At 45.6% G+C, this 107,419-nt stretch overlaps 3 protein-coding genes across 3 annotated transcripts; all 3 read left to right on the top strand.

Moving 5' to 3' along the window:
* The first annotated feature begins 5,302 nt into the window (after window positions 1-5,302).
* Window positions 5,303-14,920, top strand: CYP1A2 (cytochrome P450 family 1 subfamily A member 2). Its single transcript, XM_070953909.1, has 7 exons — window positions 5,303-5,342; window positions 6,496-7,366; window positions 8,822-8,948; window positions 10,597-10,686; window positions 11,617-11,740; window positions 12,978-13,064; window positions 14,237-14,920. Exons 2-7 carry the CDS (start codon window positions 6,533-6,535, stop codon window positions 14,538-14,540), a joined length of 1,566 nt encoding a protein of 521 aa, XP_070810010.1. The 5' UTR covers window positions 5,303-5,342; window positions 6,496-6,532; the 3' UTR covers window positions 14,541-14,920.
* A 5,139-nt stretch (window positions 14,921-20,059) lies between these two features.
* On the top strand, window positions 20,060-67,463 carry CSK (C-terminal Src kinase). Its single transcript, XM_070953913.1, has 13 exons — window positions 20,060-20,134; window positions 47,295-47,372; window positions 49,685-49,798; window positions 55,257-55,369; window positions 55,954-56,173; window positions 59,940-60,033; window positions 60,625-60,690; window positions 60,824-60,923; window positions 61,472-61,562; window positions 63,646-63,719; window positions 63,893-64,088; window positions 65,383-65,469; window positions 66,138-67,463. Exons 2-13 carry the CDS (start codon window positions 47,358-47,360, stop codon window positions 66,318-66,320), a joined length of 1,353 nt encoding a protein of 450 aa, XP_070810014.1. The 5' UTR covers window positions 20,060-20,134; window positions 47,295-47,357; the 3' UTR covers window positions 66,321-67,463.
* Window positions 67,464-83,631: 16,168 nt separating this feature from the next.
* On the top strand, window positions 83,632-95,621 carry CPLX3 (complexin 3). The gene is made up of 3 exons (XM_070953759.1): window positions 83,632-83,792; window positions 89,923-90,010; window positions 95,397-95,621. Exons 1-3 carry the CDS (start codon window positions 83,632-83,634, stop codon window positions 95,619-95,621), a joined length of 474 nt encoding a protein of 157 aa, XP_070809860.1.
* Window positions 95,622-107,419: the final 11,798 nt, after the last annotated feature.

Here is a 107,419-nt window from a genome sequence, read left to right as displayed (position 1 = left end):
TCGTGGCTGCTTCAGGGACCTTGCACCTTCCAAAGAAGCCCTATTGCTCCCTGGCGGAGTCTATACCAAGAGTCGGCAACCTGCAGCTCTGGAGCCGCATGTGGCTCTTTCATCCCTCTGCTGCAGCTCCCTGTTGCCGGTCGGTTCTACAACTGATAGGGCTTTCGGTTAGGACAGGTAGAGGAAAAGGGGCGCCGTGCTAGGAGGAGACTCTATGGTGGGGGAACCGGACTTCCGGTCAGCTTCAAAATTGAATGGGGGGGCTTCCGGTTAGGACTTTTGTGGCTCCTTGAATGTTTAAGGTTGCCGACCCCTGCTCTATCAAATGGCATACCAACAATTTCTTTCTTATACAGGTAATCCCTCGATTTACGACCACAATTGAGCCCAGAATTTCTGTTGATAAGTGAGACACTTGTTAAGTGAACTTTGCCCCTCATTTTACGACCTTCCGTGCCACCGTTGTTAAGTGAATCCCTGCACTTGTTAAAGTAGTAATACACTTGTTAAGTGAATTTGGCTTCCCCATTGACTTTGCTTGTCAGACGGTCGCAAGAGGGGATCGCGTGACCCCCCTCCGGGACACTTTATGCGACCGTCATAAATATGAATTTATGTCTGAATTTTGATCGCGTGACCAGGGGGGTGCTGCAACTGTTGTAAAAGTGTGAAAGTGTGAAAAATAGTCCCTTTTTTTCAGTGGTGAAATCCAATTTTTTTTTTTACTACCGGTTCTGTGGGCGTGGCTTAGTGGGCGTGGCTTGTGGGCATGGCAGGGGAAGGATACTGCAAAATTTCCATTCTCTCCCCACTCCAGGGGGAAAGATATTGCAAAATCTCCATTCCCAACCCACTCTGGGGCCAGCCAGAGGTGGTATTTTCCGGGTCTCCGAACTGCTCAAAATTTCCGCTACCAGTTCTCCAGAACCTGTCAGAACCTGCTCGATTTCACCCCTGGTGCCATTGTAACTTTGAACGGTCCCTCAATGTACTATTGTAAATCAAGGATTACCTGTACTGTATTTCCCCTTTTCTCCTGCCTCTTTCCCTGCTAAACTGAAGTGGGTTTTTCCATCTCAGGCCCACAATCCCCGAGTCTTTGGTTTTCAAAAAATGTCTCGTCTACTGGACCACGCTTCCTCTTTAATCATTAGCCACAATTCTTGAGGCTGGTGGGAACAGGGGTCTTTGAATGCTTGAAAAATCAACAGCTGGGGAAAAATTGGGACGGTAGCCACCTTTAAAACACAGTGTCCAGTTCAAAAGAGCCTTGGTAGTACAGAGGTTTAAGGCACCCTGTTATTAAGCTGGTTATTAAGACCAGCTGCCTGCAATTACTGCAGGTTCGAATCTCGCCAAGGCTCAAGGTTGACTCAGCCTTCCATCCTTTCTAAGGTAGGTGAAATGAGGACCCAGTTTGTGGGGGCAATAAGCTGACTTTGTATAAATATACAAAAGGATGAAGGCTATTGCTGAGCACATTGTAAGCCGCCCTGAGTCTTCGGAGAAGGGCGGCATATAAATCAAATTAAAAAAAAAAAAAAAACCTCCTGAGATCAAAGAAGATTTTGTTCACCAGCTCTTCTCCTCCCAGCATTTCAGGAGGTTAGAATATAAACATTATTTGACAACATCTTCAGTCAAAACAACTTTTGACATCTCCGTTTTGGCTCGCAGCCTTAAGTGTCTTAGAATTTCCTTTGTTGATAAAAGATTTAACAGAGAGCCTTCTGAATAATAAACTTCTACGGTTACTATTTGTACAAGATAAAGGTAAGATTTCTCTCCAGCCAAGCTCAGCTTCTGGCAAATGTTTGTAGAGTTTCCTTTGGCAGGAGAACAGAAATGGATAGCCACTGCCTTCTCCTACAATTATTTCTTCTCCAACTTCTCAATTTGATCTAAAGTAGGCGTGCCCAATCTTGGCAACGTTAAGACTTGTGGACTTCAACTACCAACTTTAAGGTTTGTAGACTGCTGGCCTTGATGGCTCCTCTTTCCAAACACGAAACAGATTCTCCCTGATCAATAGTTGTAAGATTATAAAAGGTAAAGGTAAAGGTTCCCCTCGCACATATGTGCTAGTCGTTCCCAACTCTAGGGGGCGGTGCTCATCTCCGTTTCAAAGCCGAACAGCCAGCGCTGTCCAAAGACGTCTCCGTGGTCATGTGGCCGGCATGACTCAACGCCAAAGGCGCACGGAACGCTGTTACCTTCCCACCAGAGGTGGTCCCTATTTTTCTACTTGCATTTTTTACGTGTTTTCGAACTACTAGGTTGGCAGAAGCTGGGACAAGGAACGGGAGCTCACCCCTCTACGCAGCACTAGGGATTCGAACCACTGACCTGCCGACCTTTCAATCGACAAGCTCAGCGTCTTAGCCACTGAGCTACCATGTCCCTTCCAATTATATTAAGTTGCTACAATTTATTTGGTCAAGTGTACGGTATAGGAACAAGTAGGAATGTATAAAACAGCCAAGTGGAATTTGCAGTTTATCCACATCAATGTAGCTTCTTTTGGTATTTAGTTGGGATGCATTTAAAATTACGACTACCTTAGCAAAAAAACCATTGACTTGTTCATTCAAGTCAATAAAATGAATCGCAGCATAGAATTGTTATGAAAAATAGATTTCAATATTTCGCGGTTTTTCCATTTCTTCAACTGGTGAGTTGAGTTCAGTAAGCCAAAACAATAGAGGAAATCAATTACGTTGATCCAAGCCAGGGATGAAATCCAGCAAGTTCTTACAGGTTTTAGAGAACCGGTAGCGGAAATTCTGAGTTGTTCAGAGAACCGGTAGCAGAAATTTTGAATAGTTCGGAGAACCGGTAGCGGAAATTTTGAGTTGTTCGGAGAACTGGCAAATACCACCTCTGGCTGACCCCAGAGAGGGGTGGGAATGGAGATTTTGCAATATCCTTCCCCTGCCATGCCCACCAAGCCACACCACGCCCACCAAGCCACGCCCACAGAACCGGTAGTAAAAAAATTTGGATTTCACCACTGATCCAGGCCACTGGGATAATAATGGTGAGGGACTTCAATGAAGGTTCTGAAAAGCTTTGGTTATTCAGTGAGTCCCTTCAGAAAAGCAAATTCCTCCTTCAGGGTATTCGTCACAGCCCAATTTCAGATACCTTGAACTTTTCTTTCCCTTTATCCCTATTTGTTTTCTCTCTTGGCTCTGAAAAGTGGCACGAAGCTGCTGTCCAGGGCTTCTCACGCAAAGTTGGCTAATCTTTAACTTGATTTTATCCTGCCTGGTCAGGAGATCCTGTCCTTTTTCGACCAAGGGATGAATTCATCACCCCAATGTTCCACCAAGATCACCCTGTTCTCCTCACCATGGAATTATGGGTGGGTGAGGGGGAGGGGGAATGGTTCTCCAGTAACATAATGTTCTGACTCAGCCTTAGCAGAAGCAAGAAACGGACTCCTTGTCACAAAAAAAAAAACCCCTCTTTATTTACCTCTTGTGAATTAATTGCATTCACCCACCGAAAAGTCCAGGCAATAGTTCTTCAAGGAGTTAACTGCAGTAACAGACCTTATCAGTTCCTTGCGATAATGATAATTGCAAGGCCCGTGAGCTCCCAGCCGAAAGGTTGCAAATTAAGTTCTGGCAAGCAGTCTTTGTGGCACGAAAAGCAATGAGCAGAATCTCCAGAAATACGAACGGTTGTCTCCTACGACCACCACTCCCCTTTCCTTCTAGTTATTCCCCAGCCAGGGAGGGGCCCATTCAGCGTCCACGTGTGCTTTGCTTCCAGAGTCGACTCCTTGTCCTCCGTTGTTCAACCTCTCCTAACTGCTCTGCACATACGTGCATCTGGAACAGGCCCCAGCTGTTCTTCCTCCTCATCGTCCGAGTTTGCCGCCAGCTCCGCTGGCACCTGGCGGGCCACAACACATAACAGGAACCGGTTCTACTATTAGACAGTTGATTTTCATTTGCCGGAATCCTTAAGAAGAGACAGTTTTCTGTTTCAGCAGCTGAACTAGCTTAGTTCTCTTTGAGTTTCCTTGAAAGATGACCATCGCCTGGCTGGCTGGAAGCAGAAGTCATCAAATACCTTATTGATGGTCGCTCGCTCTGGCCCGGTTCTGTGATGGGTAGAAGGAAGAACCTTGAGGGACAGGAGAAAAAGAAGCTACTAAGACATTGGCCAAATAAAGGAAATCTGTGCCCACAGCAGAAACGTAATATGAGAACGCATCTCAAAAGAGAACCCACTCAGCCAATTCTCACAAAGAGAAAGAGAAAGAGAAAGAGAAAGAGAAAGAGAAAGAGAAAGAGAAAGAGAAAGAGAAAGAGAGGGGAAGACCATTCAGACATGCAAGCTTCTGTTACTATAACCTTATAATAAAGATAAGTATTAGTTAGCATCAGGGGTGGGCTTCAAAAATTTTAGCAAGGGGTTCTCTGCCTGGTTGCTGGGTGGGTGTGGCCATGATGGGCGTGGCCTAGTCATCCTCTTGCACCACGGTGGGGGGGATTTTTGCCCTCCCCGGGCTCCAGAGGCTTTCCTCAAGCTTCCAGGAGGGTGAAAATGGCCTCCCCAGGCTCCGGAGGCCCTTTGGAGGCCAGAAACGGGCCCATTTCCGGCCCGCCCGAACTTCTGGTAGGCCTGACCCCGAGCTTCCGTGCTCACCCTGCACTTACCTGCATCCAAAATGGGCCGTGTGGGGACTCCTGGGAGGGGCGGGGTGGGCGGGGCCAGCCAGGAGTGGGATTTGGAGGTTTTCCGAACTGCACAGAATCTTAGCTAGAGGTTCTCCCGAACCCCTGCGAACCCCCAGCAGCCCAATCCTGGTTAGCATGATTTGGGTACCCCCTAGTCTGGTCTACCTTTTGAAGAATTGACAAGTTCCCAAAGCACTGTGAACCATCTTGGGCCTTGTTTTGTTTTATTTATTGACTTATTAAATTTATTTGTTTGCTTTTGGCTCAGGAATAAGGGCGTACGGATTGTGCAAACCCAACCAGCTGGAGTTTATTAAATAAGCCAGGTTTAAACACTGGTTGAATGCAAAAGAGAACTCTAGCCTCCTTCAGTACCAGCAAAATCTGGGACGATCTTGGTAATCAAGAAGCACATTACCTGGTTTTAGCTCAGCGCCGTGGGATGCAATATTTTCCTTGGATTTTCTCCAGCTGAACTTGGAGGGTTTGTGGGTTAAATAATCATTTCCCAGATAGGAGAACACGGGACAACCTTCTCATAAGGTAGCCAGCGGCTGGCAAGAGAAAGAGCTAAAGACATTTGGACAACAACTTTTACTTGTAGACTTTGTTGGCCTCATCCCTAGTTCTTATTCTTCCTGATTTTACCAGGTATTTATTATGCAGAGGAGGGAGGGAGGGAGGAAGAGGAGGAAGGAAAGAAGGAAACATGAGGGAGGGAGGAAAGGAGAGAGGAAGGGAGGAAGGAAACATGAGGGAAGGAAGGAGGGAGGGAGGAAGGAAGGAAACATGAGGGAGGGAGGGAAGGAGGGAGGGAAGAAGGAAGGAAACATGAAGGAGGGAGGAAGGAGGGAGGAAGAAAACATGAGGGAGGGAGGGAAGGAAGGAGGGAGGGAAGAAGGAAGGAAACATGAAGGAGGGAGGAAGGAAGGAAACATGAGGGAGGGAGGGAGGGAAGGAGGGAGGAAGGAAGGAAACAAACATGATGGAGGGAGGGGGAGGGAGGAAGGAAATATGAGGGAGGGAGGAAACATGAGGAAGGGAGGGAGGGGGAGGGAGGAGTGAAAGAAGGAAGGATGGAAGGAAGGAAGGAAGAAGAGGAAGAAAGGAAGGAAACATGAGGGAGGGAGGAAAGGAGGGAGGGAGGAAGGAAACATGAAGGAGGGAGGGAAGGAGGGAGGAAGGAAACATGAGGGAGGGAGGGGAGGAAGGAAGGAAACATGGAGGGAGGGGTTGGAGGAAGGAAATATGAGGGAGGGAGGAAACATGATGAAGGGAGGGAGGGGGAGGGAGGAGTGAAAAGGAAGGACGGAAGGAAGGAAAGAAGGAAGGAAGAGGAGGAAGGAAGGAAGGAAACATGAGGGAGGGAGGAAAGGAGGGAGGGAGGAAGGAAACATGAGGGAGGGAGGAAGGGAGGGAAGGAAGGAGGGAGGGAGGGAGGAAGGAAACATGAAGGAGAGGGAAGGAGGGAAGGAAGGAAATATGAGGGAGGAAACATGAGGAAGGGAGAAAGGAGGAGGTGGGAGTGAAAGAAGGAAAGATGGAAGGAAGGAAGGAAGGAAAAAGAAAAATCAACAGGGAGAGCCAGATTTGCTTAACAATCATGTGATTCATTTAAGAACTGCAGTGATTTGCTTAACAGCTGTGGCAAACATGATTATAAAATTGGGCAGGACTCACTTAACAACCGCCTTGCTTAGCAACGAAAATTCTGAGCCCAGTTCTGGTCATAAATCAAGGACTCCCTCTACTGATTTTTGCCTTCCTATTTGTACCGCCTGTCCTATCTTTCCTCTCATTTCAGGAAACGTTTTGAAGACAAACCTTTATCCAGCTTTGCCATGTGGCTCCGGGGGATCCTGGCATCGATTTCGGCTACCGAGGTCTTGATTGGCCTGGCCGTTTTCTGCCTGCTCTTCCTTGTCCTCCAGACCTTCCAGAAACAGATCCCGCAGGGCTCCAAAAGAATCCCTGGACCACGGGGCTATCCCTTGATTGGCAACATACTGGAGCTGGGGACCAATGTCCATCTCAGTTTGAGTCAGATGAGCAAGACCTACGGAGATGTCATGATGATCCACATCGGGACAAAGCCAGTCTTGGTGCTGAGTGGGCTGGAGACCATCAAGGAAGCCCTCGTGAGACACGGAGAAGACTTCAAGGGACGTCCAGACCTTTACATCTTCCGCCATGTGACTGATGGGCAGAGTCTGTCTTTCGGCACGGATTCTGGACCGGTGTGGCAAGCTCGTCGCAAGCTGACTCAACACGCCCTGAAAACCTTCGCTTCTTCACCCAGCCTCACCTCCTTCTCCACTTGCCTCTTGGAAGACCACGTCTCCAAGGAGGCCCACCATCTGATGGCCAAGCTCCAGGAGGTCATGCTTGCAAAGAACCGCCTGGATCCCTATCTGTACTTGGTGGTCGCTGTGGCCAACGTGGTCTTGGCCATGTGTTTCGGCAAGCGTTACGACTACGATGACGAAGAACTGCTCCACATTGTGACCAACAGCGAACGGTTTGTGGAAGCCACAGGTTCGGGAAGTCTAGCCACCTTCATCCCTGTTCTTCAGTATATTCCCAACAGCAACCTGAAAAAGTTTAAGAACTACAATCAGGAATTCAATCGCTTCCTGAAGAAGAGCGTGCAAGAGCATTACGAGAGCTTCAGGAAGGTAAGGCAGTGTTGGGAGAAATATCCAGGTCCAGGTCCAAGCCGAGAGAAAGACGCTGGAAATAAAATGGAGGCTGGAGGCTGATTGCTCTGACCTAGGCCCCCTGAGTCAGTAAAACACACGAGTAGTCCCAAAAACCTCTTTTATTTTAACAGCTGTGAATTCTGTTCATTCACAAAGATGAGTCCCAAATAGTTGTACAGAGTCCTTCGGGATAAGGCTGATAATCACCCACTTTTATCTCCCTTGACACGCTGCCAAAGACCTAATGGGCAAAGCCACACGGAGTCCAGAATCAAACAGAGCTTCAGGCTTTAAACTGCACAGAATTAACAACGGTGCTTCCTGCAACGGCCCACGTCTCTTTTTAAGTCTTATGGGAGAGGCCAATCATCTCCAGGCCTTACTCCTGAGTCGTCCCTTTTGTTTGAACTGTTCTTGCCTTCTGGCAGCTCTGTGCATGCGCGCACTGGGAAGAGGCTCCCCCTGTTCCTCTGCCTCGCTGAGGTCCGACTCTGGAGGTTCCGGAGGCAGCACGTACCTCCCAGATGGCAGAGGAACAGGGGGAGCCTCTCTCTGCCTCCGATGCAGAGCCCTCGGCCGAGCCTTCCCCAGACTCCAGGACTGGCCCATGTTCCTCCCCAGCCTCCTCACTGTCCGACTCTGCTGCCAGCTCCGCAGGCTGCTGGCGGACCACAACACTGATTGGAAAGAAAGGTTCCCTTTATTGATGAAGCAGAACCATCAACCACATGTGATTCTGGGACAGCTGACAAAATCGTGTTGAGAGTGAGTGGGTGGGTTTTTATACCTTCCGGATTCGTATGGGGTCATGTAGAGGTCATGGCTGGCTCTATAGGCACAAGGGGAAAATGCAAATCCTAGGTGTTTGCCTGAGCTAATCTTGTCAACCTTTGGCTTGTGGCTTATCTGAGGTTTCTGTCTGACCCAGTCTTTTCTGAACGGATTACCAAATCTGCATTTCTAAAAGCTGGCCTCCTCAGTTTCTGCTCGGGGCAGGGAAACTGGGGCTGGTTTCTGCCTCCCTTAAGATTTTTTCCCCTCCATTTCTCATGTAGGGGAAATGTTAAAAAGGCATTTGGGATTTTTAACATTTCCCGAAGTATTTCATTCTTCTAGGAGAGGGGGGCGGCTTCCTACAACATGATATTTTCACTCTTTCAGGTCTACAAATTTTGACATTTTTGGTATTTGATAACTTCATCTCTCCCCACCCCCCCTTATCATGAAATCTATTTGCTATTTTCCTAATACAAAATCCGCCCTAAATCTGATGGAACATCAATGGGACTCGATGGAAACAGTTGTTGTCTTCAATTTCTCTCAAGCTGGGCTTCCTAAAAATACAAAAAGGCTGACAGTTCTTGAAGTCGCCTCTATAATAAGTGGCATTATTGTAAAGTCAGCACAACTTTCCTTGATGTTTCCTTTCAGGATCACATCCGCGATATCACCGATTCGCTGATCGAGGAAAGCCAAAAACAAAAAGCAGACGCCAAATTGAAAACTCAGGTCCCCACTGAAAAAATTGTGAATCTGGTCAATGATATCTTTGGGGCAGGTAAGGTCTTCTTCACCTGAGGGTCTAATCAAAAGCGAACCCCGGGGGAGAAGGGCAGGTAGTCCTCGGTTTACAACAGTTCATTGAGTGACCGATCAGAGTTACAACGGCCCTGGGAAAAGTGATTTATTTTTCACACATTGCAGCATCCTTACGAGCACGTCATCAAAATTCAGACGCTTGGCAACTGGTTCATACTTATGACTGTTGCTGTGTCCCGGGGGTCATTCGATCTCCCTTTTTATAAACGTAATAAACGCTTATTACTCTGGGTCTCCTTCTATGGGTTGAGATCTGCTGCTGGGGGTTCTGTGCAGTTCGGAGAACCCCCAAATCCCACTCCTGGCTCGCCCACCCCACCCCACCCCTCCGAGGAGTCCCCACGCGGCCTGTTTTGGATGCAGGTAAGTGCAGGGTGTGCATGGAGGCTCGGGGAGGGGTCTACCGGAAATTCGGGAAGGCCGGAAATGGGCCCATTTCCAGCTTCCAGAGGACCTCCGGAGCCTGGGGAGGCCATTTTTGCCCTCCCGGAGGCTTGAGAAAAGCCTCCGGAATCCAGGGTAGGCAAAAATGCCCTCCCCCTGTGGTGCAGGAGGCTGTCTAGGTCACGCCCACCATGGCCACACCCACCCAGCAACTGTGCAGAGGACCCCCTGCTAAAATTTTTAAAGCCCCCCTCTGGCTGAGATACCTTTTACATACCACTTGTCCAATCTGTGGCTCCTGTCTCCCAAGGCCGTTCCCACAGGCCTTTATTTTTTCACTGGCTTCTGAATGGTTATTGGGAGATAGCAGGCTCCATCGAAGTCCTGAATTACACATATTCCTTACCTTGTTCTGGATTTGATGGATCTTGAGCAATTTCACTCTTCTCTCCCCGAGAAAAGGAATTTGTGGAAGCTTCTGGCCAAAGCCCTCCTGGAGGTGAGACCCCGTGTAAGTCAGGAGGCGAGTGTTGTGACCCAGGCCCAAGTTGGTAATATTAGACGCAAACAGTTCTAAAACAAACAGACTTTATTAGAACAGCTGAGAATTAACTCATTCTCAGCGTAGTCCAAACTAAATTAAAACAAATTCTTCATAACACAAATTCTTCAGTCTAATCACCAACCTGGGTATAATTAGGCAAACTGCCAAAAGGCTTCTCTTGGCAAAAGTTCAGGAGCAGAAGACGCCGAACAGAGATAAGTGCAGCAAGACAAGAACAAGTCTATCAACGTTGTTTTCTGTCAAAGAGCCCAAGAGCCATTGCTGCTCTTTTAAGCCTTATGGGAAGGGCCAATCATCTCCAGGCCTTACTCCCGAGTCGTCCCTTTTGTTTTAACTGTTCATGCCTTCTGGCAGCTCTGCGCATGCGTGCATTAGGAACAGGCTCCTCCTGTTCCTCTGCCTCTCTACTGTCAGCCTCTGGAGGCTCCGGAGGCTGCACATCACGCCCCGATGGCCCTGGCCCCATCTCTGCCTCCGATGCAGAGCCCTCATCTGGGCCTTCCCCAGCCTCCAGGACTGGCCCCTGTTCTTCCTCAACCTCATCGCTGTCCGACTCCGCTGCCAGCTCCGCAGGCTGCTGATGGACCACAACAGCGAGATGGAGTTATTTCGGTCCCGCCGTGTCCTCTTTTTGTGTATGTGTGTGTGTGTGTTACAGGTTTCAGCACAGTATCCATCGGCTTGTCCTGGTCCCTTATGTATCTCATCACTTATCCCGAAATTCAGAAAAAGATCCAGGAAGAAATAGGTGGGTTATTTTTCTTTCTCTGCCAGGGTAACTAATCTGGAACTAGGAGTTATTTTTTTCTTATGCATTTATTTATTTATTTGAATGTATTCGTCCCGCAACTCCAGTTCACGGAACAAAATAAAAGGCTGGGTTTGCACACTTATGCTCAGTCTTTGGGGGAACCAAAACAACCCAACTTAAGTCACATGTACAGACGGTGTTGTGACCCAGCTCCCCAAACGACAAACCCTCTGACGTGAACTCAAAAGATTCCTTTCTTAGGAGTGCCGGCAGCCCCGGCAAAAAGTTTCTCTTTCAACGCAGGTTAAGAAGTCCGGCTGGCCAGAAGATGAATAATTGTCTGCCACATCTATTCATCTTCACCCCCTGCTTTTTATCCCCAGAGCTAGGAGTGGGGCTTCGCTAGCAGCGGTGACTCTTTCGACCCAAGGGCCGGCCCATAGATTTCCACTGCTCTCCTCTCCTCTGCCTTCTGCGCATCCGTGCATCAGGCACTGGACCCAGCTCCTCTTCCTCTTCCTCATCAGCCGTCTCCAGACCTGGGGGCTGTTGACTCTCCATCTGAGGGCTGACGGACGGCCCAGGCTCCACCTCTGTCTCTCTCTCTGCCAGCTCCATTCCCTCTTCCCCCTCGGAGCTCTCAGGTTGCCTTGATGCTGACTCTCACGCCTCCTCCTCCTCCTCTGATTCAGCTGCTGGAGGGGCCGGCGGCCGACAGGCCACAACACACGGCCTTTGTCAGCCCTACAATTTTTGTGTGGGACGTTTTCTCTTGGCTCAAGCCCCTCTTATCTGACCATTGCTTTAGCAAATGGCACTTCATCCCAACCTTCAAGGTCACTCCCCATGCCCTCTACATCCTTAGAGATAAGGTCTTCTCACGAAAGAAGGGAGATCTTTGATTTTTTTTGACTCCCTGCTTTGCAGATGTCACCATCGGCAGAGAACGGAAGCCGCGATTGTCCGATCGCTCCCTGCTCCCTTACATGGAAGCTTTCATCCTGGAAGTGTTCAGACACTCTACCTTCGTGCCGTTCACACTTCCCCATTGGTAAGTCCCAAATTCCGAAGAGAAATTTGTCCCTGAACCTGGTCTGATCCATCAAGTCAGTGGTGGAATTCAAAGTTTTTAACTACCGGTTCTGTGGGCGTGGCTTGGTGGGCGTGGCAGGGGAAGGATACTGCAAAATCCCCATTCCCTCCCCACTCCTGGGGGAAGGATATTGCAAAATCCCCATTCCCTCCTCACTCGGGGGCCGGCCAGAGGTGGTATTTGCCGGTTCTCCGAACTGCTCAAAATTTCCGCTACTGGTTCTCCAGAACCTGCTGGATTTCACCCCTGCATCAAGTCAGCCATGAGTCTCATCATTCATGGATTCTCATGACTTGGTGCAGAACGTTCAGCGCAGGGGTGAAATGCTCCCGGTTCAGACCGGTTCAGCTGAACTGGTAGCGATGGTGGTGTGAGGCTCCGCCCACCCGCCCGGTCGTTGTTACTTCCTGGTTTTAACCAGGAGGTAACCTGTTTTTTACCCTCTGCACATGCGCAGAAGGGTTTACGCATACACATGCGCAGAGGGTCGAAGTGCGCACATGTGGGGCGCATACACTTCCGAACTGGTTGGGAAGATAAGTAGATTTCACCCCTGGTTTAGCGTTCTAGCAGAAGGTTGGGGGAAAAAGTGGTGTAAAGAGGGGGGAAGACCAAGAACTGTCTTTCTGTCTTCCAAAAAATTGAACAGAATGGGTCCCCGTGGATATGAGTCAGGTCTGGGAGTGGGAGCTGCCGAGAAAATCACCCCTGAACAAATCTTATTAAAAAAAAATTTGGGCCATGTGTATGTTGGTGCTCTCTGAGCTTAGCTGTTTTCTTGCAGATGTTTCATTACCCCACTAGATTATATCATCAGTGCTCTGATGGTGTTGATGGTGCTGTAACGGTGATGGTGATTATCAGATACTGATGATGTTACCTACTTGGGTAATGAAACGTCTGCGAGAAAACAAGCAAGCTCAGAGAGCACCAAGGACCCCACAGTTAAACAAAATGAACTACAAATATTCTCTGCTATTGGAATTTGGCCAATATTTGCACTGCCGTACAAAGGAAACTCTAGATCTGCCACACTATACCCTCTAATAATTATATGTGGATATTTTTGGTTTGAAAATTCACCTCCATTCCCTAAGAGCTGTCCAATGCACACGCCCATCTTCCCTCTCCCAGCCAGGCAGATTCTTTGTTGGCTTTGAATTTTTTTTTTTTAATTTTCTTGTTTTCTTTTCAGCACCACGAGAGATACCATCTTCAAGGGCTACTTCATTCCTAAGGACCTCTGCATCTTTATCAACCAGTGGCAAGTCAACCATGACGAGTAAGTAGCGAGTTCTCATGGAATAACAGAAATAACAAAATAAGAGATTTTGCAGTATCCTTCCCCTGCCACGCCCACCAAGCCACACCCACAGAACTGGTAGTAAAAAAATTTGGATTTCACCACTGCCCTACATCAGTGATGGCTAACCTTTTCCGGACCGAGTGCCCAAAGCATATGCCCGAACCCCCAAAATGCAATGCGTGTGTGGCCCCCACGCATGTGCCTCATCCCCACACATATGCGTGCGGCCCCTGCACGCACCCTGTGCGTGTGCATCCACTCCCTGCACACGCCCCATCCCCGTGCATGCATGCATGCTCTCCCACATGCGTCCCCCCCTGCACATGTGTGGCAGAGCCCCGACGACCAGAGGGCAGTCCCGTGTCTTCTCGAAGCTTCCAGTGATGAAGCTCCCACAACTTCTGAAGGCAACTTCCGTTCCATGGTTTAATTGTTCTCACTACATGGGGCTCCTTGAGGAGCACCCAGAGGCTCCAACTGGCGCAGAATGCGGCCGCGTGGGTGGTTATGGGAGCAACGTGGCGTTCCCATGTAACACCTCTCCTGCGCAAGCTGCCCTGGCTCCCGGTGGTCTTCCGCGTGTGCTTCAAGGCTTTGGTCACCACCTTTAGAGCGCTCCATAGCTTAGGACCTGGGTACTTACGAGACCGCTTTCTGCCACCAGTAGCCTCTCACCAACCAGTACGCTCCCATAGAGAGGGGCTCCTCCGGGTGCCGTCGGCCAAACAATGTCGGCTGGCGGCCCCCCAGGGGGAGAGCCTTCTCTGTGGGGGCACCTACTATCTGGAATGAGCTCCCCCCGAAGATACGGAGGATCCCAGATCTACACACCTTCCGCTGCGCTCTCACGACTTTTTTATTCCATCAGGCTGGCCTGGCCTAATTTTTCCCTTTTTTTCCTTTTTAAAACGCAAATTTTAATTCGTTTTTAATTTATTGGGGTGTTTTAAATCTGTCTTCAGCCAAATTGTTTAATTCGGTTTTATTCTGTTTTTAAATTTTGTATTGATGTGTTTTTATCTTGTGGCTGTTCACCGCCCTGAGTCCTTCGGGAGTAGGGCGGTATATAAATCAGATAAACTATAAACTCACTGTCATTAAAATTTCTCCTTATTCCCAACCCTTCATTCCATGCATCCTCTTTGTAGAAATCTTTGGAAAGACCCCTCTGCCTTCATTCCCGAACGTTTTCTCAGCGCCAACGGGAAAGAAATCAACACGGATGAACGGGAGAAAATCCTGATATTCGGCATGGGGAAACGGCGATGCATCGGCGAGCCCATCGCTCGGTGGGAACTCTTCCTTTTCTTGGCCACTTTGCTACAAGACCTGGAGTTCAGCGTTCCTGACGGGGTGACGGTAAACATGACCCCTCTCTACGGCCTCTCCCTGAGGCACGAGCGATGCGAGCACGTCCAAGTGAAAGCACGTTTTCCTAATAAGATGGACTAATTGCAAAAAGGACTAATTGCCCGCCAGCCTGTCCCAAGAATCTCAATCTTTTTCGGCATATTTTTGTAGTTCTATTTGGGGAAAAGCATCGTATGAGCCAGTGGTGAAATCTAAAATTTGTTACTACCGGTTCTGTGGGCGTGGCTTGGTGGGAGGGAGGGGTAATGTGACTGGTTGGGCGTGGCCAATTTTTTTTTTTTTACTTTTAAAAGCATTTTTTCTACCACTTCTTCGGTGAAGAGGTTGTAAAAAAATGCTTTCAAAAGGCTCTGACGATCCCAGCCGAGTTGCCTGATCGGCAGAGGCTTTTTTAAAAAGCCTCTGCCGATCTGGCAACTCAGCTGGGACCGTCAGAGGCATTTAAAAGAAAAAAAAGGGTTTTTTTCTTTTAAAAGCCTTTGACGATCCCAGCTGAGCCGCGCGATCATCAGAGGCTTTTTTTTTTTTTTTTTTTACTTTTAAAAGCATTTTTTGGACGAAAAGGTTGTAGAAAAAATGCTTTTAAAAGTAAAAAAAAAAAAAAAAAGCCTCTGATGATTGTGCGGCTCAGCTGGAAATGGGGGGGTGGGGGGCAGGGATTTTTGCTACCGGTTCTCCGAACCACTCGCCTCCATCGCTACAGAATCGGGTGATCCGGTCCGAACCGGGAGCCTTTCAGCCCTGGTATGAGCCTACCCAAAGTTGAGGATGATGATGATAATCATGTAATATAATATATGGTTATATAATATATATAATCATATATAATCATCATCCTTCCTTCCTTCCTTCCTTCCTTCCTTCCTTCCTTCCTTCCTTCCTTCCTTCCTTCCTTCCTTCTCAGAATAGACCTGGAAGGAGTCTTCTAGTCCAGTCATCCTATATCATTTCAGACAAGTGACTGTCCAATCTCTTCTTAAAAAGCTCCAGTGATGGGGCACCTACAACTTCTAGTGGCAAGCTGTTCCACTGGTTAATTGTCCTCACTGTTAGGAAGTTTTTCTTCAGTTCCAGGTTGCTTCCCTTCCTTGATTAGTTTCCACCCATTAGTTCCTTGTCCTGCCTTCTTTAATTTCCAAACTTCGAAGAAAAACATTCTCCGGTATCTTTGCCCGGATGGGTTTGAAGCAGTGCCAAACCTGCTATTATTTTCCTTTCCATTGGGGTTGATTCAACAGCTAGGCTTCTAAGGTGAGTGGGACTTTGCACGGATGCACGAGAGTACAACACACACACACACAGAAACTGAAGGGCTGGTTGAGTAATGACCCTGGCGTTGGTCCAAGTAAAAATGGCAGGCTATTATTATTACCTGAGCGGTAGATCCCTTCTTATATAACTGCCTGGCTGCCAACAAAGGGGAAAAAAAAAATAGAAGAAAACTTGATAGGTTCACGAGGATTTGAGAGGTTCAAGAGTTTATCTGCAAGAGAGGGATAATCAGAACTCAGGAGAGGACTTTTTAGAAGGAAGAAAAGCTTTTTTAATAATAAAAAAAAACCACACTTCTCTTTAAGGCAGACTAAGGTGTGTGTTTTTGTGGCTTTTTTTGGGATGTGTGTGTGTGTGTGTGTGTATTCCAGATGGGCTGGATGGCACTTTCCAATTGTCCCATCTCAAGGTGGCTATTGGCCTTCCTGCTTAGGAGGGCCCACAGAAGCATCCTGGGAAATCAAGAGAGGCTGCTGCAAATTTGGCAACTTTAAAAACTGGTTGGTGGACTTCCACTCCCAGAATTCCCCAGCCAGCGATGCCGGCAACCATGCTGGCTGGGGAATTCTGGGGATTGAAGTCCACAAGTTGCCAAGTTTGGAGAGCCCCCTGTGTGCCAGGCATCTTGCTTTGAAGTCTGAGAAGCAATTAAATCAGACGTGGTTTCCAAAGAAAAGTCTGCAATCTACTTTTTTTGCCTGCTCTCTTGTGCTTGGGACGCCTTCACGTCACACTCTCCCTTGTGCTTTTTAAAGAGGTCAAGCGGTCACAAATCAGACCCACCCCTGCCTTCTCAGTTCTGCCTGCCCACCCCCCAAGAGCGCCAACTGGAAAAATCAATCAGAATAAAGCTGGAAGGGACCTTGGAGGTCTTCTAGTCCAACCCAGGGGGGAAATCCAGCAGGTTCCGACAGGTTCTGCAGAACCGGTAGCGGAAATTTTGAGCAGTTCGGAGAACCGGCAAATACCACCTCTGGCTGGCCCCAGAGTGGGGTGGGAATGGAGATTTTGCAATATCCTTCCCCCAGGAGTGGGGTGAGAATGGAGATTTTGCAATATCCTTCCCCCAGGAGTGGGATGGGAATGGAGATTTTGCAGTATCCTTTCCCCAGGAGTGGGAGGGAGTGGGGATTTTGCAGTATCCTTCCCCCAGGAGTGGGAGGGAGTGGGGATTTTGCAGTATCCTTCTGCTGGAATGGGGAGGAGATGGGGATTTTGCAGTATCCTTTGCCTGGAGTGGGGTGGGGATGGAGATTTTGCAGTATCCTTCCCCCAGGAGTGGGGTGGGAATGGGGATTTTGCAGTATCCTTCCCCCGGAGTGGGATGGGGATGGGGATTTTGCAGTATCCTTCCCCTGGAGTGGGGTGGGAATGGAGATTTTGCAGTATCCTTCCCCTGCCACGCCTACCAAACCATGCCCACAGAACCGGTAGTAAAAAAAAATGGGATTTCACCACTGATCCAACTCCCTGCTCAATTGTGCTTATTTCTTTCTCCATGGGAACCTTTCTCACCTATTAATTTTTCTCCGGGACAGCCTGATGAAGGAGGAGTTACACAATGCCAGCTCTTCATGGGTACATCTACCTCTTCTCGCCTTTCAGCTCTCGCCTTTCGAAATAAGAGCGGCATTGTTATAACTTCCCTCTTTAGCATCAAGTACCTGGAAAGACCAACAGGCGGATTTACCAGTTCAAACCCCTGGGTTCCCAGACTGGATCCACAGCGCCACCGGCTGGTTGGCTGGAGGCATTGCAGGCTATTCTGCTTTCTGATTAAGTCTGGGAATAGAAACAACAATGAAGGGCTCCAAGAAATTATATACAAGTAGTACTCAACTTAACAACAGAACCTGAAAAAGAGACTTATGACCCAGATTTGGAGTCTCCAAAGTAAATTTCCACCCCGGTTGCAGGACTGCATTTTGGGAAACCGGCTGGCATTTATGTCCGTTTCATGTCACACAGAACACATCCCATATTGGACACAACAGAGCAGCCTCTACGGTTGCCCAAAACACCGCCAAGTTGTGATTGTGCAGTAGGAGGTGCTGTGGTATCATTTTCCCTCCGGTTCAAAAAAAAACGAAATTGTTTTTTTTTTTTTCCAATATTCACTTTAAGTGAATCCGACTCTCCCATTTGTCACTGCCAAATTAAATATTGATGGTGATGATTAATTTATGTGGCATTCTTAGTTGTGCTCCACAAATAAATCCAAGTTGATTTAGGACAATGAATGCACTGATTAATTTTGCATAAGTCTAAGGGAGGGAAGACTGTAAGTTACATTGATTTTTTTTTAAAAAGACAGAATGGGGACAAAACTCCAGGCCAATTCCACTGTCTTGCCCACAAGCAGGCCTGCACAAACCCACATTCCATTTTTGGGCACTTAACATCGAGATCTGCTCTGTCTCTTATTTGGCTAGCAAGTTAGCTTCTGGCTCTGTTCAGCCGCTTTCTCTTGCAAAAAATGGTGCATAGGAAGAGACCCGGAGTTTTTAAACAAAGTCCTTTTATCTTTTGATGGCTATCTTTTTTCCTCAAATGAGTAAACACACCTGCTGCACCGCAAGCAAAGCCACAGGCTTCAAAAGGAAATACCCAGCGGTGCAGTTTTGATGAGGCTAATTTAGATGGGTGGTTTAAAAAAAAAAAAAACTGGCAAATTTTATGGTGGGTGGACTTCAACTCCCAGAATTCCCCAGCCAGCAAGTCTCTTTTTTCAGTGCCATTATAATTTTGAATGGTCACTAAATTGAACTGTTGTAGGTCGAGGGCTCCTGTATTACATCCTGTTAATTGCCCCTGTATGACTGTAACCTTGTTGCTGGTATTCTTAAGATTTATATTGACTGTTTCCCTATGACTCTCATTAAGTGTTGTACCTTATGATTCTTGACGAACGTATCTTTTCTTTTATGTACACTGAGAGCATATGCACCAAGACAAATTCCTTGTGTGTCCAATCACACTTGGCCAATAAAGAATTCTATTCTATTCTATTCTATTCTATTCTATTCTATTCTATTCTATTCTATTCTATTCTATTCTATTCTATTCTATTCTACTCTACTCTACTCTACTCTACCCTATCCCTATCCTATTCTTCTCTCCTGTTCTATTCTATTCTATTCTATTCTATTCTATTCTATTCTATTCTATTCTATTCTATTCTATTCCATTCCATTCCATTCTTATGATTCTTGACAAATGTATCTTTTCTTTTATGTACACTGAGAGTGTATGCACCAAAGACAAATTCCTTGTGTGTCCAATCACACTTGGCCAATAAAGAATTCTATTCTATTGTATTGTATTGTATTGTATTGTATTGTATTGTATTGTATTCTATTCTGTTCTGTTCTGTTCTTATAATTCTTGATGAACGTATCTTTTCTTTTATGTACCCTGAGAGCGTATGCACCAAAGACAAATTCCTTGTGTGTCCAATCACACTTGGCCAATAAAGAATTCTATTCTATTCTATTGAGAGTGAGAGAGAGAGATTGAGAAAGAGAGATTGAGAGAAATCAATAAGTATTGAAATACAGAAAGAGAGAGATTGAGACAGAGTGAGTGAGAGAGATATTGAGAGAGAAGAGAGGGAGAGATTGAGAAAGAGAGAGGGAAAGAAATCAATAAATATTGAAACACAGAGAGGGAGATTGAGAGGGAGGGGGATTGAGAGAAAGAGAGAAAGACTGAGAGAAAGAGAGAGAGAGAGAGGCTCTAGCACAAAGCACGTGTTGACCAGAAGGGGGCGCCTTCCCTTCGCCCAGTTCCCCACCTCCGCCGCTGGGCGGAGACGGGCAAGCGAGGCGGTGGGGGGGGGGGGGAAGGGGGGAAGGTAAGGCAGGCAAGCGCGCAGGCGCCGTAGGGCTGCGGGCGGGCTGCTCGGGTTCCCTGGAAGCCAGCGAGCACCAGGCCCGGCGAGATCTCGAGCGGCGGGGCTGGGTCGGAAGAAAAAAGAGCTCCTCGCCGTCCCGCGACGCCTCCTCCACCGCTCGACCCGGATCCTCCCGCCGCCTCCGCCTCGCCGCCCGCCCGCGAAAAGCCGCTCGGAATCTTGGCGGCGCCAACGTTCCAAAGCGAAGCCGGCAACGTTCGAAATTGGAACGTTCGCGGCGGCTACATTGTTTCCCTTTTCTCCACCCCCCCCCCACCCCCACTTCCACCCTCGTTACCTTCTTCCCCTGCCCCGCCTCGGGTCCGGCGCCCCCCCCCGGCGCCCCCCCTTGGCTGATCCCACCCCCACCCCACCCCCGGGTGGATCTCCCCGGCCCAGATCCGGGGGTCGCCCCCACCCACCCAAAGCCCCGATCCCCTGTTGCATGGAATAAACCCAGCCAGCGGACCCCCCGCTTCCCCCCGCCGGGTCGGAAAGCGGAGGCAGAGCGGTGAGTAACGGCAGAGCCCCCCCCTTTTTTTTTTCTTTCCCCCCCCCCGAGGGTACTTTTGGGGTGAAGCCTTAATCTATGGGGGGGGGGAGAAGAGAAGGGTTAGTTAGGAGAGAGGGGGGGTCGCCCTTTCCTCTCCTTCTCTTTCTTCTCCTCCGTCTTTTTTTTTTCCCCGAAGTGGAAGCTCTGGGGAGAATTTCCCATTTAAGCGGCTAGTCCCTAGGGAGGAACCTTGGAGAAAAGAGAGATTCAGTGATCAGTGGGGCAGGCCTGGCAATATGTGCGGTTTACAAGCCCCCTCGCCCCCCCCCCCCCCCTCGGGAGCCTTTTCCCGGGAGATCGGGTAGGAGGATCCCAGGCAGACGGGCTGGCTGGATCTCGGGCGATCCCTAGCAGGAAACAGGGCGCTGTGGGGCTGTTTTTTTTTATTTGCATCTTTGGGAATCTTGCTGGGCCGGGCCTGTCATTCACTTCCCTTCTGGGCGGCTTTCTTCCGCTCTGCATGTGTGGATGGGATCGACCCGGAGGGACAGAGGCGGCCCAAGGGAGCCCTGTGTTGCAGGGGAAGGCTGGCTGGCTTGATGACCTCTGGGGGTCCCTCTCTCCCTCCTTCCCCTGGGAAAGCCGCGTTGGGGGGGAGTGTTCAAAGCTGAAAACCACCGGTGGGGATGGGAGGAGAGACTTTCTAAAGGGCAAAAGGATCAGGCATCGGATCCCATGTGATCTGGGGGTCAAGAGCCTCGCCAGGCATCCAGAGAGGGGTGAGAAAAAACTGGGGTCTTGGGGGGGGTGTCTCCCCTCCTCTTTCTGTTCTTGGGAAAAAGTGAAACTTCAGTCTGCTCCAAGGGAAGAGACCCTGCACCCCGCTGGTGGGTCTTTTGGGATCCACTGGGGGGGGGCATCCTGGGTTGAGGCATGAAGCAAAATTCTCAGTGGTTATTTGGGGGTTCAGCCCCCTACCCCGCCGCCGTTGGCGTCTAGGGGCAAACTTGCTGGCTCCCCTGGACAGAGATGTCATTCTGCTATTTGCATTCCAAACTATATATATATGTATGTATGTATGTATGTATGTATGTATGTATGTATGTATATATGGTAGTCTTACAACTTAACAACACTTCATTTAGTGACTGTTTGAAGTTACACCGCACCGGGGGAGGGGGAGGGAAAGCGACTTCTGGCCGTTTGTCACACTTAGTGACCGTTGCGGCATCGGTCACGCGATTGGCGTTTGGAGGCTTGACAACGGACTCGCGTTTATGACGGTTTCGATGCTCCCGGAAGCCCCTTTTTGTGATCTTCCGACCAGCAAAGTCGATTGGGGGGGTGGGGGAAAGGAAAACCCGGATTCGCTTAACGACCGCATCACGAATTTAAGAACTGCAAGGATTCGCTTTACGGCGAGAAAAGCCGTACAATGGGACAAAGCTCCCTTCGCACATTTCTCGCTTCAAAGAAGTGAGAAATGTTACATTTGGGGCTCGGTTGTCTTAAAGCGAGGACTGCCCATATGTATATGTATATGTATATGTATATGTATATGTATATGTATATGTATATGTATATGTATATGTATATGTATATGTATATATTTAAGCTGGAACCTGATTGGAGGAGAGATGGGATAACTGGTTTTGGGGTTGTGTGGAGAGTCTGGCCTTTGTGTGGGGGAGTAGGGGGGGAGTGGGGAACGGACAGGCTCCCCCTCCCCAGGGTGAGCGGACGGGCCCTGCAACTCTGCCCGTCAGCTGGGCAGGAGCTGTGTGGAGTCACAGTGCGGGCAAGACAAGGGAGCCATTGATGGCCACGGATTGCAAGCTTTCCTTTCTCCTGCGGCCACAATCGGTGCGTCATATGGCAGGCAACTGGACCGGGGTCTGTGGGCTCATTCAGGGCCTTGTCGCACCGGCCGTCCAGATGGACGGCAGACAGGCGAGGACGGATGCAGGCTTCCGGGAGAGAGGATGGATGGGGAGAAACGGTCTGAAAATCGCCGACGAAGGAGTAGAAACAGGATTACAGATTAGATTAGATTAGATTAGATTAGAATATAGAATAGAATAGTATAGAATAGAATAGAATAGAATAGAATAGAATAGAATAGAATAGAATAGAATAGAATAGAATGGCACAGTTGGAAGGGACCTTGGAGGTCTTCTAGTCCAACCCCCTGCTTAGGCAGGAAACCCTTATACCCGTGATGGCGAACCTATGGCAAGAGTGCCAGAGGTGGCACGCTGCGCCCTCTCTGATGGCATGCGAGCCGTCGCCCCAGTTCAGCTCTGCTGCACATGGCATGCGCACCTCTCGCTGGCCAGCTGGTCTTCGAGTCTCTGCCACACATGCGTGGGGGTGTGTGGTGCAGGCAGGGGGGACGCATGCGCATGCACGGGGGGGCAGGGTGCTGCAGGGGCCCTTGCCACATGCGCATTGCATTTTGGGGGTTCAGGCACGCGTGCACGCATTTGCACATGCATGCACACGCTTTGGGGCACTCGGTCTGGAAAAGGTTAGCCATCACTGCCCTATAGCATTTCAGACAGAAGGTTATCCAATCTCTTCTTAAAAACTTCCGGTGTTGGAGCGTTCACAACTTATGGAAGCAAGCCGTGGCTTACAGCCATCCGTTTAGTGACCGTTTCGAAGTTACGACCACACTAAAAAAAAGACTGAGGACATTTCTCACACTTATGACCCTTTCAGCCTCTCCGTGGTCACGTATCAAAAATTCGGATGCTAGACCACTGTCCAGTATTTATAGTTTGCAACGATTTGCAATATTAAAATACGTGGCCTTCAAGTCCCAGAATTCCCCAGCCAGCCATGGCTGGCTGGGGAATTCTGGGAGTTGAAGTCCACCCATCTTTAAAAGTTACCAAAGTTGAGAAAGATGGAATTCATGAATAAGCATCAATGGCCTTGTCTTGTAGCTTATACAATCTCTCTCACACACAAACCCCTGGAGACACAGAACTGCTGATGTCGCATTTATTTTAATTTTTTTTTTTTTAAAAAATGCAGCTCGCTTCCTGTTTCACACACGCCTTGGCAGGAGGGTTCTCGGAGATGTTTAGATACGGGGGTTTTTAGACTGAATTCATTCGGCTGGGCCGTCTTTAAATCATCGGTGTCAGTGGTTCACGGCTTCACCAGCTTTAAGTAGGGCGGACTTCAACTCCCAGAAGTCCCTAGCCAGGTGGAGGGGAACCATGGGGGGTTAGGACTCCAAAAAGAAAGTAGCAGAATTATGATCGTATTTCTCTCTTTTGCTCTTTTCTGTTAAAATCCTGCAGTTCTCCACTGTTTTACTTTTTTTTGGTGGGGGGGTGGGAAGAATAAATAAAAAATGATAATAGCCATTGAGAACAGCTTCCCCTGGTTTGGTTGACTCACCAGGCCATTGTGAGTTCTAGTCCTGCCTTAGTAGGAAAGCTGGCTCAATGACTTTGTCCCATTGACCAGGAGACTGTGAGTTCTAGTGTTGCTTTAGGTAGGAAAGCCAGCTGGGTGACTTTGGGCCATTCACCAGGAGACTGTGAGTTCTAGTGTTGCTTTAGGCATGAAAGCCAGCTGGGTGACTTTGGGCCATTGACCAGGAGACTGTGAGTTCTAGTGTTGCTTTAGGTAGGAAAGCCAGCTGGGTGACTTTGGGCCATTGACCAGGAGACTGTGAATTCTAGTGTTGCCTTAGATAGGAAAGCCAGCTGGGTGACTTTGGGCCATTGACCAGGAGACTGTGAGTTCTAGTGTTGCTTTAGGCATGAAAGCCAGCTGGGTGACTTTGGGCCATTGACCAGGAGACTGTGAGTTCTAGTGTTGCCTTAGATAGGAAAGCCAGCTGGGTGACTTTGGGCCAATCACCAGGAGACGGTGAGTTCTAGTTCCACCTTAGGCAGGAAGCCAGCTGGGTGATCTTGGGCCAGTCACTCTTGTCTCAACCCAAAGAAAGAATCAATGGCAAACTTTGCTGAAAACCTTATTAAGAAAACTCCAGGGACTTATGCCGACAATCTTCAGGAGTCTTCACACTGACCGGAAGGTGTGTGCATGGACACACACACACACACACACACACACACACACACGTCATTAAGAGACGTTGGCCAAGAAATACATGGGTGGTGGACCCCCCCCCCCCCCATCTCAGAGTTCACTTGGGTACCATCTTCTTTGGAATTCATTGGAATAGCCTCCGATATAGTGCCTGACTAGTTGGCTCAGTGGCTAAGACGCTGAGCTTGTCGATCAGAAAGGTCGGCCGTTCGGCGGTTCGAATCCCTAGTACAGGTCTCCTGTTGTGAGCAGGGGGTTGGACTGGATGACCTCCAAAGTCCCTTTTAACTCTGTTCCTGTGGCTGACACGCCGTTTTCGTCCATCCTCCGCAGCTGCTTTGCTGCGATTTTTGGCTCGCGATCCCTCCAAGCTCCAAAATGCAAATTCTTTTTTTTTTAATGCAGCTTTTTTTTTGTAGTGAGAGCAGCACTTTTCCTTTCGCAGCTTCACACTTGCCGGGTTGTTTGTTTTGCACCGTTGGTGGAAAGCTTCGGTTGGCTACGGGGAGGAGAAGGCAGGCAGGCAGGCTGGCTTTGTTCTCCTGGCCAAGAGTCAAATGGAGGGGAGGCGAACCTTGGCTTAGCTGGCGTGGCTGAGTCGTGGCGTGACAGGGCTTTACTCTTGATTGGGGAGAGAAGGACCAGGGGAGACAAGATAGCAGTCTTCCCATATCTCAGGGGCTGCCCCAAAGAAGAGGGAGTCAAGCTATTCTCCAAAGCACCTGAGAGCAGGAGAAGAAGCAACGGGTGGAAACCTTCCTCCTCCTCTTTCTCCTCCTTCCTCCCCCTCCTCTTTCTCCTTCTCCTCCTCCTCTTCTTCCTCCTTTTCCTCCACTTTCTCTCCCTCCTTCTCCTCTTTCTCCTTCTCTTCTTTCTCCTCCTCTTCCTTTCTCCTTCTCTTAGGGGACTGGAGGCTAAAACATATGAAGAACGGTTGCAGGAACTGGGTATGTCTAGTTTGATGAAAAGAAGGACCAGGGGAGACATGATAGCAGTCTTCCGATATCTCAGGGGCTGCCCCAAAGAAGAGGGAGTCAAGCTATTCTCCAAAGCACCTGAAGGCAGGAGAAGAAGCAACGGGTGGAAACCTTCCTCCTCCTCTTTCTCCTCCTTCCTCCCCCTCCTCTTTCTCCTTCTCCTCCTCCTCTTCTTCCTCCTTTTCCTCCGCTTTCTCTCCCTCCTTCTCCTCTTTCTCCTTCTCTTCTTTCTCCTCCTCCTCCTTTCTCCTTCTCTTAGGGGACTGGAGGCTAAAACATATGAAGAACGGTTGCAGGAACTGGGTATGTCTAGTTTGATGAAAAGAAGGATCAGGGGAGACATGATAGCAGTCTTCCCATATCTCAGGGGCTGCCCCAAAGAAGAGGGAGTCAAGCTATTCTCCAAAGCACCTGTGGGTAGGACAAGAAGCAGTGGGTGGAAACTAATCAAGGAGAGAAGCAACTTAGAACTAAGGAGAAACTTCCTGACAGTGAGAACAATTAATCAGTGGAACTACTTGCCTCCAGAAGTTGTGAATGCTCCAACACTGGAAGTTTTTAAGAAGATGTTGGATTTGTCTGAAGTGGTGGATTAGGGGACTGGAGGCTAAAACATACGAAGAACGGTTGCAGGAACTGGGCATGTCTAATGTTTAATGAAAAGAAGGACTAGGGGGTGACAGGATAGCAGTCTTCCCATATCTCAGGGGCTGCCCCAAAGAAGAGGGAGTCAAGCTATTCTCCAAAGCACCTGAAGGCAGGAGAAGAAGCAATGGGTGGAAACTAATCAAGGAGAGAAGCAACTTAGAACTAAGGAGGAATTTCCTGACAGTTAGAACAATTAATGAGTGGAAGGACCTGTTTCTAGAAGTTGTTTAAGAGTTGTGGACTTCAACTCCCAGAATTCCCCAGCCAGCATGGTGTCGACGAGTGGTGAAATCGAAAATTTGTTACTACTGGTTCTGTGGGCGTGGCTTGGGGGGGGGGGTAATGTGACTGGGTGGGCGTGGCCATTTTTTCCCCCTTTTAAAACCATTTTTTCTACAACCTCTTCGGCGAAGAGGTGGTAAAAAAAATGCTTTCGAAAGGCTCTGACGATCCCAGCTGAGTTGCCTGATCGGCAGAGGCTTTTTTTTTCTTTTAAAAGCCTCTGCCGATCAGGCAACTCAGCTTGGATCGTCAGAGGCATTTAAATGAAAAAAAAAAAGCCTCTGCCGATCAGGCAACTCAGCTTGGATCGTCAGAGGCATTTAAATGGAAAAAAAGCCTCTGTCGATCAGGCAACTCAGCTTGGATCATCAGAGGCATTTAAATGAAAAAAAAAAAGCCTCTGTCGATCAGGCAACTCAGCTTGGATCGTCAGAGGCATTTAAATGAAAAAAAAGCCTCTGCTGATCAGGCAACTCAGCTTGGATCGTCAGAGGCATTTAAATGGAAAAAAAGCCTCTGTCGATCAGGCAACTCAGCTTGGATCGTCAGAGGCATTTAAATGAAAAAAAAAGCCTCTGTCGATCAGGCAACTCAGCTTGGATCGTCAGAGGCATTTAAATGAAAAAAAAAAGCCTCTGTCGATCAGGCAACTCAGCTTGGATCGTCAGAGGCATTTAAATGGAAAAAAAAGCCTCTGTCGATCAGGCAACTCAGCTTGGATCGTCAGAGGCATTTAAATGAAAAAAAAGCCTCTGCTGATCAGGCAACTCAGCTTGGATCGTCAGAGGCATTTAAATGGAAAAAAAGCCTCTGTCGATCAGGCAACTCAGCTTGGATCGTCAGAGGCATTTAAATGAAAAAAAAAGCCTCTGTCGATCAGGCAACTCAGCTTGGATCGTCAGAGGCATTTAAATGGAAAAAAAGCCTCTGTCGATCAGGCAACTCAGCTTGGATCGTCAGAGGCATTTAAATGGAAAAAAAGCCTCTGCCGATCAGGCAACTCAGCTTGGATCGTCAGAGGCATTTAAATGGAAAAAAAGCCTCTGTCGATCAGGCAACTCAGCTTGGATCGTCAGAGGCATTTAAATGGAAAAAAAGCCTCTGTCGATCAGGCAACTCAGCTTGGATCGTCAGAGGCATTTAAATGGAAAAAAAGCCTCTGCCGATCAGGCAACTCAGCTTGGATCGTCAGAGGCATTTAAATGGAAAAAAAGCCTCTGTCGATCAGGCAACTCAGCTTGGATCGTCAGAGGCATTTAAATGGAAAAAAAGCCTCTGCCGATCAGGCAACTCAGCACGTTCGTTTAGCAACTCTGGCTTCCCTCGTTGACTTAGCTTGTCGGAAAGTCGCAAAAGGAGAACATGTGATCTCGGGACACTGCAACCGTCATAAGGACATGCCAGTTGCCAAGCGTCTCAATTTTGATCATGTGACCACAGGGAGGCTGCAAATGGGGGTGTGAGAACCGGTTGTAAAGTCACTTCTTTATGGCACCGTTGTAACGTCAAATGGTCATTAAATGAACCCTAAGCCTTTCGTTGACTTTTTCTCTACCTTGGCTTCTTTCGGCCATGTTGGCTGTGGAATTCTGGGAGTTGAAGTCCACCCATCTGAAAGTAAGCCGAGATTGAGAAATATTGTTTTAATCTCACCTGTCGGAGCTCCTCTGATGTTCTTATTTGGCAAATGTGAATCGTAACACAGGAAGCTTAATTTAAACCGTTTTCCCAAGAGGTAGTAGGTGGTTTGGTCTTTTATAGCAGAAAAAAACCTTCCCCCAGCAACAAGGGAATTGGTGAGCTCTAAAAAGGCTAACTTGATGATTTAATTTATTTCTTCAAAATGTCCCCATGCCACCCACTTGCTCAGCGGCTCCTGGAGGCTCACAAAATACAATTCAAAGAAAAGTACTATTGAAGCCATTAGTAATTCGTCAGTGATTACTTTTAAAACAATTAAAAACACTTAATAAAGGTCTTAATAAAGAAATACCTTTTGGAAGTCTCCTCCAGTGGTAAGAAGGGAGCTGATTTAATCCCAACAGCAGTTCATCCCATAATTTGGAGGCCGGATTTTATTCATTTGGCTCGTTTCTCTACCACAAAGCAGAATAACAGAGAAAGCCTGACGGCCACCATGGAGCTCCACATTTCTGTTGCTAAGCGAGACAGTTGTCCAGTGAGGTTTTGCTCCATTTTATGACTTTCCTGGCCGCCGTTGTTAAGTGAATCCTGCAGTGGTTAAGTCCGTAACACCGTTGTTAAGTGAATCCCTGCGGTGGTTAAGTCCGTAAAACTATTGTTAAGTGAATCCTGCAGTGGTTAAGTCCGTAACACCGTTGTTAAGTGAATCCCTGCGGTGGTTAAGTCCGTAAAACTATTGTTAAGTGAATCCTGCAGTGGTTAAGTCCGTAACACCGTTGTTAAGTGAATCCCTGGGGTGGTTAAGTCCGTAAAACTGTTGTTAAGTGAATCCCTGCGGTGGTTAAGTCCGTAACACCGTTGTTAAGTGAATCCCTGGGGTGGTTAAGTCCGTAAAACTGTTGTTAAGTGAATCCCTGCGGTGGTTAAGTCCGTAAAACTGTTGTTAAGTGAATCCCTGCGGTGGTTAAGTCCGTAACACCGTTGTTAAGTGAATCGGGCTTCCCTCCCCCCTTGACTTTGCTTGTCAGAAGGTCGCAAAAAGGGGAAATTGCGTGACTCCGGGACGCTGCGACCGTCGTAAATTGGAGACACATGCTAAGTGTCTGAATCTTGATCCCGTGACCACGTGGGGATTGCTTCGACGGCCTTAAGGGTGAAAAACGGTCCTATGTCAGTGCCGTTGCAACCAGAGGTGGCTGTCACACAATGTAACAACCGGTTCGCCCAGCAACAAAATGTGAGCGCATGTGCATGCCATCCGTGCATGCGTGCAGCCTTCCATGCATGCACGCAGCTCCAAAATCATAGCGATATAGGACAAAATAGCGCCGGGGTATGTGTGAGTGAATGGGTGGGTGCACCCGCTGGTCGGAACTACCGGTTCGCCCAAACCGGTCCGAACCGGAAGCAGCTCAACTGTTTTTCAGTGCCGTCGCAACTTCGGTCACTCAATGAACTGTTACTAAGTCGAGGATTACCCATACCTGTAATTACTCCCTCTGGGGCAGGGGTCAGCAACCTGCGGCTCTGGAGCCGTATGTGGCTCTTTCACCTCTGTGCTGTGGCTCCCTGTCTACTCAAAATATGCGTCACAACCGCCAATGTGCGACACCCGCCGGCATGCGATTTATTGAGCTTTTCAACCCCCGGTAGGCCAACCATGGATAAATCCAAGAAAAGAAAAGTTTCAGAAGAAAACAGAACGTTTAATTCAACTACATATTCTAGTTTTGTGGGTGCTCAAGAAATAGTCAGGCACGGGAAGGGTTTTGTGGCTCCCGGTGTTTTCTTTTCTGTGGGAAACGGGTCCAAATGGCTCTTTGAGTGTTTAAGGTTGCAGACCCCTGCTCTGGGGTCTCCAAATAAGATTGAGTAAGGGGTCACAGAGAATTCCCACCCCACCCCACCCCACTTGGGACCTTGGTCTCCAACATTGCTCCTTAGCTTCTTGTGTTCAGAGGGAAACTGAAATTTGTCAGTAGAAAGTCTGACTTTCCCTGGGACAGTGTCTGTTGAAGTCCAGAGTCCAGCATGATCACATGTGGCTTTTAGAAGACCAGCTCCAGAGCAGAAGTAAGAATGATCTAAATGTGACTCCTAAAAAGAGGAACTCGACCTACCCTAAGGAAATACCGGTAGGAGCTGGTGGTTCAGAACAAGGAAAGAAAGTTTGATTGTTCTTTGACACCGGCCTGTAATAATCTGTAGATATTGGGGGCTGCGGGAACCCCACTGCTTCAGAATCCATGCCTTTCGGGTAGGAAGGAAGCATTTAAATGAAGCCGTCAGAGAAACTTTAAATTGAATTTTTATTGATAGATAGATAGATAGATAGATAGATAGATAGATGATAGAGATATAGATAATAGAGATATAGAGAGATAGATGGTAGATAGATGGTAGAAATAGAGATGATAGATGGATAGATAGATGGATAGATAGAAAGATAGATAATGATAGAGATAGAGAGATAGAGATGATGGATGGATAGCTAGATGATAAGATAGATGATATAGATGATTGATAGATAGATAGATAGAAGATAGATAGAGATATAGAGAGATAGATGGATAGATGGATAGATAGAAAGATAGATAATGATAGATAGAGAGAGATAGAGATGATGGATGGATAGATGATAAGATAGATGATATAGATGACAGGTAGGTAGGTAGGTAGGTAGGTAGATGATATAGAGAGAGAGATGATAAAGAGATGGATAGATAGATAGATAGAAAGATAGATAATGATAGATATAGAGTAACAGATGATGGATAGATGGCTGGATGGATAGCTAAATAGCTAGCTAGCTAGCTAGAGATAGGTAGGTAGGTAGATCGATATATAGCCAGATTCACTTAGCAACCGTGTTACTAACTTAACAACTTCAGTGATTCACTTAACAACTGTGACAAGAGAGGTCATAAAAAGTCCTAAACTCATTTCACAAATGCCTTACTTAACAGAAATTTTGAGCTCAGTTGCATTCATAAGTCGAGGCCTACCTGTGTATGCATGCATGCGTGTATTCGTGTGTGTGTGTGTGTGTGCGTGTGTGTGTGTATATATATATATATATGCATTTCTATCTATCTACTGTGTTTCCCTGAAAATAAGACCCTGTCTTAAATTTTTTTGAACTCTGCTTGGCCTTATTTTCGGGGAGGTCTTATTATTTTGGGGCGAGTGGAGCAAGACAGAGCTCCTCTTGCCGTCTTACCTGATTTCCAGCTCTGTCTCTCTAACCCTAACCAGAGGAAATGGCAGGGACTAGCTGCATATGCGTTTAAATATTTTTGGGAAGGACTTATTTTCGAGGGGGGCTTATTTTAGCGTATGAGCTTAAAACCCCGATTGGGCTTATTATCCGGGGAGGTCTTATTTTTGGGGAAACAGGGTATCTATCTACATATATATGCATATCTATACACACACACACACACACATATATAGTGTCTGAATTTTGATCACACGATCGTGGGGAGACTGCAAAGGTCGTAACTTGTGAAAGAACAGTCCTAAATCACATTTCTCAGTGTCATTGTAACTTTGGTCACTAAACGGGCTGTTGTAAATTGAGGATTATCTCTCCGTGTGTGTGTGTGTGTGTTGTGTGTGTGAATTCTGGGAGTTGAAGTCCACCTATCTTAAAAGCTGCTAAGTATTGAGGAATAGGGATCTAGAACAGGGGTCTCCAACCTTGGCAACTTTTAAGACTCGTGGACTTCAACTCCCAGAAAGCTTTTCTGGCTGAGGAACTCTGGGAGTTGAAGTCCACAAGTCTTAAATCAAGTTGCCAAGGTTGGAGACCCCCTGATCGAGAAAGTCTTTTTTTTCCCTAGCATGGGTGGTAAGCAGAGCCGTTGCAAAAAAAATATGGAACTGGACAATCCAAGTGGGTTTAAGACTTGAATGAGCCTTGATAGTACAGGGGTTTAGTGCACCCTGTTATTAACACAGCTGCCTGCAATTTCTGCTGGTTCGAATCTCTCCAAGGCTCAAGGTTGACTCAGCCTTCCATCCTTTCTAAGGTAGGTGAAATGAGGACCCAGTTTGTGGGGGCAATAAGCTGACTTTGTATAAAATATACAAAAGGATGAAGGCTATTGCTTAACGCATTGTAAGCCGCCCTGAGTCTCCGGAGAAGGGCGGCATATAAATCAAATTAAAAAAAAAAAAAAAAAAGACCCCGTCCCGTTTTTTAATCATGCTTTGGCACATCGAAAACTATTGAAACTGGATGTTTTGAGTTCTGCTTTGTTGTCGCTGCTCCCATTGGTGATCCGTGCAGAGAGAATGAAGAAATTCTTGCTGGATTCTTAGAATGTTTCCCTAGATCTTCCTTAAGGGCTCGTCTTCTCTTGTGGGTCTCAAACTCTCTTTTCTCTTTGTGGCCGATCTTTTGTGGCAGTGTGGAGGGCAGAAATTCCTTTAGGAAAAACGGATTAAAAAAAAGGAAGCCCAAACTAGAAAGCCGCAGTTGAAAAGATGGAGGAATTCTAAACTGATTTTGAACTTGATAACAGCAGCAAGATTGTTGATAGCACAACATTGGAAGAAGGATTTTTTGCCTACTATTGATGACTGGATATTGAAAGTAACTAATTTAGCTGAAATGGCTAAAATTTCAGCATATTTGAAGGATCACACACAAGAAAGGTATATACAGGACTGGAGAAGATGGATTGATTATATTCAAAATAAGTATCAGACTAAAAAATATCAAATAGCTTATGAATGATTTTTTTAACTGTATAAGCACTATATAAGTGATATTAGAAGTATTATGTCTAAGAAGTAGGATTTTATCTATGGGGGGTTAAGAATTTTTTTTAGGGGGTGTTAGTTTAATGATTGGTTAAGCAATTTAGTTTATTGTTAAAAGTTAATAGAAATACCTTGTGTTCTGCTCTGGGAAGTCGGGGAGGGGGGGGGTTGGGTGGGAGGGTTGTGGGGAAATTGTGTTTGTTTTAAAACTTTTTCAATAAAAAAAAAAAAAGAAAAGATGGAGGAATTCAGAGGACAGATTAAATTTCAAGACGGTGGAATTCAACCCAGATTGGATTACAGACGGTGGAATTCGGAGGAAAATTGAGATTGCAAATGGCAGAATTCGGAGAACAGATTCGATCGCAGATTCGGGAATTCGGAAAGATAAGATTCGATGGTAGGTGGCTAGAATTCCCGACGACAGATAAGGTAACAGGCGGTTAGATGAATTCAGATGGCAGATTACCGAGGACTCAATTCATGTGACTAGATTAGATTGCAGACGGCGGCATTTAGAGGAAGTTTAGATTGCAGATGGCGGAATTCAGAGAACTGATTCGATCGCCGTTTCTGGAGTTCGGAAAGTAAGATTTCGATGGTAGGTGGCTAGAATTCCCGGCGTCTGAATTCAGATGGCAGATTAGGCCGAATTCACGTGACGGCTTAGATTCCAGATGGCGGAAATTAGAGGGAGATTTTATTACAGATGGTTGAAAGGTCGTAAAATCCGGCAAAACCCACTTAACAATTTTGGGCTCAATTATAGTTATAAATTGAGCTCTACCTGTATAGCCAGAACTACAATTTGCAAGAACTTTACTCTCTGCCTTCCCTCCCCCAAGCTTGTTCAGTTTGGCATCGATTTCATTCAGATGAACAGACTTGGAAGGTCTCTGGAGGTCTTCTAGACTGACCCCTGCTCAAGCAGGAGACCCTAGACCATTTCAGACAAGTGGCTGTCCAGTCTCTTCTTAAAAACCTCCCGTGATGGAACGGCCACAACTTCTGGTGGCAAGCTGTTCCACGGGTTAATTGTCCTCACTGTTAGGAAGTTTCTCCTTCGTTCCAGGTTGCTTCTCTCCTTGGTTAGTTTCCATCCGTTGCTTCTTGTCCTGCCTTCGGGGGCTTTGGAGTATAGGTGGACCCCCCCTCTTCTATGGGGCAGCCTCTCCCAATATTGGAAGACCGCTATCCCGTCTCCCCTTGTCATTAAATTTTAGACATTCCCGCAACCGTTCTTCCTCTATTTTAGCCTCCAGCCCCTTTAATCACCCTCGCTGCTCTTCTCTGCGCTTCGCAGCGTTGAAACTGCAATGCACCTCTTGCAACACAAGATCTTTGTAAATGTGTCACGGATGCTGAATCCGGGATCCCCTGGGCTGAGATTCCTGGCGGATCTTCACGCAGCTCCCACTTTCCTTGCAGCAAACGGCAGGCGGCTCTGGCTTCCTGCAGATCTCCCTCTCTCTCTGCTTCTCCCCCTCCTACCCCCCCACCCCCATTTTTCTCTAAGAACCGCAGGAGGAGACCGTGAATGCAGGTTCTCCGGCTGTGTGGGTGATGGTGGGGCGCTCGCCGATGCGTTCGGTCTCTCCCGGTTACGTAAGCAAGATGCATTTTAGCCTCTGTTCCAGTCTTGTAAGTCCGGCGTTTTATCATCGTCTCTTTTTTTTTATTATTATTAAAAATCTATCTATCTATCTATATTAATCTCTCTTGTGTTCGGTTGAACTGGTGAGGCTGGGCCTCAAAGCCCAGAGCTTGAACCCCCCCCGCTTCCCCCCCCCCCCGCAGAGATCAATGCTTGGATCTGAAATCTAGTCCTTAACCGACTTATGGAGGAGATTCACTTGGCCTCTCATTTCTCTCTCTCTCTCTCTCTCTCTCTCTCTCTCTCTCTCTCTCTCTCTCTCTCTCTCTCTCTCTCTCTCTCTCTCTTTCTCTCCCTTTCCATCTCTTTATCTATCTATCCCCCCCTCTCTATCTATCTATCTATCTATCTATCTATCTATCTATCTATACCTTTCTCTTTCTTTTTCTTTTTCTCTTCTTCCTTTTTTCTGTCTTACTTTCTCTCTCTCTTTCTCTCTAGCTCCCTCCTTCCCTCCCTTCTTTTCCATCTCTCTATCTCTCTACCTACCTATCTTTCTCTTTTCTTTCTTACTTTGTCTCCCTCTCCCCTCCCTTTCCATCACTTTATCTATCTACCTCTACCCATCCATGTCTATAATCTATCTATCTATCTATCTATCTATCTATCTATCTATCTATCTATTTATCTATCTATCTATCTATCTATCTATCTATCTATCTATCTATCTATCTACCTACCTATCCTCTCTCTATCTATATACACCTTTCTCTTTCTTGTTCTCTTCCTTTCTTTTTCTCTTACTTTCTCTCTCTCTCCCCTCCCCCTCCCTTTCCATCTTTTTATCTATCTATCTCTACCCATCATGTCTATAATCTATCTCTATCTATCTATCTATCTATCTATCTATCTATCTATCTATCTATCTATCTATCCTCTCTCTCTCTCTCTATATATATATATATACCTTCCTCTTTCTTTTTCTCTCTTACTTTCTCTCTCTCCCCCCTCCCTTTCCATCTTTTTATCTATCTATCTCTACCCATCCATGTCTATAATCTATCTATCATCTATCATATCTATCTATCTATCTATCTATCTATCTATCTATCTATCTATCTATCATCTATCTATCTATCTCTATATCTACCTTTTTTTCCCTCTTCCTCTTTCTTTTTTTCTCTCTTTCTTTCTCTCTTTCTCTCTCATGCCCTTTGCTTTTGGGGCTGGCATCTGTTGGGGATGGGGGAGAAACACAGAAATATCGATGCCTGATAATCAGGCATCTGCTGAAATCTTGAACAAACCTTGTTTGTTCTCGATTTTGTCTTGTGCGGGACGAGCTCCGGTTTGCAGTAGAGGCATATGTGGTGGTGGGGGGGGGAGGACTTGGCATGGGGAGGGTGGCCCGGAAGGGGAGGGGGGGAGAGGTAGGGAGGTAGGTAGGCAGGCAAGGGTCCTCACCAGGCCAGTCTTTTTCGGCTTTGCACAGTCTCAGAAGCAACGGCAGGTCGAGGCTGGGCGCATGGGACTGGTTGATCCCAGGAACCGAGAAACTCCGCCGTAGAACTGAGACATGGAAGCAGAAAATGCAAGGTTCGGTTTGAAGCATTGAGCTCTTATTTTGTTTTTTTTTCTTCTTCTTCTTTGAAATCCTTGCCTTGAGGGACAGTGTTGTTACTGACAATTCTGCCTTCGCATTTGGAAGGAGGCCTGGCTTTTGAAGCTCCTGCGTTTCACTTCCCTGGTGTTTTTTTTTTATTCTTTTTCTTGGGCTGAGGCTAAAATTAATGATCATGCATGTGTCTGTAAGATGGGAACACTTAGGCTTTTCTGGAACAATTTCTTTCTCCTTTGCGAGCACCCACCAGCCGGATCCATTAGCTGTCTGGCAAGAGAGAGACTCTCTGTACCCAGCTGTAGCTTAACCATGATGATGATGATGATTTTTGAAAGCCTTCACAATGAATTCACAGGGTAGACTTAAGGCCAAACAAAACTCAAGTTGGCTTACGAGAAGAGGGGTCATCCCGTGGACTGACGTATTTTTTGTTCGTTTCTTTCTTTCCTGCTTGTTTTTATTTTTATCGATAACTCAAGGCGGCAGACACCTCTTATACTCCTCCCTCCTCCTATTTCCCTCCCCCCCCAAACAACAACCCTGTGAGGTAGGCAGGGCTGAGAGACAGACGGACTGGCCCAAAGTCACCCAGCTGGCTTTCAGGCCTAAGGCGGGACTAGAACTCACCATTTCCTGGTGATTGGCCCAAAATCACCCAGCTGGTTTTTCATGTCTAATGTGGAACTAGAATTCCCTTCTCCTGGTGATTGGCCCAAAGTCACCCAGCCAGCTTTCATGCCTAAGGCAGGACTAGAATTCACCATCTCCTGGTGATTGGCCCAAAGTCACCCAGCCGGTTTTTCATGTCTAATGTGGAACTAGAATTCCCTTCTCATGGTGATTGGCCCAAAGTCACCCAGCCAGCTTTCATGCTTAAGGCAGGACTAGAACTCACCATTTCCTAGTGATTGGCCCAAAGTCACCCAGTCAGTTTTTCATGTCTAATGTGGAACTAGAATTCCCTTCTCCTGGTGATTGGCCCAAAGTCACCCAGCCGGTTTTTCATGTCTAATGTGGAACTAGAATTCCCTTCTGGTGATTGGTCCAAAATTTCCCAGCCAGCTTTCATGCCTAAGGCAGGATTAGCACAAATATAACAATGATTTAAGCAGAACAATTTTAATTTGTATTTTTTGATCTGTGGCAATGAAAGCAGGAGGCATCCATTTTTCCACCCTAAAAAACCCCCTACCCCACTCACACATGATTGCATCTGACCCAATTTGTGTGTTGTGTCCCCCTGAATCAACACAGCCAAGGATTTCAGGTGGGGAAAAAAAATCCTTCTGCTTCAAATACCAAATCTTTCCCCCCTGTGCCATCGCTCTGCTAAACAGCTAATTCCCACAACACTGTCAAACTACCTAGTAGTTATTCTTCTTATCTTTCCTATTTCTCATTACCTATTTCCTTATCTTCTTACGACTATAACTTTGTTCCTTGTACCTTACGAATTTACGTCAATTGCTATTCTCGTATGATTTGCATGGATTGCTTATTTAGTATCCTATGACTATCGCTGTCAGGGTTTCCGACGGGTGCCCTAATTAATTAAATTAATTAAATTAACGCTTTGCGAGTTGACGATCGCTTAAATGTCGTATCTTATAATTGACGATGCATTGCATTTTTTACGACGATCGCGATTGATTATCGCTCGTTGCTGGTATGTACACTGAGAGCTTACGCACCGGAGACCAATTCCTTCAGTGTCCAATCACACTTTGGCCAATGAAGAGTTTTGCTTCTGTTCTATTTTCTGCAGTTGCATTTCCTTGCTAAAATGGAATTGCAGCTCCCAACGCCAGGGAAGGGACATGCAAAAGAGGGATTTATTCTGCACTGGCAAATGGTTGGGGCCTTTCGGTGCAGCTGCTGTGTTTGCATTTCCAGCTCTTGGGGCGAGGCTTGTAACCACATTCAAAAGTGTGGTGGAAAACACAGAGCCGGATGCTCTTTGATCCTCTCGACAACAGTTTGCTTCTTTTCTTGAAAAAAGAAAAACCCTTCCTAGCTGAAAAATCAAGTTTTGCAAACCTGCAACTCTCTCTCTCTCTCTCTCTCTCTCTCTCTCTCTCTCTCTCTCTCTCTCTCTCCCTCCCTCCCTCCCTCCCTTTCTCTTTCTTTCTCTCTCCCTCCCTCCCTCCCTTTCTCTTTCTTTCTCTCTCTCTCTCTCCCTCCCTCCCTTTCTCTTTCTTTCTCTCTCTCTCTCTCACTCCCTCCCTTTTTCTTTCTCTCTCCCTCCCTCCCTCCCTTTCTCTTTCTTTCTCTCTCCCTCTCTCTCTCTCTCTCTCTCTCTCCCTCCCTCCCTCCCTCCCTTTCTCTTTCTTTCTCTCTCTCTCTCACTCCCTCCCTTTTTCTTTCTCCCTCCCTCCCTCCCTCCCTTTCTCTTTCTTTCTCTCTCTCTCCCTCCCTCCCTTTCTCTTTCTTTCTCTCTCTCTCCCTCCCTCCCTCTCTCTCTCACTCTCTCTCTCTCAGCAATGGATGGAAACTAATCAAGGAGAGAAGCAACCTGGAACATTCTCTCTGGGGAGAGAATGGGGATTTTGCAATATCCAGGAGTGGGGATGGAATGGGGATTTTGCAGCAGCCTTCCCCTGGAGTGGGGATGGAATGGGGATTTTGTAGTAGCCTTCCCCTGGAGTGGGGACGGAATGGAGATTTTGCTATATCCTTCCCCCAGGAGTGGGGCGGGAATGGGGATTTTGCAATATCCTTCCCCCAGGAGTGGGGATGGAATGGGGATTTTGCAGCAGCCTTCCCCTGGAGTGGGGATGGAATGGGGATTTTGCAGTAGCCTTCCCCTGGAGTGGGGAGGGAATGGAGATTTTGCTATATCCTTCCCCCCAGGAGTGGGGCGGGAATGGGGATTTTGCAATATCCTTCCCTTACTACACCCACCAAGCCACGCCCACAGAACCGGTAGTAAAAAAAAAAATTGGATTTCACCACTGGTCTCCCGCTGGAGCAGGGGGTTGGACTAGAAGACCTCCAGGGTCCCTTCCAGAGTGATTGTTTGAGAAGGAATGGGATGTCCTGGTCTCCTCAACCAAAGAATTCTGCCCAGCCATTTCCCCCCCCTGCCCCCACTCCTGCCCCATTTCTGCCCCCCATCTCTCCATCCCGATCCAAAGCCCAACCCGATTTTCCTCCACGTAATCCTTAGAAGGGTTTGAATGCCTGAGCAGCGAGAAGAGTTTGAATGAAAGTCTATTTTCTTGGCTTGGAGAGTGAATGCCAAGCGTGGGAAACGGAGGGTTTTGCTGAAGTACTTTGAGGTGTAAAGTTCGGGGCACGCGCAGCCGGGCGGAAGGGCCTCGGCTGTGCACCGGTGGGCGTGAGGCGGCCGCTGAACTTGTGTGCTTCTCTGTGTGAGCCGCCTGGCCGAGCGGAGAGTGGGTGAGGGCTTTCATCCAGAGCCCTATTAGCCCCTCGGGAGCCCCTCGTCTCTGCGGAGCTGCGTGGGTGCAGAGCTTGGCACTGGCGGAATGGCAAGAGGCAATTTGGAGCTGAATCCCGAAGGGTGGTTGGGCTCTTTCGGAAAAAGGCTCCTTGGGGGCTCAGATTGGGCCTGCGGGGAAAATGCGCTTGAGAGTTTGGGTGTATCCTGGATATGGTCCAGCTCCTTCCCTTCCCTCCCTCCCTTCCCCCTTTCTTCCTCCATTCCTTCCTCCTTCCCTCCCTCTTCCTTTCTTCCTCCTTTCCTAGCCTGTCTCCTTTGTCCTCTGTCTCCTTCCTTCCATCCTTCCTTCCTATCTTCCTCCTTTACTAGCCTCTCTTTGATCTCTGTCTTCTTTCTTTCTTTCTTTCTTTCTTTCTTTCTTTCTTTCTTTCTTTCTTTCTTTCTTTCTTTTTTCTTTCTTTCCTTCCTTCCTTCCTTCCCTCCCTCCTTCCTTCCTATTTTCCTCCTTTCCTTCCTCTTCCTTTTTTCCTACTTCCCTAGCCTCTCTTTGATCTCTGTCTTCTTTCTTTCTTTCTTTTTTCTTTCCTTCCTTCCTTCCCTCCCTCCTTCCTTCCTTCCTATTTTCCTATTTTCCTCCTTTCCTCCCTCTTCCTTTTTTCCTACTTCCCTAGCCTCTCTTTGATCTCTGTCTTCTTTCTTTTTTCTTTCTTTCTTTCTTTCTTTCTTTCTTTCTTTCTTTCTTTCTTTCTTTCTTTCTTTCTTTCTTTCTTTCTTTTTTCTTTCCTTCCTTCCGTCCCTCCCTCCTCCCTTCCTTCCTATTTTCTTCCTTTCCTCCCTCTTCCTTTCTTCCTACTTTCCTAGCCTCTCTTTGATCTCTGTCTTCTTTCCTTCCTTCCTTCCTTCCTTCCTTCCTTCCTTCCTTCCTTCCTTCTTTCCTCCCTCCCTCCCTCCCTCCCTGCCTCTTTCCCTCCCTCTTTCTTTCTTCCTACTCTCCTTGCCTCTCCTTTGTTCTCTGTCTCCTTCCTTCCTTCCTTCCTTCCTTCCTTCCTTCCTTCCTTCCTTCCTTCCTTCCTTCCTTCCCTCCCTCCCTCCCTCCCTCCTTCTCTCCCTCCCTCCCTCCCTCCAAAATATACCAATTATTAGTTCTAAATTTGTAGCTAAACCAGGCATATTTGTTTGTTCATTTTCTTGCCTGCTGCTACCTTCTCAGTCCTGTATTGCTACCTTATCAATGCATTATTTTTCCTTCGGTCTTTTCACTCTGCTCGGTCAGGAAACCTCAGTCTGTGTGGCTGCCAGTCTGCGTTATAAATGAGCAAAGGCCTTTAGGGTCAGCTCCAGAGCCGTTCTTCTACCATCCCACCTCCCTCAAAATTAGGATCAGAACCAGAGGAAGGTTCTTCTGTTCTGTGTTGATGGTTTCTCTTTTATGACTGTGGTGCAAAAGGTCCAGGACGAAGTAGGTAGGTGGCAAGGATTCAGGGCAATGCAACAGATGAGCATTAAAATATTAATTTGCTTAACGATTTAATGTCGGCTCCGCTCTCTCCTGGGCTTTTGGGTGAGTCATTGTTTCTCCAACTGCTTCCACCTGGCAGGCAGATTCAGAAAGTGGAAATGCCACGGTGCTGTGCCGAGAATGCTGGGGAATGGCTGCCCAAAGCATCTGGAGCAGAGGGGGATTCTGGGAGCTGAAGTCCACACGCCTTAAAAGTTGCTAAGGTTATATGGTATGGGAGGAATGGTGCGAATGGTGAGAGGAGAGGTTCAAAGGGGGAGGAAAGAGTAAATGAGGACGATGTAGGAGTTGAAAAGTAGTAACAAACAAGCGGAAATGAAACGGACGACCAGTAGAATGTATGATTGAAATTGAGTACATTGTTATCTTTATATAAATCAATATTAGAATCGTATGTATAAATGGTAAGTGGAAGTAAGGGAGAAAAATGGATATGTAAAAAAATGGTGCGAGAATGTTGAAAAGAAGAAAATTGTAAAATTTTCTTTTTTTCGTTATCAAAAAAACAACAACCCCTGTTTAATAAAAATTATTTAAAAAAAAGAGTTGCTAAGGTTGAGTAACACTGATCTGGAAGGATGTTGCTTGACGAGAGAGACCCATAATACGAGAGCATAGTCTACCCCCAGAGGTGGTATTCAGCCGGTTCGTATCGGTTCGAGCGAATCTGTAGCGGCGACTGCTGGTGGCCACTTCCCCTGTCCCCGCCCCGGTGTAACGCAATCCTATTTAGCCATGTTTTTGGGGCCGGACACACGCATGGAAGGTGTGAAGCGGGTGGGGCAAACCGGTAGTGAGAATTTGTCAAACCCACTGGCGGTCTCCCCTCATGGAAAGGCACTTCCATACGACCTTTTTCGGAGAGCGTGGCGTTCAGACCTTCTTTTCCTTGTCTTGAGGTCTAGAAGCATGCTTTGCCCATTTCAAATAAAACCCAGTTGCCTGGGTAACAACTAGATCCCAGCACCTTATCAGTCACTATCAAGACTTGGGATTTGAACCGCCGAACTGCCGACCTTTCTGATCGACAAGCTCAGGGTCTTAGCCACTGAGCTACCTAGTCAGGCCGATGAGATTGTGATGGGAATGTCACTCAGAGGTCTCCAACCTTGGCAACTTTGCGACGTGTGGACTTCAACTCCCAGAATTCCTCAGCCAGCATGGTGTCAGATAGATACTAACTAGACTTTAGATTGGCTAAGAGGGCTTTGGGAGGAGGGACGATTGTCTCCAAGGGAGCCAATGAAAGCTCTGCCCCCAACACCCCCCATCCCCCCACCCCTGGGCATTTGCTGACATTTCTGCTGAGCTTTGCATGGCCGCCTACGCCTTTTTTTTGCTCCCGAGCTGAGATGGATGACCTCATCCATCTGCAGGGCTCTCTTGACCCAGGAAACAAAGCTGGGCTTTGTTCACGGACCGATGCAGGAGAGAACCTGCAATCCTCACCGAGTGGGCTTGACAAGACGCTGCGGCCTTCCTCTGCTCTTTTAAGATTGGGCTGCAGTATTCCAAACACCCATTAGGTGTCAGCAAAGAGATACCCCTCTCCCCAAAATGCCAGGGTTTCGCTGCCATCGCTGCCATCTAGTGGCAGTTGTGTTACTTACAGCTGATTTATGGCCTGGCAGTTGAGATTTTAATTAATTTATTTATTTTACAATTTTTATAAAGGAAATAATTAGCCATCCTATCGGGCAGGGATGGCTAACCCTTTTGCCATAGCGTGCCAAAAGCGGGGGGAGCACGAGAGGGGGGGTCGTCCGCGTGCGTGCCTACACCCATAATTATATGTGCTCCGCCCCCCCACGCATGCACGCACGACCCCCCTACACTCCCTCCGCTTTTGGCACGTGATGGCACGGTGGGCCCGGTAGGCCTGTTTTTTGCCCTTCCCAAGCTCCAGAGCCTTTCTAGGAGCCTGGGGAGGGCAAAAAACCGCCTTCTCCACTCTCCCTGAGGCCCTCCGGAGGCCAGAAATGGCCCGTTTGCCGACTTCTGGTCCCACCGGGGTGGGGTGGGGAAGGCTGTTTTCAACCTCCTCAGGCTCCTAGAAAGGTTCTGGAGCCTGGGGAGAGGGAAAAATGGGCCTCCCCCCCCCCACTAGGCCCTCCGGAGGCAGGAAACAGCCAGTTTCCCTAGTTCTGGTGGGCCCAGAAGGCCCAAAAATTAGCTGGCCGATGCGCATATGTGCGCCGGGGCTGAGCTCGCGTACCCACCGATATGGCTCCACGTGCCACTTGTGGCACGCATGCCATAGGTTCACCATCACGGCTATAGGGCTTTTTTTAAAAAAAAATGGGACCCCCTATTAAACAGAGTATAAAATGATAATATAAAAATAATGATTATGCAAAACAATCATTTTGAAAAATATAGACACTTCTTATTAAAAACAAAGAGGCAGGTTGAACAACTGCACATCGCCCGTAATAGGGGAATCCTCTCAAGTTGTTTCTTATATTAGAAGGGGCTAATTTCCATTCTACAGGGGCGTTGACAGTTTTTCAAGGAAAATCTCATTTTTTTTCTTCTTCTTCTTCTTCTACTGAGCCAACCGGCCTCTGCATTTATTTTTTTCCATTCAACTTAGTTAAAATATTTATTTTATCACATTTTGTACACTGCTCATCTTACCTAAGTGACTTCGGGAATGTACAGTACAAAGATCAAAAGTGGCATGCACTTCAATAAAAACGAAGATAAGACAGAGTTAAGAACAAAGTGAAAGTATTAAAATGACGGATTAAAAAAAGGGCCTAGGAAGCTGAAATAAAGAGAACTAGACACCTACACAAACATAAATAGTAATTACGGAGCGAGATGCAAATTTTTTTTTTTGTTTGTTTGCTTGGGGTAAATTTCCAAAGATCTTCAATACAGGTTGTCCTTGACCAAAGCTACGACAGACCTCCTTGGAGTTATTTACAATCCGGGTGAACCCCTCGTGGGGTTTGCTTACCAACTGCCATGTTGGCTTAACGATCGTTGCAAACTAAAAGGCATAAAACCAGGCAGGAAGTCATCCCTTGACGACTTGCTTAATGACCAACAGAACTTAACAACCAGAATTCCCGGGTCAATTCTTGTTGTAAGTTGAGGACTACCTAGAGAAATGCAGGTTTTTAAAACCTGGATGGACCCAGGATAATCTCTTGGGAAGTTGGCCAGGTGTAGCCTCAGAATCCAGCGGTGGGATGGGATGGGATGGGATGGATGGATGGGGAGGGAGGGAGATGATGGATGGATGGATGGGGAGGGAGGGAGATATAGATATATAGATGGTGGATGGATGGATGGGGAGGAAGGGAGATATAGACGATGGAAGAATGAATGGGGAGAGAGGGAGATATAGATGATGGATGGATGGATGGATGGATGGATGGATGGATGGGGAGGAAGGGAGATATAGATGATGGATGGATGGATGGATGGATGGATGGATGGGGAGGAAGGGAGATATAGATGGGGAGGAAGATATAGATGATGGATGGATGGATAGATGGATAGATGGATGGATGGGGAGGAAGGGAGATATAGATGATGGATGAATGAATGGGGAGAGAGGGAGATATAGATGATGGATGGATGGATGGATGGATGGGGAGGAAGGGAGATATAGATGGGGAGGAAGATATAGATGATGGATGGATGGATTGATGGATGGATGGGGAGGAAGGGAGATATAGATGATGGATGAATGAATGGGGAGAGAGAGAGATATAGATGATGGATGGATGGATGGATGGGGAGGAAGGGAGATATAGATGATGGATGCATGGATGGATGGATGGATGGGGAGGAAGGGAGATATAGATAATGGACGGATGGATGGATGGATGGGGAGGAAGGGAGATATAGATGATGGATGGATGGATAGATGGATGGGGAGGGAGATATAGATGATGGATGGAGGGATGAATGGAGGGAGATTTAGATGATGGATGGAGGGATGAATGGAGGGAGATTTAGATGATGGATGGATGGATGGGGAGGAAGGGAGATATAGATGATGGATGGATGGATGGATGGGGAGGAAGGGAGATATAGATGATGGATGGATGGATGGATGGATGGGGAGGAAGGGAGATATAGATGATGGATGGAGGGATGAATGGAGGGAGATTTAGATGATGATGGATGGATTGATGGATGGATGGATAGATGGATGGATGGATGGATGGATGGAGAGGGAGGGAGATATAGATGGATGGATGGGGTGGAAGGGAGATATAGATGATGGTTGGATGGATGGAGGCTTTGCCCCACATTGCTACCCAATAGCAAGGGCTTGTGGGCTTATCCCAGGTCTCTCTGCCAACCTGCTTCTGTGTTCAGCCCAGCCAAGCTTTCTGTCGTGAGCCCATCGAAGTCAAAACCTCCAGCTCTCTGGTCTTGTGAATAGCAGCTGCTGGGGCTTCGCTGTGAGATCGGAATTAGGAGTTGCTAAACTTAGCTCCGGCAGAGCAAAAGTTGGGTCTCCGGGGAGCCGTGGGGAAAGCGGGGAGGCCAGCCCACTTCCTGGTGCTGCCGTTGGGGCAGCCAAGGGTTGAGCACAGGAGGGAGGGAGGGAGGGGGGCAAGGCGGCAAGCGTGGCTGATGCCGGTTCCAGCTTTGCCATCGCTCTGGTTCCCAGCCTGGGCAACTGGGTGGACTTCCAACTCCCAGAATTCCTCAGCCCGCAGCCATCGCCATTGGTGATCTTCCCAGCAATTGAAGTCAATGGGAGAAGCAGGATTCATTTAACGTCGCCTTAGGAAAGCTCCTTAACCGCTGCGCCCAACTGGCATGGGGCCTGCTGTGCCCACGGCGGATGTCTCTCTTGAGGAAGAGCGTAGAATCTCCATGTTAAGTTTGATTTAGGAGAACGAGTTTCCATTGATTTAGTCCTGATCGTCTACTCCTTGCCTTAACAGCAATTCGTTTACTACCATCCCAAGTACAACAGCGCTGAAAAACGCGACTTACGACCTTTTTTCGCACTTACGACCGTTGCAGCATCCCCTTGGCTACGTGATCGGAATTCAGACACTTGGTAGCTGGTCCCAAGATCCCCGTGATTCTCTTTTGCGACCTTCTCACCAGCAACGTCCCTGGGGAGAAGCCAAGATTCACTTAACATCCTTGTTACTAACTTAAAACCGCTGCCGTCATTCCCTTAGGCAACTGTGGCCGGCTAGGTTGTAAAATGGGGCGGGGGGCAAAGCTTCGCTTATCCAATGGCTCGCTTAGCAACAGAAACGTTGGGCTCCATGGTGGTCGTAGGTCGAGGACTACTTGAGACTGTCCTCCTGCCCCTTTGCCACGTGGCGAAAGAGAAGCCGTGGACCAAAAAATGGTTTTTCAGCCCTTGAAGTGGTGAAAAATGTTTGCAAAGAGAAATATTTTGCGTATGTATGTATGTATGTATGTATGTATGTATGTATGTATTGCAAGGAGAGGCTTACGAGCAATCCTGGCAGAACATCCATACTGTGGCAGGTTAATTCAATAGCAATCGCTCTCCTTTGTTTTTTGACATCCCCCCCCCCCCCCGATTCCCCACCCCCCCTCCTCCGCCCATCAATGGCACACTAATGGACCTGCCAGGGAATCCATCCATCCGTCATTCTGGATGCTTTCAAGTTAAAACACATAGTTGAAGGATGCTTGGAAACGGTTCTTAAGAAAGGGAGGGAGGGAGGAGGGAAGGAAGGAAGGAAGGAAGGAAGGAAGGAAGGAAGGAGAAAAGACAAAAGGGAGGGAGGGAGGGAAAGGAAAAAAGGAAAGGAAGGAGGGAGCGAGGGGAAAAAGAGGAAGGGAAGGTGGGAAGGAAAGGAAAGGAAGGAAAGAAAGGGAGGGAAAGGAAGGAAGGGAGGAAAGAAAGAAAAAAAAAGGAAGGAGGGAAAGAAAGGGAGGGAATGAAGGAAGGAGGGAAAGAAAGAAAGAGGGAGGAAAGGAAGGAAGGAGGGAAGTTGGGAAGGAAAGAAAAAAGGAAAGAAAGGGAGAGGAAGGAAGGGAGGAAAGAAAGAAAGAAAGAAAAGGAAGGAGAGAAAGAAAGGGAGGGAATGAAGGAAGGAGGGAAAGAAAGAAAGAGGAAGGGAAGGAGGGAAGTTGGGAAGGAAAGAAAAAGAAGGTTGGTTTTATATATATAGTTGGTTTCCTCTTTATATTCAATATGTACTTAGTGAACAGCATACTGTCTGAGTTCATTCGTTTACATAGTAATACTTCTTAAATTCCTAATTTCTACCCCTGTTGTCCAATCATTGACAAAAACCAGTCCCAAGTTCGAAAATTTTCTGTGTCTTCTTTTTCTTTTATCTTCATTTCTGCACAGACTAATTTTTTTTTTTAATTATCTCTTCTTCCGTAGGTGTTTTCTCGCTTTTCCAATGTTGTGCAAATACAATTCTTGCCGCTGTTAAAACATGCAATATCAAATATACATTTCCTTTATCGTATTTTTCTGGTATTATGCCCAACCAAAATAGTTCTGGCTTAAAATCTATATGCTGTCTTAACATTTTTTTTTAACCACTTATGCATTTTTGCCCCCCACCCCCCCCCCCCCTTTTTTTTTTTTTTTTGGCTTTTGGGCATGTCCACCACAGGTGATGGTAGGTGCCTGTTTCTGCAAAACCTGATCTTGAAAAGATTTTTCTCATTTTAGGTCTCATGGTACCAAGTGACGTGTCCTCCTTATGAGAATCAGTCCCCGGAAGCGCCCGAGAAAATGTCAGGAATGCAGGTAAGGAACAAGACAAAGAGGAAAAAAACCCCCTCTATATTTTCTTTTGATTTCAGTTTCACACATTCACACAATTTTGGGTGTGTGAGAGGGGGAGAAAGGATTTTTCCTGGACATTTTTTTTTAAAATTCCCAGTCTTCTGATATCTCAGATTCTCTGGGATCCTTCCTAATGATTGGTTGAAACGTGGTTAGTATATGGGTAGCCCTTGACTTACCCATTTAGTGACGGTTCATTTATTGGCCGTTTGAAGTTACAACGGCATTGAAAAAAAGCGACTTATGACCGTTTCTCACCCTGACGACTGTGGCAGCATCCCTATGTCACGTGATCAAACAAACTTTGCATGCTTGTGTGACTGTTTCACATTTATGACGGTCGTAGTGTCCTGGGGTCACGTGATCTCCTTTTACGACCTTTCTGACGAGCAAAGCCAACGGGGAAGCCAGATTCACTTAACAACCACGTGGCTAACGTAGCAACCGCAGCGCCTCACTTAACCACGGTGGCCAGAAACGGTCGTAAAGCGGAGCAAAACTCCCTTAGCAAATGTCTCGCTTAGCAGCATACATTTGGGGCTCCATTGCGGTCGTAAGTCGAGAATTTCCTCATTTTTCCCCCTCCCCCAAATTTTGGTGCTGGGTTTTCCAGTGGGGTGTTTTTATGGCATTCAGCCCTCAGATAAATGCTTTCTGATTTTTGTAGCTCATTTTGATGCCTGTGTGTTTGTATCTTCAAAGCAGTTTTTACATTGCTGGGGCTGTTCTTCTTTTTTAAAAATTTTTTTGATACGGAAGATGTGCTATTTTAACGAAGGGGGGGAAAAAAAAAGGGAAGGAACTATAGCTCAGTGAAAGATCACATGACTTCCTTGCCAGACAGGTTGGAGTCCCCCGGTTTAAAAATATAGGTAATCAAGTACCAAGTAGCAATCCGTCTCAATTTTGGCGACGGTTTGAAGACGGGTGGACTTCAATTCCCAGAATCCCCCAGGCGAGCATGGCTGACTGAGGAATTCTGGGAGTTTGGAAGTCCGCCCATCTTCCAATTATGGAGCTTGAGAAAATACTGCTACCCAGGTCATCCTCAATTTACAGCCGTAATTAAGCCCCAAATTACAGTCGTAAATCGTGGCAGTCATTAAGCAGGTCGCCCTATGGCCACGCTCGTTTCGATGACTTCTTTTGTCAGCCGGTCATTAAGTGAACCCTTAATACCAAATGGATGGTTTTGCCAAAAAAAAAAAAAAAAACCTCACAGCAAGTCAATGCAGAAAATAAGTCTCAAATTGTGGTCACGTGACAGACAGATGCTCAAAAATCCCTAAATGCCGCCAGGTTGCGAAGCACCCCAAAAATGATCATGTGATCACAAGATGGGGTGGAAACAGGTGACTGTCAGAACTTCAAATCCGGATCCTAAGTCCGGATCCTGGAGAGATCCGTCGTGAATTCGAACGGTTGCTAAGCCAACGATCGTAAATTGAGGACTTCCTGGCTAGAAAGAGCTTCATTTTAAAAAAATTTTTAAAAAAGTTTTTTATTTTGAAAACATTAAAAACAAGACACAAACACACAACATTTATATACATGTCACTTTTCCCTACAGCTACTTCGAAGTGATCCTTTCTTACTATTTACATCTGTTCACACCTATTTTAACTTTGATCTTATTCAACAATTTATTTTCCATCATTCTTTCTTTCGTCTAGATTGTACTTAATATCTTCGACATTTTTTTCTCCCCTCTCTCCTTTATTCCTCTTTCTCATTTTTCCTATTCTCCAACCATTCATACCACCTACATACACCACACTTTGTAATATTCTGTATCCTCTTTCTCCTTGAAAGAGCAAATGAATTTTAAATCGGGTGTTTGTAGTTTTTTAACATAAGGGCCAAATTTTATATATATATATATTGATTTTAAATTGTTTTTAATTTTTGGGGTATATGTTTGTTTTAATATGGCTGTACACCGCCCTGAGTCCTTCGGGAGAAGGGCGGTATAGAAATTTAATAATAAACTAAATTAACTTGAGTTTTTTTTGTTAATTTGTCAGTCTCTGCGCACTCTCTAAGATTTTCCTAATTAAATCTTCTTCTGATGGTAAGGTTTCCTTCTTCCAATTTTGCACATAGACTATGCGGGCTGCTGTCAGTATATGTAATATTAAATAATATATTTCCTTAGTATAGTTTTCTATGGAAATCCCCAGTAGAAACTGCTCAGGGGTTTTGTTTTGTTTTTAACGCTTTCTCTTGATGTTGGATCCAAATGTTTAACAATGTCCTTGTTCTTTTTCTGAAAGGCTGTTTGGGCTTCCGGCACAGAATGTATCGCCAAATATAATTTTCACGGCACAGCTGATCAAGATCTCCCCTTCAGCAAAGGAGACGTTCTCACCATCATCTCGGTCACCAAGGTAACCGTCCTCTCTCCGGCGCTGGGCCCAGCCGTGTGCCCACAGGCGTCTGCCGCCAGCCACGGTGACGGACAGACGGATATCGAGGGTGCAACAAGGGTACCGCGAAGGCCCAAACCGGTGCCTGCTCGCTGCCTTCGTGATGCCGAACGTGGCTCATGAGGTCCTGGGGTTTGCACTGGGGAAGGGGGGGGGTGCCACGATGAGACGTGTCGGGTACCTGCCCCCAAAGGGCCAGAGGTGGCTTAGGATGTCATTGGGCCAAAGACATCGCTGTGTCTGTTGTGTGATAAGGTCACGGGGTGTGTAGCTTCATGATGTCATCCTGGTTTTGCTAAAAGGGGCAGTTTGGGCCAATTTACGACGACAAAGTCTGGTCTGTTTGTCTCTCTCTCTTCTCTCTCATCTCTCTCTCTCTCTCTCGCTCTCGCTCTCGCTCTCGCTCTCGCTCTCTCACCACTCTCTTTCATCTATCTTCTCTCCCTCATTTCTCTTCTCTCTCTCTCTCCCTCTTATCACTCTCCTTTCTACCTATCTTCTCTCTCTCATCTATCTTCTCTCTCTATCTTCTCTCATCTATCTTCTCTCTCTTCCTTCTCTTATCACTCTCTCTTTCTCTCTCTTCCCTCTCTCTCATCTATCTTCTCTCTCTATCTTCTCTCATCTATCTTCTCTCTCTATCTTCTCTCATCTATCTTCTCTCTCTTCCCTATCTTCTCTCTCCCCCCCTCTTCCCCTCCCTCCCTCTCTCTCTCATCTCTCTCCTTTCTCTCTCTTCCCTCTCATCTCTCTTCTCTCTCTCTATCACTCTCCTTTCTCTTTCTCTCTCTCTTCCCTCTCTCTCATCTATCTTCTCTCCCCCCTCTCTCTCATCTATCTACTCTCTCTCTCTCTTATCACTCTCCTTTCTCTTTCTCTCTCTCTTCCCTCTCTCTCATCTATCTTCTCTCTCATCCTCTCTCTCTCCCCCTCCCTCCCCCCTCTCTCTCCCATCCATCCATCTATCCATCCATCCATCCAGCATCTCCCTCTCTTTCTATTATCCCAAAGGTGCTTTTATCAAGAAGCAAGTGGACTTCCTGTTTTTTTTTTTTTTCTTTTGAAGATGTTTCGCTTCTCATCCAAGAAGCTTCTTCAGCTCTGACTGGATGGTGGGGAAGGGACGGATTTATACTCCTTGCAGATGATGAGAAGCGAAACGTCTTTGAAGAAAAACCGGAAAATCCAGCTGCCTCTTGAAAACAAGCACCTTTGGGACAACTGTGATCTGCACGCCTGAGAATCTCCATAGATACCTTTCTATTATCTTTCTATCATCTCTTGCCTTGATTATTTTTGCAATAACTCAAAGCGGCAAACAGAAGAGGGGACGGGTGCCGTCCTCCGTCCTCCTCCTATTTTCCCCACAACAACCACTCTATGGGTGGGATCGGCCCGAGGGCTGGAGATTGGCCCAGAGTCACCCAGTTGGCCCAGTGACGACCAAGTCAAGACTTAAAACTCACAAGTCCTTCTATCTTGGTGCTTCAAATCTTAAGCTTTGAAATCATAGGAAGTCTGGTCCAACTCTCTGCCCAGGGTTCAGATCCTCATATCCTTCTAGCCTTCAGAAATTGTGGGAGCTTCATCTCTGGAAGCTTTCAAGAAGAGACTGGACAGTCATCTGTCAGAAATGGAGTAGGGTCTCCTGCTTGGGCGGGGGGTTGGACTAGATGACCTCCAAGGTCCCTTCCAACTCTGTTAATCTGTGTAATCCAATGGATGGCCAGTCTTTTCTTGTCCACCTTCCACGATGGAGCTTCTCGAATTCGGAAGGCGGGCTAGCTCTATTGTTCGACGACGACCCTTTGAGAATCTATATCTATATCTATATCTCTATACATTTAATTAATTAAAATGCTTACGTCACCCTCCACCTGTCGCATCTTCCCAGCCAGTTTCCTCTTCGCCGCGTTGCTCTTCATGCATTTACAATTAAACCGCGATGGCGACAGGAGATATCAAGGAAAGACAAGCTGGCCAGATGCATACCAAATCAGATTTCGCCCCGTACTAATGTATGATAAGCTTTTAATGAGTCATATTATTGAGTTCATCCTGGAGGAAGAGAATGCTCTTAAGCCTTTCGCTGCCTTGCAAATCTTCCTGGATGGGGATTCGGGAGTCTGGCGCAGCTGGGAAATTAACATCTCGAGATGTTCCAGGTGATAATCCTAACTCCAGTTTTTGCCTCTTGAGAAATTGCATCGTGGTTATCACACACGTTGCATGGAGGACTCTCTCAGAGATAAAGCTGGGAAGAAGAGTGTATACCCCAAAATGTCTTGTAGAGGGATGGGTTGGGCCAGAGGACACATGTTCTAGAACAGAGGTCCCCAACCTTTTGGACCTCAGGGACCACTAAATTCATAATGTTAAATCCTGCAGACCATTAATATGATCTGCCTAATGAGTGGCTGGGTGGGCGTGGCTAGGTGGTCATGTGACTGGGTGGGCGTGGCCAACTCAATGTCACTCACGTTGAGAGGCGCCTAACCGGCCTCTACTCGCCCCTCCCCTCCCAGCCACTCCTCTCCTCCCCACCCGGGCTCCTTAGTGCCCCAAAAGGAAGCAGTTGTTGGAGCTAAGCAGCCTCCACGAGAAAGAGTTGGCAAAACAGCTGACTCAGTTCAGATTGGATCTGACCGAGAAGGAGGCTTAGCAGAAGCACCTTACTGAGGACTAGGAGCATAGGCTTTCCAAGCAGAGGGAAGACCTGTGGGAATGCAAAGCCAGGTACCTTTACCTGGAGGCTCAGCGGGCTGAGATGGTCAGCCAGTTCCAGGCCATGATGCAGCCCCTCTGGAACGAGGCCCTCCAGCTCCTTATCACCAGCGTCTCTTCCCTCCAGCCTTCGCCCAAAGCCCCACACCAGGAGGCTGAAGCAGACTCCGAGTTGGAATTTCTGCCCCCCTCCGACCCACACAAAAAGACCCCAAAGGGGGAGACTCTCTGCAGCAACACAAGCGTTCATTGCACGTATCCAGCCCAGGGGCCGTAATTTGAGGACCCCTGATTTAGTGCAATATAAAAAATGCAAATAATTTTTCTGTGGACCACCAAAATTTTCTCCTGGACCACCAGTGGTCCACATATCACCAGTTGGTGACCGCTGGTCTAGAACAGGGGTCTGCAACCTTAAACACTCAAAGAGCCATTTGGACCCGTTTCCCACAGAAAAGAAAACACCGGCACCCCGTGCCTGACTATTTCTTGAGCGGCCACAAAACTAGCATATGTAGTTTTTTTTTTTTAATTTGATTTATATGCCGCCCTTCTCAGGGCGGCTTACAATGCGTTAAGCAATAGCCTTCATTCTTTTGTATATTTTATACAAAGTCAGCTTATTGCCCCCACAAACTGGGTCCTCATTTCACCTACCTTAGAAAGGATGGAAGGCTGAGTCAACCTTGAGCCTTGGAGAGATTCGAACCAGCAGAAATTGCAGGCAGCTGTGTTAATAACAGGGTGCACTAAACCACTGTACTATCAAGGCTCTTGATAGATAGTTGAATTAAATGTTCTGTTTTCTTCTGAAACTTTTTTCTTTTCTTGGATTTATCCATGGTTGGCCTACCGGGGGGTTTGTAAAGCTCAATAAATTGCGTGCCGGTGAGTGTTGCACATTGGCGGTTGTGCAGCGCATATTTTGAGTGACGGAGCCGCAGCAGAGGGGTGAAAGAGCCACATGCGGCTCCAGAGCTGCAGGTTGCTGACCCCTGCCCTAGAAGATCCTCGGCTGGGAAGATCGTAGAAGCCAAAGCCAAGTTGAAACGTGTCTCTCAGTGGCCCCCCTCTCTCTCTCTCTCTCTCTCTCTCTCTCTCTCTCTCTCTCTCTCTCTCTCTCTCTCTCTCTCTCTCTTTCTCCAGAGAGAGGGGAGCAATTTAATTAACCATTAAACATTATCCAGCCTTCCTTTTAAATGTAAGCTACTGGGTCAAATCCAGTTTTATCATCTCTTGTTTGCTAGGAATAACTAAGCAGCCATCAGTTCCTCTGAGGCCCGGGATTGAGAAAATACTCATGTTGGCTAAGGAATTCTGGGAGCTGGAGTCCAGCTCTTTGAAAACTAACAAGGTTGAGAAATGCTGCGGTAGAGACTAGTTTGCAGGTAGTTTAGAGACTAGTTTAACAGGGAGGCAGGGAGGATATGATAAAATGGCACATTGAAAGCAACCATACTGGGGTTCTGCTTTGATTTGGGCTTTGGCCTCCTTCCTTGCTGGACAAGGATCATCATCTCATCACCACCCTCCCTCCCTTCCTTCCTTCCTTCCTTCCTTCCTTCCTTCCTTCCTTCCTTCCTTCCTTCTTTCTTTCTTTCTTTCTTTCTTTCTTTCTTTCTTTCTTTCTTTCTTTCTCTCTCCTTCCTCTTTCTCTTTCTCTCTTTCTTTCTCTCTCTCTCTCCTTCCTTCCTTCCTCCCTCTCTCCCTCCTTCGTCCCTTTGCCTTTCTTTATTTCTTTCTTTTTTCTTTCTTTTTCTCTCTCTCCTTCCTTCCTTCCTCTTTCTCTCTTCCTCTTTCTCTCTCTCTCCTTCCCTCCCTCCTCCTTCCTTCCTTCCTTCCTTCCTTCCTTCCTTCCTTCCTTCCTCCTTTGTCCCTTTGCCTTCTTTCTTTCTTTCTTTCTTTCTTTCTTTCTTTCTTTCTTTCTTTCTTTCTTTCTTTCTTTCTTTCTTTCTTTCTTTCTCTCTCTCTCTCTTCTTCCTCTTTCTTTCTCTTTCTCTCTTTCTCTCTCTCCTTTCTTCCTTCCTCCCTCTCTCCCTCCTTCGTCCCTTTGCCTTTCTTTCTTTCTTTCTTTTTTCTTTCTTTCTTTTTCTCTCTCTCCTTCCTTCCTTCCTTTTTCTCTCTTTCTCTTTCTCTTTCTCTCTCTCTCCTTCCCTCCCTCCCTCCCTCCTTCCTTCCTTCCTTCCTTCCTTCCTTCCTTCCTTCCTTCCTTCCTTCCTTCCTTCCTTTCTTCTCTGCCCACTCACTCTCTTTGACACGGGATGGCTTACAAACAATAAAAAAATCCTATATAAAAGAATGAAAAAACAGTCACCCCTCCCCTCCCAACCTCAATACCCAATCAAAGAAGCCCCTTGATGGGCTCCATCCCACTCTGGGTTCCCCAGGCCCGTTGGCAGAACCAAGTCTTCAGAGCCTTGCGAAGGAGAATCAAAAATGGGGGCCAGTCTAATCTCCACGGGGCTGATGTTCCAAAGGAAGGGAGCCACCACGGAGGAGGCTCTTCTCCAGGTCCTGCCAGGCGGGCCGCCCACAATATTTCCTTTCTCTCAAGGATGAGAAGGGAGCACAGTTGTGGCCGCGGAGAAATGGGATGTTAGATGGAGGGAGGTTGAGGGTCTCTGGCTTTCTTGAGGACCCAAAAAACCTTCCTGGGAGTCTGGGGTTCTTGCTAACCATGGTTTCCCTCTTCCAGGACCCCAACTGGTACAAAGCCAAAAACAAAGTAGGCCGCGAGGGGATCATCCCGGCCAACTACGTTCAGAAGCGAGAAGGGGTGAAGTCTGGAATCAAGCTGAGCCTCATGCCGTAAGTCGACCTCTCACCCGCCATTTTATGGCCCCTCTCGGCCAAATCCGAGAGATCAGTTTTTTTTTTTTTTTTAATTTGATTTATATGCCGCCCTTCTCCGGAGACTCAGGGCGGCTTACAATGCGCTAAGCAGTAGCCTTCATACTTTTGTATATTTATACAAAGTCAGTTTATTGCCCCCACAACTGGGTCCTCATTTCACCTACCTTAGAAAGGATGGAAGGCTGAGTCAACCTTGAGCCTTGGAGAGATTCGAACCAGCAGAAATTGCAGGCAGCTGTGTTAATAACAGGGTGCACTAAACCACTGTACTATCAAGGCTCTCTTGGAAATTAGAAATCAAATATAAATTAAATGGCCAACCGTGTAAGCCAACACAGCGGCTTTTGCTTTTATTTTGACTCATTTTCACTCCCCCCCCCCGATATAGATAGAAAACACCGGTCCCGTTTTGCCAGTTTCTGCCAAGGAGGGGGCAAGCGCGTGGTGGAACCTCTGTGAAGAAATAAGTTTCTAGTCCTCGTGGGGGTCGGGACGTTCTGACTGCCCTCTTGGTCTCCTTTCCCCCCCCCCCCCTTCAGCTGGTTTCATGGGAAGATCACACGGGAACAAGCGGAGCGACTGCTCTACCCTCCGGAGACGGGCCTCTTCCTCGTACGCGAGAGCACCAACTACCCGGGCGACTACACCCTCTGCGTCAGCTGCGAAGGCAAGGTGGAACATTACCGCATCATCTACTCCTCCAGCAAGCTGAGCATCGACGAAGAGGTCTACTTCGAAAACCTCATGCAACTCGTGGAGGTGAGGCTGAGCCATGGTTGGCAGGGAGAACCGGGGTGAGGGACCACCACCTGAGTCTCTCAGAATAACAGAGTTGGAAGGGACCTTGGAGGTCTTCTAGTCCAACCCCCTGCCCAGGCAGGAAACCCTACACCACTTCAGACAAACGGTTATCCAACATCTCCTTAAAAACTTCCAGTGTTGGAGCATTCACAACTTCTGGTGGCAAGCTGTTCCACTGATTAATTGTTCTCACTATCAGGAAATTTCTCCTTAGTTCTAAGTTGCTTCTCTCCTTGATGAGTTTCCATCCGTTGCTTCTTGTCCTGCCCTCAGGTGCTTTGGAGAACAGGTTGACCCCCTCTTCTTTGGGGCAGCCCCTGAGATATTGAAACACTGCTATCCTATCACCCCTTGGTTGGAAAAAGATCGCTAGATAATTAGTTAGTTAGTTTTTTTAACTTATGTTATCTTTTTTTTTTTTTTTTAATTTGATTTATATGCCGCCCTTCTCTGGAGACTCAGGGCGGCTTACAATGCGCTAAGCAATAGCCTTCATCCTTTTGTATATTTATACAAAGTCAGCTTATTGCCCCCACAATCTGGGTCCTCAATTTACCTACCTTAGAAAGGATGGAAGGCTGAGTCAACCTTGAGCCTTGGAGAGATTCGAACCTGCAGTAATTGCAGGCAGCTGGTCTTAATAACAGGGTGCTTTAGACCACTGTACTACCAAGGCTGTATCAAGGCTCTATATAAGAACTCTATAGTTCTTATAGTTAGATAAGAATTTATAACCTATAATTTATAACTTATAACATATAACTAACTATAAGTTATAGTTAAATTAGTTAAATTAAACTATCTTAACTTACTGCACCTGGGTATGGTTTGCCAATTGCACAGTGACAGATAGGACAGTGCTCCAGAGGGTCAACGTCATTCCCCTCTTAGGAAGAGCTTTATAGCCCCCGCTGTCTTAAGAAAGTTCAAAACATCCTTAAAAATCCATCTCATCCTGGATCTCACCCTTTTTTTTTTTTTTTGAACTATTACCATCTGGCAGCCGGTACAGGACAATAAAAACAAGAACAAATAGGCTGAAAAACAGCTTCTATCCCAGAGCAGTAACCATATTGAATTCTACGGTATATTGCAATATTAATGCAATATTGGGTTTTCAATTTCAATTGTATAGAATGTGAAGGATGTGTGTTTGTATTTTTATAGTTATAATCTATACTGAAGATGGCATTTAATTTCGAAATAATAATAACTTCGTTGTCATTGTACCTGTATACACAGTATACCCCTACAACGAAATTCACTTAACCCCCAAAGACCAGGTCCAACACACATAACAATCCCCAAACACACTCCCACTCACCACAGATTCCCCATCCCTAAACCACCCAAACATCCACACAACAGACCAAGCAATGCTGTCCAACAGCTCACCGATGGTGGCCCTTCATTGTTAAGTGCAATTATAACTCTGGGATAAAAACTATTCAGAAAATGTGTGGTCCGAGTTTTAATTGTTCTGTATCTTCTGCCAGAAGATTTCGTTGTACGAATGTGCAATGACAATAAAGTAAACTAACTATATTATATATAAACACACACACACACATATATAAATATATATATATAAAGTGTTTTTCTGTCGAAGCACCTGGTCTATCTCAATATGGGAGGGAGCATATAGTTAATACAACTGTCTAATATGCAGGCAGCCCAAGTTCGAATCCGAGTAAGGGTATGGCTAGCTGATGAGAGCTAAATAGCTTGAAATAGATCTGTACTAGTCTCCCTTTATTTATATATATGTACACAGTGTTTCCCTGAAAATAAGACCCTGTCTTATATTTTTTTGAACCCTGAAATAAGTGCTTGGCCTTATTGCCATGCACTCAAAAGCCCGATTGGGCTTATTATCAGGGGATGTCTTATTTTGGGAGAAACAGGGTATATTTATATATATTTATTTATATATATAAAGGACGCTGCTATCCTATCACCCCCTCGGTTGAAAAAAAAGTCGAGCTAGATAATGTGCCAGCTTAAAAGCCCCACCCACTCACCCACCCTCCTGAATTGGCGGCCTGGCCCCACCCGGTGCGGTCACGGGCTGAAGGCAGCTGAAGCTCGCTCTCCGTTTCCTGTCTCTTCTCGCATCACTACGAGAGGCAGGAAGGCGCTTCTGAGCGATACTGAAAGTGCCCCCTTGCAAAACCAGCAGCCGGTGAGCTGCAGCTCAGCTCGGGCAGCTCCTGGCGGAAGCGTCTCTCAGTGGTGACAGACAAACAAGCAATGAATTCCCTTGGGGGGGCATCAATGCTTGTAAAACGGTGGGCGAGTTAAGTTCCCCATTCCTTCCGTAGCCTCCAAGCAGAGTTATTTGGGAGCCTGGCTAAGGCGTCCTACTGCCCCCTGGTGGTCTTGCAGGGTCATTGGGACTTACGGGGACACTGGAAGATGCCCAGAGCCCAAAAAAAGTGATGTAGCAAACACACGAATTAGGACACTTAGAGGGAGCAGGGATGGCCAGAAGCAGTTTCATCCTGAGTGGAACATTATTTATTTTATTATATTTTTATAAATGTGTAATACATGTATTTGTGTTTGTGTGTGTGTCCTTTATATATATAAATATATTTATTTATTTATTTATTGGTTCGATTTATATGCCACCCTTCTCTGGAGACTCAGGGTGGCTTACAATGCGTTAAGCAATAGCCTTCATACTTTTGTATATCCCTGCTTAGTAGGGCTTTCGGCCCCCCCTAAGCGGTGTTCTTTTTTATACAAAGTCAGTTTATTGCCCCCACAATCCGGGTCCTCATTTTACATACTTCGAAAGGATGGAAGGCTGAGTCAACCTTGAGCCTGGTGAGATTCGAACTCGCAGTAATTGCAGGCAGCTGGTGCTAGTTAACAGCACTTTAGTCTGCTGTGCCACCAAGGCTCTTATATACCCCGTTTCCCCCAAAATAAGACGTCCCCTGATAATAAACCCAATCGGGCTTTTGAGTGCATGGCAATAAGGCCAAGCGCTTATTTCAGGGTTCAAAAAAATATAAGACAAGGTCTTATTTTCAGGGAAACACGGTATGTATCAGCAAATTTATATTTGCTGATAAAGAAATAAAGGAAGACTAGTATAGATCTATTTCAAGCTATTTAGCTCTCATCAGCTAGCCATACCCTTACTCGGATTCGAACTTGGGCTGCCTGCATATGGCTAGCTGATAAGAGCTAAATAGCTTGAATTAGATCCTATACTAGTCTCCCTTTATTTCTTTATCAGCAAATATAAATTTGGTATAAAATGGTTTGTCAGCCAGCAGGCCCTATGCTGCCCTATGCTGCTTATGCTTACCTTTACAGGGAGGATACATGAGATGTGGGTGTGGCTTACTGATGATGGCTAACAAGCCAGAAATAGATCTATATAAGTCTCTCACCAAGCAGCATACTCCCAGAATTCTCCAACCTTGGCAACTTTAAGCCTGGTGGACTTCAACTCCCAGAATTCTGGGAGTTGAAGTCCACCAGGCTTAAAGTTGCCAAGGTTGGAGACCCCTGGCATATAATATCCACACACATACTATACTCCAGTCCCTGGGAGTGGGTTGGTTTATGGTACTCAAGATCGAAGAAAGGCCACGGCTACCGTCAAAAGCCGCTTGTCCCAAGCGGTTAGTGGAGGGACACACGTTCAGCGAACTGGTTCTTCAAGAGAGAGAGAGAGAGAGAGCGCTATAAATGTCCCCCTCTTTGGCAGCACTACACCTCGGATGCTGACGGGCTCTGCACTCGTCTCATGAAGCCGAAGGTCATGGAAGGCACTGTGGCAGCGCAAGACGAATTCTCACGGAGTAAGTGCCACACGGAAGCGGAGTGGGCTGCGCTTTATCCTTCTCTCGTCCTCCTCCTCCTCCTGCTTCTTCTTCTTCTTTTTCTCTTCCTTCTCCTCCTCCCTTTCTCCTTCTCATTTTGTGTAGTTCCTCCTTCTCTTTATGTCCCCTCCTCCTCCTCCTCCTCCTCCTTTCTTTAAAAAAGTTTTTTTATTTATAATACAAATTAAAAACAGTGGACATACTGTGACATATCCTCCTTCTCTTTCTCCTCCACCTCCACCTCCTGCTTCTCCTCCTCCTCCTTCTCCTCCCTCTCCTTCTCTTTCTTTTTCTCTTCCACCTTCTACTTCGCCTTCTTCTGCTCCTCCTCCTCCTCCCTCTCCTTCTCTTTCTCCTCCACCATCTTCTGCTTCTTCTTCTTCTCCTCCTCCCCCCCTCTCCTTCTCTTTCTCTTCCACCTTCTGCTTCTCCTCCTCCTCCTCCTTATCCACCCTCTCCTTCTCTTTCTCTTCCACCTTCTGCTTCGCCTTCTTCTGCTTCTCCTCCTCCTCCTCCCTCTCCTTCTCTTTCTCCTCCACCTCCACTTTTACCTTCTGCTTCTCCTTCCAGGCGGATGGTCCCTCAACATGAAAGACTTGAAGCTGCTACAGATCATTGGGAAGGGAGAGTTTGGAGGTGAGTCCGGTGTCCCCTTGGTTTCTCTTGCTGAGACTTCACATTTGAAGGACCTCTTCAATGCTGGATAAGTGGTCTGTTGCAACCCACCAGATCTCATCTCCTTCCTTCAGACGTCCGCTCTCTTTTGCAGATGTGATGTTGGGTGATTACCACGGAAACAAGGTTGCTGTGAAATGCATCAAAAATGACGCCACCGCACAAGCCTTCTTAGCTGAAGCTTCGGTGATGACGTGAGTCCCTGCCTCCTTGACCAGGAGGACTTAATCTGGATTAACATCTGGTTGCAGAGAAAGATGGCAGAGAACGAAGATGTACCTGAGGTTCAGGCTAGGTTATCCCAGCTTCTCATAAATGCTTTGGCTTAGAAAATAGTGGAGAATACATTTACTCGCTCCTGAATTGTCATTCAGGAGGAGACAAGCTCAAGAGTCCATAGAAGAAACTTTAGGACCACTAGCCAAAAAGTCTTGCTTCTTCTAGATTCCCATATAAACTAGAACCCATGGGGGTTTTGTGAACTGCTCACAAAAGTTTCTCCTAACTTCACAAGGGAAGTTAGGAGAAACAACCCTCAAAACGTTTGGGACACAAACTCTTCAAGGCATGTCAAACAAGGGAGAGATGGGACTCCATATCCACGTTGTGCGAAAGGAGGGCTGTCTTTTGACGCCAGTGGTGGGCGTGGTGCCCCTTGCACGAAGGCCTTTACTTGCAATGGAAAAAAAACTCCGGTTGATCCCTCTTTGATCTTCTCCCCATCTGCTCCATCTCATTGCAGACAGCTCCGGCATAGCAATTTGGTCCAGATGTTGGGGGTGATTGTGGAGGAGAAAGGGGGCCTCTACATTGTCACAGAATTTATGGCAAAGGTAAGAACTTGCTGTCCTTTCCAAGGAAGGTTGGTCTGGAAGTTGGACGTTGATGAAGAACATACAGTAGCAATGGCAGACTTGCCTATGAGAAGGAGGAGGCCTCCTTAAACTTGGCTTCTACTTTCTGATGATCTTTGGTTGGTTCATTGAATATGGGTCATCAAGTCCTTGTTGACTCTTAGTCAACAGAAACATTTTTCTCCAGGACATTTTGACCTAATCTAGTCCTTCAGATCTTCTAATAGTGCCAGGGGTGAAATGCTCCTGGTTCGGACCGGATCGCCCAATCCGATAGCGATGACGGAAGGGCTGAAAAAAATGCTTTTAAAAGTAAAAAAAAAAGCCTCCGGTGATTGCGTGGCTCAGCTGGTATCGCCAGAGGCTTTTAAAAGCATTTTTTCCACAACCTCTTCGGCCAAAGAGGTTGTAGAAAAAAATGCTTTTAAAAGCCTCTGACGATCCCAGCTGAGTTGCCTGATCGTCAGAGGCTTTTAAAAACATTTTTTTTCCCCCTGCAACCTCTTCGGCTGAAGAGGTTGTAGAAAACATGCTTTTAAAAGTTTTTTTTAAAAAAAGAAGTTTGCCACACCCATCCAGTCACATTACCACCACCACCACCAAGCCACGCCCACAGAACCGGTAGTAACAAACACGTCAACACGTCATCACCGTTCATCTTGTGATTGGTCATCCTCTTCTCTTTCCTTCCATCGTTTCCAACATCTTGACTTTTCAAGTCTTTGTGTTGATCGACCTTCAGTCTTTAAGGTCTTTGGAATCAAATTCTTTTGACCTCAGAAATGGAGAAGAAAAGGTTGATCAGCATCTTTCTTCTTCTTCTTCTTCTTCTTCTTCTTCTTCTTCTTCTTCTTCTTCTTCTTCTTCTTCTTCTTCTTCTTCTTCTACTACTACTACTACTACTTCTACTTCCTCTTCCTCCTCCTCCTCCTCCTCTTCTTCCTCTTCCTCCTCCTCCTCCTTCTACTCTTGTCTGTTTCCCAGAATTGGAGCAGAAGTTGGAGTTACTTCAACTTCCCTTTCCCATATACCCTGTTGCAACCAGCATTTTTTCACTAGAATTCTTTTATTTCTGATAACACTTCCAAGCAACCCTTAGGGTTAACAATGTCCCTTCCTTCCTTCCTTCCTTCCTTCCTTCCTTCCTTCCTTCCTTCCTTCCTTCCTTCCTTCCTTCCTTCCTTCCTTCCTTCCTCCCTCCCTCCCTCCCTCCCTCCCTCCCTCCCTCCCTCCCTCCCTCCTCCATTTTCCTTTCTTCTCTCCCTTCCTTTCCCCCTTCCTTCCTGCTGTCTCCTCCCTCCCTCCTCCCCTTCCCCACTCATCTCCTTGAACTTCCCCCATCAGTTAATTTCCAGAGTGAAATGCTATTTACTGCTGGTGTAACCTGCAGTTTTGAAAATGTATTGGGCTTTTTTCTTTGCTTTCCTACAAGGGTATGCATTTCTCTCTCTCTCTCTCTCTCCCTCCCTCTCTCCCTCCCTCCCTCTCTCTGTATGCCTGCCTGCTTCCTACACAAAGAGGAGAGTGCCATCTACTGGGGAGTGCCACTAATTGCACCCTTGCCCTGTCCATCCACTCGTTTTTATCAATATTGCCGATATAATAGGGGTAACCGTCTTGAGACGAGTTTGATTTCAACCCTTAATGGGTTTTGAAGGTGTTCTTGGTCTGCCTTAGATAATTTTGGGGGACATCTTCAGACAGAGCTCAGGGAATTTATTTCATATATTACATTTCTATACCTTCCATCCTCCATCCCAGGTGACTCTGGGCAATTTGCAACAACATACTGAAACACTCTGAACGCATCACTAAAAGCACCGTTTTAAAACCGAATTAAGAACGAGGTTCAGTTTTACAGGTTCAAAGAAAAAAATCGAAGTTTAAAAAATTCAGAAGACTAAAAAAAAAAAAAAAAAAAGCTAATACATTGTCTCCCACATTGTTAAGAACAGGGGTGAAAAAAAAACTTTTTCATATCCCTTTCTTGAAGATGAAATTCCAGACTGGCTCTCTATCACTTCTTGCCAAGCTTAATCCTTTCTCTCAAATCTTCCGGCAGGGAAGTTTAGTCGATTATCTTCGTTCCCGTGGAAGATCCGTGCTGGGAGGCGAGTGTTTGTTGAAGTTTTCCTTGTAAGTACATTGCCTTTTTGTGAAGAAAATGCTTGGGGTGTGTTTGTATGCATTTCTAGGAAAAAAAGGCTCATTGAAGCTTCACGGTTGAGAGGGGGGGTTTCTCAATGGCGTGGGGATATGCCCCTCCCCTTTTCTTGACCCTCACTCCTCTCTTCCTCTTTGCCCCGTAGAGATGTCTGCGAAGCCATGGCCTACTTGGAAGCCAACAACTTCGTTCACCGGGATTTGGCAGCGAGGAACGTCTTGGTCTCGGAGGACAATATTGCTAAAGTCAGTGACTTTGGGCTGACAAAAGAAGCTTCGTCCACCCAGGACACTGGCAAGCTCCCGGTGAAATGGACAGCACCAGAAGCACTTAGAGAAAAGGTGAATGGGGGACCTGGGGTTGATTGACAACTAACCCTTGGCTCAGCCAGGTAGGACTTGATAAGGCCCACAAGGACACAGGTGTTGTGGCCCGCCAGTGGCCAGTGGATCTGGCATCAGATTCAGAGAGTGAGGAGGTTGGGGAGGAACATGGGCCAATCCTGGAGTCTGGGGAAGGCTCTGATAAGGGCTCTGCGTCAGAGGCAGAGAGGTGGCCAGGGCCGTCTGATAGTTATCAGCTGCCTTCGGAGTCAGCAAAGTCTTTCAAGGGAAAATTTACAGTCAAAGACTTTATCCGGCTTGGAGAGCTGCCAGGCCGATATCTTTAAAACTTGGCAAGGAGTCTCAGAGAGTCACGAACCAATTAAGTGAACAAATTGTCTCCTGCAAACTCCACTCCTCTTTTGCTCCCCTTTATTCCCTGTGGGAGGGGCCATTCACCGTCCACCTGTGGCCTTACTCCCCAGTCGACCCTTGTTCTTTAGCTGTTCCCTTCGTCTGGCAACTCTGCGCATGCGCACACTGAGAACAGGATCCAGCTATTCATCTGCCTCACTGACTCCGAAGGCAGCTGACAACTATCAGACGGCCTTGGCTCCCTCTCTGCCTCCGACGCAGAGCCCTCATCAGAGCCTTCCCCAGACTCCAGGACTGAGCCGTGTTCCTCCCCAACCTCCTCACTGCCTGAGTCTGCCACCAGCTCTGCTGGCTGCTGGTGGGCCACAACACAAGCAAAACATCAAGCAAAGATGATCAGGGAGCTGGGGTTTAAATCGTACAATGTACTGCTAAGGGAACTAGGGACGTTTAGCCTAATGAAGAGAAGGATTAGGGGGAGAAAGGATAGCTGTCTTCCAGGACTTAAGGGGTTGTCACAGGGAAGACTGAATTGACCTGTTCTCCAAAGCACTTGAGGACAAGACAAGAAGCAAAGGGTGGAAGCTCCTCCAGAAGGGTGGAGCCAACTTGGAAATAAGGAGGAATTTCCTAACAGTGAGGACAATTAATAATTTGCTTCCTGAAGTCATCGATCACTGAAGGTTTTCAAGAAAAGAGTGAGCAACCCATTTGTCCAGGATGGTATGAGGACTTGGCCAGGAGGGTTGGACTAGAAGACCTCTAAGGTCCCTTCCAGTCCTAGGAGTCTATGATTTGGTAATCGGTTCTCTGCAAAGGAGTCTAAAGGCCGAACAGTGCCTCTTTCTCTGGTGGTAGAACATCTGGCCAGCTTGATCCAGGTCTTTTGACAATGTCTTTCTCTATGTGTGTGTGTGTCTTCTTCTAACCTTGGCAGAAATTTTCAACCAAATCAGACGTATGGAGCTTTGGAATTCTTCTCTGGGAAATCTATTCCTTTGGGCGAGTGCCTTATCCGAGAATTGTAAGTGAAGTTTCTCAAGGGTGTTTGACCCCTGACCACCCCCCCACCCCCCCGGTTTATCTGGTAGTTCCGTTACAAAAGCTGCCAGTCTCGGGAGATTCCTGTATTATAGCCAGTAAACAATGAAGTCGTCAGTGTTGAACTGACTACATCTGTGGATCTACGCTGTCCTTAAATCAGGGGTGGGCTTCAAAAATTTAAGCAAGGGGTTCTTGCTGGGTGGGCGGGGCCACGGTGGGCATGGCCTAATCTGCCTCCTTCACCATGGTGGTGTGTGTGTGTGTGTGTGTGTTTTTGCCCTCCCCGGACTCCGAAGGCTTTTCTTGAGCCTTCAGGAGGGCTGTTTTCGCTTTAGAGGCTCCGGAGGCCCTCTAAAGCCGGAAACTGGCCCGTTCCCAGCCTTCCTGAACTTCCAGTAGGCCTGTTTTTCACCCTCCCTGAGCCTCTGTGCGCACTGTGCACTTACCTGCATCCAAAACGGACCTCATGGGGACTCCGGGGAGGGGAGGGGAGGGCGGGGCCAGCCAGGAATGGGATTTGGGGGTTCTCCAAACTGCACAGAATCTGAGCTAGAGGTTCTCCCGAACCTCTGCGAACCCCCAGCAGCCCCACCCCTGCCTTAAATGCGTTGCTTCCTCTCCCCCCCCCCCCATTTTTCTCCCCCACAGCCTCTGAAGGATGTGGTCCCTCGTGTGGAAAAGGGGTACAAGATGGACTCTCCGGACGGCTGCCCCCAGATTGTCTACGAGGTGATGAAAAAATGCTGGACTTTGGATGCCGCCCACCGGCCGTCCTTCCACCAATTACGGGAACAGCTAGAGCATATCAAAGCCAGCGAGCTCTACCTGTGAAGCCGACCGGAGGGCGGGGCTTCTTTTGGACACGCCCCTCCCCCGCCCTCTCCCCTGTGCACAGACCTCAGGGGCGAGGCTGGGCGAAGAAAAAAAAACCCCTCTCCCTCTCCCGGCCCCCCCAAGCGAAGCAGGTGGTTGGTTTTTCCAGGAATCCAAATTTCTCCACTGTCTTTAGAGAAACGTACGGACCTTGGACCCCTCCCCAGGGGCCCCGATGGGTAGGTGGGGAGCCCGGCTCCCTTCTCCCGAGGAAGTCTCTCTTTCTCTCCCTCTCTCTCTCTCAGCTGAACCACCTGAAGAATGGACATGTGGGAACCAACATGGAGGTTTCCTTCTCCTTCCTGTCCTTTAAAAACAAAATCTTGCTTCACCGCAAGGGTCGAATCGTATCATATTTTAGTTGCATGTTCTCCAACGTTGTTGAATCCCTTCTTTCTTCTCGTGGACTCCCCCCACCCCGCCTCCCCTTTCCTTTAATTCATCCCCACCTCCCTCCCACCTGTTTTCAGCCTCCCTCCGGAACCAAACTCATACTCGTTCTTGTTTCGTAGGGAAACGTAAGAAGGGCGGACCATGCCAAAAAAAAAATGAAATGGGAAAAAAACAGTGGTGGGACAGCTATTAAAGGCGCCGATTTTCTTGGAGAAAGAGAATTCCTTTCTTGATAACTTTCTCAAAAAAAAAAAAGAGAGAGAGAGACCCCCTGAGCTCTGGAATTCACGATCCAGCATCCTCTTCCTTTAAATACACCTTTAAATAATAATAATAATAATAATTGGTTTTTGTTCCTTTTTAAATTTTTAATTTTCAGGGTTTTTTTTTTTTTTTTTTTTTTTTAAAGGAAATTATGGTTTCAAACTGCACCGGAAATCCGCTGTTTTGGCTGGGTTTTTAACTCGAGTTACAAAACTTATTTTTTAATGTCCTGAATAAAAACGGGAGTTTGTTTGTTTGCCTTTTTTAAAAAAAAGAAGAAGAAGAAGAAGAAGAAACATCTGCGTACACAGGGAAACCCTGCCTTACCTGAATCAGGTCTCGACCAAACCAAGGAGGTGTTTCTTCTCAAAAAAAAAAAAACCACAAAAAAATAAAACGCAGAGCCACCCAGGAAAAGGGGGTTTGGATGGGGTTTGTTTTTTTTTTAAATTTTTGTTTAGTTCTTTGCTTCAAACAGTGTTTGCATGCTGCCTCCAGAATCCCTTCCCAGTCGTGTCTTTTATGCTCATATTATGCTACCAACTGTGAGATTAAGCTGCATTAAAAGAAAAAGAGAAAAAAAAAAACATCCCCACATCTCCATATGAAGATGTAACTTCGTTGTCTCGTCTCTATAAACTTTTTTTGGGGGGGGTTGGTTTGTAAAAAAAAAAAGTAGGGAGGCTTTTATAGGCAAGTCCTCGATTTACAACCGTTCACTCAGCTCAAAAGTTACAAAGGCCCTGGAAAAAGGGACCTAAACGACCGTTTTCCCACACTTAAAACCGTGAAAGCATTCTTGTGGTCTCGTGATCGAAATGTGGCGCTTGGCAATACAGCAGTGGCCAAAATTGTGGGAACCTTTTGGGAAAAGTGTATTTTCTAAAACTAGCTAATAACACCACTTTATTTTGGGGGTGGGGAGTAGTATCATAAAATTATATATCAATGGAAAGATCATTGAATCAAGAATGTAATGCCATAACTTTTATGAAGGATTTGCTATTGGAATAGCAGTGGAAACACGTAGAAAAAAAACGAGATATGCAAAAATAATCCCCATGTCAGTGAATACTTCGCTGGGTAACCTTCCGCATGAATGATGGCCTTGCAACGTCTTCCCATGGAGTGAACCGAGTCTTTTAGTTCTGCAGCTGTTATGTGAAACCAAGATTGAATGATGGCTTCTATTAACTGGGTTTTATTGCTGGGTCGCTTCTGACTAACCAGTTTCTTTAGTTGGCCCCATAGATTTTCCATTGGGTGAAGGTCTGGGCTATTCCCAGGCCATTCCAGCAGTGGAATAGGATTATCTTGAAACTCCAAAAAAAAAAAAGTGGTGTTATTAGCCATCAAACTTCAAAAATACACTTTTCCCAAAAGGTTTCCACAATTTTGGCCACTACTGTAGTATATATGACAGTCGAAGTGTCAAAAAGCAAAGTCAGTGTGGAAGCCGGATTCACTTAACAACCGGGTGACTTAATTTATCAACTGTAGTGATTCACTTAACAACTGAGGCAAGAAAGGTTGTAAAAGAGGGCAAACTTCACCGAACAAATGTCTCGCTTAACAACAGAAATTTGGGGGGACTCCATTGTGGTCGTAAGTCGAGGATTACCTGTATTCAATGATGTATTTAGGTGAGCCGTTATTCTTTTCCTTCCAAAAAAACAAAAAAGTGGGGAAGGCTTTTTAATCGTCAAGAAATCTGAAATAGATGGTGGATTCTGCTTGCAAAGCCTCAGCCTTTTGTCTTGTTCTTGTATCTTGGAAATCATGCAGGGTTGAGATAGCAATAGCCCTTAAGACTTATATACCGCTTCTCAGTGCTTTTACAGCCCTCTCTAAGCAGTTTACAGAGTCAGCCTCTTGCCCTCAACAATCTGGGCCTCATTTTACCGACCTCAGAAGAATGGAAGGCTGAGTCAACTTTGAGCTGGCCAGGATCGAACTGCTGGCAGTGGGCAGAGTTAGCCTTCAATTTTGCATTCTAACTACTTTGCCACCAGGGCTTCCTTCCTTCCTTTTCTCTCCTTCCTCCCCTCGCAAAAACACTTAAGACTTCTATACCACTTCACAGCCCTCTCTAAGTGGTTTACAAATTTGGCCTCTTTCCCCCAACATGGATCTCCTTTTACCCACCTCGGAAGGATAGAAGGCCAAGCCAACCTTGAGCTGGCCAGAATCGAACTGCTGGCAGTGGGCAGAGTTAGCCTTCAATCTTGCATTCTAACCACCGCGCAGGGAAGATGATAGGCAAGTTAGCAGAGAAGGAAATACTTGGTGATATCTGACATTCAAGGATGAAGAAAACTAGTTGCTGTTTTCCCCCGCTAAGAAAACCAGGTGAATGAACCATGAAGGAATTGGCCAATAGTGGCTAAAAATCAGGAATCTGGTTGCCTCTCTTCCGGCTTAACACTTTTGTAAAAAGGCACCAGCTTTCAAGAGCATCACTTGACTTCAAACGCATGGAGAGGCTTTATCTAATTCATCTGGTGTGAGTTCCCAAAGCTTTTAAATAAAATCTGTTCATTGGAAAAGGGGGAAACCAACTTGGTCGAGATTTAAAACTCGACCAAGTTCACAACCTGTAATTCATCTTAGTGCCACTAGATGGCTCTCTCCCCCCAGATTACTACTAGACCCGTTGTTTTCATTCAGAGCCCTTGGTTTATATTTTTTTTACAAGCAATTTTTATTAATCAGGTCTTCCCAGTGAGTGGGATTACAACTCACATAAACCCCAGCCAACCTGCTTGGAAATGATTTCTGGTTCTATGCCCAACACATCCAGAGAGCGGCTAGTAAAGAAAGGCTGCGAGATACGGTTAGACGAATTGTTCGATTTGGTATAAGAATTTGGGAAAGATTCTATAAAAGTTAAAACAGTTCTTTCTTGCCAAAGACTGCAAACCCAATCCCTCTCCAGAGACAAAGCGTCGAGTCTCAGATATTAGGGGAGAAAATTAATATTTCTGCCTGAAGCCCTGCAGAAGTTCTGCCGATCAAGTTGATAAGATTGACTTTTTAAGAAACTTGTGAGCTTGGTATCAACAAAAGTGAAATAAAGAGGAATTACACATTTCTTCAACCCTTTTAAATACCTGGGATATACTGTAAATGGGCTGCATTAATTTGCATAGGCCTGCCTAATCATCGGCCTTTGGAATGCCATGGGTTCAAAAAAGGCTTTTGAGTTGATAGACTCCTAATGTTTCAATATTTAGCTTGGTTGAGCTGAGCACTGAAGCTCCCGTTTCTTCCCCAAGGATAATGTGGAAGGAGGACCATCGGGGTCTTCTATTTAAATACTTTAATGGAATAGTTAAGGGTCTCTGTGAGGAGGGCCAAAAAATCAAGATGGCCGTTGCAGTGACACAAAGAAGGTCCCATCCTGTCAACGCTAGATCAAACTAGGAAACTAAAGTTAAAACGCTATTACTGTTTTTATTATCAAGTTACAGAAACAAAACCTTGCCAGACTGAATACACTCCCCTTCCTCCTCTTATCGTCAAGGAAACTAGAGAGGGTTCCTTGAGATGCTTTCTTAACATTTCTGGCACCGGGCTCAAATTTCTTTTCTCTTAACTTGTCCTAGCTGTGTCTCTTCCTCCTGTTCTTCTAAGGTTATTCTCAAAGCCTATGACACATCATTTCGTACCCGTATGGATGTTTCGCACGCCTATAAAGGGCTTCGATCACAAAATTGTGATGGCCATCTTAGTTGTTGGGGATTTTTTGGGGAGCCCTCTCAAAACAGCTCCTTTTAAAGGATCTCAAGTATCATTTTATGAGTCAAATCTCCTGCCAGGAGCTCTGCTTATCAAACAGATCACAAATCAGCCTTCCACGTCCTGCCCCTCAGGAAAAAAAATGGAATTAATAGTCTGCAATATGGATGTTTTTTATTAACTCCCCAGGAACTCAGCTCAGCATGAGGGAGTTGCCCTTATTTATTTATTAGTACTAATATTTTATGCATTGTCATTAACTAGCATATACTTTATAACTGTTTGTCCCCAATGGCTGAGTTAGATCGTAATCGGATGAAGCCGCAGAATCTAAATCAACTTGAGTTCCCCATAGTGTATATTTATTAAAAAAAAAAAAAAAGGGGGGGGGAAGAAATTCAGACTTGCTCTCTTGATGTTCAGTAAAATGAAAGACTATTTTACCGCAAATGAACAGCTCCCACGGACATAAACCTTCCACGGGGAGTTGAAAAAGAGGCCGCTGGTGAATTTTTGGCTCTTTGCAATTTCACTCAGCAATGGGAAAGAGAGAAAGTCAAAATTGCACAACAAATACCTGGGATAGGCGAATAGAATAGAGTAGAGTAGAGTAGAGTAGAGTAGAGTAGAGTAGAGTAGAGTAGAGTAGAGTAGAGTAAAATAGAATAGAATAGAATAGAATAGAATAGAATAGAATAGAATAGAATAGAATAGAACAGTGATGGCTAACCTTTTTGCCATCGCGTGCCAGGATGGGGGGATGGGGGAGTCACGCGCATGCATGCCAACGCCCATAATTCTATGCGCCCCTCTCCCGCATTCCCCCTCCCTGCTCCTGGCACATGATGGCCACAGAACCAGTAGTAAAAAAAATTGAATTCCATCACTGATGGGAGCTGGGGAATTCTGGGAGCTAAAGTTCAATAGCATGATGCCTAGGGAATTCTGGGAGTTGAAGTCTGCACATCTTACAGTTCAATAAACATGCGAGCTGGGGAATTGTGGGAATCGCAGTCCACAGGTCTTAAAATTGACTGAGGTTGGAAGAGACTCCTCTTGGGCAGGCAATTTTAGGGCTGCAAATGGTTGGGTCTGTCAGAAAGAGAAGGGCAGAACTTAAAGGCTGGCTGTCAGCCTTGGCTGCCTTTTTTCTAAAGCTATACCTCAATTTGCCTCTGTCAAAAGACGTCTCTCACAAGATTAAAATAGCTCCCTCTGCACTGGAGAGAATTATTCAGCGCGAATCAGTCACTGACCGAAAACTCTTTTTTCCTCTCTCAGCTTTTCGGCTTCCTTCCTTCCTTCCTTCCTTCCTTCCTTCCTTCCTTCCTTCCTTCCTTCCTTCCTTCCTTCCTTCCTCCCTCCCTCCCTCCCTCCCTCCCTCCCTCCCTCCCCTCCTCCCTTCCTTCCTTCCTCCCTCCTTCCTTCCTTCCTTCCTCCCTCCCTCCTCCCTCCCTCCTCCCTTCCTCCTTCCTTCCTTCCTTCCTTCCTTCCTTCCTCCCTCCCTCCTTCCTCCTTCCTTCTTTCTTTCCTTCCTTCCTTCCTTCCTTCCTTCCTTCCTTCCTTCCTTCCTTCCTCCCTCCCTCCCTCCCTCCCTCCCTCCCTCCCTCCCTCCCTCCCCCCTCCTCCCTCCCTCCCTCCCTCCCTCCCTCCCTCCTTCCTTCCTTCCTTCCTTCCTTCCTTCCTTCCTTCCTTCCTTCCCGAGTAATTCCAGGACCCAACAGAATCGGCAGCAGGGAAACTGGAGGCCCTACAGATGGGACTGTGGGATACCTGTAGACGTGGTGAGAATGGTGGAGCCTCAGGACATTTTTTTTAAATAAAAGTTTTTTATTCTTTTTAAAAACAAACAAACATACATACAAACAGTACATTTTTTTCTGAATAGAGTGTTGACCGAGTCAAAATTTATACAGCTTATTTTCCCCGAATTTGATTTATATATATTTCGATTTCTGCCATACTATTCTACATCTTTATTTTTCATATATCTGTTTGATATTGAATACATATAGTCAATGTCGCCATCTGCCCTGACCTCCTACTCTTAATCTTATTTCATTTCATTCTATTATTTCTCCCTTTATCACATATATTTAATGCTATCTTTTTTTTCTATTAAAAACCTTTCCAGTATTTGAGGGGCCGCCACAAAGAGGAGGGGGTGGGGAGTCCGCTTATTTTCCAAAGCACCAGAAGGCAAGACATGAGACAATGAATGGATGGAAACTAAATCAAGGAAGAGAAGCTACCTGGAATTAAGGAGAAACTTCCTAACGGCGAAGACAATGAACCAATGGAACAACTTGCCACCAGAAGTTGTGGGTGCTTCATCACTGGAGGTTTTTAAGAAGAGACTGGACAATCAGTCACCTGTCTGAAATGGTATAGGGCAGGGGTCGACAACCTTAAACACTCAAAGAGCCACAAAAATCCTAATCGGAAGCCCCCCCCCGTTCAATTTTGGAGCCAATCAGAAGTCCGGTTCCCCCACCATAGAGTCTCCTCCTAGTGCAGTGTCCTTTTTCCTCTACCAGTGCTAACCGAAAGCCCTATCAATTGTGGAGCTGACCGGAAAACCCTTGCCATAGAGTCTCCTCCTGGCACGCCCTGCTCCGCCTCCAACTGGGAGCTCCTCTCAAATGTCAGACTTCGATGCTATCTCAAAATAAATGAATTTCCAAACTGCCAATCTTTAAGGAAATTTTCTCTTTATTCGAGTACAGCAACCGGATCACGGCTCGTGCGGTCAGGACTGACCTTTGCCCCCCAATCCCTCCCTTTCCGATCCCCAATTCTCTGCTTCTCATTGGCTATCTTCCAAGTCACTCTCCTGACTTTTCCTCTCATCAATTCACAGGAATGTTTCCCCCCCCACTTCATTTCCAAGAAGACCGAGCTTCAAAGGGATTTAGCAGGCAAAAGTTCAGGCTTATCTCCCTCTTCTATGTCAGCGCTGAGAATTGTGGTGCCGACTGGCGACAGGGAGCCGCAGCAGAGGGATGAAAGAGCCACATCTGGCTCCAGAGCTGCAGGTTGCTGTCCCCTGGCATAGGGTCTCCTGCTTGAGCAGGGGGTTCGACTGGAAGACCTCTAAGGTTCCTTCCAACTTTATGTTGCATTAAGCATACAAGGACAGCTTGTATGCCTAACGCAGGACTAGAATTCACCAGCTCCTAGTGATTGTTTTCCAGGGCCTTCAGGAATCTCATTTAAACACTTCCCCTGTAATTTTATTTTTTGGCTCAGAAAAGGATTAGGTGCCTTCCTTTAGCGGATTAGGAAGACTTTTCAAAATTGCAGTCAATGGCACAGAAGCGAAGATTTAAATGTTTAAGAGGGGAAATATCTGACTGGCATTTTGCTTGGGGGGGGGTGTTAAAAAAAAAGACAAGCAGCTTTCTTCATTTCTCCTCCCTCCCTCCCTTTCTCCCCCTCCCCCCCAGGCTTCTCCACCGCTAATTTATTTTCCTTACGTACCTCTAACGCCTTTTGCATCTGTCCTAATTTGTGCTAATTACCTCCTTTAACGGAAGTAGAGTTTGGAATATATTTCCGAACCTTGGGGAAAATCCGTATCTATGCTCCAGGATTAAATAGATCACCCATTGGTATATCTCTCTTGGGCTACATCTTCAGTATTTGGAATCTACCAAGACATCAGAAAAAGTTGGACACGTTGGACAATGGAAGAGAGCTGAAGAACTGGGGATTCTGGGAGCTGAAGTCCACACATATTCTTAACGTTGCTTGGGTCGAGAAAATGGATCCACCATGCTGGTTCTCCCTTATTATTTTTCTCTTCTTGGTCAACAGCTAAGCCACACCATTCTGCAGCTTTCATTTTAATTTAACAGTAACAGACTTGGAGGTCATCTAGTCCAACCCCCTGCTCACACAGGAGACCTGTTGTCAGGTTTCGATGCTATCTCAAAATAAATGAATTTCCAAACTGCCGATCTTTGAGGAAATTTTCTCTTTATTGAGCATAGTGATCTGTCCCTGGCTCTTTCGCGGTCAGCACTGACCTTTGCCCCCCAAGCTCTCCCTTTCCGATCCCCAATTCTCTGCGTCTCATTGGCTATCTTCCAAGCCACTCTCCTCATCCCATCTCCGTCAGATCACAGGAATGTCCCCCCTCCTTCATCTCCGAGGAAACAGAATCTTCAAAGGAATTAAGTAGGCAAAAGTTCAAGCTTCTCCTCTCTTTTCATATGTCAGCGCTGGAATGCTGACACCTATTATTAGGGATTCGAACCACTGAACTGCCGACCTTTCTGATCGACAAGCACAGGTCTCCAGCCACCCAGGTCGAAGACCCCTGGCTTAGAAGACCTCCAAAGTCTCTTCCAGGCCAGCCCCATGATTCTATGATAAACCAGGATCTGCTGCAAAAAAAAAAAAAAAAGAGTTCTAGGAGTTGAAGTCCACAAGTCGTAAAGTCCACAACTTGTCCATAAGCGAAGCCCGTAAGTCTTGGAGGCCACAACTTTGTGGACTTCAACTCCCAGAATTCCGAGTCAAATACAAACAAGGTAATAGAGTGGGACCTTCCTGGATCTCAGTCTGGTTCATTTAAGGAGCATAGCTGGGCTGAGGAATTCTGGGAGTTGAAGTCCACACGTTGTGGACTTTAAGACTTGTGGACTTCAACTCTTAGGATTCTGGGAATTGAAGTCCATAAGTCTGAACGTTGCCAAGTTTGGGAGATCCTTGGTCTTGAGGAACACAAGCTAGACATGTAGTCCAGAGCCCGTTTTGCAGAGCGGTCCATGATCCTCCCGTAAAGACGATTTCTGAAGAACAACGATGACATGTGTTGGGAATGAGCATTGCCTCTCTCTCTCTCTCTGCATTTGCTGCTGCTCCCCCATCACACCTGCTCCACCTGGATATTTTATAAATAAACTCCTGTAATCCTGGCTGAAAACAGCCATCACAACAGAAGGCTGCCTTTCTCCGGTTTGTAAATGCATCGTTCCCGTCTGACAGAAGGGAAGTAGAGAACGAAGATTTATTTATTTATTTATTATTTATTTATTTATTAGATTTTTATACCGCCCCCTCGAACGAAGATCGGGTGGTGGGCTGGTTTTTCCCACCAGCCTCCTTCAAAATCCTGTATGCCTCTTCAGCCAAAAGGCAAAGATGTATTTATACTGGGTTTCCCCGAAAATAAGACCCTGTCTTATATATTTTTGAACCCCAAAATAAGCGCTTATTTTCGGGCTTATTTTCGAGGATGTCTTATTATTTTGGGGTGCGTGGAGCAAGATGGGGCTCCTCTTGCCGTCTTACCTGATTTCCAGCTCTGTCTCCCTAACCCTAACCAGAGGAAATGGCAGGGACCACTTAAATATTTTCAGGGAGGGTTTATTTTCGGAGGGGGCAGGGTTATTTTAGCGCATGCACTCAAAAGCCCAATTGGTTTTATTATCACGGGGTGTCTTTTTTTTAGAGGAAACAGGATATATACCGCGTTTCCCTGAAAATAGGACCCTGTCTTATATTTTTTTGAACCCTGAAATAAGCATCTCAGCCCGCTGAGCCTCCAGGCTCCGGTATCTGGCCTTGCACTCCTGCAGGTCTTCCAGCTGCTTGGAAAGCCTATGCTCCTAGTCCTCAGTGAGGTGCTTCTGCTGAGCCTCCTTCTTGGTCAGATCCAATTTGAACTGAGCCAGCTGTTTTGCCAACTCTTTCTCGTGGTGGCTGCTTAGCTCCACCATGAGATTTTAATTTTTAATATTTTTTAATAATATTTAATAATTTTTAATATTTTTTAGTATTTTATATATTCAAATTTTAAAATTGGTTTTAAATTGATTGGGGTTTTAATTTGTCTGGGCCAAAACTATTTCATTTGATTTTAATTCTGCTTTTAAATTTTGTATGTATGTATTTTATTGTTTGGCTGTGCACCGCCCTGAGTCCTTTGGGAGTAGGGCGGTATAGAAATCAAATCAAATCAAATCAAATAAAAATAAAATAAATAAATAACTGCTCCTGTTGGGGCCCTAAGGAGCCCGGGCGGGCAGGCGAGGAGTGTCTGGGAGGGGAGGGGTGAGTAGAGGCTGGCGAGGCGCCCCTCGACGTGAGTGACATCAAGTTGGCCATGCCCACCCAGTCACATGATCACCTAGTCACACTCACCCAGCCGGTCATTAGGCAGATCATATTAGTGGTCCGTGGGATTTAAAAGTATGAATTTAGTGGTCCTTGAGGTCCGAAAGGTTGGGGACCCCATGTCTAGTCCAACCCCCTGCTTAGGCAGGAAACCCTACACCCCTTCAGACCAACGAGCCCCAAGGCAGGGAACAGGACCGTGTAGGACGGGGAAAAAATCTCGGTTTTAAAGATCTTTGGTGGAAGGTAAGGATTGAAATGCAAACAGGAAACACCGTTGTCAGTGGGGATGATCTAAAATAAGACACCGAGATGTTGTGCTCAAGCCTTGGGCTAAGATAACAAAAACTCTATAAAAATAAGCAGCGTTGTGTTCTTGGTGCCTGCTTGGGTGGCAAAAGCGATATTAATTCTCCCGGGACTGACAAAGTCAGGAGGATCGTGTGTCAAAGAGGAAATGGGGGAATTTAATCCTCGGTGAAGGGGGAGGGGAAATTGAGGTCCCGGAACAGATTTAGCTGAGCCAGGGCATCGGCCTCCGCTGGGAAATCAACCCCTGTTCCTCAGCCTTGATCGGGGTTGTGCATCACTGTTTGTGTAGTCGCTTAAGGTGAGAGCTCAGTCACCTCCTTGGTGCTCTCGGTTGGTTTTCTTGCAGATGTTTCATGACCCAACTAGGTAACATGATCAGTGCTAGAAGGGAGAGGGATTTGTGGAGAGGAGGAGGAGGACTGTAAGGTCCTTGGTGCTCTCTGAGTTTGGTTGTTTTCCTGCAGACGTTTTATGACCCAATTAGGTAACACCATCAATAACAGAAGGGAGGAGGAGGAGGAGGAAGACTGTGGGGTCCTTGGTCTTCTCGGAGCTTGGTAATTTTCTTGCAGACGTTTTATGACCCAACTAGGTAACATGATCAGTGCTAGAAGGAAGAGGGGTTTGTGGAGAGGAGGAGGAGGACTGTGGGGTCCTTGATAGTGAGCTTGGTGGTTTTCTTGAACATGTTTCATTAACCAATCTAGGAAACATCATCAGTGCTAGAAGGGAATGGAGTTTGCTCTTATTCACACTTCTAGCACTGATGATGGTACCTAGTTGGGTCATGAAACGTCAACCCGAAAACCTCCAAGCTCAGAGAGCACCCAGGATCCTTCATTTCAATCCTGAGCCGAGGTGGTGTAGTGTTTAGAGTGCAGTACTGCAGCTACTTCAGCTGACTGCTAGTTCAGCAGATCAGCAGATCAAATCTCACCGGCTCAAGGTTGACTCAGCCTTCCATCCTTCCGAGGTGGGTAAAATGAGGACCCAGATTGTTAGGGGGCAATATGCTATTTAGTAGACTGTCGATTGTTGTAAGCCGCCCAGAGTCCTCGGAGAGTGGGCGGCATAGAAATATGACTAACAAAATAAATAAATAATAATAAAATATTCTCCTTTATTGGCACAGACCCCCTCCTCGGCTTGAGAACTGGAGGTGACAGAAGAAAAACCAAATGGAGCAGTTTCTTCATTGGAGCCCCTAACCATTCAGGCGCTGGCAGATGAGGATGCCCATCTCAAGTGCCGCTTTGGGTACCATCCTAATTCAAGCAAATCACTTCTACTCCATTGGGTGTCATTTATCCAGGTTTGGGCTGCGTGGCTCTAAGGCTTCGGTCTGAGCATTCCTGCCTCCTTCTGCTGCTTTTTTGGGGGGTGACCCAACGATGGAGAAAGCCATGCCATCCACATCCTCTTGCCACCCACTTTTCCTAAGTTTCTAGGAATGTGAGTCCCGAACAAACCCTCCGAAAGGGGAGGAGGAAACGTACGCCGAGTTTGTTTACACGCAGAGGCCCAGTTTCCGAGTTGTTCCCGGCCAGGGGCAATGGAAAGCACATGTCTCGCCCATGTGCTGATTACCAAGTCTGGTTCTGCAGCGTTGGGGGGGGGGGTTCCTGTCCATGCGTGTTTGTGTCACGGAAGGGACCTGCGTTTCCTCTCTGCTCCATGTGTTTGGGGTGGGTGAAGCGTGCACATCCCTAAGCTTATGACAAGAGGCGGCAGGGGCTTTATCCCTTGCTGCTTAGAGGGATTTATGTTTGACTCTCTCCGCTGCTGATTCAACCCCATGACAGCTTGTCCAGTGCGCTTGAAAAGATCCCCCCTGGGCCTGAGTGTTCACAGCGAGGCGCATGGCAAGTGGCCACCGAGAGCAGAAGAGCACATCTCCAAGCATAATTAGCCGCTCCGATTAACAGATTCCTTCTTCAGGAGGGGCTAAAAGGACCTCCATCCTCCCCCACCCCCGTATGGGATTAGCCAAGGATCAGGGCATCTGATTGAGAAGGAACTTTCTCCAAATAGAAATGGGAGTGGTTGGAAGAAAGAGGTTCATCAGGTTAATTCATCAGGGGATTAGGAAAGAATCAGTGGATGGATTCAATCAGTGGATGGATTCAATCAGTGGATGGATTCAATCAGTGGATTTTCAATCAGTGGATAGATTCAATCAGGGTGTCAGCATTTCAAGCTTCATTTACTCTAGTGCTGACATAAGAAGGAGAAGCGGAGGCATCTGGAAAGGGACGTTTGACTTTTCACCTACTTATTTTCCCTGGAGATAATATCCCCTAGGAGATGGGATGGGAGGGGGGAAATTCCTTTGAGCTGGAGTAGATTAGGGGTAGAATGACTTGGAAGATGGCCAATGAGTACAGGGGAGTGGGGAATGGAAAGGGAGGGTTTTGGGGCTGGAAGTCAGTGTTGGCTTCGATGGAGTCGGGTTTTAGAATGCCGTGCTTAATAAATAGAAGTTTTTCTTCAAAGACTTTGTTTGAAATGCAATTTATTTGAAACTTGACACAGTGGATTGATTCAATCAGTGGATGGATTCAATCATTGGATGGATTCAATCAGTGAATTTTCAATCAGTGGATTCTCTGAAGATGTTTTGCTTCTCATCCAAGAAGCTTCTTCAGCTCTTGGCCTAGCTAAGTGTCTATGGAGCTTCTCAGTCATCCATAGTTGTCCCAAAAAGGTGCTTTTTCAAGAGGCAACTGAACTTTCTGTGTTTTTCTTTGAAGACCTTTCACTTCTCACTGAGCTGAAGAAGCTTCTTGGAACAGGAAGTCCAGTTGCCTCTTGAAAAAAACACCTTTGGGACAAGGTGACAAAATATAAACAATTACTGCGGAGTATATTACCAAGGGCCAAGGAGAGCCTTAGAAGAGACGACAAACCCAAATGAAAGCCACAACCTGTGTATGCAAAACTCCATCTTTGTTTACTATAGGTGTGTTTCAATTGCACAATCAGAACTGCCATTTTGGTGGGATTTTTTTTTTAAAAAAAAACTTTCCTCTCTGCAGACCCCTCTCCCAAAATAAAGTCTCCAGTTCTGGCCTTTTGAAGGACACTAAATGTGGAGGATCTGGAGCAGTGTCAAGCTTCCAAGGTTGAGAAACACTGATCTGGAGGGTACTTGATGGAGCGTGAGAGAAGTGAAGAAATATTAGCGCTGAACTGTGCTAAAATTCTTATGAAGTCCTTATTTGGATGAAAATCAGGCCGATTCAGCGAAACGACATCCTGTTCAAAAGGAATCGCCATTTCTTAAGCACGCCAATTCTAACTGTTGATCTGAAAAGGAGTTTCCTGTTGTTAGAGGTGCAAACCGCAAGTGTTTTGTGTGCCAGGTTGTGCTTCAGTTTTATAGATGTTTATCTCTTTGGGGTTCATGAAACCCCAAGATCATGAAAAAAAACCCAAGCAGGTAGAAATGGATTCCTCCCCATCGCTGTTATTAAAATTATAGACTGGAAGGCAGCTAGAAGGTATTGAAAGACAAGATCCTCTAGAATAGAATAGAATAGAATAGAATAGAATAGAATAGAGTAGAGTAGAGTAGAGTAGAGTAGAGTAGAGTAGAGTAGAGTAGAGTAGAGTAGAGTAGAGTAGAGTAGAATAGAATAGAATAGAATAGAATAGAATAGAATAGAATAGAATAGAATTTTTATTGGCCAAGTATGATTGACACTCTAGACACCAAAGCACCTGAAGGCAGGAGAAGAAGCAATAGGTGGAAACTAATTTGTACCCTATGTGTACCCTATGACTATCATTAAGTGTTGTACCTTATGATTCTTGATGAATATATATTTTCTTTTATGTACACTGAGAACATATGCACCAAGACAAATTCCTTGTGTGTCCAATCACGCTTGGCCAATAAAAAATTCTATTCTATTCTATTCTATTCTATTCTATTCTATTCTATTCTATTCTATTCTATTCTATTCTATTCTATTCTAATCAAGGAGAGAAGCAACCTAGAACAAAGGAGAAATTTCCTGACAGTTAGAACAATTAATCAGTGGCACAACTTGCCACCTGAAGTTGTAAATGCTCCAGCACTGGAAGTTTTTAAGAAGAGATTAGATAAGAGATCCATTTGTCTGGAATGTTAGCAGGGGGTTGGACTAGAAGACCTCCAGGGTCCCTTCCAGCTCTCTTATTCTGTTCTCTTAAGATGTGATACCTTTCACTTTTCTATTTTTCAACGAGGCTTGAATTTTGCCATGATTGGATATTGTCTTCTGTTATCAAAAGCAGCGTTCACATTATTCACATGCGAAAAATAGGAGGGTGTTTTTGAAGCCATTTGCTCACTCGCCATAGCAATGTCTACCATGGTACATTCTTTTCTTACATTAGGAGCTTAGCTGCTCCTAATGGGCATTATCCATTCAAACCAGAAGCTTTGTAGTTGAGCTCTTCCTATGCTCTTTTCATCTGTTCTAAATGTTTTCTTATTCCCCCCCCCATTGTGATTTCTAGAGAATCCATTTCCCTCCTTCCCCTTCCCTTCCCTCCTTCCTTTCTCCTATCTCCTTCTTGTTGCTTTTCTTCTCTTTCCCTCCCTCTTCCTCTCATTCCCATATCCTTTCCTTCCTCCCTCCTTCCCTCCTTGCCTCTCATTCCCATATCCATCCTTCCTCCCTCCCTCTTCCTCTCATTCCCATATCCTTCCTTCCTCCCTGCCTTTCATTCCCATATCCTCCCTCCCTCCCTCCCTCCTTCCCTGCTTCTCATTCCCATATCCATCCATCCTCCCTCCCTCTTCCTCTCATTCCCATATCCCTCCTCCCTCCCTCCTTCCCTCTTGCCTCTCATTCCCATATCCTTCCTTCCTCCCCCCCCCACCTTATGCCAGAACTTAAAAACCTCTAATGTCCCAGCCATTATTACCAAGGTCTAAAATAGCCTTGCAATCACAAACTTGCTAATGCTATGGTGTTTGATTTTAATTGCTCTACAAGTCACTTTTGGGAGTGAAATTCCAGTGAAAAGCAGGAGGGTAAATAAAGAACCGGATCCAGTGAGACTTGGTTTTGATGGGTGGGCGTTGTTTGCATTGGCTGTGCATCTCAAACTATCAACTACACTTTGCCCAACCAAGTTGTGCAAACTCAACTGTGAGGTTAGTTGATGGCCCTGTCCAGAAATGTTGGATTAGGTAAACATGCAGTTCAAATGCAGCTGTCAAATGGAAGCTTATACCTCATTAAACCAGTCTTTAAGATGCCAGAAAACTCTTTATGTGGGCTCTAGAAATTTAGTAACTCTTGAAGATAAATATAAAGATTCTTTGATAGGCAAAGAACAAAAGAAAGGAAAAGCACGCCAGTCCCAAGAGGTAAAAATTCATCTTTTTGACCTACTTTTCCAGAAAAGTCAGCTGAAGTTCAGCTGCCTGTGTGGCATGATCAAATGATAGCTTGGTTTCACAAGCGCTTAACCTCACTGCTTCCCACTTTCCTGTCCATCACATCTGCATTTGCGTGCTTACAACTGTCTTCTTCGCCCGGAGTCCCTCCAGATGCGTTGGGCACAAATCCCCCTAACTCTGAGCCAAAGGAATGATAGGATTTGCCATCCGGCCCATCCCGTGCCTGCCAGGCTGAGCAAAGCCGGTGAAAACACCGGGGTTCCTCCTCCAACTCTTCCTCCCAACGGATGAATTCAGACGCTGCCTCCCAAAGTAGCTGTTTCAGCAAGAGATTTCCCTTGTTTTTTCTCTTTTAAAGGTGAACCCCGATCGAGGCTACCTTCTTGCCAAAGGCTGGAAGGAAGCAACGAGAGGCGAGCATCATGGCACCGCACGTCCCTTTTCTTTAAAAAAATAAATAAATAAATAAATAAATAAATAAATAAATAAATAAATAAATAAATAAAAAATTAAAAGTAAAGAGGAAGGTGGGGCCGGGAAGCCAGAAAGGGAGGGCTCAGGGGGAGGAGCAAACTTGTCACGCTTGGAGAGTCGAGGTTAGACCAACTTAAGAGGGTTGGGGCTCCGAAGGACTGCCCTCCGCGGCGGGAGGAGAGTCTTTCTCCCGGATCAGCCCCGTCGGCACATCGGCTCTCAAACGCCCATCGACGGCAGTCGCTGTCCGAGCGCCGTGGTGCTGAAACGAGAGCTCCGAGTCCGCGAGGCTGCCAGTTCGGTGCGCGCTTCTTCGGAGCTGTCCGCGGACACCAGGTGCTGAACTTCTTCCCCTTGGCCTTGGTCTACTCTTCCCCCCCCCTCCGGAGTTCTGTTGAGCCTCGATGGGAAACAACGAGGGGAACCCTTCTTCAACAAGAGACGAGATGCTGATCTAAGAAGCCAGCCTACTCCACGACCCACCTGAGCGTCTTCCCGCCATCTCCAGTTGGGTGCTAACTCCACTCCCGTATCTGCTGCCGCCGCCGCCGCTCTCTGTTCTGCCTAACCATGGCTTTCATGGTGAAGTCAATGGTTGGTGGGCAACTGAAGAATCTCACCGGTGGCTTGGGGGGAGAAGACAAAGGAGAAGGGGACAAATCTCCAGCGGAAGCCCAAGGAATGACGAAGGAAGAATATGAAGAGTATCAGAAGCAGCTGGTGGAAGAAAAGTAAGTGTGTGGTATTGCATGAGAGAGTGTATAAATTTAATAAATGCTGGAAGGGAGAACTCTTCTCCACTTCTTCCTTCTTCTCTGATTCTTAGCATGTGTTATGATAAATACAGCTCTTGTGATGTGTCATCAGGCTAGACATCTTTCCCCCAATTTGCTGCTCTCCAGGTGTTCTGACTTACGGTGTTATCATATGGCTGGCTGATAATGATGACATCATAGCTCAGAACACCTGACTGGCCATCCTGATGTCATTTAGCAATTCAGCACATCAGGAGGCTATCTGGGGGAATGTTGCCATGTTAGATATCTGAGACAGAAAGGGGGGCATCCTTGGGGAAAAAAAATTTTGATGACTTGATGAAGTTTCCTCATTATTTTTTTGCCCAATACTCCAGATACTCACTTGCTGTGTAGTCCTCTTTCAGTTCAATTCATCTTCTTGCAATTCAAAAATAATACGGTAAAACAGATTTTCATCATTGCAATTAAGAGTAGAGTCTGCATTAACCATAGTCAGTTGTATAATAGTAAAACATCAGAAAATGTATCTTGCATGTTGAGGAACAATAATAGTGTCGCATAATATCAACTGCTCAAAACTATACTTTGCTGCTGCTATCTTTCCCATGATGGAGGATGAGCATTGAGTTCCAATACATCTCACAGGGATAGTCTAGAAAAGTTCAGTTGTTGGTTGACGAGTGCATGGTAGCATCAGCATTATTGGATGAGAGTCCACTTCATTAATTGAAGTAGACATGTCTTGTCACTATTAGTCTTCTGAATGCTTCCTTCACAGGCCTATGCTTCAGCAAACCCTTCACTCATTTTTAATCAGAATAATCAAATAAGATGTGCTGATTTCGCTTTAAATTAATATGAACGATAGATCCTTGTATAACAGCTCTGATTCAGCCTTCTATCAGGCGGTTCAGGCACATGACATTTTCTAGGACATACTAGGAAAGGAACCAGATACCCTGTCTGAACATGGATGTGGCTGTTGGCTCAAGTCTAACATGACTTATTGGTTTAGAGCAAGGGAATCAATGGGAAGATGAGTACATGCGCAGAGAGTGAAGATTTCTGATATTCTACGCTGAACAAAATCTTGAACTTGTTCATCCAATCAGAAATTCTGATGCCGAGATCCATACCTTCAGTGCTAAATAAAACGAGTAGGAATTCCAGAGGAAAAAAAGAAGAAGAAGAAGAAGCTACTTGGAAGCTCCAGATCAAGATGGTTTTAGATGGATTCTAGCTAAACATCGGAAGGGGCTGAGCTTACCATAAAAATAGAGCAAATTTGTGAGCTAAATTAAAAATAGCTCTCAGGAATATCTGCGCAGAAATAAATCCTTGGCGCTAAGCAGTTTTTATGCAAAGTTCGACCTCAAATCCTCTGCTCTCTAAAATGCAAATATAGGAATTCAGGGCTGCAGAATGCAGATTGCAGAAGCTGATATTTCATTTTAAACGGTGACTGACTTAAGAGGATCCTGCACCTGTTTTCAGTTCTTTCCAATATGCAGAGGAGGAAACACAAGAGAGGGAACCAGGCTATTCCATTTGTTACAGAGAGCAGGGAATGTCAGTAATGTATTTTCATGAACCCCCCCCCCCCCCCTTCCCTAATCTTTTAATCCTCTTTGGCTTTCAAGAGATGGGATTGTTTTCTCAGGAAGAGAAGGGGAAAAAAAAACCCACCCCATTATCTCTCACTACAGATTTATTTATATTCTGAATTATTTCTAATTTGGGGAAGAGAAGGGAGAAGGGACACAAACATTATTTAAAGCTGCTTTCGTACATAATACATTGTTCTTCTTTGGAATTACTCACTTTCTGAGCTCAGCTCTTGGAGTTTTATAATACCTTAACTATTCATCTTCAAACCCCATCCCTCCCAAAGCTCCATCGTGAGTAAGCACCTCTGTCTGCCTTCTATTTATCTTTGCAGGAAGCATGGAGGAGCTACAGTCTATCTCCAAAAGATAGTCAAGTTAAGCTTACAGGTAGATTAAGGATTTGGGATAGAGGTCCACCTGGTTTTTATTATGAAACTGCGTTGCGGAGAGAGTTCTGGTTTCCAGAGAGTTTTGCATGGAAGCAATTTCGATTACAAGTTTTTCAGACGAATATAAGATCATATAAGGCATAGGGAAGAAGCTCAGAAACATAAAACACGATCAAATTGGTTAGAAACGGCCCTTATTGTTAGCTTTTTAGCTAAGGAGCGAAGCGAGCCCAAAATCCTATTTCTTATCTTTGACCTATAACAAGAATTTAATTTAATAGACCAGTTGCACTGCTTCTGCTTGACGGTACTTAATTTCCCGTCTCTATGGAGTCTGTCAGGGCCGTCCTAACCCTCGCATCACAGAATTATACCACCGATAGGTAAATTCCTCTTCATCCGAGGCAGAAACTACAAAACTACATTAACTTTGCTCGATCTGACAAGATTAGGAACATTCCGTCTGGGACTGAACTAATCCCTCACAGTCACGAGAGCCACGTCTCGATGACTTGGAGTAGAAGTCATATAGACCTACATGAAGAGTAACAAAGAAACACAAGAATTAAATCTCATTTCTATTAGGTCATAAGCAGAGCTTGCGATTGGCACATTGCTGAATTTTTTGGTAGTAATTTTTCTCCATTTTTGCAAAAAAAAGCATCAGAGAAGTGTGTCCTTGAATCACTGCCTGCAAAATGTCTAGTTGTAGCCTTGGCTGGGGGAAGCCTGACAGATGGCCATCCAGCTTCTGCTTAAATACCCTTCCATGAAGATGGACCGATTATTTCTTTGGTCCGTCCTGCTGTCTAACCGCTTGTGTCATCTGCGGCTTTTGTTTAAATGTTTCCAGGATGGAGAATTAATTGAGTCATAGGACTTGGAGTGAGAATTAGTTATACCACTGAAAGGAGATATAATGGAACCAATTAAGATTACTTAACGGGTAAACTGGGGATATCTAGTTTAATGAAAAGAAGGACTAGGGTGACATGATAGCAGTCTTCCAATATCTCAGGGGTTGCCATAAAGAAGAGGAAGTCAAACTATTCTCCAAAGTACCTGAGGGTAGGACAAGAAGCAATGGGTGGAAACTCATCAAGGAGAGAAACAACCTAGAACTAAGGAGAAATTTCCTGACAGTGAGAACAATTCATCAGTGGAACAACTTGCCTCCAGAAGTTGTGAATGCTCCAACACTGGACGTTTTTAAGATGTTGGATAATTATTTGTCTGAAGTGGTCTAGGGTTTCCTGGCTAAGCAGGGGGTTGGACTAGAAGACCTCCAAGGTCCCTTCCAACTCTGTTATTCGATTCTATTCTACTTTTGATGTTGGGGCAGGGAGAGAATAGAGGAAATGCAAGTTCTTCTGTCTTATACACTTCTGGAAGACCAGAGGCAGGATCTTCTGCAGATCTGGGATGGTTGGGTTCACCTAACATGCTCATTTTGCGTACCAAATGCAGCCATTTTCTGGATTGGCCTAATATTTCCCTATGAATCCATTACATCAGCTAAGCGTGTAAAGACAGACGCAAACACACAGTTAATCAAGGTCCTTAGGTTGCGTGACTGCAATTGCTAGGTTTTTATCCTGACTAGGTTGAGAATGTTGTGCGAACTAACTAAGCCATCGGTTTCCTAACACCTTGAATCAAAGCCAGCCTAGTCACAGCAGATTAAGGGAAATTACAAGGATAATGACAAACCCTGGCTTATTGTATGATAGCAAAACAAAACAAAAAAAAAAAACACCCAGGAGTTTACTAAATTTTTTTGACTAAGTTTATTAAAATTTCACTGAAGGATTCGCTTGCTTACCACTTTACACCTAGCGAGTCTTGCTTCTTACTTCTTCGTTGTTTCAGTCTACAAACTTGGGATTTTGTTCATCATTTCTATGAAGGTTTGTTAGGGATGTGTGATCATCGAACCATGTAAGAGCCTGGGGTGATGAATGAACCTCATGTGAGGTTAAGACTTGCTGGGTTGCATAATACAGAAACTGGGATTCCCTCTTGGGCATAGATAAATAATAAGAAATAATACTTACAATATCAATAGAGGGGAGACGATGTAAAATGATCACAATAAGCTCTTTTACAAGCCAGATTGGATCTCCACCCACCCACCTACATGCACGCACACACACTTGTATGTAGGCAGCGTCCAAGACAACAGTTCTCCTTCAACAACGATTGGATAGGAGTAGAAAAAGAGGGCAGGCAATTATTTCTCAGTAACTAAGCCAAGTTTCGTTGCTTAATTAATGTGACTTTTGTCCATATCTTTTGATTAACTTCACACTGGCCTGGATAACAGTCTCCTTTGGGAAATCGTTCTGTTCCCATGTAGTCATCCTCTGGCAATGTTGGCCTAGCTTGCCAACTGGAGCACATTTGCTAATAATAGGGCCAAGCTATTTGTGGGACTGTCTGCCTGTCTTCCCATCGTTTTGGCTCGCCCCTCCGGATCGAGCAAGGGAGGCCATGCTCCAGGTCTCTTCCATCAAGCGATGCCATCTTCTCGGAACCTGACATCCTGCCTCCGCTCTGTCTGCCCTCTAGGAAGCAGGATGGCTCTGACCCTGTTAGCCTTTCATAAGGCTTTAAAGGCCATATAGCAGAACAGAAGAGCAGAGTTGGGAGGGACCTCAGAGATCTTCTAGTCCAACCCCCAATCAAGCAAAAACCCTATATCATTTCATACAAATGGCTGTCCAATCTTCTTGAAAACCTCCAGTGATAAAGCTTCCACAACTTCTGGAGGCAAACTGTTCCATTGGCTAATTATCCCAACCGTCAGGAAATTTCTCCTTAGTTCTAAGTTGCTTCTTGATGAGTTTCCATCCAATATTTCTTGTCCTACCCTCAGGTGCTTTGGAGAATAGCTTGACTCCCTCTTCTTTGGGGCAGCCCAATAGATATCAGATTACTGCTAACGTGCCACCCCTGTTCCTTTTTTGAATTAAACTAGACATGCCCAATCCCTGCAACCATTCTTCATGTAGTTTAGCCTCCTAATCATCTTTGTTGCTCTTCTCCACACTTTTTCTAGAGTTGCAACAACTTTTTTTTGCTTTAATTTATATGCCGCCCTTCTCCGGAGACTCAGGGCGGCTTACAATGCGTTAAGCAATAGCCTTCATACTTTTGTATATTTATACAAAGTCAGCTCAAACCGGGTCCTCATTTTACCTACCTTTGAAAGGATGGAAGGCTGAGTCAACCTTGAGCCTGGTGAGATTTGAACTTGCAGTAATTGCAGGCAGCTGATGTTAATAACAGGGCTTTAGTCCATTGTACTACAGGCTCTTTTAAAAATCATGGTGGACCAAACGTGATGCAATATTCCAAGCGTGATTTTACTGTTCAGATCTGACTGTTCCTCCCAGCTTTGAGGCTATGCGTTTAGGTAAAGTTCGCTGGTTAATATGCTGAGGTTATTCTTCAGTTGAATCCTGTTGATGGTCTTGGATTTTAGGTTCTGTGAAGCTCGTCTTGGGGTTCTAACCCTGTAAGTGCTGGGGATTGTCCTTCAACAATATCTGGAGAGCCAACAATTTCCTTACAAGGATATGGGATTATTTATTTATTCATTTATTTTATTTATTAGTTCAATTTTTTTTTTTTAAATTTGATTTATATGCCGCCCTTCTCCGAAGACTCAGGGCGGCTTACAATGTGCTCAGCAATAGCCTTCATCCTTTTGTATATTTATACAAAGTCAGCTTATTGCCCCCACAAACTGGGTCCTCATTTCACCTACCTTAGAAAGGATGGAAGGCTGAGTCAACCTTGAGCGTTGGCGAGATTCAAACCCTGCAGTAATTGCAGGCAGCTGGTCTTAATAAGCTTAATAACAGGGTGCCTTAAACCCCTGTACTACCAAGGCTCTTGATTTATATGCCGCCTTTCTCCAGAGACTCAGGGCGGCCTTGCTATAAAAACATTGATTATTGTAGGAGCAGAGAAGGCAGAAGTGAGAGGGTGGAATTAAGTGAGTCATCAGTTTAGAATTCTTACATTGCCACAAACGATCCAAGTTTGTTTGGACACATAGGCAGGCCTATTCATTGGTTGAAATCAATTTCTTTCTTTTTGCAGGATGGAACGTGATGCCGAGTTTGCCCAGAAGAAGGCTGAGCGTGCTACTCTGCGGACTCACTTCCGTGACAAATACAAACTGCCCAAGGTATGGAGTGAGGCCTTCAGGGACCTCCGTCTGGTTTCTTTAGGGAGCTTCTCCGCATCAGGGCTTTCCGATCTTGGGAATTTTAAGATTTATGGACTTCAACTCCCAGAACTGGGAGGAATTCTGGGAATTGAAGTCCACAAGCCTTAAAGTTCCCAAGGTTGGATGAGACCTCTGCCCTAACACAACTGAATTATAGTGAAACTTTGTCCTCAAAGGGAAGAAATTACCCTGTTTCCCCCAAAATAAGGCATCCCCTGATAATAAGGCCAATCGGGCTTTTGAGCGCATGGCAATAAGGCCAAGCACTTATTTCAGGGTTCAAAAAGTATAAGACAGGGTTTTTGTCAGCATTCTGATGCTGCCATAAAAAGATGAGGCTTGACTTTTCACCTACTTATTTTCTCTGTAGATAATATCCCCTAGGAGATGGGATGGGAGGGGGGGAACATTCCTGTGGGGTGAGGTCAGAAGCTGGGGAGACTGACTTGGAAGATGGCCAATGAGAAGATGAGAATTGGGGAACGGAAAGAGAAGGGTTTGGGGGTCAGAGGGTTAGTATCGGCTATGACGAAGTCGGGGCCAGATTGTTGTACTCAATAATTGGAATATTTCAGCAAAAATTAATTGTTTGGGAGTGCAATTTATTTGAGATGACATCGAAACCTGACAGTCTTATTTTCGGGGAAACATGGTATGCTGCTTTATGCTACAGTAGAATAGGTTCCCAACAGATACATAGACAATAATCGTCTCCCCCCTTCCTCATCCTACTCCCTCCCCCCATCTTTTAATTAGGGTTGAATATTTGGGATTTTTATAGCATTTATCTTGTCTGTAGGTTTTGTCTAGCTTTATCTTTTTAATATTGTAAGCCGCCCAAGAGTTACCCTGTGGTAAGATGGGGTAAATGTAATGAATAAAATAAATAAATAAGAGCCTTGGTAGTACAGGGGTTTAAGGCACCCTGTTATTAAGCTGGTTATTAAGACCAGCTGCCTGCAATTACTGCAGGGTTCGAATCTCGCCAAGGCTCAAGGTTGACTCAACCTTCCATCCTTTCTAAGGTAGATGAAATGAGGACCCAGTTTGTGGGGGCAATAAGCTGACTTTGTATAAATATACAAAAGGATGAAGGCTATTGCTGAGCGCATTGTAAGCCGCCCTGAGTCTCCGGAGAAGGGCGGCATATAAATCAAATTTAAAAAAAATAATAACATTAATGTCCAAAATGGGTTATGGAGAATCTTGGGTTGCAGGCCAGACCCTGCAACCCAATTCATCAATCGGGTTGATGAATTCAACCCGATTGCTAGTGAATCAAATCTTCAACCGGGAGCATTCATGGGTCTCCTGTTTAGAAATTTCCTGCGATTACAATTCCCTCTCTGGTTTCTTTTGATTTAATTCCACCTGGGCCCTTCAGTGGCATTTTTGCTGACTTTGACTTTGAGTTGGATATTATATTACATAGTTTTAACTTATGCTGCAGAACACCAGAAGTAAGTCATAGTGATGGTTTTAATTTATAATAAAAGGTAAAGGTTCCCCTTGCACATATGTGCTAGTCGTTCCCGACTCTAGGGGGTGGGGTTCATCTCCGTTTCAAAGCCAAAGAGCCAGCGCTGTCCGGAGATGTCTCTGTGGTCATGTGGCCGGCATGACTAAATGCCAAAGGTGCACGGAACGCTGTTCCCTTCCCATCAAAGGTGGTCCCTATTTTTCTACTTGCATTTTTTACCTGCTTTCGAACTGCTAGGTTTGCAGAAGCTGAGACAAGTCACGGGAGCTCACCCCGTTACCCGGCACTAGGGATTCGAACCGCTGAACTGCCGACCTTTCGATCGGCAAGCTCAGCGTCTTAGCCACTGAGCCACCACGTCCCTTTATACTTTATGATTTATACTACAGTGCACCAAAAATGTCCCTCTGAGGTACTTGTGGAAATATTGGAAATAAGTAAACAGAAATAAACACAACTTCCCAGTTCCCCAAAGCGAGTCAATGTGGGCGTCCTCTACCGTCAGTTGAAGACAGAAAGAGGGCAAGATCCTTACGAATCTCTACGCCTTACGAAGATGTCAACCAGAGTAGCTGCCACTTGCAAGAGGAATAGCTTAGGGTTTTTTAAAAACAAAGACAGCAGCAGAAGTCTCTGCAAGGGGAGAGTTAAAACCAAAATCATGCTCCCCCCCAACATCCATCAACGCTCTTGTCCCTTTGAAAAATGTGGGCCTTGGACGTGGTCCGAAGGCCCTCAAGAGGTAGAGATTTATTGCGTAGAGATAGCAACCATTTAGATGCCCCTGAACCAATAGCATCTTTTCTATAGGTAGGGTGCTGCTTGGGATGAAAAGAAGGAGTAGGGGAGATATGATAGCAGTCTTCCAATATCTCAGGGGCTGCCCCAAAGAAGAGGGAGTCAAGCTATTCTCCAAAGCATCTGAGGGCAGGAGAAGAAGCAACGGGTGGAAACTCATCAAGGAGAGAAGCAACTTAGAACTAAGGAGAAGTTTCTTGACAGTGAGAACAATTCATCAGTGGAACAACTTGCCTCCAGAAGTTGTGAATGCTCCAACACTGGAAGTTTTTAAGAAGATGTTGGATAACCATTTGTCTGAAGTGGTGTGGGGTTTCCTGCCTGGGCAGGGGGTTGGACTAGAAGACCTCCAAGGTCCCTTCCAACTCTGTTATTCTATTCTATTCTATTCTATTCTATTCTATTCTATTCTATTCTATTCTATTCTATTCTATTCTATTCTATTCTATTCTATTCTATTCTATTCTATTCTATTCTATTCCTCTGCTCTGCTCTGCTCTGCTCTGCTCTGCTCTGCTCTATCTACTCTACTCTACTCTACTCTACTTTTCTCTACTCTACTCTACTCTACTCTACTCTGCTCTGCTCTGCTCTGCTCTGCTCTGCTCTGCTCTGCTCTGCTCTATTCTATTATATTCTATTATATTCTATTCTATTTCCTCTGGGGAAAATGATGTAGAGGACACTCTAGGGAAGTGTTTCTCAAACTTGGCTACTGGAAGACTGGCGGACCTTAACTCCCATAAGTCTCCAGTCATTTAAGGTCATAGAATTGCCAAGTTTGAGAAACATTGCCTTGGGAATGTCAATGGAGATTCTCAGTCATCCAGGTCATAGCTGACTCAAAATTGCTTTTTTAAAAATTTAAAATAAAAGGCAACTGGACTGTTTTTTGAGGAGGAAGAAGTAGACATAGTCCAACCCCCCTGTCCAAGCAGGAGACCCTACACCATTTCTGACAGATGGCACTCCAGTCTCTTCTTGAAAGCCTCCAGTGATGAAGCTCCCACAACTTCCGAAGGCAACTTCTGTTCCATCGGTTGATCGTTCTCACTGTCAGAAAATTCTTAGAAAGTTCTTTCAAAATTCTTAGAAAATTCTCACTGTCAAAGAATTCAATAAATTCTTTATTTCCTAGGTTGAATCTCTCCTTGTTCAGTTTCCATCCATTATTCCTTGACTGGCCTTCAGGTGCTTTGGAGAAGATGCTTTGCTTCTTATCCAAGAAGCTTCATCAGTTGAGATTGGCTGACCATCCAGTCACAAACGAAGCTTCTTAGCTAAGGAGCAAAATGCATCCTAGGGAATCCTTCTGGCTGAACTGAACTGGTGATTTATTCCAGTTGAAACCAGTTGCATTTTTGGGGCTACCCAAAAATGGGTTAGAAGATGAAGTTGAGCATAGTTGGGCCATCCAAAGGTTAGTCATGAACTGCCACACATTCAATTGCCTCCACTGGAATCCTTTCCATTTGAATCTGAAATCCAATATTCTACCTATTGACTGATTTTTATTTTTAAAAACAGACATAATTAGGACAATCCAATTACGTTTATAATTGCGTTCCTAACTAGCCCTGTTCGAATCAATGGAGCTTATAATAAATGTTTATGTTTCCACTCTATTTGTTTCACTAACTGTGTTTATTGGGGTTTGCCCTCAGGCTGAAATCTGACAAAATGGCCTATTTTTATACCTGGCATTTAGTCATCCGTCTGCCAACCCTACATCTGACATTTACGAGCGTCTCTTACATCAGGGAGAAGATTTTGTGTGTGTGTTTTTATATGTCGATGGGGTCCTTTTTCTAAGGTGGCAGCAGGCCCAATCGGATCACGGAACTGACCCACATCCGAATTCGCACAGGGCACCAAGCCAGAGAGATGATTAACCTTAACCAAGTTGACTAGTTGTATGAATGCTGCCATTAAAACTCTAGCTGACTTGGGTTTTTTTTTTTTTTTTTTTGCTTTAATTTATATGCCGCCCTTCTCCGGAGACTCAGGGCAGCTTACAATGTGGCATGACTCATGGAACGACTGTGTTGCTTTAATGGGAGACGTTTTGGTCTCAATTACTGTCGTAAGTCGAGACCTGCCTCTTGCTGAGACTTATCACCATCGATGGGATTTGTGTTGTGGCCCCTCCAGCAGCTGAATCAGAGGAGGAGGAGGAGGAGGAGGTGTGGGAGTCAGGATCAGCATCAGGGCAACCTGAGAGCTCCAAGGGGGAAGAGGGAATGGAGCTGTCAGAGAGAGAGAGAGACAGAGGTGGAGTCTGGGCCATCCGTCAACCCTCAGATGGAGAGTCAACAGCCCCCAGATCTGGTTGACGAGGAAGAGGAGGAACAGCTGGGTCCAGTGCCTGAGGCACAGATGTGCAGAAGGCAGAGGAGAGGAGAGCAGTGGAAATCTATGGGCTGGTCCTTGAGACAGAAGAGTCACCGCTGCTAGCGAAGGCCCACTTATGTGGATAAAAGGCAGGGGGCGGAGATGAATAGATGTAACAGACAACTATTCATCTCCCTGCCGGACAGACTTGTTTGTCAGGTTACGATGTCGTCTCAAATAAATTGCATTTCCAAGCAAATAGTCTTTGATGAAATCTTTCATTTATTGAGCACAACAATCTGTCCCCGAGTCCATCGTAGCCAACACTGACTTCCTGACCCCAAACCTTCCCTTTCCGTTCCCCAATTCTCTGCATCTCATTGGCCATCTTCCAAATCACTCTCCCCATATCTACTACTTCAGCTCCCAGGAATGTCCCCCCTCCCATCCCATCTCCTAGGGGATATTATCTTCAGGGAAAATAAGTAGGTGAAAAGTCAAGCATCCTCTTGCCAGCTGCCCGCTCTTCTCCTCCTTATGTCAGCACTGGAACGAATGTAGTTTGGAGTGCTGACATTGTTAGCCTGCGAGATAAACTTTTTGCTGGGGCTGCCAGCATACCTAATAAAGGAATCTTTTGTGTTTACGTCAGAGGGTTTGTCGTGTTTGGGGAGCTGGGTCAGAACAATTTGCTTCTCCTGACTCAGAAGAATCAATTAACCCTCTTTTCTCTAGAACGAAACCGATGACAACCAGATCCAACTAGCTGGGGGTGATGTGGAGCTGCCTAAGGAGCTGGCCAAGATGATAGAGCAAGACAACGAGGAAGAAGAGGAAAAGGACTCTGTTATCGGACAGCTGACCAACATCCAGAACCTAGACCTAGATTCCTTGAAGGACAAAGCCCAAGCCACCATAGATGACCTGAAGCAGTCCGCTGAGAAATGCACCGTCATGTGACTCCATGCTGCCTCTTGATCCCAGTTGGTCAACTTGGGACCCGTGTGAGTGGGGTGGGGTGATCTGTAAGGGGGCAAGGCTGATCTTAGTCGATGAGAAAGACCCAACAGATGCCCAACGAGTTTGTCTTCCTTGTGTGCGCGTGTGCGTGAGCTGAGTATTTTCTTTGCAGCCCAAATCCCCTCCCTTGTAACGTATATCCTTCCTCCTTCCATCCCTCGTCAGTGGACATGAGGTGTGCGTACCTGTCTCAGGTTAGAACCATCCGTTGTTTGACCCTCCCCACCCCTTCCCTTACCACGGTCCACCTTGAAGTGCTACCTCTCTCCGACCTTCTCCCTTTCCTCATACATCTTAGACAGTCTATCTTCCATCAACCTTTAGATGGAGAAGGATAAGAGCCATTTACTATCCCGGGAGTCGTCCTGGCTGTGTACTGAAATGAATATGCACCATACACCATACACTCTTACACACACACCAGGGGTGAGTTCTACTTACCTTTACTACCGGTTCACAATGGGAGTGCAGATTGTCAATTATGACGTCCTAGCGGGTGGACGGAGCCTCCTACCGCTTTTACTACCGGTTCGTAAGAACCAGACAGAACCGGGAGCAACCCACCACTGACACACATCCCTTCTATACAGAAACCCAATTTGAAGAGGGGGACTTCTTGTAGAAAGAGGCTGAAGCAGCAAAGGAACCCTTGCCAAGAGAAGTTCCAAGTCTTGTAAATGAGGTGGCTTGGCCACTTGTACGTCTTCCAGTTCAAGGCTTGGGGGCAAGAGAAAATCCCATCCCCTTCCTCTGCCGTAGCTCCCTACTATGAATCAGAACTTCCAGAATTTCAGTTAGCCCAATTCTATCATCCCCCCTATTTTCCAGGTGGAGAAAACACAGCTTGGGCCTCTCATTCTACCCCTGAAGCCATACAAGGATGAAGGTCTCTTTGGTTGGTGCTTAATCAACCATAATCCCGTAGGCGTTTTTGTGCTCCGTTTCAATGTCTAACAATACATCCTCCTGGGACCTTCTCACTGTCATGTTTTCAACAACTAGCGGGAAGGGTATAATTACCTGTGTAACAAACGTGGCAATCTTTATGTTGTAACGTGACTATGCAGTATTCTTTGACCCTCGACCTTCGATGCTTCCCTTCTTTTTTTTTTTTCCATGGTACTGTTTGATTTGGTGGAATAAAGACCAAGCTTCTATGCATTCCCTTGTCCTGTCGTTCCCTTGCAACAAAGATTGTTGTAGATCTGGAGTCTAAACACAGGCTGTCTCTCCTCTTAAGACAAATGCCACCATCAGCGCAAGACTAACGAAGAGTTACACACACAAAGACACACGCCGAGCAGCTTAGCAATCTTGGAGATCGCAAAATCGAGCACAGACCCTACATCACAAGTTTGCAATTTCTAATTTCTACTCCCTAGTCTATTCTATTCTATTCTATTCTATTCTATTCTATTCTATTCTATTCTATTCTATTCTATTCTATTCTATTCTATTCTATTCTATTATTATTGTTTTCTTCTCTACTCTACTTTATTCCATATTCTGTTCTGTTCTGTTCTGTTCTACTCTACTCTACTCTACTCTACTCTACTCTACTCTACTCTACTCTACTCTACTCTATATTCTATTCTATTCTATTTTCTACTCGACTCGATTCTATTCTATTCTATTCTATTCTATTCTATTCTATTCTATTCTATTCTATTCTATATTCTATTCTATTTTTCTACTCTACTCTACTCTACTCTACTCTACTCTACTCTACTCTACTCTACTCTACTCTACTCTACTCTACTCTACTCTGTTCCATATTCTGTTCTGTTCTGTTCTACTCTACTCTACTCTACTCTACTCTACTCTACTCTACTCTACTCTACTCTACTCTACTCTACTCTACTCTACTCCATATTCTATTCTATTCTATTCTATTCTATTCTATTCTATTCTATTCTATTCTATTCTATTCTATTCTATTCTATTCTATTCCATTCCATTCCATTCTATGTTGACTTCGACTCTACATTGTGAGCTTCACGAACTTTCTCAAGCTACGCAGGGTCCAAAAACTTGGCTTCTCGCTCTTCCTCAGTGCTAATGAGTTGGTTGCCAACAGACGCTCATTTCACAGTCCTCTGAGAATGCCTTCCTGGCTTAGTGCACTAAACATAGAAAGAAAAATCCAGATGATGTCCTGAAAGTGACGATTAAGTCAACGGAAGGTTTCTAAAACAGCTGCAAGCCTTCCCAAGCAAGAGATGATTAACAATCCAGAGGGGAAAAGATGAAAGCAGAGTAGAGGGAAAAAACAAACAAACGAGGGGATGTGAAATCAGGCCTATATATCAGCTTATTATAGAGAGCCAGCTTGTTTGGAGTGTTTAAGGCACCAAGCTAGACGCCAGGAGTGTGAGTTCTAGTCCCGCTTTAAGGCACCGACCCAGCTGAATGACCTTGAGCCAGTCACTCTCTCTCAGCCATAGGAAGGAGTCAAGGGCAAACCTAAAAAAAAAAAACACACACACAGAATCAAACACAATGGAACAGCAGGAGAAAAAAAAATCATCTTACAGTCTTAGATGCACATTAGAGTTGGCTCAGTGGCTAAGATGCTGAACTTGTCGATCAGAAAGGGGTTGGCAGTTTGGCAGTTCGAATCCCTATTTTAGGTCTCCTGCATGAGCAGGGGGTTGGACTAAATAACCTCCAAGGTCCCTTCCAACTCTGTTACTCTATCTGTGTCAGATTCCCCATCTATCCAGGGACCTCTGTGTTTTGAAAAGGATGAAAATAGTCTAAACATTAGCAGCTGGCTTTGATATTTCCAACGATGGGGGGGGGGGGAATCTGTTTTTTTTCCACTGCTTTTCCTAGCAAGGACTGGAAAAATCCTTGACCTAACCCACAGCAGACTCCATTTGCAAGGAGATAAATCTTGCAATACGTTATTTAAGATTAATCTGGACCCGATAGTTTTTTTGGTTGTTTTTTTTAAAGCAACCTTATGTCTATTTTTATCCCCCTACAATCCTTTTTTTCCTGGATTTACCATCATCTTGCTCGACGGAATATTTTTGGAAACGCCAAGATTGCAGAGATGTTAAGCCTAGATTTGACCTAATAAAAGTAGTACCTCAAGACAGATCTGGGGGATTTATTTATTTATTTATTTTGAGGGGGGGGGAAATGTATTTTTTATTTTTTTGTGTGCCTTTGTCATGATCAGCGCAGCTGCTTTTCGTACAAGCCGTGCAGAGGACCTGAGGGAATCTTGCGAATTGTCTGCTCTAAAAATAAAGGCGATACCACTTCCTGATATGAATCACTCCCAGAGCGAGCGACGGAACAAACTTGATCTTTCTTTCTTTCTTTTTTTTTCTTGATCTTTTTTTTCTTCCTTCTCCCCGCACCGAGCCCAGATAACAAACTCTGAGCCTCTTTTTAAAACATCATTGCTTCCTCCCACGAAATTGCTTTTCTACCTCATCCTCAGCCTCATGAAAACAATTGCAGCTCAAATGCAAATCTTACAGCAAATGATCCAGGATGGGCAACTGGCTACGATATATGAAAGGGACAATTCATTATTTTATTTTATTTTATATTTTGGAAGACATGGATATTAGTCTCCTTTTGAACTCTTAACTGGGCTTCTTCCTTTTGCAGAAGTATTCTGTCCAATAACTCTGCTTTGTCAGTGCTGGCAAAAACAAGCTGGCAAGAGTTTTTAAATGAATTGTTTTGGGTTGTTTTTTTTTTCCCCCAACCGAGGGAGAATTAGGGGGAAAAAAAAAAAAGGCAGCTAAAAATACTGCAGGCAGCTTCTTCTGACATACATTTTCTATCGGTCTGTTTTTTTTTTTTAAAAAAAAGATCATTCTCAAGCAGAGCGAAGGAGCAGCATTTCATCGTGAGAAGGTTTGATGGGTGGTAAGAGGGCTGTTCCAAGGGAAAAGCTTCGAATGGCGAATCGGAAGGAATTCAAAGAAGCAACAAACAGTTCCCAAAGCCAAATCAGACCCAGGAAAAAGTGACCTGATTTGATGATACCTGGTGGCTAGGTTTGGTTGACACAAATATAACCCAATCATCTTCGGCCCCGTTTATTTTATTTTTTAAAAAAATCGTATGTTGCTTAATCGTACCATCTACCCATTCACCTCTATCTCAGAAACACGAAGAGATTATTAACTTCTACCATGTTTCCCCGAAAATAAGACCCTGTCTTATATATTTTTTTTGAACCCCGAAATAAGTGCTTGGCCTTATTTTCGGGGAGTACTTATTATTTTGGGGCGCGTAGAGGAAGATGCAGCTCCTCTTGCCGTCTTACCTGATTTCCAGCTCTGCGTTTAAATATTTTCAGGGAGGGCTTATTTTCGGGGGGGAGGCTTATTTTAGCGCATGGACACAAAAGCCCAATTGGGCTTATTATCAGGGGAGGTTTTATTTTTGGGGAAACAATTGTGTAAGCAGTTCACACAACTTGGTTAACAGGAAAAGGCTCGAGTCAACTTGCCCTGAGTTAGTGGTTGCCGTTAAATGAACAGTGTTAGGAAGGTTGTGTGATATACCCATCCTACCATTGGCCCATTTCAGTGTTTTTTCCTACGAGTTGCACCAAGGTTAAGCGAAAGGTATCCTTTACAAACCTTTTGCTGGGGTTTATACCAGGTGTCCCCAACTTGTAGGCTGCAGGCCGCTAGTGAGCCATAAGGGGTTTGCAACCAGGCCACGGAAACAGCAGGGGAGCGCTGAGGGGCTGCCCCAAAGAAGAGGGAATCAAGCTATTCTCCAAAGCACCTGAAGGCAGGAGAAGAAGCAACGGATGGAAACTCATCAAGGAGAGAAGCAACTTAGAACTAAGGAGGAATTTCCTGACAGTGAGAACAATTCATCAGTGGAACGACTTGCCTCCAGAAGTTGTGAATGCTCCAACACTGGAAGTTTTTAAGAAGATATTGGATAACCATTTGTCTGAAGTGGTGTAGGGTTTCCTGCCTAAGCAGGGGGTTGGACTAGAAGACCTCTAAAGACCCTTCTATTCTATTCTATTCTATTCTATTCTATTCTATTCTATTCTATTCTATTCTATTCTATTATTCTATTCTATTCTATTCTATTCTACTCTACTCTACTCTACTCTACTCTATGATTCGATTGCTTATTTGTACACTATGGCTATCATTAAGTGCTGTACCTTATAATTCTTGACGAACGTATCTTTTCTTTTATTTACACTGAGAGCATATGCACCAAGACAAATTCCTTTTGTGTCCAATCACACTTGGCCAATAAAAAATTCTATTCTATTCTATTCTATTCTATTCTATTCTATTCTATTCTATTCTATTCTATTCTATTCTATTCTATTCTATTCTATTCTACTCTACTCTACTCTACTCTACTCTACTCTACTCTACTCTACTCTACTCTACTCTACTCTACTCTACTCTTCTGACGTAGTAAGTTTGAATGGTCACTAAACAAACTGTTGTAAGTATTATATGCTGTAAGCATTACAAGATTAGATATATGTTGTATTATAAATGATATACATTATATTTTTCCTACATCAGCCAGAATTTGTCCAGACTTTGTATGATGTCATTACTGAAACAATCATGTTGGTTTTAGTGCCATAGGATTTATAGCGTTTTTAAATCGATAGCCAGCGAGAATCACGGCTGATTGGGCATGGGGTGGCCATATAAATTTCAACCAAAGAAATAGTTAAAATGTTTTCAGTGCCGACTGAGGACGGCCAACTTCTCCCTCTAAAACGATGGGGGATATTTTAATCGGGCAATCAACGAATTGTGAACTTCTAAAACAGTCCTTCCCAAAGTCCCAATTGTACAAAAGAACCCTAAACACAAACCCTTTAATAACAAAATCTACACAAAGACCGGAAGGACAGGAAAGCATTTTAATGAGCTCTAATAAAGTTTTGACTTTTTTTTTTTTTTTAAAACTGTCACTCTTTCCCCCACTTCTCCATTTCCTGTATTTGGCGTCCAAGAGCTCCTTTAAAGACCAGATGCTTTTTATTCACAAAACAGTACTCCTAATAGCTTGGACAAAAGCGGTGCGGTTCATTAGTGGCCATTCTTGGGGGAAAAAAGTGGGTTGAACCAGCTGTTTGGCACGGGAGACGAGGAGGGTGGCCGAATACAGCAGGTGCCAAAAATGGACTTGGAAATCGAATTATGAAAGGACTCAAACTGCAGCTAGAATGGTATTTGCACAAAGTTGGAAGAATGAAAAGAGATCCCTACAGAGGAGAATGTGATTAGGGAAATACTAGTTATGTGCAGAAATGGATAGGTCAACACTGGCAATTAAAGAGAAAGAACAAACCGAATATTATACCATGAGGGAGTTATTTTACCGATGGTTATAGAGAATAAATATAAAAATTAGATATAAAAATAGATGAGTGAAATATAGAAAATGCATTAATAGAGTTGATAGAGTCAAATAAATTAAGAAGAGGATTGTCATAGTATTAGATATTTAACGTATTGGTATTAAGCTAAGAATAGATTAAATAATGAACATGGCTGTAAACTTTTAACTGTGATTGCACAAAATATTTGTACCCAGATGACACACTCTTTAATGGAAGATGGATTGTTTGCATTAAAATAAAATTTAAAAAATTACAAAAGAAGAAGGAGAAAGAGAAGGAGAAGGAGAAGGAGAAGAAGAAGAAGAAGAAGAAGAAGAAGAAGAAGAAGAAGAAGAAGAAGAAGAAGAAGAAGAAGAAGAAGAAGAAGAAGAAGAAGAAGAAGAAGAAAGAACTCAAATCCTCACTTTCGACACATTGGAGAGTTTAACCTCCCTGGTTGGGCAAGAGTCCTAATTTGATGGGTTTCTAATTCTCTCTCCTGCTTTTCCCCCACCCCTTGTTTCTGACTTCCATGGGGTCCTTTAAAAAAAATATATATCGAGGCTCTTCTCTTCCCAAACATCTTTTTTTCCCCATTTCTGTTCGCTCTCCCCCCCCACACACACACAACCCTTCTGACAACTTCGCTGCGGAGACCATGTGATGCTTGCTTGATTTATTTTAGGAGTCAGCATGACCTCCGGTTGTAAGAAAAGGAAGCCGGCACATGTTCTTCGGTCTGGAAACATAATCTGCCCCATGGAGGCTGAGGCCAGTTTGCAAGGGAAGTAAGCGTCTCCCTGTCACATCCCTGAGTTTTCATGCAAGGGCTAGCAGAGGAAAAACAGAGGAGACAGGCCCCCAAATAAGCCAGGATCGTGCCTGTTCTGGCAGAGCAGAGTCTAACCTGGCTGCTGCGAGGACCATGACTTGAAGACAGCAGGGTAACCCTCACTCCGATCAAGGTTAACCGCAACGAAAAGAATAATGGAATTTCGGGATCTCTCTCGGTCTGCCTTTTTAGCAACGACGATTTGAGGACGGTTCATGGGAGTCAACAGGTCGATCCTTGCGACGTGGGCTCTTAAATCTGAGGTTGGGTATCTCGGATGGAAGGTACGCCAGACAGACTGAGCTACGGCATCTTAAGAACTTCACTAGGAGACTGTGAGTTCTAGTCCCACCTTAGACTTTAAAGCCAGCTGGGTGACTTTGGACCGATCACTAGGAGACTGTGAGTTCTAGTCCCACCTTAGACATTAAAGCCAATCAAGTGATTTTGGGCCAATCACTAGGAGACTGTGAGTTCTAGTCCCACCTTAGACATTAAAGCCAATCAAGTGATTTTGGGCCAATCACTAGGAGACTGTGAGTTCTAGTCCTACCTTAGGTGTGAAAGCCTGCTGAATGACTTTGGGCCAATTACTAGAGACAGTGAGTTCTAGTCCCGCCTTAAGCATGAAAGTCTGCTGGCTGACTTTGGGCCAATTACTAGATTGTGAGTTCTAGTCCCACTTTAGGCATGAAAGTCTGCTGGGTGACTTTGGCCAATTACTAGGAGACAGTGAGTTCTAGTCCCGCCTTAAGCATGAAAGCTGGCTGGGTGATTTTAGGCCAATTACCAGATTGTGAATTCTAGTTCTCTTGCCTTAGGCACAAAAGCACTTGGTGACTTTGGGCCAATCAGGAGGAGATGGTGAGTTCTAGTCCCTAGTTAGATGATAAATGATAGAGAGATGATAGAGAGAGAGAGAGAGGGAGAGAGGGAGAGAAAGGGGCAGAGAGAGAGAAGAGAGAGAGAGAGAGAGAGAGAGAGAGAGAGAAAGAGAAAGAGAAAGAGAGAGAGAGAGGAAAATGCTTCCAATCTTCCTTTTGGTAATTATACATGCAAATCAAATCAAGTGTCTCTCTCTAAGACTACATCATAAAATCCTCTTCTGTAAGTCACAAAATCATCATTTTTTTTTTACACAAAATGTCGATCAGGGATTTCCAGTCATTGATAAAAACTCAATAATGACCTTTCTCTAATCCGAGAGGTCAGTTTGTCCAGCTCAGTAAGTTCTGTCAGTCTCATACACCCCAGTTCCTCCATGGTGGGGAATACCAATTTCCCCCACTTTTTGTGCATTTTCCATCTGGGCTTTTAACTGCTTTTCCCCCCCCCCTCTCCTTATTTGCTCTCCTTTCCCATTTTAGAACCAGGAGATAAATATTAACATCTCTGGATGCCGTCCACAGTAATTTTGCTTTTCCAGCTGCTCCATTCATCGTTAGGATTATTTGGGATTAATCACAATGTTGGCGGATCTTCAGAAAATGATTTTCGGCCGCGCGGAAATGAGCCGGACTTTCAGCCCAGCTGATGACATGGAAAGTGACTTGCTGACCATGTGCAGGGATGACCTTAAGTAGCGGTGAGCACGGCCTCTTTGCACACTGTCTAGCATCGTGTCACACAATCCCTTGTTCGGAGACCCTAGTTGTGAATCCCGGGATAAAGAACAGAAATGGAGAAAAAAGGTAGACTAGCATGATGTTACCTACTTTGGTTAATGAAATGCCTCCTCCTCCTCCTCCTCCTTCCTCCCTTCTCCTTTGCAAATTCCACTCCTTTCTAGCACTGATACTGTTACCTAGTTGGGTAATGAAATGCCTGCAAGAAAATTGATTGCTTATTTGTACCCTATGACTATCATTACGTGTTGTACCTTATGATTCTTGATGAACATATCTTTTCTTTTATGTACACTGAGAGCGTATGCACCAAGACAAATTCCTTGTGTATCCAATCACACTTGGCCAATAAAGGATTCTCTTCTCTTCTCTTCTCTTCTCTTCTCTTCTCTTCTCTTCTCTTCTCTTCTCTTCTCTTCTCTTCTCTTCTCTTCTCTTCTCTTCCTCTTCTCTTCTCTCTGCTCTTCTCTTTTCTCCTGTCCTGTCCTGTCCTGTCCTGTCCTGTCCTGTCCTGTCCTATCCTATCCTATCCTATCCTATCCTATTCTACAATCCTACCTCTTCTTCCTTCCTTCTCCTTCACAAATCCCAGCCATTTCTAGCGCTGTTGATATTACCAAGTTGGGTAATGTAATGCCTCCTCCCTCCTCCTCCTCCTCCCCCTTCTCCTTCACAAATTCCAATCCTTTCTAGCACTGATGCTATTACCTGGTTGGGTAATGAGACGTCTGCAAGAAAAAACAGCCAAGCTCAGGGAGCATCAAACACCCTTCAAAAGTAGATTTTGGGACGCAGGAAGAAACTAACCTGACCGACCCCCTGGGAATCACAATGCTGTGGGTTCACACACAGACACAAAGGGTGGAAGACAATTCTGCAACCTGGCAATTTCCCCCCCACCCCGGTGGATAGAGGCGGGGGGGGGGGAAAACCCCCCCCATACCCTTAACAATTTCTCAGGTCAGGAATCTGAGAAATTTCATCCGTTTTTTTTTCTCCTCCTTCCTCCGCTGCTTCGTGTGTTTTTCAAATTCCTGATTGCAAGGAAGTGGAACTGCAAACATTAAGAGACCCAGCTGTCCGTTCCGACGCAGGCGAGCTATTCTTTTCCCTAACATTCAGATAATCAAGGAAGGTGACAGTCAGAAAAGTTCAGCTCCGATTGTAACCGGAGAAGGAACGTAGCGAGAAAAGACACCGTTTCCACCTCTTGTCCCAAACCAGAAAGACTTAATTTCACCTTGTCTGTTTTTATTATCCTTTGCGCAGTTACGTAACCGGAACAAACACACATTATAATAAATTCCAAGTGATTACGTATGATATATATATGTATATGTATATGTATATGTTTTCTTACTTCTTCATAGGGTTTATGTGTGTTTTTCTTCTAGCCAGGTTTTCCCTACGTAACCAAGGTTTTTCTGCAGCACCAGCTCAGTAGAATCACATCCATTCGATTCTGGGCTTTTTTCTTTTCTAACAGCTAGCAAGCTCTTCCTGCTAGGTGGGAGACCTATATAGATCTATTTCTAGCTCGTTTGCTTTCATCAGTAGGCCACACCCATATCTTATGTATCCTCCTTATAGGGACCACAAAAAACGCAGCACGCACAAAGTCTGTACAAACCTTAGTATACTAAATTAAACCAGCCTTTTTCAAACAAAGGCTGTTAATTAACTTTCTTAACAGCCTGCAAGAATCCAAAGAATAAATAATCGTAGTCTTACTAGGACTGGAAGAAAGTCCAGAAGCAATTTGCAGGAAGCTGATAAGAGAACTAAGATCCAGACGCGAAGGAGAGTGAACAAAGTTGTTCCCTGCAAATTGCTTCAGTCGGCGTTCCTCCTTAAATAGGCTAAGGGAGTGGCCAATTAGCCCCAAGCCTTACTCTCGAGGAGACCTCCTCCTGAGGAGCCACTCCTGCCTTTTGGCAGCTCTGCGCGCCCGTGCATCGAGAAGAGGCTCCTCCTCTTCTTCCTCTTCACTTATGGGAGCTTCTGGAGGTTCAGAAGGCCCTGGCTGAATCCCTGCCTCTGGCACCACATCTTCTCCAGCCTCCTCATTGTCCGACTCGAGTGCTGGCCGGGAAACGGGGCTGGGTGCAATGAGTGACGTCACCCACCTAGTCACATGACCCACCGGCCACCCCTACTCAACCAGAGAACCGGTTGTTAAGTTATTCAAGTCCCACCACTGTTTCCCCCCCACCCCCCACCTCCCCAATGGTAAATAAAAGAAGAAACACACTTGCAGGCGTTCAAAAATAGTTTATGAAGACATTTTTCTATAAGATTCTCTATCTTCCCTCAGTCAGGATAATGCACAGGAAGAACATTCCTGGCACCACCCAATTGTAAACATTATGTAAATACCGTATATGCTACGCAACTTCAACGAAAGTACCCTGAGCTTATTCTCTGCTCTTTAAATATTTGATATAGCTAGGCTCTAAGGCAGAGATCTTCAAACTTGGCAGCTTTAAGACTTGTGGATTTAAACAAGCCGATAGATATGACGCCAGAACTTTTCCTTCTGGGTATAGTAAGGGATAATTACAAAAAAGAAGAAATATATCATATGGTACACATACTAACGGCAGCGAGGTTGATATTCGCACAAAATTGGAAATGCAGAGAGAACCCACAGGAGGTAGAAATAACTAACAAAATACTGACCTGTGCAGAAATGGACAGGTTAACAATGGAGCTCAAAAATAAAGATGAATTGGAAATTTGTAACCTGGAATACATTTTATAAATGGCTAGAGAAAAGGAGGAATGTAGGGATACAGAATTAGAAACCGAGTGAAGAAAAGGGGAGAAAAATAAATAAAATTAAATTAAGAAAGATTAGATAGGAATAAATTGGATTTGAATAGAGACGAAGGGAATATGCATGTAACTGAAGTGTGATTGAATGTACAAA

This window comes from Pituophis catenifer, unplaced genomic scaffold (genome assembly GCF_029215685.1).
Source record: "Pituophis catenifer annectens isolate HBS135680 unplaced genomic scaffold, rPitCat1.0.hap2 SCAF_14, whole genome shotgun sequence".
NCBI lineage: Eukaryota > Metazoa > Chordata > Lepidosauria > Squamata > Colubridae > Pituophis > Pituophis catenifer.
Note: the sequence above shows the minus strand (reverse complement) of the source record. Positions and strands in the feature narration are given on the sequence as shown.

What these genes read in the sequence shown, in the direction of transcription:
- CYP1A2 (XM_070953909.1), top strand. Translation starts at nt 6,533, where the DNA reads ATGTGGCTCCGGGGGATCCTGGCATCGATTTCGGCTACCGAGGTCTTG. An exon ending in AAAGATCCAGGAAGAAATAG is followed by an intron (nt 10,687 to 11,616) that starts GTGGGTTATTTT and finishes CCTGCTTTGCAG; the next exon opens with ATGTCACCATCGGCAGAGAA. An exon ending in CCGTTCACACTTCCCCATTG is followed by an intron (nt 11,741 to 12,977) that starts GTAAGTCCCAAA and finishes TTTTCTTTTCAG; the next exon opens with CACCACGAGAGATACCATCT.
- CSK (XM_070953913.1), top strand. An exon ending in ACCTCATGCAACTCGTGGAG is followed by an intron (nt 56,174 to 59,939) that starts GTGAGGCTGAGC and finishes CCTCTTTGGCAG; the next exon opens with CACTACACCTCGGATGCTGA. An exon ending in TCACAGAATTTATGGCAAAG is followed by an intron (nt 61,563 to 63,645) that starts GTAAGAACTTGC and finishes ATCTTCCGGCAG; the next exon opens with GGAAGTTTAGTCGATTATCT.
- CPLX3 (XM_070953759.1), top strand. Translation starts at nt 83,632, where the DNA reads ATGGCTTTCATGGTGAAGTCAATGGTTGGTGGGCAACTGAAGAATCTC. An exon ending in AAGCAGCTGGTGGAAGAAAA is followed by an intron (nt 83,793 to 89,922) that starts GTAAGTGTGTGG and finishes TTCTTTTTGCAG; the next exon opens with GATGGAACGTGATGCCGAGT. An exon ending in ACAAATACAAACTGCCCAAG is followed by an intron (nt 90,011 to 95,396) that starts GTATGGAGTGAG and finishes TCTTTTCTCTAG; the next exon opens with AACGAAACCGATGACAACCA.